We start from the raw sequence: 134,291 nt of genomic DNA, 5'->3' as shown, positions 1-134,291 counted from the left end.
AGGGATCCAAAGAGTTAATTTTAACCATTGTAATAGACATTCATTAGGTTGAACGATTTGTTATTTCAAATTGTCTTATGAGGTTTTATAATTTTTTAATTTCTATAAAACTATAAAAATTTATCGAATAAGATAAATTATTATCTTAATTCATAATTAAGTTAAAAAATATATGCTCTTACAAACTGCATATTAACTGATTAAATACTCATTATGAAATAAATAGTATAATTTTTATATGTGTCACTAAAAATATGTTTCGACATTCAACTTTCCTTCCTTAGCACACTTGCCATAAAGTTTCAACTGAAAACATTACTTTCATTGCCAAAACATGAAAGCAAGAGGTATATACCACTTTATAAAAGTATTTTTATTTTTATATATGATTTTACATAAACATGGACTGAATAAAGCTCTAATTATATATTTTCATCATTTTACTTAACATTGAGAGTGCATTACTATTTAAATTTTAAACATATAATCACGAAATAAATTGAAAATAATTTTTATCGAAGAAACATAAAATATAAAATATGTGTTTTAATATACTAAAAAATTAACCCAAGAGGGGTAGCTCAGTTGGCAACGCAGACTGAGTGTGTGTGAAGAGCCATTGGGTTCGATCCCTACACAATACACTATAGGGGAGGGATGAAGAGCCTTAACTGGGACTAAATCTCGAATTTGTCGGTATATACAAAGGGTGACCGATACCAAATGTTTATACAAAAAAAAAACTAAAAAATTAATGCACAATAATTTTTTTCTTGAGCTTCATTAATGTAAATACATTACATATGTTTATCATATTCTTAATTATCTACTATTCAATAATTTTTCATATTACATAAATTATTTTTACAAATAATAGACACATTCTAAAAGATAAAAATAGGCACATAACTTAAAAACAATCCCGTGCAACGCACGTGTTTAATATCTAGTATATATGTAAAGGAGAGCTTAGAGACAGTTGGCCTGTTGGCTTGTAGGCGTTTGGTGCCCGGCTCTTGTTTTATTTTTGGTTTCGGGGCTCTTGTGGGTGCTTGGTAGTGGGGTAGGTTTTTGGCTTGAGCTTGTCTTGTTTCTCTCTGTTGGGTTTTCTTTGCTCTTTGGGTTGGTTTTGCGTTTCTCTTTTTTCTTTCCTCCCTTTGTGAGATTGTACTTTCCTTTGAATTTGAATAATTTTTTTTTGCTCTCAAAAAAAAAATGTAAAGGAGACTTGAACTTTTTTGCATTGATTACATTACATTTGTATTAAATACATTAGATAATAAAATACAAAACTAAAAAAATAACTACATCTACTTTATTATTCATTATATTAATTAATAATTGTTAAACTTTTCAATTTCCTAATTTAAAATAAAAAATTTCAATTTCCCATATTTTAAAATAATTTTTAATATTTATTAAGTTTTAACTATTAATTATAACTTGAGAACAAATTTTGAATAATAATAATAATAATTTAAATTGACTACTTTTACATTAATAAAAATATATAGTAAATTAAATTTTACATTTATAACTAATTGTAAAAAATTTGAAATTCTTATTTTAATTTTAATTATTAATCATAAGTTGGTGAATTTTAAAAATTAACCAATAAAACTTATTACTACATTTTAAATATAAATAAAAATTAAGTACAAAAGTTAGATATAATCTTAATAAATTATATATATATATATATATAAAAGAATATTGGACTTGAGATCTACATTACTGGCACGATTGATTAAATTTTTATTTTCATTTCAATTAATGATTGACATAAGGTTGAAAAAATGAAAAGATACAAAAATAGCACAAATTAATATCTTTTAAATAAAATAAACATGTTAAAAATTGAAATTAGTTAATGGTTGAATTCTTTTTGTAAGTATATATTTTGGAAATTACTTTTAAAATATGAAATGATTATGCATGTTGTTTAAATTAACTATAATGAAGTTTTGTATTATTTAAAAAAATAATTTTAAATTTCCTTGTGATTTTTCTTAATAATGATAGTAATAAATTATTGATGAATATTTTATGTTATTAATTTTATTGTTAACTATTAATTTTTAATTTTCATTTTCTTATACAAAAGAATAATTTATTACGTAGTACTTAAAAATAGTTAGAATATTAACTATCAATCATAAATTCATTGAAAAAAATTAATAAATATATTATATGTAGATAATATTAATAATTTAAATTAAATAAAAGTAAAGATAAAATTTATTAATGAACAATCTGGAAAAATAGTTTCAAAATTAAAGAAATGTCTCTATAAGATATTTACTATTAAATATATTGTATGTGTGTATTATTTGAAAAATAATTTCAAATATATTTTTTTAATCTATTATATAGTAGTAAAAATATTTTCTAAAGTTTTCTTATGTTATTAATTATATTTTCCTTTTTAAATTTTTTTATTAAATTTCAGTAATATCCTTTATTTACATAAAGGAACTCCAATACAAGTAATTTAATGCATCAAAGGAACTCTAATACTATATATTTAGATGTCTAAACACAATAAGTTTTTCTATTATATCTATACTGAAGAAATATTTGAATATTTATTATTTATATAATTAAACTATAGTAATTTTCATATAATATTAAAAAATGTCGTAAATAAACCCGTGCAACGCACGGGTATAACATATATTTTATGCTAATAGGATATATATTGTGGCTTCATATTACAAAATTACGTAGTTCTTAAAAATAGTTAGAATATTAACTATCAATCATAAATTCAGAGAAAAATTAAGATATATATATATATATATATTTATATATATATATGTAGACAATATTTATAATTTAAATTAAATAATAGGAAAGATAGAATTTATTAATGAACAATCTAGAAAAATAGTTTCAAAATTAAATGAATGTCTCCATAAGATATTTACTATTAAATATACTGCATGTGTGTATTATTTTAAACATAATTTAAAATATGTTTTTTGATCTATTATACAGTAGTAAAAAAACATTTCAAGTTTTCTTATGTTATTAATAATATTTTCCTTTTCAATTTTTTTTACTAAAGGATATTATTGAGACTTAAAGGATATTAAGTTTAAATCAACCTAATATATTCACAAGCCTTTCTTTGATATTTCAGTTGTATCCATGACCAAGGGGAGATGCCGCCGGAATTCTCTACACGTCACGAACTCCGGCGAGGTGGGGTGGTAAAGAAGGGGGTTTTCGGTATTTGTTGATGGTTTGGGCGACGAATTTACGTATCAAAGGTTGAAGGAGGTGGGGATACGCTACGGTCGTGTTTTGGCAGTGTTTATTCAACGTACACTAAGGCCGGGCCGAAGGTCACGTTTTGGTTTTGTCAGATTTAAATATGAGGTTGATGCAAACAAGGCAGTTCGTGAGCTGCATGGTGCTGTTATAGAAGATTCAATTTTGCAGGTCAATTGCACGAAGTTTGAAGTGGGATCATATGGCAAAAAGAGGAATCTGGAATGGAGGCCAAAGGAGACAGCGGCTGTGGCTGTGTCAAAACCCAAAGTGAAGCAGGTGTGGCGGGTTAAGGATGTCTCAAAAGGGGCCGGTGTCTTATGTGTCGACGGAGGAAGAGACGCTGCGTTTAAAACGTTTGGCTGTAGGTACGTTGCAAGAGGATTTTTAATTTTATGACAAAGAGACGACACATTCTAGTGACGGATGACTACAACTTTGAATGTAGGATTATTCCCGTGCGATGGAGCTTTAGTCTCTAATTTTGTTTGCTTAGCAAAATAACTTTATGTGCATGATGCACATTATATAACAAAAATTAAGTTGATTCTAAAGTCTCGACACACAGTCCAATTCGTGACCAACTTGTCTCTGAGTCAATGAGGTTTGGTGTTTTTCATGATTTTTGTTGCTTGTAACTTCTCAACCAGAACTGCAGGGGAGCAATTTGTATCTCATAGAATGAGTCACGCCTTCCATCGTAGCTTGATTGGATTGTCTCACTTTTGTTCCTGATTGTTGTCACCATTGCAGGCACCTAGTTCACCAATTTTTAGAAATAGGACCATAGATAGTATTGCTAACCATTTTTTAGTTTTATAACATTTTTTAATAAGCATTTTCCTGGTGAACATATTTTAATAAGCATTAAGAGCAAAAAATCTCTTTTTACAATCTTATAAATACGCTTATTAGTAAAACGTCATTTACATTTCATGGTGGTTCCAATGCTGCTATAATTAATGGACTTCAAAATTATGAAATACCAATTAGCCTAGCAATGCAGGGTATTGATCCAAAGTTCTTGTTATGTATTTTGCAGCTCTTGATACTTCACTAATCAAGCATATGATCCTAGAAGACTACAAAATTATGAACTATGAAAAACTCACTTGATGCTGCACAAAGCACAAGAGTTCCTCTTAGAGATATTCTGAAGTTAAATTCTGTAGGATCTCTGTGACCTAGTTTTAAACTAATTTTGGCTTCAAACATGATAAACTATATGGTGCCAAAGCACTTTTAAGAATTTAAAATTCCTCAGCAGAAAAATCATAGCATGATAATGAAGCACAATTCACATTTATCACAATAATTGAATAAAACATCGATATATTAATAAATTTATCTTCAAACCTTTTACTTTCAAAGGAAAACCCTTAACGAAAGCTAAGTGAGTGACGACTTTGTAATGAGAGAAGAAACTTTACCAAAAGGGAAAAGGATCACATAGAAGAAAGATAATATACATCAAAAAGAAAAATAAAGACAAAACAATACTAATACTGAAGAGCTCCACTCTGAAAGACTGAAACCAACTATGTCCGCAAAGTAGGATACTTGGTTAAATTCTCCAAAATCAATGAAAGCCATAATCCTTTGCCAGCCAACATCTTTCTACATGAGCACAGGCAAACATCTCTTTGAGTTCTCCTTGCTTCCTGGAAGCAATTTCCTTCATCCTGCTAGCTTTAAACTGCTCAAGTCTTTCAACTTCCACTTCAGCCTTTATGAAGAAAAAAAACCATTAGTTAGCACCATTTTAGGAGCCCAAATCTGATAAATTCACAAGATATTTAGTACATGCTCAATCATATCCAGATCAAGGGCACCAACAATAGTGACTTCATCAACATAAGCTGAGATATTACAGGGTATATAGGTGTAAACCATAAATTAAAAGTAAAGTAGAAATGAATACATCCATTCCAAAGTTAGAACTCTTAGGAATTTCTTGAAAACATACATGGAACATATTGTAGGAGAAAATCATAGTATGTGAAAATTAATGATACTTGAAAGCATATTAAGTTAAACAATCTTGACAAAAATTAATAATAATCAAGGAAATAAAACAATTTTCTTAATTCATTACTTTGTGCAGCCTCTGCTTTTTATCTTCTTTTAGTGTTAAAAAATCTTAGCAAGCCTGGCTAGTGTATTAGAGAAGTCCATACCAATGACAGTGCATAAATCATGTCAAGCACTCACAAATTCAAAAAACTTATGCAACCTCTCGGTCTGCCACATAAATCAATATTGCAATCAGACCCTCAAAGTGTCTGCTAAGTGAATGAAATCAAGTAGTCTTTTCAAATTTGGTACCAATTGATACTTTATTGGAGACTAAAACAAAATTACCTAATCCTTTTGATGATTTTGGCACTCAGATTGATATTCATCGAACTTCTTCAAGAAAGGCCAGACTTATCAACAACAGGTAAAAAATCATTAAGGTTCAAATGCATAGCAAATAAGTTTGCAACTTTATTATCAAAATACATCACAAAGTTATGCCTGTATTTGTTCTGTTAAATACGCCCAATGTAAAAATATAGTTAAGCAGTTACCAACATTTCCAGCAAAGCTCTTTTCACCAAGAGTTGGTAGAAGAGTAGAAAGCTCAAGCTTAGCATCAGATAAGGCTTGAAGTAGTTGTACCCTATATTTGGCAGCATGCTCAACCTTTCTCTTGTACACATCCAAGCATTGCTACTCTAACTAAAGAAGCATCTTTTCTCGTTCCTCATCACTCTCACCAACCACATTCCATATTGGCTACGGTGAATGAATATAATCTAATCTCACTATTCTTTAGACCATGTGCATCACCAATGACAAAGGTGAATTGCTGAATGAAGTTACGTACAGCTTCTTTAGCAATGAGCCACAAGTGTTTTCTCCAATAAGTGGATTTTGAGCTTCAGCCCTTGACATTGACCTACCAAAACAACCAAGCCTGCAACGCACACAAAAAATCAATGTAATCCCCTTCTCACAACAGCGAAAAAAATGTTGTTTGGATGCTCCTTCTTGTAATGCTCCATGAACTTCGACATGCAACAATCACAAATTGTTTACCATAAAAAAACCAAAAACCAACAAATGAAGAAGAGTCTAATAATTTACTGTATTATTCCTTGCGTACAATCAAACACTAACTCATTTTAGAAAAATATATAATAATTTGCACAAAAATAGAGATGCATCCATGAGGGCATTGATGAATCAATAGTAACATTGAAAATTTGGAAAGAAAGAATTCCTAGTAGAAATATGTCCAGAATTAGAAAAGTTCCACACTTGTCAGAGGTTGCATATATGTGTTTGAAAGTGGTATGAGAAGAAAATATGGTAGAGCGGGAGAAGTAATACATATAGGTGAATAAAAACAAAAAATACACTTTACATTTTGTAGAAAGAGAAACAAAAGAAATCTAATAATAGTCAACTTTTTCAGTCAAAAATAAAAATCAAATGGTAGTCACCTTTATTTTGTGTCCAATTTCCTATTTTCTTATTTACCATGTTGTTTTTCTCCGACTCTAGCTCAAAGGATGAACTACCATTTAGATTCTAGAACATTACTAATAGAAGGAAAGTCAAAAAGTAAAACAGGGTGGTCTTACAACCATTAAAGACTACCATAGCATCAATGCCGCATTTTATAAAAGAAAAAGCTACATCTCAGATGAAAAGAACTATATAATGCCCTTATAGATTGGTTTAAACATAACAAATACAAAAAAAATCACGAAAGACTACCATGTTATTGTTTTTCTCCTAATGTGAAGAAGAGTAATTCGAATTCATGGACCAATAATTAAATGAAAAGCTGACCTGACCATTGAACATTTGTTGCTTGCTAATATTTGTAGTAATAATAATGGTACTATAAGTGTTGGTTTGGTGCACTAAAGATACTGCATAATGAAATAGTTTGTCTCTGACCCTCTGGTTGAAGTTTTAGTTTTTGTCTGCCATCCTCTTCTTTTGCATAGCTTTGTCACCCTGGTCAAAATTCATGACATATTATTGCTAAATGTGAGAGACTGTAGTGAGAAAAGCTAATCAGATTCTCAACCAATGTCTATTTAATTACTATGTATTTTACTACTTTGCACTGACCCTACCCAGCTGAGTAAAGTTATGTTGCAATTTTGATATGCTTCATGTGATGGATAAAACAAAGGAGCACATACTGATCAAACCGAGCAAATGGATGTCCATGAAATTCTTCATGAGAGAGGGGGATAGAGAGCTAACCCAAAAATTACAAAATCAGAAAGTTTACAAAATGTCTTCCACACTAATGATACTGCATAATGAGCCCACCTAGTTCTAAAATCCAAACTAATAAAATAGAGATACTGCATAATTGAAACCTATATGTGTGGCACCATAGTATATCTTTTTCTTCACTCCCTCCTCTCACTATAAAAAAAAGTAAAAAGAAAAAAAAGCAAAAGTTTGAAAGTAGAAGAGAATTTCTTACAAGTTAGGATAGAATAACCCAATATAACCCAATATAACATCAGCACATAAGGAGATAATAAAATTAAATCTAGTACAGGGAAGATAAGTAAATTGAACTGGTGATTATTGTTGGGAAATAAGTAAATTATTCAAAGAGTAACATTTAAGGAAATGAAATCTTTGCTGGTCAAATGGTGAGTAAAAGAAAGGACATATGCCAAAGAAAGAAAGAAAAAAACGACAATGTAGACATCACCGGTTTACTTCACCGCCTTATGAACATTAAAATTTTACATATCATGTATGGATTAAGATTGCAGTACAATATATGGGGGAAAGTACTAACCACGGGTAACTGATCATTCACCAAACAACATATTGGAAATTCCTCTACAAATAATTCTAAACCGGAAACAATTCCGGAGAGAAACTTGTCCGAGTAGCTTCGGCATCAGAATTGATTCTGATGAATAATAAGTTGATTTAAATTCCAAACATGTTATAAGTAGAAAACTGAAATGAATTGCAGGTCATCTTTAGTGCACCAAACCGGGACACCTAAGAAACAAAACTGCATCATATAGAAGACAAATCAAGAACAAAGTAAGAGAAGCCAAAATAATACCAGCTTAGGCAGAGTTTTACCTTTAATTTAACTAAGATATTGAATTGCAGATCGCATACATCTCGGTTCAGTGCAGTCACAAGTCCACAACCACATCATGCACTAATAGCAAAAACGCATGATAACTGCATCTGCCACAACATGCCTTGGTTATTACAGGTATAACATATTAAGAAGTCCAGACATCTCAGCCATTTCTATAACTCAACACAACAAATTCATAACTAAGAAATCAACCCCAGTTATAAGAATTACTCAGACTTGAGACTGCAGGAAACTAACCCAGCAAAAACCTAAGAACTCAGACCCATCACTAAAAGAGGTTAACAATCCAAACTCACATGCATAAAAACAATACTGTAAAATTAAAAAAACGCCCAAAATACCAAGAGAAGAGAGTGAAGGATCAAAGATGAGAATTGCAATTGCAAGAAGGGAAGAGAAGAAAATTGACTCACCTTATCCTTCCCCTCCTCACAGACATGGTTCAATTTATAGGCACTCCATCAAATCAGTCAAGCTGTAAAGAAGATGAAGAGGGAGTGTAGGGGAGGGAGTGTAGGCACACAACCTGTCAAAGACATCGGAAAGCTGGAATTTGCAAGTTGTAGGTAACTCCGAATTAGGGAGTATGCAAGAAACGCAGAAAAAAGATGTGTATGGCATAGGGAGAGCATAGGAGGAAAAAAGGGATAGAAGAGGACAAGTACAACATAGGTTGTTTTTGGGCTTAGTGTAAATAATAGCTTGGGAGGTGGCTATTAGGGGGAGAAGGTTCTGGACAACCCAAGGAGATAGGGAAGGACGATTCATATAGGAGACCTGTGCCATGGATAGGGGAGGAGGCAGCTGTCACATTTTCGCAGTGAGAGGGCAGGCGTAGGTGTCAGTGACGGAAAATTTAAATTTGCTATGAGGAGAGGATGAGGTAAACGAACAGCAGTATAGCCGTATAGGGAAGCCGTAGCAATAGAAAAAGGAGAATACCATAGGGAGGCTAGCATAGTAAGGTTGGTGCATGAACAGTGATTTCAAAACCTTCAATTGTAGGATAGAAGATACACACAGCACAACACAACACAACACAACACAACACAACACCTCTCTTTTTTTTATTTCCTTTTAATAATCACATGTAATGGGACCATACATCCAAAGTTATACTATTTAAAAAGCATAACATTAGGATAATAATACTATAATAGTGAAGCCGTGATTTGATTAACAGAAGCGAGTAGAGGGAAGGAAATAGAAGAGAGAAAGGAAAAAACAAGGTAAAGAAAAGAAAAGTTAATTGTCTTGTTTGGATTTGTTTAATTAAAAAACAACTCAAACTAGACAAGAGAATAAGGGATTTTGTTTAGGTGATACAACATTTAGAACCTCTCAATTTTCTCTCTTGCTCTTCACTTTCTCATGTATGACTTTTTATGAATATTCAAATTTTCATGAGTTCAAACTTGAATTTATTGGTTCAATTCTCTTTTTTATTACTTAATTGGTCTTATTATATGTGATAGAATTTGTGGTGCTTGTGTTTTACTTGAAAAAGAAGTGATAATCAATTTTGTTTCCAACACTCCACCAATTGCTTTTCTTTCCATATCTATAGCACTTTTCAGAATATGGACGTTATAGCTTAATTAATAGAGAGATGCCTGCCTTTTTAGTACACTTATAGCGGTGACAGCCTCAATACGCTCGAAAGACATGCTGTGATAGCTTTACTATATAATTTATCTTTTATTTGCACATTGTGTTGTTTTACTCAAATTGTTTTCCTTCATTTGTTTCACCAACTTCCATAGATATTAATGTTTCAAATATCGTTGAAGTTGGACAACCAACACAATCAACCGTAGAGCAACTTATCCAACCACCTCCTTCAAAAGCTTTGAGGATTGAACATGAAATAATCAATATTGATGCTTTGATTCGTGATCCTAGAAAGCGTCCACGAATTTTAGATTATCTTGTTAATCCTATGTTTTTTCTTGGCAAATTCCTTTTTTTAAGAATTGAAATTTTCTTACAAAATATATTCCTTTAGATCTTAGTCCCCCCTTCCCGAAATTCCTGTGTAAGACCCGGATTTGCAGAACTGGATTTAAAGTTTAATTTCCGACTCACGCGTAGAATCAGTGTAAGCGTGACAGGAGTTTACCGTTTGGGAAAGTTCAATGAAGAAGAAAGTTCAGGAATTGCTTGAGGATAGTACCATAGAGATTTTAGGAGTTAGTGCGAGTCGTCTGCACACCCGCCTTATGGCGAGAGTGTCCAGAATAGGCTAATTCCGCTCTTAAAGCAATGTCTAAGCGAAATTTCAAATCCTTGGAAAAATAAAAAGTTCTCTTTATTTTTCCTTCGACCAGTGTTTCATTTCGGAACCCTGGACTGTACGCACGATAGGATTCACTTCTCGGAAGTCCGACGACGCTAATTTCTTTTCTTCAAAAACCCTAAATTCAATCACTGAATGAAGACTTTTTCTATTCGGAGCTTTTAACGAAGTTTCCATCCGTTTTACCAGATTTCTTTCGACGTTTCCAATCTTTCTTCAGAACGAAGTTTTGTCGTCTGACCTTCACAGCAAAAAGTAGTTTTTCGGGGCAAATTAACTTATACCGCTTTTGGATCGTTTTTCCCAAATTCAAGAAACCTGTTTTGAGTTCTGGAATTCTGTCGCCAGAATCTGGCTTAGAATTCACCGATGAACGTGCTGCAAAAATCGGAATCGCAAAATTTTCATTTTCCCGCGATTTCACTCTCCTATAAATAGTAAAAAAATCAAAAATCTTACCCATAACTTCCATTGAGGCCGCGAGTTGAGGAGAGAAAGGAGGAAGGAAGAACTTCGCCGATTCTTGACCGATCTTCGAGCTGTTTGTCTCTATTTCACGACATCGAGGTAACTTGCTTGATTCTTACCTCTGATCACTCTTTTTGTCGCGTTTCTTTAGCTATTTCTGTGCTCAAAGTTTCGAGCTTTTCGTAAAAATGTCCGATTTTCCTGATTTTTCTGTTGATATACCTTCTATGCTTGCCCAACAACCTAGAACATTCGCCGATATTCGCCGATTTCGATCGAGTTGTCAAAGATATGAAAAACTGTGTAAAAACCCTTTTTGCGCACATATTGAAACTTTAATGTCGAAAAGTCATAATCCGACTTAGTGCCTTTAGGATTAGTTGCCATCAAATTTGTTTTCCGAAGTTTTAACTTTGAGTTTTTGAGCTTTTATTTTGGACCAAAACGCCCCTGAGTAGCCGTATTTTGACCCGGTTGTTCTAAAATTTTTCCGACAGTTTCTTTATCCTAGTTTTACCCTAAAACTACCTAGGAATAAATTTAGATCGAAGAAAAAGCGCCGGAACCCTTTTTCTCTTAGGGCCGTGAGCATGTTTAGGGGGGGAAGGTTTTCGTTTTTCGATAACTCGTCCTCTCGTGTTCGATTGTTGTACTCTGAAGCTTTAAATGCTTTGTCTATCGTTAATTAATTGTGTGTGATCGAGCTAATCGATTTGGTATGGATTTCTGCTTTGTTTTCTCCGAGGTTCAGTTGAAGGAACTTTGGGATCTACGGAGCAACTGTGTGTGGAGAACCTATACCGCGAGGCTGGAACAACTCGAGGTTAGGGCAACTTACCTATTAGTTAAGATTGCATGATAGGCGTCGATAAATTCGACTTATGTATGATTTTGATATTGGTTATGTTGATGATTTATTGTTATGTCATTTTCATAACTTATGATATTTATTGTTATGTCGAAGAATCACTAAATTGATTCCTGTTGATCTTTCGGGTTGGATGAACAACCCTAGGCAAGTCTAAACACGGGGTTTGGGACTTAGCCATTCGTTGGTATACTTAGACTTTCCCCGGGATTTACGTTTGGTGGATTTTTGGCAAACTTAGAAAAAATAGAATCTTGGTAACTAGAGACTTTAGGAAACTTAGTATTCAAGAACTAAACTCATAACTTGACTAATTAAATTCGAAACGTTTTCATTAACGAATAAACCATAGGGAATCTCAATGGGAAAATGATTGCGAAAGACGGGGAAAAGTCGACTTTGTCGTGGGTTTTGGAGAAGTGGTGGACATCACGGGGGTGAGCCACGGTGACGAGGGAAAGTCACCGAGTACTTGGGTACTCTTGTTATTGGAGTTATGTCGTAGGGTCGGCATTAAACTCTTGGGTTTTGAATTTGAGAATTAAGCTAAACACTTGCGTTGGGAGGACGATTCGATGTTTGGCTAACCATATTGCATCATGCATACATTCGAGGTTTGTACGATCGAAAGATTGGGCCTCGGTGAAGTTGGGAAGGCTTCACGAAGGTTGGGACGGCCTTCATCGAAGAACACATGGATGTATCTTCGGCATAGCGGGCAGAGTGGCACGACCTAGGGTGGTTGGGGCTGATTCGACTATGCATGGGTTTGTAAGTGACACCCGAGCAGAGTTGTCGACACTAGGCCTGTGTTGGGCAGACTCGTGGTGCCCATCCCAAATTGAACTATCCGGATCATATTGAATTACATTTCACGCATACATTCATCCTGATTGGAATTGTATGTTATCTGAATTGTCGAAGCATTGTTAGAGCCGAAAACATGCTAGGATTATCTATATATATATATATATATATACCCCAATCACAAGTTGTATGTATAAATTACTTTATTCCGTGAGTTGACCCTAGCGCATTAGCTTTGGTTTCATGTTTGTGTTTGGGCGGTCGGCCTACTGCCAGATGTCGATGGCGGACTGGTTTTCAATGGTCTCTCCTTCGGGGGGGATCAGGTTTGAGTTGGTGGACAGACACGCCCCAACCGCTTGGGTGATCGATGCAGTGGATCATCGGGCGACGTACCGGGGAAGGGTCATGGAGGATCATACTGACGAGCGTGGACGTCTGACGAGGGGAGTTCTACGACGCATGGAGCTGAGCTTCAACTTGCCGCCTTCAGTTCGCTGTGGACCAGGCACTGGTCGAGGACCACCTGCACCACCTTCATCTTCATCTGATGACGAGGACCCATCCGAGATCGAGGCTGATGTTGATGCACATGTCGCGCCACTTCCTACTACTGCTGTCGATCCTACCGACGTTGCGTCGTCCTCGAGGCTCGTGGAGCCGAAGAGGGAGCCTGTTGTTCCATCTGCCTCTCGCCGTTTTCCATTTACTCCACCGCGCGGCTACCGTGTGGAACCCCTGGTTCGTGTGGTGGAGGAGGATGTCCTTACTTAGGAGGTAAATGTTGAGATGGGCTCGACTAGGGTTGTTCGCAGGACAGTTAGGAAGGAGGTCGTGGACTTGGATACCGAGATGATCACGGTGGACTCTGACTCCGACACCGACGTCGACAGCTACTCGCCGAGCGACGAAGAGGAGGAGGAGGAGCTTTGAGCGGTACTGGGAGGGTAGGTTAGGCAGCGTCATATTTTGTGTAGAGCTCTGATTTGTTTTGCTTTTGGGACAGGGTAGGTTCCCGACGCATGACTTTTTGTGTGGTTCTCTTACTGAGGGATCACAGTGAGTAAGTCGGACTATAGAGGTCTTTACTTAGGCCATTTTGAGGCTGACTTACTCATGGAGGATTGTATTTATAACTTTTACTCACACTTCTGGATCTGTACATATTTTCCTACGGGCACACTACTTTGGAGTCACTGCGAGTGCGCGTGAGTGGGAGTGCAGCTGAGGCTGTACATGTGTATATATGTTGTACATCGGTTAGTTTAGTTTGCTGGGTTATGTCTTTATTTTTCAATCGCTTTTATACATTTGAAAAGAAAAAAAAATACCTGTTTTCCGCGTAAAGTTTATTTTTGAGTTACTAAAGTGACACCTCGAAATCGGGGTGTTACATTGTGGTATCAGAGCTTAGTTGAGTCTTTTGGGAGTCTTTGAGGAATAGGTCTTCTGTGTTAGGTTGTGTGACTCTGCAAAGAGTGAAAATTCATTTTCTGCAGAGCGATTTTCGTTCTAATTGATTGCATTGTTACTTGATCATAAGGAATAGTCTTCTGGTGCTATCGTACGTTTAGGACTAACAGTTTCCATGGGGTAACAGACGATGGTGAACACGAATCAGCTAGCTGAGATGATGGCCACTATGGCACAGGCGATGACTAATCAAGCGAATGACAACGCTCAGAGGTGTGCTGCGGAGGAAGCGCGTGATCAACACCAGCGTCAGAGGGAGGTGACTCTGGACCAGAACAAGGGGCTGAATGACTTCAGGAGACAGGATCCACCTAAGTTCTCGAGCGGTACTGACCCGGACAAAGCGGATCTTTGGATCGAGGAGATAGAGAAGATCTTTGGTGTGCTAAGACTACTGTGGGAGGTAAGGTGGGGATGGCAACCTTTCTGCTGTTGGATGATGCTGAGTACTGGTGGAGGGGTGCCAGAGGGATTATGGAGGCAAACCATGTGGAGGTGAACTGGAATTCATTTCGTGCTGCTTTTCTGGAGAAGCATTTTCCTGATAGTGCTCGTGACGAGCGTGAAGCGCAGTTTCTGACTCTTCGTCAAGGGAGCATGACTATTCCGGAATATGCTGCTAAGTTGGAATCCTTGGCCAAACACTTTCGATTTTTCCGTGATCAAGTTGATGAACCCTATATGTGCAAGCGCTTTGTGAGGGGACTGAGGGCTGATATTGAGGACTCAGTGAGACCATTAGGGATTGTGCGGTTTCAGGCATTGGTTGAGAAGGCTACAAAGGTAGAGCTGATGAAGAATAGGAGATTGAACAGGGCTGGAGCTGGAGGACCAGTAAGGTCGACACCTCAGAGTTTTCAAGGAAGGGGAAGATTTCAGGCGAAGAAACCATATCAACGTCCTGCGGGGAGAGGGTTTACCCCAGGATCTTACAAGCCGACGGCTACTGCTGCTGCTTCTGGAGGGTCGGGAAACCGTACCCCAAACCGTGAAGTGACTTGTTTCAGGTGTGGAGCAGTCGGGCACTATGCAAGCAGTTGCACAACACCACCAAAGATGCTACAACTGCGATCGACCCGGGCATCTGGCTGTGGACTGCAAGGCACCTAAGGCTGAACCGTTTGTGAATAGTGGAAAACGCCTAGCTGCGAGGGGAAGAGTTTATACAATGGATGGCGAAGATGCTGAAGGAGTGGATGGCTTGATCAGAGGGGAATGTGAAATTGACGGTTACCTTCTAACTGTACTCTTTGATTCTGGTGCAACTCATTCTTTTGTCTCTAAGGATTGCGTATCAAGATTGAATCTGCCTATTACTGCTTTGAGTTTTGATCTTATGGTAACTACACCTGCTAGGACCCTACTTGCTAATGCCGCATGCATGCACTGTTCAGTAGTATATAGAGATAGGACTTTTCATGCCAATCTAGTATGCTTACCCCTTAAAAACCTAGATGTAATCCTAGGGATGGATTGGTTATCCCACTACCATTGTCTTTTGGACTGTAGTCGAAAGAAAGTGGTGTTCCCCGACTCGGATCTTTTCGAGTACCTTTCTACTAACCACATTAGTGCATCGTTGAGCGAGGGCATTCAGAAGTACTCTTCATTGCTAAGTCTGGAGGGAAGGAAGGACTCAGATGTTCATGGTATTCCGGTGGTTCGAGACTTCGCTGATGTTTTTCCTGGAGACGTACCTGGATTACCGCCAGTACGCGACGTAGAATTCGTGATCGACATTGTACCCGGAACCGGACCGATTTCGATCGCACCTTACCGTATGGCACCTGCAGAGCTAGTAGAGTTGAAGTCTCAGTTAGAGGATCTTTCGGCAAAGGGATTCATTCGACCAAGTGTCTCACCGTGGGGAGCGCCAGTGCTTTTAGTCAAGAAGAAAGACGGAAAGTCTAGATTATGTGTGGACTATCAACAACTCAACAAGGCGACGGTCAAGAACAGATACCCGTTACCGAGGATAGATGATTTGATGGATCAACTACGGGGGGCTGCTGTATTCTCCAAGATAGACTTGAAGTCTGGCTATCATCAAATCAGAGTGAAGACTGAGGATATACCGAAGACTGCTTTCAGAACTCGCTACGGACACTACGAGTACCTAGTGATGCCGTTTGGAGTGACGAATGCACCTGCTGTTTTCATGGACTACATGAACCGCATCTTTCATGAGTTCTTGGATCGGTTTGTAGTGGTGTTTATCGATGACATTCTGATCTATTCGAAGGACGCCAAGGAACATGAAGGACATTTGCGCCAAGTTTTACAAGTGTTGCGAGAGAAAAAGCTGTACGCGAACCCTTCCAAGTGTGAATTCTGGCTTGAGGAAGTCAACTTCTTAGGCCATGTTATCTCAAAGGAAGGTATAGCTGTGGATCCAGCGAAAGTGGAGACTGTTTTGGCTTGGGAACAACCGAAGACAGTGACAGAAATCAGAAGTTTTGTGGGTTTAGCTGGATATTATAGACGCTTCATTGAGGGATTTGCCATGATTGTTGGACCTTTGACTCAACTTACGAGGAAGGATCAACCTTTTGCATGGACTGAGGCGTGTGAATCAAGTTTTCAGACTCTGAAGGAACGTTTGACGACGTCACCTGTGCTTATTTTGCCACAACCGGAGGAACCTTATGAGGTCTACTGTGATGCTTCACATCAAGGCTTGGGATGTGTACTGATGCAACATCGGAAAGTGGTGGCTTATGCTTCGAGACAGTTGAAGACTCAGGAGAAGAACTACCTGACTCACGACCTGGAGTTAGCTGCCATTGTGTTTTCGCTCAAAATCTGGAGGCATTACCTCTATGGTTGTACTTTCACGATATTTAGCGATCACAAGAGTCTTAAATACTTGTTCGATCAGAAGGAGCTGAACATGAGACAACGAAGATGGATGGAGTTCATCAAGGACTACGAGTTTGTGCTGCAATATCACCCTGGGAAGGCAAATGTAGTTGCTGATGCTTTGAGTAGGAAGATGCATGTATCGTCAATGATGGTTAAAGAGCTGGAGTTGCTGGAACAATTTCGAGATATGAGTTTGGGTGTGACACCGTCTGAGGGAATGTTGAAGTTTGGTATGATCAGAATCGCCAGTGGATTGATGGAAGAGATTAGAGAGCGACAATTGCAAGATGTGTTTCTGCTAGAGAAGAGGAATTTAGTGATTCAAGGGAAAGACCCGGAGTTCAAGATAAGAACTGACAACATCCTACGATGCAAGGACAGAGTTTGTGTACCTAACAACCCAGAATTGAGAAGGCTGATTATGGATGAAGGACATAAGAGCAAGTGGAGCATTCATCCTGGAATGACAAAGATGTATCAAGACTTGAAACTGAATTTCTGGTGGCCGGGAATGAAGAAACAAGTGGCCGAGTATGTAGCTGCATGTTTGACTTGTCAGAAGGCTAAGGTAGAACATCAGAGACCTGCCGGTATGTTACAGAGTTTAGACATGCCAGAATGGAAATGGGATAGTATCTCCATGGATTTTGTGGTGGCATTGCCAAGAACACAGAAGAGACACGATTCGATTTGGGTAATCGTGGACCGTTTGACCAGGTCAGCGCATTTTCTACCAGTGAGAACTACTTACAACGTGGAAAAGTTGGCTGAGATTGTGAGACTACACGGAGTTTCGACGAGTATTGTGTCTGATCGTGATCCGAAGTTTACATTGTGTAGAGCTCTGATTCGTTTTGCTTTTGATGCACATGTCGCGCCACTTCCTGCTACTGCTGTCGATCCTACCGACGTTGCGTCTTCCTCGAGGCTCGTGGAGCCGAAGAGGGAGCCTGTTGTTCCATCTGCCTCTCGTCGTTTTACGTTTACTCCACCGCGCGGCTACCGTGTGGAACCCCCGGTTCGTGTGGTGGAGGAGGATGTCCTTACTGAGGAGGTAGATGTTGAGATGGGCTCGACTAGGGTTGTTCGCAGGACAGTTAGGAAGGAGGTTGTGGACTTGGATACCGAGATGATCACGGTGGACTCTGACTCCGACACCGACGTCGACAGCTACTCGCCGAGCGACGAAGAGGAGGAGGAGGAGCTTTGAGCGGTACTGGGAGGGTAGGTTAGGCAGCGTCATATTTTGTGTAGAGCTCTGATTTGTTTTGCTTTTGGGACAGGGTAGGTTCCCGACGCATGACTTTTTGTGTGGTTCTCTTACTGAGGGATCAAAGTGAGTCAATCGGACTATAGGGGTCTTTACTTAGGCCATTTTGAGGCTGACTTACTCATGGAGGATTGTATTTATGACTTTTACTCACACTTCTGGATCTGTACATATTTGCTTACGGGCACACTACTTTGGAGTCACTGCGAGTACGCGTGACGTGGGAGTGCAGCTGAGGCTGTACATGTGTATATATGTTGTACATCGGTTAGTTTAGTTTGCTGGGTTATGTCTTTATTTTTCAATCTCTTTTATACATTTGAAAAGAAAAAAAAAATACTCGTTTTTCGTGTAAAGTTTATTTTTGAGTTACTAAAGTGACACCTGGAAATCGGGGTGTTACATCCTGCCTCCGCCCCTGACCGCGGGGAAGGCCGCGGAAAACACATATGAACTCAGAGGCAACAAAGCTAGGTAATTTTGGGGATTCGTTGCAGCTTGATCTGTACGGTCCACAGGGGGTGCAGACCCGAGCTCGGCGTGCGTTGGTAAGGTGCCTGAATGCAGGGATGCTTCTTGATTGCCCAGAGGAAATTGCGATTCAGGGCTTGGCGGAGCAGTTTGCTTCTCGATACAGAACCTAATTTTTGCAAGGGTGTTGCAGGTGCGAAATGGCAAGGGGTTAGGACGGTCGTGGATGAGGGGAGTTGTGATAAAAGCGGTAGAGGTAGAGTTTGTCGAGTAGGTATTGGCATGTGGAACAATCAATTTTGGCTCTTTATTTTCCATGATGGTATTTGACCTTCCCGTAAGGTGCTTTTTTGTTCAGCAGCAGTGAGACTTGGTAGCAGGATAAAGGCATGGTCTGGAAGTGTGTGATTGTTGGGTAGCAGTGTGGGAGTTTGGATCACACTCCTTGTTATTTTCAAAAATAACACTTAGTGACTTGGATGGCGTATCAATTTGATGCCTTGGGTGGTTGAGAAGGAATTTTGAATCTGTTAACATGTTCTGGGTGTGATGGTGTTAGTCTTTTGGTTAATTAATGGTGATGTCATATGTTATTTGGATTGAATGTGGTTATTGGTTGGGGTTTTTTTTAGGAGAGTAAAATTGGCTATCTTAAGTTTGTTGTACTCTTTTTTCTTGCTGGGTTTTTTCCCATTGGGTTTTTCTTAGCAAGGTTTTAATGAGGCACTCTCTTAAAATTTCGTTGTTGCCAATTTTGCGTTTTTAGGTTGTGTTGCTTAAGCGGAAGCAAGGTTTGGTACTTTGTATGGGTTTCTATTGTATCTTATATATGTTTGGTTCATTTTTAATAATATTTTCATTTTCAAAAAAAAATATCCTTTATTCACATAAAGATAACTCTAATACAAGTAATTTAATGCATCAAAGAAACTCTAATACTATATATTTAGATGTCTAAACACAATAATTTTTTCTGTTATATTTATATTGATGAAATATTTTAATATTTATTATTTATATAATTACACTATAGTAATTTTCATATAATATTCAAAAATATCGTAAATAAATCCGTGCAACGCACGGGTATAATATCTAGTTTATAGTACTACATAATAGTAAATCCTTGTTTGTCTTTTTTTTTTGAACTAATTGTGAATCCTTGATTCCTTGTTGATATGTGCAAAATTGTTTTAAACTCTTTTTGGTGCTTTTTATCTTTTTTATTTTTATGTTAATTGTATTGCATAATTGTGAATTAGGTGAAATAAAGGTATAATTGATGAAATAAAATGATATGACGGAAAAAGCTCAACGAGAAGGAACTTAAAAATAAGGTGAGAAGCTTTGAATTTAAGGAGTAATATTTTTTTTATCCTTTGGCCACCAGTCTCCACAGGGGAAAGGGGCCCCACGTGACTAATCTGGCTTGGGAGACGATAGTGATGTCCCTGGCCACAACGGTATTATTTTTTACCTCAGAGGGGATCAAACCCGAGCCAGAAGCCTAGGCGAAATCCCTTAAAAAAATGCACATGTACACTTGTGACACCCCTTGTGGTTAGTAATATTAATTATACGAGTTTTAAGTTAAATAGATAGGATAAACTTATTCATTAATTTTTATTGGTTAAACATTTAATTCTTGTAATTATTAACTCCTAGGAAAGCACTATTTTTTAAATGATAGATTATTGTGAAAATGACTCAAACAATCATGTCTCGAACTACTCAATATCCCTACCCAATAAACCAATTAAAAGATCGAAAATAAACATATCCACTCTAAGAGCAACATTTATTGAAATGGTGCACTCAATTTTGGACTTAATCGTAGAGCATAAAGGAGATAGATAAGTCACCATTTTAAGACGAGAAAAGATAGAGAACAAAACAAAAAAAACAAGTGTAGTTGGACAATTTTTCTGAGCTGGTTTTTTTTTTCTCTCTATATCGTTCATAGAAAGGTGACTCCTCTTTTACCTTCTATGACGTGCAATCAAAGTTCACACATGACACTATGAACTAATGAATATAAGCCTTTAAATACAACTTTTTATATATGATAGAAATATAAAATATTAAAATTAGTTATTAATTATTAATTTTAAATAATACTTTTATATATTTACTTATTGGTCAATTATGTATTTGTATATATTAAATATTATTTGATAAAAGTATCTAAAACATATTTAATGATACTTTATACATTTAATAACTTATTATTTATTTAATTATATATATTTCATTCATTTCTTATATGCATGCTGCTTTAAACATCCAGTTACCATAAAATTACACTATAAAAATAACTATTTTTGTGTAAAACCATTCCTCCTTTGAGGTGTGGTTGTGTTGGTGAATGTTCCATCTCAGAGATGTTCGTAAGAGGAATGTGGCAAGATCTCAACATGGATAAGGTTGTTGCAGGCACAAAGACTCTAACTTATTAGTGTCGACCACACTGCAAGTGCCCTTTAAGTTGTCATAACAGGGTTAGCCAGAATGTGATACAACTCCAGTTTGAGATTTTTAAGACCAAGGATAAATAAGGAGTGGGGTGTTAGGTCCCTTGATAGGATACCTTATGAGAGTTTTATATGTGAGTATAAATGTGAGCTTATTAATTTTACTGAGGCTGGAAATATAGTTGATAATGATGAATATGTATTTGATGTTGAGAATGAATATTATGATACCGACATTTGCGAAGAAGTTTCATTGTTGTTGATAAAGAAGACGATATCCAAGAATAGTTCAAGTTCTTCCTCTAATGTTTTTAAGTGTTATGGCTTCATCATTGATGTTTTTTTTTGAAACTATCATTGATGTTATTCACATTGGTAATTTTGGGAGATTCATCAACCATAGCTGCTCCCTAAATCTTGTTCCTTAATTAGAAGGTACTTTATGACCATGGCGACTATAGCATTTCCCATATGGTGCTATTTGTGAGAGAGAACATTCCAAACATGCAGGAGTTGGCTTGCAATTATTTACAAGATATATTAAGTACGAAATGCCTATGAGGATATATAAGGAAATGAAATACAACCTTTCAATACACTTCAATGCACCACAAAGGAAATAGTATTTTCCTTATATTTTTATAAGAATCTCGTACTTAATCTATCTTGTAATAATTGTAAGTCAACTCTTGCATACAAGGAATATTCTCTTTTGCAAACAGTACCATGCGTGGAGTCTTTTGGCCACCATGATCATAGTGCGCCTTATGAGCAACAAGATAAGAAAGCATCTATGGTGAAGCCAAGACACTCAAAACCATTATATGAAGAACCCAACCTCTTTTTAGACCTTTTCTTTTTATCAGCATTAATGGTTGAAACTTCTTTCAATAGAGTGATATCATCCTAATTATTCCCGATATCAAATAGATACTCATCATTATTATCCATCTTTTAATCCTCTACAAAAATACTCACACATAAAAATCCTATAAGGTATCATGTCCTAGGACCTCACACTCATCCATTATCCCCGGTCTTAATTAAAAACCTCAAACTTAAATTGTATCACATTTTGACTAACCCGTTACGGTAACTTGAAGGAATTTGCAATGAGGCTCACCCTCATAAACCAATGTCTTTATTCTCAACATAGTCTTAACTAGGGGTGGGAATAGGCTAGGCCGCCGACAGGGGCCTATGGCCTGGCCTATTTAAGGCCTGGCCTGGCCTGTTTAGTAAAAAGGCTAGGCTCGGGCTTTTTGAAAAGCTTATATAATTAAATAGATCAGGCTTAGGCTTACAAAAAAGCCTATTAAGCCTGATAGGTCGGCCTGTTTATTAATCATTAATTTAATATATTATATTTATTAATTTAATTAAATACATATCACAAATTTTGATGATTGATTTTTGGAGAATCTCATCAGTCCCCCTCTGATTATGTCAACTTTCCAATTCTCAAAATCTTTAGTTTCACTTTTCCATAATCATAAATTACAATATTAATTATAACCTTTTTATATTTCTAATGTAAGACCCGGTGATTTATTTATGTTCTGTATTATTGAAGAATAATATAAAGTACGATGTTTTATTTTAAGTAAGGAGAAAATACTGATTAATTGTTACTATAACGCTTGTATAGTAATTTATTACGTAATTAATTATTACGTAAAGCGCGAGTAGTCGATATGCATGCATGCACATGCATGAAATTCGAGTAGTGCATAGAATATGCATAAAAGGGAATTTTCGAGACTTATATCTATTATATTGGAGGAGGAGATTTACTTATTTATTTGTTAAGTAAATATAAAGTGTTTTGGAGTTTTTATTTAAATAATTTTTTTTAATTGGATTTAATGTTATTTTGGAAATAAGAAAAGAAAAAAAAAAGAATTGAAGATATATTTTCTTCTAGGGAGTGGCCGAAACTTTGTTAGGATAATGGTTTGGTTTTTCAAATTTGAAAATTATTTCCATGTGTTTAGTGTTTTAATAATAAAAAAAAAAACAAATATCCTAACAAACTAGAAGGGGGGGACGGCCAAGGTTGTTAGAGGGAAATTAGGGGAGTTTGTTACTTGCTTAGTGGAAAAGTAATTAATTTGAATAAAAATTAATTAAAATTATATTTTTGCCCTTGGGCTTGGGCTAAAATTAAGGGTTTTATCGTATTTTTACCTCCACATCCTCCACTATAAATAGGAGTCTCTAGTGAAGGGAAAATCACAACTCAGAGCTCTCCAAATTTTTGTGAGTCTCTATCTCTCCCTCTCCAGAGTTCTTCTTGACCTCTATAGGAAATAATTCCTATAGTAACTAAGCTATGCTTCCTTCGGGAAGTAGTGAACTCAAGTATTTTTTCTTCTTGTTTACAAGAAGAAGATGAAATATTGTTTGGTTTTAGGGGATGGGGTTCGAATATTTGAAGGGGGGAAATGATGCTCCTTTTTCCTTCAAATTCTAACCCTAGTATGTTGGTCCGTGCAGGTTCGCGCACGGAAAGGTTAGATCGAACGTACTCGATCTCGCGTGGAAATCGTAGCCAAGGTGAGGGCACTTCCGTCTAGAGAAGTCTTACTGCTTTCCTGCATGTGAAGTTGTATGCGAGTGTGGTTGATAACATGCTTAGTATTAGTATTCAATATTATGCTAAGTGATGATATGATGTATGATTTATTACTAAGTTAATATGATAAATTCTTAGTATGCTATAGAACTAGTTAGTTGATGTATGCTAGTTCAAGTATGCCTTATTTGCTAAGTGAAATTATGCATGATGTTATTTAATTTCAATAACATGAGATAAAATGTCTGTCTATTTACTTGAAGTAGTAACATGAGACTAGGATTTTATGATGTTTACTCGCATGCAAGTAAATTATGATTAGTGGAACATAGGTCTGGTTAGGACTATGAACCATGAGAACAGTGGTTCCGTTAGAGACAAAACGGATAACTTGCACGCGAGGGTGAATGCGGTTTGAACCGTGATGTTATGACTTGTGGGTGTCTGACCCATGGTGTGCTGTGGTCGTTCCAAGGAACGCCATGATGTTGTGAGCTTTGCTCATGGTGTTGTTCGTCTGCTGGACGAATGGTGTTGGATCCAAGGTGAAAGGTGGTTGTGTGAAAAGTGAGGACGCATAGACTAACTGAAACTTAGGCTATGTGATTAACCTTTTAGTTATGTTCTGTTGATTAATGATGATATTATATTGTCTATAACATGCTAGAGACTAGAGATATTTGAGAGTCAGAAGTTGACCCTCTCTATTTGCTATTTGTTGTTTGGGCGCTTAACGCCAACAGATGGTGATCCGGAAGGAGCTAGTGGATCAGGACTGGGAGATTTATCTCCATAGTTTTGATGAGGACACGGCCTGGGGTGTCGACTACCGCCAGGAGAAGAACGTGTACGTCGGCGACGCGACCATCTTCAAAAGAGACCAAGCTGGGCAGATTGTTGAGACTCAGCCTATCAGAGGGAAGATTCGGTTTCCTCATGCACCCTTCCGTTTTGGACTCCCCTTAGGGATGGATTTTCTCAGCGGTTCGGAGTCGGACCCTAGTGAGGGGCCAGGCTGCGAGTCAGGCGAGGGGAGCGAGCCTTCAGTGACTTCCGAGTACCGGAATCCGACAGAGGGACTTTTGGTGCCGAAGGAGGAGCCGGTGAGCCCCATTGCACCACCCGAGCAAGAGCTGAATCAGGGACTCATGGATCCCGTACCATTAGGGTTTGGGTGGAGCTTGGAGGCATTGAGGCAGTGGAACCTGGACATGAAAGTTGAGCTTCCGAAGCCAGGAGAGGAGACGCCGGAGCCTTCCAACATGTGGGCCAGAGAAGATGCAGACTGCAACGAGTGGCCTTGATTGGGTTGAGAGCGCTGTTTTATTTTTGGAGCTTTTATTTTACTTTGAAGTACTTGTAGTTGATTTTCAAATGTAAATAATTTTGTCAGATTACTAGGGTGGTTTTGTTTACACACATGGGTGTGGCCACCGTACATTATTTCAGTTATTGGATTTATATCAATCGTTCGTTTTCCTTACTCGCACGTTTGTTTATTTGATTTATATTTAACGCTGAGAACTTTCGTAATAATTGGATCTTTGTCATTTAATGAAGATTAATAAATGGACGGCGAAAATTCTTTGTGAAAATCATGATTTTTTTGGTTTTTCGTGACGCCCGAGAAATCGGGGCGTTACATTGTGGTATCAGAGCTCCGGTTGAGAAACCAGAGCACTAAGGGTTTTGGGTTTACGAGTTTCCGAACTCGTTGGTGTTTTTGTTTTTGATAAAGATGTTTTCAAAGCTTCACGGTGAGATTGGGTAGACTTGTTTGCTAAGATGTTTGCTTGGCTGTGAGATTGTCTGTAGTTAGTATCATTGCCGTGATACTTGAGACTAAGTGTTTGATTATATTAAGATGTTTGAACTCTGAGATCGATTGATGGAATGTCAATCGAAGGAAGAGTGGGCTTTGGAATCCCTTTTGCGCCCCAAGGTGTACGCCTGTGTGCGTTTGTGTGCACCAGTGCTGTTGGTGAAGCAGAAGGATGGAAGGTGCAGACTATGTGTGAACTACCGACAACTCAACAAGGTGACAGTGAAGAATCGTTATCCGATGCCTCGGATAGACGACTTGATGGACCAACTTCGGGGAGCAGTTGTTTTCTCGAAGATTGATCTGAAATCAGGGTATCACCAGATTCGGGTGAAGGAGGCTGACATTCAGAAGACGGCATTCAGAACTCGATATGGACATTATGAATATCTCGTGATGCCATTTGGAGTTACTAATGCACCCGCAGTTTTTATGGACTACATGAACCGTGTGTTCAGGCCATTCTTGGACAAGTTCGTGGTGGTGTTCATAGACGATATTCTAATTTACTCGAAGAGTAAGGAGGAACATGAGGAGCATTTACGTCAAGTGCTAGAGGTGTTGCGGAAGAAGGAACTCTATGCTAATGGAGGAAAGTGTGAGTTCTGGATGGAGGAAGTGAAGTTCCTTGGTCATGTCATATCTAGCAAAGGTGTGGCAGTGGACCCCAGCAAAATTGAATCAGTTTTGGCATGGGAACAACCGAAGACAGCAAGTGATATCAGAAGTTTTGTTGGGCTTGCTGGCTACTATCGGCGTTTCGTGAAGGATTACGCCAAGTTGACTGCACCGTTGACTCATTTGACAAAGAAGGATCAACCGTTTGCGTGGACGGAGAAGTGTGAGGCTAGCTTCCAAGAAATGAAGAAGCGGTTGACCACCGCACCTGTACTAGCTTTGCCAAAGGAGGGAGAACCATACGACGTGTACTGTGATGCGTCGCATAATGGTTTGGGTTGTGTGATGATGCAAGAGAAGAGGGTGATTGCTTATGCTTCGCGACAGTTGAAAGTCCATGAGAAGAATTACCCTACGCATGATTTGGAGTTGGCTGCTATAGTGTATGCTCTCAAGATCTGGAGACATTACTTGTATGGCAGTACGTTCACGATCTATAGTGATCACAAGAGTTTGAAGTACTTGTTTGATCAGAAGGATCTGAACATGAGGCAGAGACGGTGGATGGAGTTTCTGCAAGACTATGAGTTCTCATTACAGTATCATCCGGGGAAGACCAATGTTGTAGCTGATGCTCTGAGTCGAAAGGCTATACATGTATCCTCGTTGATGGTCAAGGAGTTAGAATTGTTGGAGGCTTTCCGTGATCTGAGTTTGAATGTTGAACTCGCACCGGGGAAGCTGAGCTTTGGAATGGTGACAGTGTCTAGTGGACTCTTGGATGAGATAAAGTCGAAACAAGAGACCGATGAAGGGTTGATTGAATGGCGCAAGCTTGTGGCACAAGGAAAAGCGTCTGAGTTCGCTATTGGGAACGACAATATTCTGCGTTGTAAGGGACGAGTTTGTGTACCCAATGATGCAGTAATGAGGAAGCTGATCTTGGATGAAGGTCACAAAAGCAGATTGAGTATTCATCCGGGGATGAATAAGATGTATCAGGACTTGAAACTTCATTTCTGGTGGCCTGGGATGAAGAAACAAGTAGCTGAGTATGTGTCGACATGTTTGACGTGTCAGAAGGCGAAGGTGGAACATCAGAAACCAGCAGGAAAGCTGCAGTCATTGGATGTCCCGGAGTGGAAATAGGATAGCATTTCCATGGACTTCGTGACGGCGTTGCCGCTTACACGAAGGAAGTTCGATGCAATTTGGGTTGTAGTTGATCGATTGACGAAGACTGCTCACTTCGTGCCAATCAATCTGAACTACAAGGTAGAGAGGTTGGCGGAGATATACATTGCTGAGATTGTACGCTTGCACGGTGTGCCATCTAGCATTGTGTCGGACAGAGACCCGAGGTTTACCTCGCGTTTCTGGGAAGCTTTGCAGCGGGCTTTGGGAACCAGGTTGAAATTGAGTTCCGCTTATCATCCACAGACGGATGGGCAAACCGAGAGGACCATCCAATCCTTGGAGGATTTGCTAAGATCTTGTGTGCTGGATCACAAAGGCAGCTGGGATGAGATGTTGCCATTGATCGAGTTCACTTACAACAACAGCTTTCATGCAAGCATAGGGATGGCCCCTTATGAAGCGTTGTATGGTCGGAGGTGCCGTACACCCTTGTGCTGGCATCAAGATGGGGAGAACTTGATTGTTGGACCTGAATTAGTTCAGAAAACCACAGAAGAGGTGAAGCGAATCCAAGAGAAGATGAGGGTTTCGCAGAGTCGTCAGAAAAGTTATGCTGACAATCGCAGGAAGGAGTTGGAGTTTCAAGCTGGAGATCATGTCTTCTTGCGGGTTACCCCGATGACAGGTGTCGGAAGGGCGATCAAGTCAAAGAAGCTTACTCCAAAGTTTATCGGACCGTACCAGATTACGGAGCGTGTTGGACCTGTGGCGTATAGGATTGCCTTACCGCCGTTCCTATCCAACATACATGATGTGCTGCATGTGTCGCAACTTCGGAGGTATATGGCTGATAATTCTCATGTGATTGAACCTGATGATATTCAGCTGAAGGATGATCTAACGATGGAAATGCCGCCCATCAAGATCGTCGACAAAAGCACCAAACGCTTGAGGAACAAGGAAGTATCCTTAGTGAAGGTTGTATGGAATCAAGCTACGGGCGATGCGACTTGGGAATTAGAGGATAAAATGCGGAAATCACATCCCGAGTTGTTTGTAGACCCTTAAGTTTCGAGGTCGAAACTATTTTAAGGGGGGGAGTATTGTAAGACCCGGTGATTTATTTATGTTATGTATTATTGAAGAATAATATAAAGTACGATGTTTTATTTTCAGTAAGGAGAAAATACTGATTAATTGTTACTATAACGCTTGTATAGTAATTTATTACGTAATTAATTATTACGTAAAGCGCGAGTAGTCGATATGCATGCATGCACATGCATGAAATTCGAGTAGTGCATAGAATATGCATAAAAGGGAATTTTCGAGACTTATATCTATTATATTGGAGGAGGAGATTTACTTATTTATTTGTTAAGTAAATATAAAGTGTTTTGGAGTTTTTATTTAAATAATTTTTTTTAATTGGATTTAATGTTATTTTGGAAATAAGAAAAGAAAAAAAAAAGAATTGAAGATATATTTTCTTCTAGGGAGTGGCCGAAACTTTGTTAGGATAATGGTTTGGTTTTTCAAATTTGAAAATTATTTCCATGTGTTTAGTGTTTTAATAATAAAAAAAAAAAAAAACAAATATCCTAACAAACTAGAAGGGGGGGGACGGCCAAGGTTGTTAGAGGGAAATTAGGGGAGTTTGTTACTTGCTTAGTGGAAAAGTAATTAATTTGAATAAAAATTAATTAAAATTATATTTTTGCCCTTGGGCTTGGGCTAAAATTAAGGGTTTTATCGTATTTTTACCTCCACATCCTCCACTATAAATAGGAGTCTCTAGTGAAGGGAAAATCACAACTCAGAGCTCTCCAAATTTTTGTGAGTCTCTATCTCTCCCTCTCCAGAGTTCTTCTTGACCTCTATAGGAAATAATTCCTATAGTAACTAAGCTATGCTTCCTTCGGGAAGTAGTGAACTCAAGTATTTTTTCTTCTTGTTTACAAGAAGAAGATGAAATATTGTTTGGTTTTAGGGGATGGGGTTCGAATATTTGAAGGGGGGAAATGATGCTCCTTTTTCCTTCAAATTCTAACCCTAGTATGTTGGTCCGTGCAGGTTCGCGCACGGAAAGGTTAGATCGAACGTACTCGATCTCACGTGGAAAGCGTAGCCAAGGTGAGGGCACTTCCGTCTAGAGAAGTCTTACTGCTTTCCTGCATGTGAAGTTGTATGCGAGTGTGGTTGATAACATGCTTAGTATTAGTATTCAATATTATGCTAAGTGATGATATGATGTATGATTTATTACTAAGTTAATATGATAAATTCTTAGTATGCTATAGAACTAGTTAGTTGATGTATGCTAGTTCAAGTATGCCTTATTTGCTAAGTGAAATTATGCATGATGTTATTTAATTTCAATAACATGAGATAAAATGTCTGTCTATTTACTTGAAGTAGTAACATGAGACTAGGATTTTATGATGTTTACTCGCATGCAAGTAAATTATGATTAGTGGAACATAGGTCTGGTTAGGACTATGAACCATGAGAACAGTGGTTCCGTTAGAGACAAAACGGATAACTTGCACGCGAGGGTGAATGCGGTTTGAACCGTGATGTTATGACTTGTGGGTGTCTGACCCATGGTGTGCTGTGGTCGTTCCAAGGAACGCCATGATGTTGTGAGCTTTGCTCATGGTGTTGTTCGTCTGCTGGACGAATGGTGTTGGATCCAAGGTGAAAGGTGGTTGTGTGAAAAGTGAGGACGCATAGACTAACTGAAACTTAGGCTATGTGATTAACCTTTTAGTTATGTTCTGTTGATTAATGATGATATTATATTGTCTATAACATGCTAGAGACTAGAGATATTTGAGAGTCAGAAGTTGACCCTCTCTATTTGCTATTTGTTGTTTGGGCGCTTAACGCCAACAGATGGTGATCCGGAAGGAGCTAGTGGATCAGGACTGGGAGATTTATCTCCATAGTTTTGATGAGGACACGGCCTGGGGTGTCGACTACCGCCAGGAGAAGAACGTGTACGTCGGCGACGCGACCATCTTCAAAAGAGACCAAGCTGGGCAGATTGTTGAGACTCAGCCTATCAGAGGGAAGATTCGGTTTCCTCATGCACCCTTCCGTTTTGGACTCCCCTTAGGGATGGATTTTCTCAGCGGTTCGGAGTCGGACCCTAGTGAGGGGCCAGGCTGCGAGTCAGGCGAGGGGAGCGAGCCTTCAGTGACTTCCGAGTACCGGAATCCGACAGAGGGACTTTTGGTGCCGAAGGAGGAGCCGGTGAGCCCCATTGCACCACCCGAGCAAGAGCTGAATCAGGGACTCATGGATCCCGTACCATTAGGGTTTGGGTGGAGCTTGGAGGCATTGAGGCAGTGGAACCTGGACATGAAAGTTGAGCTTCCGAAGCCAGGAGAGGAGACGCCGGAGCCTTCCAACATGTGGGCCAGAGAAGATGCAGACTGCAACGAGTGGCCTTGATTGGGTTGAGAGCGCTGTTTTATTTTTGGAGCTTTTATTTTACTTTGAAGTACTTGTAGTTGATTTTCAAATGTAAATAATTTTGTCAGATTACTAGGGTGGTTTTGTTTACACACATGGGTGTGGCCACCGTACATTATTTCAGTTATTGGATTTATATCAATCGTTCGTTTTCCTTACTCGCACGTTTGTTTATTTGATTTATATTTAACGCTGAGAACTTTCGTAATAATTGGATCTTTGTCATTTAATGAAGATTAATAAATGGACGGCGAAAATTCTTTGTGAAAATCATGATTTTTTTGGTTTTTCGTGACGCCCGAGAAATCGGGGCGTTACATTGTGGTATCAGAGCTCCGGTTGAGAAACCAGAGCACTAAGGGTTTTGGGTTTACGAGTTTCCGAACTCGTTGGTGTTTTTGTTTTTGATAAAGATGTTTTCAAAGCTTCACGGTGAGATTGGGTAGACTTGTTTGCTAAGATGTTTGCTTGGCTGTGAGATTGTCTGTAGTTAGTATCATTGCCGTGATACTTGAGACTAAGTGTTTGATTATATTAAGATGTTTGAACTCTGAGATCGATTGATGGAATGTCAATCGAAGGAAGAGTGGGCTTTGGAATCCCTTTTGCGCCCCAAGGTGTACGCCTGTGTGCGTTTGTGTGCACCAGTGCTGTTGGTGAAGCAGAAGGATGGAAGGTGCAGACTATGTGTGAACTACCGACAACTCAACAAGGTGACAGTGAAGAATCGTTATCCGATGCCTCGGATAGACGACTTGATGGACCAACTTCGGGGAGCAGTTGTTTTCTCGAAGATTGATCTGAAATCAGGGTATCACCAGATTCGGGTGAAGGAGGCTGACATTCAGAAGACGGCATTCAGAACTCGATATGGACATTATGAATATCTCGTGATGCCATTTGGAGTTACTAATGCACCCGCAGTTTTTATGGACTACATGAACCGTGTGTTCAGGCCATTCTTGGACAAGTTCGTGGTGGTGTTCATAGACGATATTCTAATTTACTCGAAGAGTAAGGAGGAACATGAGGAGCATTTACGTCAAGTGCTAGAGGTGTTGCGGAAGAAGGAACTCTATGCTAATGGAGGAAAGTGTGAGTTCTGGATGGAGGAAGTGAAGTTCCTTGGTCATGTCATATCTAGCAAAGGTGTGGCAGTGGACCCCAGCAAAATTGAATCAGTTTTGGCATGGGAACAACCGAAGACAGCAAGTGATATCAGAAGTTTTGTTGGGCTTGCTGGCTACTATCGGCGTTTCGTGAAGGATTACGCCAAGTTGACTGCACCGTTGACTCATTTGACAAAGAAGGATCAACCGTTTGCGTGGACGGAGAAGTGTGAGGCTAGCTTCCAAGAAATGAAGAAGCGGTTGACCACCGCACCTGTACTAGCTTTGCCAAAGGAGGGAGAACCATACGACGTGTACTGTGATGCGTCGCATAATGGTTTGGGTTGTGTGATGATGCAAGAGAAGAGGGTGATTGCTTATGCTTCGCGACAGTTGAAAGTCCATGAGAAGAATTACCCTACGCATGATTTGGAGTTGGCTGCTATAGTGTATGCTCTCAAGATCTGGAGACATTACTTGTATGGCAGTACGTTCACGATCTATAGTGATCACAAGAGTTTGAAGTACTTGTTTGATCAGAAGGATCTGAACATGAGGCAGAGACGGTGGATGGAGTTTCTGCAAGACTATGAGTTCTCATTACAGTATCATCCGGGGAAGACCAATGTTGTAGCTGATGCTCTGAGTCGAAAGGCTATACATGTATCCTCGTTGATGGTCAAGGAGTTAGAATTGTTGGAGGCTTTCCGTGATCTGAGTTTGAATGTTGAACTCGCACCGGGGAAGCTGAGCTTTGGAATGGTGACAGTGTCTAGTGGACTCTTGGATGAGATAAAGTCGAAACAAGAGACCGATGAAGGGTTGATTGAATGGCGCAAGCTTGTGGCACAAGGAAAAGCGTCTGAGTTCGCTATTGGGAACGACAATATTCTGCGTTGTAAGGGACGAGTTTGTGTACCCAATGATGCAGTAATGAGGAAGCTGATCTTGGATGAAGGTCACAAAAGCAGATTGAGTATTCATCCGGGGATGAATAAGATGTATCAGGACTTGAAACTTCATTTCTGGTGGCCTGGGATGAAGAAACAAGTAGCTGAGTATGTGTCGACATGTTTGACGTGTCAGAAGGCGAAGGTGGAACATCAGAAACCAGCAGGAAAGCTGCAGTCATTGGATGTCCCGGAGTGGAAATGGGATAGCATTTCCATGGACTTCGTGACGGCGTTGCCGCTTACACGAAGGAAGTTCGATGCAATTTGGGTTGTAGTTGATCGATTGACGAAGACTGCTCACTTCGTGCCAATCAATCTGAACTACAAGGTAGAGAGGTTGGCGGAGATATACATTGCTGAGATTGTACGCTTGCACGGTGTGCCATCTAGCATTGTGTCGGACAGAGACCCGAGGTTTACCTCGCGTTTCTGGGAAGCTTTGCAGCGGGCTTTGGGAACCAGGTTGAAATTGAGTTCCGCTTATCATCCACAGACGGATGGGCAAACCGAGAGGACCATCCAATCCTTGGAGGATTTGCTAAGATCTTGTGTGCTGGATCACAAAGGCAGCTGGGATGAGATGTTGCCATTGATCGAGTTCACTTACAACAACAGCTTTCATGCAAGCATAGGGATGGCCCCTTATGAAGCGTTGTATGGTCGGAGGTGCCGTACACCCTTGTGCTGGCATCAAGATGGGGAGAACTTGATTGTTGGACCTGAATTAGTTCAGAAAACCACAGAAGAGGTGAAGCGAATCCAAGAGAAGATGAGGGTTTCGCAGAGTCGTCAGAAAAGTTATGCTGACAATCGCAGGAAGGAGTTGGAGTTTCAAGCTGGAGATCATGTCTTCTTGCGGGTTACCCCGATGACAGGTGTCGGAAGGGCGATCAAGTCAAAGAAGCTTACTCCAAAGTTTATCGGACCGTACCAGATTACGGAGCGTGTTGGACCCGTGGCGTATAGGATTGCCTTACCGCCGTTCCTATCCAACATACATGATGTGCTGCATGTGTCGCAACTTCGGAGGTATATGGCTGATAATTCTCATGTGATTGAACCTGATGATATTCAGCTGAAGGATGATCTAACGATGGAAATGCCGCCCATCAAGATCGTCGACAAAAGCACCAAACGCTTGAGGAACAAGGAAGTATCCTTAGTGAAGGTTGTATGGAATCAAGCTACGGGCGATGCGACTTGGGAATTAGAGGATAAAATGCGGAAATCACATCCCGAGTTGTTTGTAGACCCTTAAGTTTCGAGGTCGAAACTATTTTAAGGGGGGGAGTATTGTAAGACCCGGTGATTTATTTATGTTATGTATTATTGAAGAATAATATAAAGTACGATGTTTTATTTTCAGTAAGGAGAAAATACTGATTAATTGTTACTATAACGCTTGTATAGTAATTTATTACGTAATTAATTATTACGTAAAGCGCGAGTAGTCGATATGCATGCATGCACATGCATGAAATTCGAGTAGTGCATAGAATATGCATAAAAGGGAATTTTCGAGACTTATATCTATTATATTGGAGGAGGAGATTTACTTATTTATTTGTTAAGTAAATATAAAGTGTTTTGGAGTTTTTATTTAAATAATTTTTTTTAATTGGATTTAATGTTATTTTGGAAATAAGAAAAGAAAAAAAAAAGAATTGAAGATATATTTTCTTCTAGGGAGTGGCCGAAACTTTGTTAGGATAATGGTTTGGTTTTTCAAATTTGAAAATTATTTCCATGTGTTTAGTGTTTTAATAATAAAAAAAAAAAAAAACAAATATCCTAACAAACTAGAAGGGGGGGGGGACGGCCAAGGTTGTTAGAGGGAAATTAGGGGAGTTTGTTACTTGCTTAGTGGAAAAGTAATTAATTTGAATAAAAATTAATTAAAATTATATTTTTGCCCTTGGGCTTGGGCTAAAATTAAGGGTTTTATCGTATTTTTACCTCCACATCCTCCACTATAAATAGGAGTCTCTAGTGAAGGGAAAATCACAACTCAGAGCTCTCCAAATTTTTGTGAGTCTCTATCTCTCCCTCTCCAGAGTTCTTCTTGACCTCTATAGGAAATAATTCCTATAGTAACTAAGCTATGCTTCCTTCGGGAAGTAGTGAACTCAAGTATTTTTTCTTCTTGTTTACAAGAAGAAGATGAAATATTGTTTGGTTTTAGGGGATGGGGTTCGAATATTTGAAGGGGGGAAATGATGCTCCTTTTTCCTTCAAATTCTAACCCTAGTATGTTGGTCCGTGCAGGTTCGCGCACGGAAAGGTTAGATCGAACGTACTCGATCTCACGTGGAAAGCGTAGCCAAGGTGAGGGCACTTCCGTCTAGAGAAGTCTTACTGCTTTCCTGCATGTGAAGTTGTATGCGAGTGTGGTTGATAACATGCTTAGTATTAGTATTCAATATTATGCTAAGTGATGATATGATGTATGATTTATTACTAAGTTAATATGATAAATTCTTAGTATGCTATAGAACTAGTTAGTTGATGTATGCTAGTTCAAGTATGCCTTATTTGCTAAGTGAAATTATGCATGATGTTATTTAATTTCAATAACATGAGATAAAATGTCTGTCTATTTACTTGAAGTAGTAACATGAGACTAGGATTTTATGATGTTTACTCGCATGCAAGTAAATTATGATTAGTGGAACATAGGTCTGGTTAGGACTATGAACCATGAGAACAGTGGTTCCGTTAGAGACAAAACGGATAACTTGCACGCGAGGGTGAATGCGGTTTGAACCGTGATGTTATGACTTGTGGGTGTCTGACCCATGGTGTGCTGTGGTCGTTCCAAGGAACGCCATGATGTTGTGAGCTTTGCTCATGGTGTTGTTCGTCTGCTGGACGAATGGTGTTGGATCCAAGGTGAAAGGTGGTTGTGTGAAAAGTGAGGACGCATAGACTAACTGAAACTTAGGCTATGTGATTAACCTTTTAGTTATGTTCTGTTGATTAATGATGATATTATATTGTCTATAACATGCTAGAGACTAGAGATATTTGAGAGTCAGAAGTTGACCCTCTCTATTTGCTATTTGTTGTTTGGGCGCTTAACGCCAACAGATGGTGATCCGGAAGGAGCTAGTGGATCAGGACTGGGAGATTTATCTCCATAGTTTTGATGAGGACACGGCCTGGGGTGTCGACTACCGCCAGGAGAAGAACGTGTACGTCGGCGACGCGACCATCTTCAAAAGAGACCAAGCTGGGCAGATTGTTGAGACTCAGCCTATCAGAGGGAAGATTCGGTTTCCTCATGCACCCTTCCGTTTTGGACTCCCCTTAGGGATGGATTTTCTCAGCGGTTCGGAGTCGGACCCTAGTGAGGGGCCAGGCTGCGAGTCAGGCGAGGGGAGCGAGCCTTCAGTGACTTCCGAGTACCGGAATCCGACAGAGGGACTTTTGGTGCCGAAGGAGGAGCCGGTGAGCCCCATTGCACCACCCGAGCAAGAGCTGAATCAGGGACTCATGGATCCCGTACCATTAGGGTTTGGGTGGAGCTTGGAGGCATTGAGGCAGTGGAACCTGGACATGAAAGTTGAGCTTCCGAAGCCAGGAGAGGAGACGCCGGAGCCTTCCAACATGTGGGCCAGAGAAGATGCAGACTGCAACGAGTGGCCTTGATTGGGTTGAGAGCGCTGTTTTATTTTTGGAGCTTTTATTTTACTTTGAAGTACTTGTAGTTGATTTTCAAATGTAAATAATTTTGTCAGATTACTAGGGTGGTTTTGTTTACACACATGGGTGTGGCCACCGTACATTATTTCAGTTATTGGATTTATATCAATCGTTCGTTTTCCTTACTCGCACGTTTGTTTATTTGATTTATATTTAACGCTGAGAACTTTCGTAATAATTGGATCTTTGTCATTTAATGAAGATTAATAAATGGACGGCGAAAATTCTTTGTGAAAATCATGATTTTTTTGGTTTTTCGTGACGCCCGAGAAATCGGGGCGTTACATCTAACGTTATTCTCAATTGCCACACTTACATAACACTTTCACTCACCTTGCCGTTTCAGTTTTCCCTTTCACGCTCTCACTCTCACTCACCTTGCAGGGTCGCGTTCCCTCTCTCTGCCTTGCTTTCCCTCTCCCTCTCAAGTGCAGTTTCAGTTTTCTGCTCCTTGCATCGCCTTCCCTCTCCTGGTCGCGTTACCTCTCTCTTCTTGCGTTCTCTCTCACGGCGAAGGTCACCCTCCCTCACCGCCGTCTTCTTCCTTTTCCGGTAAGTGCTCTACTGTTCTTCATTCCTCTGTTGAAAATCCATAATTGAAACCCTATTGCTATATTGGTACTTCCCATAGGGGTGGGTTTTTTGTCAATTTTGTGACTGTTATGTGTGGAATTTTCTATTGTAGTATCAATACAGAATTTGATTGCTATATTGGAACCCCTATTGCTATATTGGTACTTCTAACTGTCTTAATTCTTAAACATAATATGTTCTTAATTTTGCCATTTGGAAGCTATAATTTTGCAAGCAAACTAATCATCATGCGTACCTAAGAGAATTGAGATGGAAAAGATTTAAGCAGAGGCTAATGATTTGTATTATGTGTTAAAGAATCTTTTTTTTGGCAAAGCTTCCATTTGCATCTGGAACAATTTATGCATTGGAAGTCAGACATCTGAATAATTGATACTAAACAAGGTTCTAACATTAACAGCTAGTAATCTATAACGAAATAAATTTGACTTCAAAAAATTACAAATTGTAGGTAAAAAAATTACGTTTAGTATCTTATTAGTCAACAGACCAGATCTGATAAGGAACTAAATGACCTGTACAATAAGCAGCTGAATTTGTAATGTTTGAAACAGATTGGGTGTTATAGTAAGCACTTATGTAAATATGTAGTTGTTAAGGTACTTTCATGTTCATCTTGATATCAAATTCCATCCCTTATGTAATCTGATTCTTCATTATATTCTTGGTAATAAATTGAGATTGTGGTTTAAAATTGAATTTTTTCTGTGCATTATCTGATAACTTGAATTAAAACTAGTGGTCTCATGCCCCTTCACAACTTATGTAGTCTCTTTGAAGCAAATGAGTTGAAATTGTTTGACCGGCATAAGAATCGCATCTGATCATCAGAGCAATCCATGTGATTCTTAGAATTTCTAGGTGCATTGTATGCCTTTATAACATTATTATTTACAAAATATTTTTCAGTTCAATGACATTTTCTTATTTTAATTTGAAGGTGGATGAAAGACATGCGGTGATCAACTTGAAGATCTGATGCAATGATGTCATTCTTGAAGATGAGACTGGTTATGAAGGAAACAAGTAGATCAATATGAAGATGTGATATTTTTTTATTGAGATTGTTTTGATGTTATTTGTGTCGTCAACTATGTTAAGTATTGTGTCTGTTAGTGAGTTGTGACTCTATTATTGTTTTAGTTTCCTTTTGGACTTCTTTAGTTATGATTCTATTGTCATGCTCGTGTTGGTGCAGCAGGTGGTTATTTTCTTGTTCTGGTTTTGGAACCTTTGAAGCTTTATTAATATTTTATGATCTTTCAAGTTTATTGTGACAGGAAAGAAGCTAAATTTCTAATATATTATGCTGCATTTTGTACTTGAATTGTGCTTCTGTTGGATTGTATGTTGCTGCTGTACAAAAATGAGGTTGTTCAATGTTGGTACTTGATGTTGGTTCACTTATTTTGTTGATTGTGTCTTAATAAAGAATTGTAAAGTGTTGTTGTTCACCATTGGGATGCTATCTTATTTTGTGAGGTGGTTTATATTGTTGCAGAATTACATAAATAAATAAAAAATGAGATGGTTATATTTGTATAAAATTTATTCTGAAATAGGCTATTAAATAGGCTACCAGGCCAGGCCAGGCTTTAAAAAAGGCCAGGCCAGGCCAAAAAAAAAAGCCTATGATAGATAATAGGCCAGGCTAAGGCCTTAAAATTTTGAAGTAGGCCTGGCCTATTTATGCAAAGCCTGGCCTGACCTATTCCCACCCCTAGTCTTAACCTTGTTGAAAGAAACCTTACCCTCATCCCTCTTAGCACATGAACATCTTTTCGAGTTAAAACATGCACCAACAAAACCATAGACGAAAGAAAGAATAGGTTTGGACATAGTTATTTTTATAATTCAATTTTATGGTAACTAAATATTTAAAAGTTTCAATATAAGAAGTGCATGAAATATATATATATATATATATATATAATAAATAAATAACAAGTTATAACATATATAAAGTATAAGTGGATATGTTTAAGATAATTTAATGAAATACTATTTAATATATACGTGCATATAGGAAATAATTGTTTACCAATAAATAAATATTTGAAAATATTATTTAAATATAATAGTTAATAGGAAACATATCATATGAGAATGCTCTACTTATATGAGAATGATAAGAACAGTTTTACAGTCTCATACAAGTAGAGCTTTCTCACGTGGTACATCCCCTAATTAATATAAACATATTATATATAATTAATTTTAATTTGGTATTAATATTATATGTAAAAATTTGGTATTGATATCATAATTAGTTTTTCAACTTAAAATATCTATTAAAATAATTAAACTATTTTTATTTTACCAAAAACTTGATTTAATAACTTCTTCACAAATATATTTTTGTGCTAGTGGATAAAAACCAATAAAATTTTGTTCTTTCCTAGAGTGACATATTTTTCTCTCTCAATGAGTAATATATGGGCTACTGTGATAAGAAAAATAAAAGAGATCAAGACTCAATGGCACTTTCAGTCTCCTAGTATATTGTCCGAGTGATTTTAGCCTCTCTAGTTTTTTTTCATAATTTAAATCCTCTAATTTTTCAAATAAGAAAAATTCAGTCCTTTTGTCAACCAATGTTTGATGACCGGACACTAATTTAGGTTATTTAATGATTAATTAGTAATTACAAATTAATTTTATTTAAAATAAATAAAACTGAAATTACCGTTATAACAAATAAAAGCTAATCTACCAAATTCTTGGTGTCGTCTACGAACACAATGACTTTTAAATAAAGTGTGTTTTTGTTCCAATCAATTTCTGAAAGAGAAGAAACGAAGTATAAAATAAGTGTGTAAAAATATTTAAAAAGTAATAAAACTGGAAACTTTGCTCTTCCACCCTAGTCAAATCCCATAAATAAAGAAGAGATGAAATAATCAAAGAAGCATGCGTCCTGTAATGTTTGAGAATTGAGATAACAAACATCTTCTTCATGCGCCATGGAATGGTCTGGGTCTTTCCTTTTCTTTTTTTTACAACAAATTCTTTGGACAAAATACACAGATTAAAAGGAATTCCTTCATTTATTTTTATACTTTAAACTTAAAACTTTAAAAACTATTTTAATTGTCATTCTCATGTTTCATGCATGTTAGATTAGTTTTGACAAGACATTGATACTTACCAGAAGAGCCTCATAGCGAGAACAATGAACTAGAAACCTGAAAAATTTAAAAAGAAAGAAATGAGGTCCAACAATTTTTCTCAATTGCAAAAAAGAAAATAATATGGAGAATCGATAAGAGTTGAGTTAGGTAGAAAAAATGGGTACCAGATAGTCGAAGGCATGCGATTGAATCCATTGAGGACTTCAGATTAGATCCATGTAAAGACATCCAACAAGCTATGACCAAACTAGACAAGAACCTCAAATAGTGAAAACTTTTTTTAACACAAAAATAACAATTTTATTAAAAAAATTCAAACTTTACAAGAAAAAATCAAACTTTACACTCTGGTATTTACATAAAAGAAATAAAAAATTTACATTTTCAGCACGCTGTCCGATCCGGTTGAAAAAGAAGGGATCTTAGAGCCTTGCATGTCCGATCCAGAAGCTGGTTGAATCTGATTTGATGAGAAAAAATATGTGCATGTATCAAATGGGTCCATATTGTGGCTTTATGGGGTTTTGGGAATTTTCGATGGTTCTTGCTGGGTTTTGGGAATTTAGGAGTGGGTTGCGATGGTGGTTGGGAGTGGTGGTTTTGGGTTGCATTGGTGGTTGCAGCAACAAAGAAGACGAGATGAAGAGAGAAGACAAGAGGAAGAAAGAAGATGGCGGTGCGGCGGTTGAGAGAAGAAGAGAGGAAGAAGAACAGAGGAAGAAGAAGAAGAAAAGAGGAAGGGAGAAGGAGAAGGAGAAGAAGTGAGAGTGAGAGAGATTGATGGCTAGAGTTCAAATAGTGAAAGCTACTGGGTTATTTTTTATTCACAACTCCGAGCGGGACTCTCACCTCTTTTATAATGACTCTAGGTTCATTCTGAGCAATGTATGTGTTTGTTTTTTTAATGAGATAATATTTTTTCATTCATAATAATTTAACCATTTTAATTTTCAAATGTATTTTAAGTTAATGGTAATTATGCGTTTTGAAGAGCGGTGACCCCAAAAGTTAATGGTAATTATACTACAGAACAAAAAATAATCAGTAAATATATCTATATATATATATATATATAATTTATAGTATTATAATTAATTAAAATTTGTGTCAATATTTCCTAATATATTTGATTCAATATGAGTTTAATGAATATGCACTGTCAGTGTAAAAACGGTTTTACACCGACAACCAATCACGGTATGCCATGTAGGAGGAACAATTACTTTCATTTTAAGTTTTAATTAAAACAAAAATATATTTTCTAGTTTGATAAAATTTAATTGAGTAACTGTATAATCAAGTTTATGCTGATAGTGCACAAGAATTTAATCCTATAAAGAAAAAAAGTGGATGTTTAACATTTATAATTGATACTAGTATGTATACCCGTGCCGATGCACGGGGGACATATTTCCAAGTAGGGGTGGCAAAATGGGCTTGGCCCGCTGGGCCAGCCCGTTTGGCCCACCTTTTTTGACGGGTTGGGTTGGGATTTTGAACCCAAATTTAAAAGTGGGTCAACCCAACCCAACCCGTATTTTGGCGGGTTAATGACGGGTTGGGTTGGGTTAGCCCGCCAACCCATTTTTCACTTTTTTTTTTGAAATTTTTTAAAATTTCTTTCTATTTTTATTCTTTCAGTAGATTATTTTAAGGTGCGCATATAATACGACAGACCTAAACTAAAAAAAAAATTATTTTGAAAACTCCCTTTAATGGATTCACCTATATAAGTTGCTGCTCTTATTCGTAGGTTATGTTTTGTCTAAAACTTTCATGACTACTCGACATTATATTTTATAATTGTTGATTGACTATTATTGGCTAAAGTAAACTCTTGTTGCTAGTGAGGTTACAGTTTTACAACTTTTAATAACCACACATGATAAATATTTTTTTGTTATTGCTATTGGTGAGACTTTCTAGTTGAACTCACAACATTTAAAGATAAAGAATAAGTATAATTCTACTTTTTTCATGTGTCAACATATAAAAAGTGAAAGATTGCTTAAAATTTCTCATTGCATTTCTTTTTTTATTTCACTACATTTTCTAAGTAGGCTAGCCCGCCAACCCGTTTTCCCGTCAAAATATGGGTTGGGTTGAGATTTTGAACCCAAATACCAAAAGTGGGCTAACCCAACCCAACCCGCATTTCGACGGGTTAGTGGCGGGTTGGGCTCAACCCGGCCCGCCAACCCATATTGCCACCCCTATTTCCAAGTATATAATAATTTGATTTTAATATATAAAATTATTAATTATTTTGTGTGAATGAAAAAAAATCTAAATATAGTTTATTGTGTTTTTAATTTGTTTATGATATAATAATACAATAATTTGTATGATTTTTGTTTTTATCCCTTTATTTTTGTTTTTATCCTTTTATTTTCGTTTTTCATATTTTGTATATTTACTCGTGCCGTTGCAAGGGGGAATATACTAAACGGTAAAAATAAAAATACTAAAGTGTTCTTATAAATTACCCGCAAAAGCATTTTACCTTGTAAATTTTTTTTTGGTTTACCTTGTAATTTAAATGGTAATAAATAATATGTATGTATATATATATAATTTTTTTTTGGTATAACGGAAATATAAATTACATGGAAAATATTTTCTCCACACCTCATTTTGAGGTGGAAGGAGATGGAGGAAGAGAGAGATAGGAAGAAAAGAAAAAGTAAGAGAGATAAAGTATGAGATGTAATAGATGATAAGAGGAGAGAGGTAGAAACAAAAATAGGTGGAAATGAAGTGTATAAAAGATGAGGTGTGTATATATCATTACTCAAATTACACCCTTTAGAGATCAATCCCTGAACCTTCCCATCCCCAACCCGTATGTCCATTAGTTGTACCATTTGAACTATCATTTGAGGACAATTAATATAGGCTTAAATATGTATTCGGTCCCTAAAAAATCACATGTCTTTGGCTTAAGCCCCTCAATTTTTTTTTTTGGAAAACACCCCTATTTGGAAAATAATACTGAGTTTTTTGTCCCTGCCATCACCTTCCATACATTGAGTGCTGAATCACTTAACGGAAGCTGACGTGACATTATTTTAGAGGGACCTAAAAATAAAGAACCATGATTTTAAAGGGGCCTAAAACCAATTTTTTGTCATAGTCTTAAGTCCCTCTAAAATCATTACTCTGGTTTAGGCCCATTTAAAATCATGGTCCCTAAAAAATTTAAATATACTGGTTGTTATTTTCAACTTGAAAATATTTTAAGATAAATGTTCTTCCTCGTGGAATCTATATTTCCACAATCAAATTAAAATGGTCATGTATATCTACTCTTAAAATTATTTAAAAGTATGGAAAAAGTTCTAAATTTTTATTAAAACATTTTCTATTAGTTTCAATTTAAAGTATTTTCATGTAAAATGTTCCTCATGTAAGAGCTTTTTACTATATAATTAATAAATATATACTAAATATGTTTATTTTTCTCTAATTCCCCGTGAGAGCTCTATTTTCACAATCAAGTTATAATGATTTGGTATATCTACTCTTAAATTATATTTAAACATATTATCCATTAGTTTCAATTTGATGTAAATGTTCTTTTTCGTGGGATCCCTAATTTCACAATCAAATTGCAATGCTTTTGAATGTCTACTCTAAAAATTATTTAAATAGTCTGGAAAAAGTACAAAAATTATATTAAAATAAAACATATTTTCTATTAGTTTTAACTTGAAGTTATTTTCATGTAAAGTGTTCCTCCCCGTAAGAGTTTTTTACTACGTAACTTAAACATGAAACAATACATAATATATTTGTTAATTTATTTCAATCCCTGTGTGATAAATAATTAGTATAAAAATACATATTTTTATATATATTTACTTCTAAATTTAAGAAAAACAACTAAAATTGTGTTAAATTTGTTTTTGTTATTTTTCACTGGGAAATATTTTGATAAAAATGTTCTTCCGCGTGAGATCTCTATTTTTACAATCAAATTATAATGATTCTGTGTATCTACTCTTAAAAATATTTTAAAAGTCTAGAAAATATAGTAAAATATATTAAAACATTTTCATGAAAATGTTCCTTTCCAAATGAGTTCTAAACTATTTAACTTAAACATAAATAAATATAGATTACATATGTTAGTTTATTTCAATCCCCGCGCGACAAATTTTTTAGCATCGAAGTTTTATATATTTACTTAGGTTTGATCACTAAATGCACTACTCATGATATGTTTTTCAGTTACCCAAAAAAATAAAACTCATCTTTCATACTTTCACATGTTCTCAATTGAGCTCTAAGTGTGAAGCAAGCTCTGCAGAGTCAAAACACCACCTTTTATATCTTAGGAAACTCACTTTTTGAAGCTACAGAGCAAAATGATTGTTAACTCTTTAGTTGCACTTGGTAATGTTCAAAGAAGGGGCTACTTGGAAATGGCCTTACATCAAACATTTTTAAGGCTAAGATCTCTAATGACTAATCTGTTGCCAAATTATACTTGTTAATGGTATTCAACAAATTAGAATAGTTACTGCAACAACAATGGGATTAAATACTCCTCGTTGATTGAAGCCAAGTCATCTTTCTCATTGCTTCTCATATAGAACCAAAGGCCACCGGAGTTTACTCGTTTAAGGCTGTCCCAGCAAGATTGAAGTCAGGTATGCCTAAACAAACAACAAAGCTGTAATCCTTATTAGTTTGATGTGATATGTCCTATGAAAACTAACATTGAGTTGCATTGAAATTTAAGAAATTTGAGAACGCTTTGATTCATTCACACTCTAATAATTTTGTGAACTTTTTTGAAGAAAATGCTTGTGAAAACGGTTTCTCCTGAAGCAAACTCTTTTGAATGAAATGACTCATCACATATTTTACATTCTCACTAATTTCTTTCTATCTCCCTCCTCTCCTCTAAACATACACGTATTTTAGCCCCTTCTCTTACATATAAAACTTTATTCATAAACTATATCTGTCTAATTAATTGTAGAATTGAAACTAAAAGTTCCAATAAATTGAAATCTAAAAGATCATTTTAGGTATAATAACACTTAGGAATTAGAACCTCTCTGAGAAGTATTATTACAAATTGCAAACCATTTCTTCTTTGATTTACTTGATTTCTTTGATCAGGTCTTCGTAAAGTGACAAAGGCTTTCAATGGTTAAGTTAAAGAATATGAGGAGAAAAAGTATTCTTACAAATTTCAAACCATTTACGTCATGAAACATTTTAACTAAAAACAAACTCCAGACAATCTGGCATTTAACTGAACATTCTAAAGAAAATGAATATGGGTTCAGTGTTGCAAAGGACATGGGTTCAGTACTACCGCAAAGAAGCACGCTCTGTTTTTTCAGGTGTGGTTCTCCCCTTGTTTCCTTTCATTTATATAGAGAATGCACCACGATCAGAGACAAAAGACAGCTAGCAGATGGATCCTAATACATGTTCCACATCAAATAGGAATGAAAATTACCTGCATACTGGACCACACATACCATATTGCAGCTTGAGGAGTGTTTAGCAAACTTTGTGAAAGTTATGAAATTCAAATAAAAGTTTATAATACATTTGGATCAATTCAAGATCATTTCAAGTGAAGTTATAGCTGAAGTGTCCATGCGACATAATAAGCACTTGAAAAACCTTCTTCTCCTGCATGAACAATAAACCATTTTGAATTAAAAAAAGGGAAAAAAAAAAGTGTATCATGTTTCCAAAAATGCTTGAACACCGTACTTATGTTACATGCATCACTTCTAGGGATGATTCAGTCCACTCCATATCAAGTCCATTATTAATCTGTTGAAAAGGAAGCAACTAATTAAAGTTTGATCACTTAAGCACTACTCATGATAATTTTTTCAGGTACCCAAAAAAATAAAACTCTTTTTTCATGCTTTCACATGTTCTCAATTGAGCTCTAAGTGTGAAGCAAACACATCATTTTATATCTCAAGGAAACTAACTTTTTGAAGCTACAGAGTAAAATGAGTGTTGGCCCTTTAGTTGCATCTAGTAATATTCAAAGAAGGGGCTACTTTGAAATGGCATTGCATCAAACATTCTTAAGACTCAGATCCCTAATGACTAAATCTATTGCCAAATTCGACTTATTAATGGCATTCAACAAATTAGAATATATAGCTACTGCAACAACAATGAGATTAAATACTCCTCGTTGATTGAGGCCAAGTCACCTATCTCACTACTTCTAATATAGAACCAATTAAAAGGCCACCAGAGTTGAGAGAAAGATAAGATTTTAATAAAGCATCCTTGTCAAACTGCATAGATAATTTTTTGGTACATAAACTGCATAGATAATTTAAACAGATAAGAAGAAAGCCTATGAAAAAGCAAAAAAAAAAAAGTGAAAACCACATGTAAAACAAAAAGAATAGAAGGAAAAAAGCCTCAAAGCTACTTAGTCATAAAACCCCATATCCCAAAATAACTTCTCCAAGGCCAAACCAAACCAGATAAAACGTTGACAGCAAACTCCTTAGACAACCTGCCATTTAAAAACAGCCAAAAGGCTCCAAAAGTTACCTTTGGTTCCAAATTTAACCACTGTCACACCAGTTCAAACCACAATGCCATTAATCCTAATTGGAGAGAGTCGTAGAGCCCTACACTTAAAAATAACCCAGCAAAGACCAATAAAGAACAAAAAGCATCACAAGTATAACAAACCTGATCAAGTCCATAGAAAAATCCATAGATCAGGTAACTGGAGAAGAAAGAAAAGAAATGCAGCATAATCACAAGATTGATAGATAGAAAATAAAAGGGGTTGGACATCCATTCATAGAAGGAACAGTTAAAACCCCTCATTTTAGCGCGAAGCCAATTCCATGCCCTCAATTGATATCTTCACATAATTTTGTGATTCATCCTCGCAGAACCTATAACCAAAAAATCCCACGAAGAAATTAGTGCTACCATAGTTAAAGGTAATCTGCAACTAAAAACACAGGAAACGAAAGATAAGTTGAATTGGATATGGAACACTTTATCACTCCACACACTCCCTTTTTATAGTATGCCTAATATGTGTAAAAGGGGCAATTGCAATAGGGAGAAATAAGCAACTGAAAACGCAGAGTAGATTGAGAAAGAAGGTTTTATGTTTTGGATGAAAATTCTTGTGTTATTTATAGGTGAAGCCTCATGAATTCTATCACATTAGGTTGGCAAAAGAAACCAATCAAAATAATAAGTGAGAGTATCAAAAAAAAAAAATTGAATACAATTTTGAAAACACGTTTTGGGAATGTAGAGAATTAATGTGATTAGATTTTTTTCCAAGGCCATGATTATGCATGTGAATGGAAACAAAATGATAAGGTATTCAATTATCCTTTTTTTTTACTGGTGAGATTAGTAGGCTATAGTTTGTAGTTATTTTTCAACAATGGGAAATTAGAATGCAAAGAGGTATTAAGGAGAAAGGCACGTAAAAAAGAAAAGAAATCAGAAGGATATTAAAGAGGTTTAAAAGAGGGGTTAACAATGCTTAAAACTGATTGGCCACCAATTAGGTGGTTTTTATTATAGATAAAAACATGGTTAAAATTGTTCAACAGAAAAAATATGATTGGTCAAATTGGCTTAGAAGTAGGTAGTGGATAATTAATGTGAATCAATATTGAATGTAGTGGATAATTAATGTGAATCAATAATGAATGTTAGTCAAATTTGGGTAAAAAATATTTCGAAAATAAAATAAATTGCAGGTGCTATTACATGGCTACCCTTAGATAAAAAAACAATTAGCAAAGATGCCACTTCCAAGTTTCCAAAAGTGGTAATAAGATTTTCTTTTTGATTTTTTTTAATCATGGAAAAATTGCTGAAACCTCCTTCATTGCTTGCCAAGTGTCAAAACTTGCCATCTTTTAGGTTCTCTTTTATATACTATTTAGATAAACAATAATATAATATCATTAGTTGCATTTATAGTTTTTTGACTGGAATTTTAATTAATTAGACCATCATTAATTTTTCCCAAAGTCAATAATATATCAAGATTTATAGTCAATCAATCTTATCTTTTGTTAGAATCGTCATTAATACTTTCCCCAAAGTCATTTTTATTAATATCGAGATTTATGTTCAATCAATCTATTCTTTTTCTTTCAATATGTATATGATGTATTTTATGAGAAATGTGCAGTTATATGCGAACATAAGAATGAATCATGACCGTCAAATCTAATTATGGATGATCAAGATTAAAACTATTTAATGATCACATAACCACTTGAAAATATCATGTGACTTTTTTTAATAGTTACACGACTTCATGTTTTAATCTTGACTATTCATGATTAAATCTAACAATCATGATTTATTCTTATGTTCTCATATAGAATCTTGATCATTCTATATAGAGGGTGTATCTTATGAAAACATGAGAATACATCATGATTGTTAGATTTAATTATGAATGGTCAAGATTAAAACATGAACAAAAGTCACATGACATTTTTAACTGGTCATGTGACCATTAAACAATTTTAATCTTGACCATCAATAATTAGATTTGACGGTCATATTCATTTTTATATTCTTATATAACAACACATTTTGAATAATATATATATATTCTTAATCATTAGTTTAATAATTATATACCTGTACTTTAAAATTTAGGCTTAATTGCACATTTGGTCCCCCAACTTTGCCCTTCCTGTGAAAATCGTCACCCAACTACGAAATTAGCAAAAATCCTCCTTTTGGGCGACGATTTTCGCAGGAAGACAACGGTGGAGTGTAAACTTCCAAGACGGTTTTTGCTAGTTTCATAGTTAGAGGACGATTTTCGCAGGAAGGGCAAAAGTTGGGGGGGGGCAAATGTGCAATTAAGCCTAAGATTTAATAATTAGTAAACATTGGAAGAGCTTGCACAAGGTAATTGTGTACTCACAAACTTCACTACACCACAGACATAGTTTGCATTCTTTCAAGCTTTTAGTTTGTTTGTTTTAAAGGTGTTTTGTTTTATTTTATATCTTTTTAGGGAGCCCTTTAGTTTATTTTCTTTTTGATGTATCTCTTCAAGGTCAATTTTGAATTTAGTGATCACTTTTTGTTTAAAAAAATAATAATAATCAATATACTTAATAATATTAAAACCATGAGTTAAATATGTTTTCTATCCTTGTACAATAGAGTCAAATGAGGTGGCAACGCAGATACTACTTCTCTCATGCTCGAGACTCCATGTCATTCCATCTCATATTATCTTCCATTTCATTTTATTATTAAATTTTGGGGGGAAAAAAAAAAACAAAACCCTATAAGGGTGATTTATTCTTCGTCATCTTCTCATCATCTTCTTCTTGTCATGTTCCACTCGTCTTATGTACGCCGTTCTTCCTTCCCTCTTATGTGTTGGTCAAATTGTCCTTGTTACTCCGTTCGCATTCTTGCTACCCTATACGAATCACACTTTTTTTGGAAGGCCAAATAATTATGCATTGATAAGGAAATACGAGGGGAGAGTTATTTCAACCCAATACACAAGAGAGAAAAGAAAGAAAGGGAGCACTAGGTACAAAAAGAAAAACTAGATCCCCATAATGAGAGAAAGAGAAAGAAAACAGAGCTGCTACTATACAGAGGAAAAGAACTATAGAAGAACAAAAATTTTAAGGCTTAAAACAATAAACCAATGGAGCAGGTAGGCAAAACTCAGCCAGGAATCCAGCGAGACAAGAATCTTCTACCACATCCTTCCTCCTCTGAAAACCTTGTTGTCCCAACTATACAGACCAGAGCAATCCTCACGCTGACTGCACTTTCCCTCCATTGCACTTGTTGCTTGACAAAACCAGTGAGCACAACCTTGCTTCAGTGAAAGACCCTACTCTGATCTTCCCAAAGCGAGATAGGACCTTCAATCGCAGCCACAAGACATGATCCTCATGCAGATGCTTAACGAATCCATGCAGTTCCTTCTCCAAACAGATTGAAGGATTACTTTGCCAGTCATAGAAACTACAATAAAACTCCTTCTTTTTTCACCTTAACCACTTCCAAGATCTAAATTTAATTAGATCCAAGACCTTCTCAGAGTTTATCGATCCTGAGTAAAAAACAACATTATTCCTCTGCTGCCAAATTGTCCAAACTCCAAACAGTTGCAGTCCACACAGAGCACCAACCCCTTTTGAATTGATAGGAGAGGTTGTGGACATGGTGGAAAAAATGGGCTCTTCCATCAACCTTGAGGGCAGTTTTCACTCCTAACCGAGCATAGATCTTCATCCAAAATCCCCAAACAAATGTACATGAAAAGAGAAGGTGGTTTGTAGTTTCCTCATGCTCTCCACAGAAGACACAAACACATTGGAGTTTTTGGGAAATAAAGGAAGAGTGTGGGTCGTGCGTGAAAAGAGGTTCAAAGGTTAGGGTTCCTTAATCTCAATCTCATGCACCTATTCTTAAACTCAAGCTTGACATTTCATTTGTAGAACCTTCCTTTTTAGGCTATCTCTACAAACTTATGGCTTAGATGTTTGGGGGTGATGCGAGTGTGATTATGAATTCATAATGTCTGGATACATGGATAAGAATGCCTTATTCACCATGTGATGCCAAGCGCAAATTCAAGAAGTCTATTCAGGTATAGTTCTTTGAATTCCATTTGGAAACTAAAGTCTAATGTTTTAAACTGACAACATGGTTAAATTAATCTCTGTTAGTGGATTTTTTATCCTGTAGTTTTCCCTTCCCGTTATGTCTCTTAATACTTGTCGCCCTCCCTAAAGGAGATCACTAAGTTCTATGTTAGAGATAAATATGCATAGTAACCTACGAGATATTTCTTTATTTATTATTTGATATATTTTGTAATATGTATCAAAATATTCCTTAGCATATTATGTACTTTTGTTATCATAAATAACATTGTCTAACTCACACACAATTTGTGGTGAGTGTTATCAAATCTTACATGCTATCAGGTTTTGGTTCCAAACCCTAGCCTCCAAACCTTGTGTCGCCACTTCCTTAGCATATTTTGTACTTTTATTGTTATAAATAAAATTGTCTACCTCACACACAATTTGTGCTGAGTTATCCAATCTTACACTATATTACTGATTTTATTTTTTATCCTTACTTTTTGATTTGAGATAATGCACAATTGTACGACCAAGATTTGGTCAGGTTGTACAACTCTATGTTTTGGTGATAACAAGTTTGTATTTGTGTATGAACAATTAGGGTACTCTAATGTTTGTCATTTTAAGTGTTTGACAAACATGTTTTGACTCTGACCCAAAGGTATATCCATCAAAAGTTAAAGACCAAAGGGTAACCAACGTAATGCTTATGCAATCACTACGTTCTTGTGAACGTTAGTAAATGCTTCAGATGCTCTGAAGATTAAAGCTCTGATGTGGGCTATGAAGACTCAAGTGCTGAAGATTCTGAAAATCAGAAGTTCTGAGCGAACGGTCCAGAAGCTGTAGACTTGAAGATTTTGAAGTCCAAGAGTAAGCTGGCTCTCAAGACCCAAGTGCTTCTAATTCAAAAGACCAGATGTTCTGAGTGAACGGTCCAGAAGCAGAAGTTATGAAGGTCAGAGGATCCAAGCTTCCTTCTGACTCTGATCAATTGCTTCACAAGTTCCAACATGAAGCATCGCCAAGATTTCAGAAGTCAACTAGGCTAAGGCAACTTCATTGTCAATAGTACAAAAGCAGTGTACTATTCTGACCGCCTTACCTACGAGGTTCAGCTACATCAGGTTCTGGAAAAAAGGACCAATGTGTAACTAGGAAATAGGAATAGATTCTTTTACAGTTAATGGTCAAATTAACACGTGTCTTTGTGGCGAGTTTTGAATGTAGTCCCTCTGCAGAAAATATTAAGCGATATCTCCTTAACATTTTAAGCGTTTTAGTATTAGTCCTCACCGGAAGGCGGAGCTTCGATGAGACCCCACGTGGCATGCTTATGTTTAATGAGTCATACATGAAAATTTTATTTTAATTTATTACACGTCAAATTATTAATTAAAATTTAAAGAATAAAAATGTAAAGAATCCTAACAATGTATTATTCGAGAACGATGAAGGGAAGCCCTAACCCTAAGGCGGAAAAGGAAGAGAAGAAACTAGAAGAGAAGTTTCTGGTGGCAGAGCAAGTCATCAAACTAGCGGAGGAGGCAAAGTCATCCAAGTTCGTGTCGCTCTTGATCTCTGGAAGCTTTATATCTCTGTAGTTGTGATGACAACAGAATCAATGCGATGAACCTTCTCCTCACACTCCATCGCTCTCCTTCTCGCACCTATACTTTTTGCTTCTTCATCTTCTCCTTGGTTTTGGATGGGGTTTGTGGGCTTAGTTTCTAGGTGGGGTGGGGTGGGGTGGGTTTCTGGGTTGCGGGTGAGTGAGGGTGGGTTCCGATGGGTTTCTGGGTGGGTTTCTAAGCAGGGGTGGGTTTTTGGGATTTGGTGGTTGAGGTGATGGTTGGGGGTGATTGGTTGAGTGTGATTGAGTTGCGTTTCGGGGGGTGATGGTCCGACGTTCGACGCTGGATGATCGGATTGGAGGAGGAAGGGGGTCTTATATTTTGTTTTTATTTTAATTTCTGCGTTTTAATTAGTTTTTAGGGTGTTTTTATGTGATTTTCGGATTTTCATTTATTTTATGATTTTATATTTTGATTTGCTAGATTTTAGTAGTTTTTCTCTATCCTTAATTGGTATTTTTTGAATTTTAGATTTGGTTAGGATTTATATCGTTTATCTTATTTTTATTTAATTTTAATTTCAGAAAAAATTAGAAAAATGAGAAAAAGAAGGAAATTCTATTGGCTAGGAAACGTTGCGATTGCGCTAAATTGCACTGGAAATGGTGCAATCGCGCCTTTCACGCTGTTAAAAAGGAAAAGTTACATTTTTTAATCATTCTGAAGTGTTTGGAGCAGTTCTTGAGCCCTTTTTCGAGATTGAAGAGGAGGAAGCCCTAACATCATTAGGAACTTGGAGAACATTTTGATTTCAATTTTTCATCAGATTATGGATGTCATGCTTGGCTAAACCTTCGTGATTTTTCGGTTTGAATCTTTCAATCTTATGTTCTTACTTTTAGACTCATGGTTCTTGGTTTTATTTATGAATTCCTCATCTTTTATCATTAAATCTTAATGCATGAAAATTATCTTGTTATTTTGTATACGATTGAGAGATCGATAGGAAATAGGGATCCGGTGAGGAGTTGATTAAGAACGTTTGCGCCTTAGAGATAAGGGTAACTCTTAATTGTGTTTACTATTAACTAAGGGTGATAAATTCTCTAATTGAACTCGTCTAGGAACTATGAGATTAGTGTTAGCAGTTTAATCAGAAGTTATACATAGTTAAGAGATTATCACGTAGAAACTCAGACAAGCACCATAGATAGACTAGAAATTCATAAGTTAATTAGTATTTTAAGGATATAAGTGAGATTGATGAAATTCTACCCCAAACACCTACCTTATGACTTCTTTAAATACTTCACAATTGCTTTTCTTTTAATATTGCAAATCTAGAACTTGGTTCGTTGCTTATAAAAAAAAAGAACTTGGTCTATTGCTTATAAAAAAAAAAGAACTTGCTCCGCTTTCAACATCACTTTTTCACTCAAACCTTTGTTACCAACTCTTGTTAGTAGTTTATTAGGTGAAATTAATTTAGGCAACCGCAATCTTTAAGTTTGATATTTTATTACTATGTAACTGTTAGGTACACTTGCCTTAGACTTATCATAGCCGAATTTTCATAGTTTATTCAAAATATTTTAGTTTATTTGAAATAACATAAAGTAACTAATGTTTAATTTAGACTATTTTTACTCCTTGTATATAAAAAGGCCATGTTGTTTATCAAAGGTTAAGTTAAATGTTCTATTCTATCAACTAAGTGAGTTTGTGTAGTAAACAAGGCTGGGGGTTTGATTCTCAATACATGCGAGTGGAAGACACTCATTAGTAAGTCTTCTATCGCTTTGTGCGTTAACAATGGGGCGATAGATTATCTCACAAATATTGGCTTTGGGATACCTAGGTTAACACCGAATAAGTTCACACCAACTCCACCTCCACTTTTAGAGAGGAATAAGAATAGAAGGGAGAGAAGTGAGATATGATGGGTGGTGTAATGAAAAAAATAAGTGAAGGATAAAAAAGTGGGTGAAAGTGAGATGAAATAGAAAAAGTGGTGTAAATGTAAATAAGTTAAAGGCTATATGACGTACATTATTCCCACTTGGAAACAAGGTTCAATTAGACTATTGTACATCATTTAAAAATGGGAAACAAGGTTGCAGGTTTGGATGGCAAATCCAAATACATGCTAGTCCATTTTTAATTATCTATGACTTTCACTTGGATGCAAAAATGGCTTCCAAATCTTGGTGCAATGTACTACTTTGTTTTGACTTAAAATCAGAAGAAGAGCTCCCACTCCTTTTGTTTCCCCAGAAACCACTCCATCTAGTGGTGCTACTGGTAGAAGGATCATTTATAGCTCCACTTCTTTCCCTACCAAAGCTAAGCTTTCCAAGTTCCCTCAGTCTTTTCAACCATGGTTTATCAGGTGTACCACCTGAGCTCCTACTCCCTGAGCTCCTATACCTTTCCAAACCAGTGTCTCCATTCCCATGCCCATTTTGAGGTAACTTCTTCTCCAAGTTTTTGGTGCAATTTTGAGGGAAGAAATATACAAGAATCCCAATTGAAGCAATTTTCAAACCTTTTAAGAATGACTTCTCCTCAGGGTCCAGAAGCCTTGTGTGCATATATAAAGCATACCATTCGTTAGTAATCTGTGAGCAATATCCCACTAGGAACAGCACCAGCATGAAAATTCCAAATTTTGTCTCAGTTCTCACAGAATAGTCCTTTTTCAAGAGCACTAAAAAACTAGCAAATAAAGCAACTTCACATGTGAGTGTGATGATCTCAACCAACTGAACCTTTTTCTTTATGAAAGGCTTCTTCAGCACCATGAAGAATAGCTGAAAAGAGGTTATAGACAGCATGATAATCACAGGGGTGTTAGAAGATTGTGTCTGAATAAAGAGACCTGCCAAAATTCCCAGTGCAACCCTCCTTATGGATTCAAGAAGCACATAATAGATTCTAAGAATCCCAAACAGCTTTTGGATGAAAGGTGCTTCTGCATCTTCGTTTTCGTCATCGGAGGCGATTATGCGTTCGCTTTGGCTTGGATGGCTGCCGCCGGATATCTGTGAAAGCATGTACTTTGGAGGGCCTCTTAAGTCTTCAAACAATGGACCAAGGATTGTTAGATAAACTGATTTAGGTTGTTCTTTCCATGTCCACTGTCCTCTCTTTCCGGGCCCCAGAGTTACTCTCACAAGCTCTTGGTACCAGTGAAATTTCTCACCTTCTTGATGAACTTCCTTGTATTGAAGCAGTTTTCCAAATGTGATTCCAACAGAGAGGAACATGAACAAAGCTAGAAGCACGGTGGACACCAAAACCAGCAGAAGAATGCCAACTGCAACTGCTGAAAGAGCTCCCCCTAAGGCCATATATCCAAATGAGAAAAAAAAAACTAATTAATTATGTAATACAGCAATTGAGATTTCAAATCAATTTATGAAAAATGAAAGTAACCATGCAATTATAGCTGAAAGAATATAAGTTCATGTCTTTTTTTTTTCTTTTTCAGATTTCTTTTTCTTAAGTTGGAGATGGAAGACCTTGTTGAGAGGATTAAGATTACCTTTAATAAGAACTGCAGAAGCCTTGCAAACACAAGGTACTGCAAGAAATGTAAGGAATGTCTCAAATCTTGGGAATATGAGTGCTCCATAAGTTCTAGGCGTTTCAGAATTTCTCTTCCTGAATTTGAGGATAATGAGGAGAAAAGCATGCAGAACTATCAAACTGCCAAATATCACAGCTAACCAAAACATGCTTCTAGAAAAATCTGTCCATCTACAATAAAAACAATGAATCTGATTAATGAGTAATTACAATGTCTTGACTTATCTCATGGAATGCCTTTGTTATTGGTGGATGAGAAAGTAGAGGAAATGAATCAAATGCAAGGTACTGCAAATCAATATGCTAATTATTTGAATAAGAATCGAATTACTGTATAAGTTTAAAGTGCATTATAAGAGTTGACAATCTTTCCGTCACCATTACTGTTCTGGTCAGCCCAAAAGGCTATTAGGCCCAATACAATCCAAGGTGGCTTGAAGGTTCCACAACTAAGTGGACACCATGTTGGCCAGCCGAGACGATCAGAAGCAAGTCTCATCTCATCCAACATTCAGCCTAACGGACATAACCCGGCACGTTTATATGGTAATTGCAAGGTTGCCTACAAGCAACCATCATCTCAGAAGTCTTACATAAAGACTTCATCAAGGCCAAGTGCCTCGAGTAAGACTCTAACCACGCCTATAAATACAGGTTTGATAGTTCATTTAGATAAGCATTACTCATTTTGCTAACTCATTGTTCTTTGATGACTTTGAGCTTCTCTCTCTATGATCTCATACTGACTTGAGCGTCGGAGTGCCTTTGCAGGTATCGCCACCTGCCATGTCAACAGCACACCACCATGCTAGAGAATCCATCCAAGACTGCGCACCATCACTGGAGATCTAGAGCATCCACTAGCTCAGATTTTGGAAGAACCATTAAAATTTAAAAGTATCAACATAGATTACTAGATCTTACTACCAACAGCATAAAGGCATAATAATAAACATTGATACTTTAGCAAAAAAAATTCCTTATCATGACTTTTATCATATGGAAATGAAAGATCTAATTTTATATATATGATTTTAATGCATTGACACACACATATACACACGACTTACCCACTGGAATGTCTTGAATCCAAAATATATTCTGCTTCTGGTTTCATATTTTCACTCTGCAGGCATGCATTTTTCAATAAGGATGTGAATATTGACTGTTTTTCATCAATGTAGATAAGAAATTAACTTGATTTTCACAATTGATGTAGAATTAACTTTTTCTGACCTCAAAATACTGTTGGTACTCTGAAGAAGTAAGTGGTGATCCATACACTGCAGCAGCGAAATTCAAATTCCTGTCTAAAAGCTTGTTTGGGATTGAAGCCAAAGCTTTGGCAAAGGAACTAGAGCTCCGAAAAGGACCAGATGCCACCATGAACAGGTTCATTTGTCCAGCTTCCCATGGCACAGAAAAATAGGGTATGGTCCATTGCAAATGCCTGGAAAATTCATAAAACTCAACTGGCAACTTAACTGTTAGCCATCTAGACAGTGCAAAGACCTGAATATGGCACATAGTTCTCTGCATGGTCAACAAAAAATGACTTGATTAATACTTTATTCTCACTACTACCAAGCTTTAGTTATTTTGGTAATTTGCATAAACGTTTACAAAACTGAAACGGTATAATAAGTTCAAGGTATTGAAAGAAAAGAATGCAACAAAATTTCGAGAAAATTAAATTCTGAAATCAGGTACATTCTTTCTGTAGCAAGTAGAAACACTAGTCTCCAAGCCTTGATTGTAAAAAACATTTTAGCAAGTGAAAATTAAATACATATCAGAAAAATGTTATATTCATCTTCATATATGCTACTGTTTTTCTCCATTTTAAACAATAATCTAATTCATAAGTGTAAATTGCCCTCAGATCAATTAGGTATCTTACAAAAAGATTCCTCGCTGGATCAACGATCAAGAAAGGAGACGATCTCATAAATGTGCCAACGGATTGAAGGCTCGCAGTTGACACAGTGAGCAAACTCGCCGCAATTGATGTTAGCACAAAAGAAGCAGTTGCAAATGCAGAAATCACAGAAGAAATCATAGGTGCAGAGTCTGCAAGATCCATGAAATCATAAATATCTACACAATTAAGCATTGCAATTTTCTAAAAACATGCATCCAACAATTGGAAAGAAAAAAAGGTATAATGACATCCAAGATAGGTATGAGGATAAGACAGCCATGATATAATAACATCAATACGAATAAAAACAGTGAGCAGCAGATAAATATAAAAAATATCTTACAGTGCCTCACTTGTAGAACATTGGAAGCTAGATTTTTATTTCCAGCAACATCACGAGTTACATTTTCAGGAACACTGATAAATACATGATCATCATCTGCTTGTAGCTCAACAATGTAGGTGCTCCAGTTTATATGGTGAAAACTGTACAGAAATAAACAGTTGCAAGAGAAAGGATCAATTATGCACTGGAATTTTACTCTCATAATTCAAAGAGTCAATGTTAGTGAACTACCCATTAGTTCTCTATTTTTAAATGATGCATATAGAGAAAGACAGACAGAGATTTTCACACACAGACATATTGAATCAATAGTATGGATACAGAATATACAACATCTCAAGAAATGGACATCTAAAATATACTTGCCTTTTTAATAAACCTCCTGAAATTGATATGCTAGAGGTATTGAAGCCTAAAACAGGCTTCCCAAATTTAATTAATATCTGGATATTGTCTTCTTTTGTTTTCATCCTATATGTACTTAACATCACTGCAGGTCTCTTAGAATCTGAAGAACACATGGCTATGTCAGCAGAAAGCAAGGCAAAGAGCAGATGAATATATATATAGAAATATATAAGTAATGGTTAAAAAGATATAAGCATATAAATCTATGTACTATTTCTTTGGTGGATAACATGTACCATAAAGAAAAGTAACTGGTGCAGTTGGAGAAACTGGAGTCCCTTGTCTGGTTATTATAGACTCCGAATTGAAGTCAACTGAGATTATAGAAGTGGAGGAGATATTAGCAATCTGCAAGAAAAATGGCCAAAATAAGAAAAGTGTAAGGAGATACACTTGGAATAACTGAATAAGTGTAAGATATACACAAGTAAAACACATCACATCCACAAGTAAACTAACCATGAATCCAAATCTCCGATTTCCACGAGTTTTTGCACTAGTCTGAACAAGTGAGCCCTGGCTAATATTGAGAGAATTCATAATTTCTGTAGATGAATTCAGAACTGGAGCTGAGAAATACAGGAACACCTTTAGCTTGTCATAATCATTAGTTGCTTGAACTGTTCTAGTTTCACTGTTCAGTTGAAGTAGCTTTTCAGGTACGTGAATCCTGATGTTGACATAAGCCTTTCTTCTATCTGTAAATCAACCTCACCATAGAAGCAAACCAAGCTTTTGAACATCAAAAACTGATATGAAGTGTTGTTTTTCCAGTAGAGTAACTACAAGTGAATTTATCAGGTCTTAATTGCTCAAGATTTCTACCACTACAACATAATAAGAAAATAAACACTCACCAAAGTGTATATAAACACTTGAGTTTGGCATTCTTGTGAAGTTGTTACCAGCAATGTCAGAGCAGAAATTCCTATCCATTACAAGGATTGCGCGACCGTATTGAACTGTCGATGACAAACTAACAAGAAGAGAATACATGAGGTTTGGCTGCATCATACTAAAGGAAGATGGTATAACCTGGCCAGCACCATAGACAAGAAGCTGCAAATGAATAGGATAGCAATATATTAAAAGCTGATTCAGTATTGTGTTAGAACGATACAACTTATCCATTCCACATAATAAAAAGGATAATCATATTTAAAGATATCTAACCAATTGTTAATAGTAACCTACTTACATTGCAGGCATTCACAGACTTGCATCCAAAATCTTCACCTATACAGGGTTCACTGAAAGATATATTTACAGAAACATTTAAAGAATTCGTGAAAATTGTTGAGGGTGTAACATAAGCAGTTGGGGGAATTGTATCTGAAAAAGAAAAAAAATTTGTTAGAATAATGGTATTCAATGAAAAACAAATTCATATGTTAATCTCAATTCACTGAGACAGTAATAGTGTTCAAGTAACAGATCTAGTTCTCCTAATTTGTATGATTTTGTAAGCTTTCTTTTCAATGCAATGAAAATGCAAGCAGAAAGCATGCATTGAGGACTAAGGTGCATTTGTTATTCAACTCAAAATGGGAAAAATTACTTTGCATGTTACATTTTTTTACATAAACCTCAAAGATTCTTCTCATATTTTAAGCCCCGTGAGCATGCTTAGGGCTTTTTCTAGTAGTTAAGGTCCAATAAATCCATATGGACTCTTTATGCTGCAATTTTTTGGCAAAAGATTCTAGTCTTAACTTTTTCATTCCAAAGACACATGACATGATTCATCTACAACACATCGGCAATTAAAAGAGGCAATTCCCATAAATGATAATTAACTGAAGACATAAGGAATGAGGTATGGTTTCTTAACCAACAGTCCAGTTATGGCGAGCACAGGTAACTCCTTGAAGCCCATTATTGGTACAGACTTCAAAAGTATGATTTCCATCCCGCAAGCTTGAGTATCTAACTTTCCTTTTTGTACAAACTGATGTGATCCCATCATCCAGCTGCATACATGGTAGAATGTTAGAATAATAAAAATTACTTTTGGCTTATAGCATGTTTGTATCAACTTATTTTCCCTCGGAATCAATTCTGGTCCCCAGAAGTTACTCACATAAGTTTTTCCCCATTGTTGATTTTGACTTTAGAATCAATTTGTAGAAGTATTTCGAAATATGCACATAGTTTTGGTGGTGCAAACAAGCATCATTATTAGTCCTGGTGCTACGTGGAAGTATGAGTAACCACTTATAACATGATAAACTGTCATGTGAATCCACCCTCTCTCCCGTCCTTTTTTCCAGAAAATCAAAAATCAAAAAACAAAACTGCACATACTGAAGCTCTAATAATCTAGGAACAAATAAACTTGATGATGTAATTAGGAGTTTCGATTTTCATATCTTGCATAAAGACATATGCAGGTCCTTCAGAATTAGTGAAGAACAGCAAAATAAATATATATAAAATAAACTTGGATAGCAAGTTGTTAAATTCATATATTAATATTAACATCACTATGAAAAATGATTCAGTTACTGGAAGAGGCCATAAGAGAAGTTAAAAACTTGCCATAAGAACACATAACTAAGATACACAAACCTTGCAACTGAGGCTGCAGTTTGAGCAAGTGCTGCCACTACCAGAATTAAAGACTTCAAAAGCAAATGTTGCTGAGTTCAAGTGAGAGAATACATGAGGGGCTTTCAAAAATTTCACAGAGACATCTGAACCACCACATTTGGTAACAGAACTCAGTAATGACAAAACCCAACAGAGTGTACACAAACTAAAGGCTCTAAGAAGATCCATGTTCAAACAGAGTAGAGTTAATGCCACTTATTTGTGAGAGAGTGACATTTTTTCTGGTTGTTGTGTAGATTGGAGAATGAGTTTGAAGAGAGTGAAGAAGGCTTTATTGCATGCAAGAGAGTGCATAGAGATAGAGACAGAGAGATGCAATTGCAGAATGAATTTAAATAATAGGTTTCAATGTGTTCACTCTTCACTGTTTAGTGTCCATTGATGATTGCAATTTGCAATAAGGATAAGAGAATGTGAGTACAGTACAATCTTATAGTTTGTGTAAGAGAAGCAAGCACGGGTAACAATCAAGATAGAAAACCATGACGGTAAATTGTCATTGACCAAGAAAGGAGAGGGAAAAGAACAGTATAGAAAGGTACTTCAGCTATTTTTATAGCTCAAAATATTCCAGCTTTTATATTTCAATTGAAAATAATGTTCCAACTTCAAAATATTCATACTAATACTTGCATTAGAAGAAAATCAAGATTTAATTCTAGAGTTGTTGACTGCATTTGTAACTATAAACCATACACCATAACGCAAGCCTCATCATTTGGAAGAATAGCTTCTCTGGAACCGGTGCAGTCAGAGGTCCTAGTATCGGATCCTGATCAGACGGCTAATGTTTAAAGAAGTTATTATACACTTAAAATATTATCTTTATATTAAACTATAGGATTCTGATCGGACGACTGAGTTTCATTGACTTCACTGAATTTAGGATTCCTTGACTACACGAAATTTGAATTGCGAAAATTATGTACAAGGGAAAGTCTCTACCACCTAATAATGAAAATTGAAAGAAGAAAAAGAACAGCATCATAAATGCAAATCAGTTAAACCTTGTATGAACTGAACTTTAATTAATGAATACAAGAAATGAAGTGTTGGTCCAATGGTATCATAGGCCCCACGATAGGATACAAGAAGCAAAAACAAAAGGTGAGTGGAGACCAGAGATCTCCCCTTCTCTCTCATTCACATAGTGACAATTTTATTTGAGTGAGATAATGTGTCAACCAAGCTCAACCTTAGAAATGTTATCTCTCATTCCCCGTAACATTCTGAACCTTATCAATATAATTTCCATGCCATATAAATGAACACAATAATCCACATTCCGACACGTACTAAATAGTCTTTGTTCCCACCGGTCCAAAATGTCAAAAGGCTCAATAGCATTACAATTGGGTAAAAAATCTCACAACTAAGTGAGTATCATATAGATGGATAAGATGACTTAGTTGAGGAACAATGTGTCCCAGCTAAAGGTCGAGTGGTCGCATGACAACACGCATTTATTAAGTAAGGCTACCCCAAAGACAACCTTGGTCTTGGAATACCATCTACAAGGCTTCCGAGACTTGTAAGTTACAACGGACTCCAAGCTTATAGATACATGTATAATCATTCATTTATACATACTTTGCTCATTATGCAAGACTCAGAGTTGTTTTTAAACTTTGAGATTCTCTTTGATACACGCCCGACCGCGTAAACGCAGCTTTGCAGCACAAGCAATGCTGCACACCAGGGAGATCCGAGCACTCTCATTTTAAGAAGCTCAATTTCAAATTGTACCTTGTAAATGCACACAGATGCTTTAATTTTACTAATGCAGTATTACATTTAAAAGTCAATTCTGGTCTCTAGTTTGATCTATCTTGGTGATTTAAGCCAGTATGTTTTTGTGGGGATGAGGCTTGAAGTGGAAACCATTGAGACTATAGTAGGCTACACAGTAAAATGCGCATGGTTGATCAATTTAGTGACTGTGTAACATTCTTGGGGAAAAAAAACAGCTCTCCTGTTTACTTACGAATTGATTGATTTTATATGGGATTTGACGTTGTCACCATTGGCTCCTGCTAGCTTCCCGGCGTGTGGCAATAAACGGTGGTCGAAGGAGGTGGATCGTAGCAGCTGCGAAGTGGTGAAAAAGACACGGACACAGGTCACGAGGGGTGCACATAGGCCGGATCAATCCAATGAAACCATCCAACCCAATCCGATTCAATGATAAAAATGCGGGTTGGATTTGGCCAACGGGTCAATCGGATGGATTTTATAGTACGATTCAATTATCTTTGGATCGGATATCGGATTCCAAAATAATTCATCCAACCTTACCGAAATCCAATCCTATAATAATATTTTATTATTTAATATATATTTTTAATAATTTTAATTTTTACCTAACCTACTAGTAGGTTAACCTACTAGTAGGTTATGTAATTTATGGAGACTTTGAGTCCTTCTACTAGAGTAATTTTTAGAAGACTTTGAGACTAATTTGTTTGTAATTACTTATCATATTTAAAGACTTGAAGTACTTGTTTAGTTATGTGTTGTTGTATAGATGTGTGTAGACGGTAGTTATGAACTTATGATTTAATTGCATGTAGACTTGGACTACTTATTTTTTAATATTCCAGATTTATTTTTATTTTAATATAGCGATTCAATCAATCCATCCAAACCAACCCGAAAATTGTCGGATTGGGTTGGTTCGGATTCGTATGTGAAAATTCACGAAATCCAACCCAACCCAACCCAAACAGTTTTAATCGGTTCGGATCCTGATTAGCCTGAAAATCCATCCAACTCATCCCATGTGCAGCCCTAGGTCACGTTATAGTTATGAATTGATCAAATCTCTTAGAAATATTTAACACATACTTTTTTTTATGGGTTTAACCCATACTTTTTGTTTAGAAAAATTGAAAAAATAATTTAAAATTCAAAATTAATTTAAAACAATAAATTTATTTCAAATGATAATAAAAAATATAATTTTAAAAATAATTAAATAGAAAATTCTAGATGAAAGCTATAGAAGGTACTTGGAGAATAATTCCGAGAAATAATCTAGAGGATAATGATTTGTTTTTTTTTTTACGGGATAATGATTTGTTAGAAATCAGAAAAAGGTAAACTGAATCTAAAAAAAATTATTAAAATTAGAAAACAACCAAATTAAGGAACAAAATCTCATTAGATTTCTTCATAAATTAAAATATTTTAACCCTAAAAGAAACCTTAGGTGAACTGTTATAAATAGAGAAAATTTGGTGGAAAAGAGGCAAGTTTAGGAAGAGAGTGATCACTTGTGTAAGAGTTTCCATGTTTGAATCACAATCAATTCCGTCGAGAAAAACAAGAAGAGGAGGATCAGAACATCAAAGGAGGATATCATGAAGGGATCATCAGCCGAACTTTCAAGGGGTAAAGTATATATCTCTTCTGCTTCAACCAAGTAAACACATTCTCATCCCTTTATTTAAGCATATTACTGTCATTAGTCTTCTAGGTTCCGCATGAATGATTTCTTATCAAAGTGCTTGGAACCTTAACATAGGTGCACAATTGCTTTACTAGGCTTGTTACCACTCAACAATAATTTTAGAAATCTTTATAGTGATGAAGTTTTCTTTTTGGGTCTTGAATGAGTGCTTTAAATATATACTGGTTAATAAGCATGGTTTCAATGATTAAGAGAAGAAAAACAAAGGAGATTACTAACAAGTAGCAATACTATAATTGTACAAAGAAGCATGGTTTCATTCTAATCTCACGCTTTGCTTGAGCTGCTAATAATTCCCTTATTACTTGAAGTCTCACTTTGAGTCTGGTGTATTATGCAGAGTGTAGGAGAGGTTCCTGACAGAAATTTTGTGTGCTGTTTTGAATTGATGCAGTGCAGGTGGTGGTGAATGGTAGAAAGAGGAAGAAAGACTTGTGGACTCTTCAGGAGAATTAGAAGTGGAAAAAAGCATTGCAGAGATGCAGGCTATCAGTTAACTTGATTAGTAGGGAAGGAAAGGTAAAATTGGGAAAACTATGGTTAAGAACCTGTACTGTTGTACTTTTTGTCGAAATACTTATGAAAAAAATAGAATAGAGAAAGAATCTATGTATTCTCATTAGATGTAAATGTGTTACATCTCTAGAAAACAGAGGAAGCTTGCATTGGAAGCTAACTCTGAATTATAACTAAATAATTCAAACCAACTATGAGTAACTAACTAGTGGAAATATCCAATGCTTTGGCTACTCATTAACCACATACTATTTTACTACCTCAAAATGCATAACTCATCCTTGTTGAGGTAATTTGGACTTGGAACACTTTGCTTCTCCATGTTGATATTAGAATGTGTTGAAGATGATTTGGGTCGCTGTGGTATTCCATGAATCAGTGTTATATATATAGTTTATATCATAGGACAACTTCTCATGTCAAAGACCTGTAGGCTTGAAATGAGTAAAAAGCACGATTGGCATGCTTTATAGTTTTCACATTCCCTCTCACTCAAGCAAGACATTCTCAAATTAGTGAAACAGAAGTTCAAAAGTTAAGCACCTGTCTCTTGATTATTCACATATACTGTTCATTTTTATTTCAGACAGTAATTTTGTGGTGGCTTATGACTCCCAAAAGTTCTTTTGCACCGCCAGTAAATGCATATGAAACACGCTTAACGATACATGGCATGGCAGTAACAAAATAAATGATACAAGATCACTAACACGGTAAGAGGACTATTTTCTCAGGTTAGCTCCAACAGCAAGGGAAGGGAAGGGGTAAACATGAAAGCAAACTTGCTTGCAGGGTAAGAGAACTTGGACTTGTTTTCGTTTTTCTTTTCTCTAATGTGTGCTTGTGCTTGTATGTATTGTCTTGAGTCCCCAGATTTAGTCTGATAAAGTGTGTAATTGTCAAAATGACAAAATGTATGTTGTGTACTTGCAGAAACATGGCTATTACTTAGGACAACAAATTACAGCAAGATAAAGGTAGAAAGGTTAGGATATCGGCCATATGCTCACGTGCTTCAAAAGTTCTGGGAACTTTGTCAACAACAACTTATTATTTCAGGTAACCCCATAAACATATGCTAAAGACCATAGGCTAGTGCATGGCCAATTTTATTTTGCTTGTTTTAACTCAAACAAATTGTTGCAAAAAATATCATGGACACACTGACATCATATGGACTATTTACCTATTAGGAACAACATATATGCAAAATCTAAAATATAGGAAACTGGGTCAGAGGATTACTTTTATTTGAAAGTAAGAGGAGTAAATATTCGTCACACGCATCTGTAGTTATATTAGTCGAAACTGGGTGCTTTTTTTTTTTTTTTGTAAGAAACATGAGTCATGTGCAGTTCAAATTCCAAAATTTTAGTTTATTAATATGTCTCCTCTTAAAAAAAATCATAAAGTAAAATAGAAAAAGCTGCAAATGCAAAGCATCAAAATTGTCCACTATATCGTTTAACTAGCTTCTGCTCTATTCTTAACTTTGCCCAAAACTTTCTGTTTGATTTCAACGACCAATTCCACAGTCAGGTTCACACATGAGAGGTTATTCACCTATTATGCAAAATAACCAATTAGAGACTAAATGTGGCTCAGTTGCTATCTTAGATACATGACACACTTAGGTTGAAACAAATTAAAAACGAAGAAGTTTGTGTTAGGAGTACCTCAATCTTGTAAGTATTGCTGCCCACAATCTTCGTCATCCATTCACAAACTCATAAGCCACAATCCATACTCCCCTTAGACTGATGAGGGACTCCATCTGGGATTTTCAAAACATAGCCTTCAAATTTAGGAATACCTTAAGCCACCCCCTTGTGAAAAGCTTCAGCACGTATCACTTTGTTAGTATGACTACTTGCAGTTGCCGCAATCCTTCCGCCAACATGAAAGTATAACATGAGCCTGAACTGAATGTTACATATACACAATTAAACAAAATTTAAAAACCATTAAAAAAATATTTTGGTACATTAGGTGTTGGAGTTTTTGTTAATTGAGTATGAGACATGCGTGACAAAAACTGCAACATGGAATGTTGTGACTTCAATGTGTCTTCCAGAACTTTAAGACGGTTATATAAGTTTTACAAAAATATAATACAACCAATATTGTCATACTAATAAATATACATAATAAACCAAACTAAAAATTCAATATAAGAAAAATTTACAAAACATGGGTTTACCTTGGTCACAAAACATTCGTAGTTTACTTGAGCAAGAACTCTTATCTGCAAAATTATACCAATTTTAAAATTAATAGTTTGGATGCAGAAAATACGCTTACCGTTTTGTTTCCTCATCATCCATTTCGTTCAACTTGTTTTGCAACTTTTTTCAACTGCTAACCAATCCAATAATGAGATGGAAGCTATTTGGTCATTCTTGGTATAACACCAAAACAATAGCATGTTCAGTGTACAACACCTGTAACAAGTTTTAAGTCAATTTTAGTAGTAATCAAAATAAAAATTATATTGTAAGCTCATGTGAAAGTTAATGAAATTACCATTAGTAAATAAACACATCTAGTGATGATGTTGGTAATCTTTTGCCGATGGTTCTTAATGTAGGCTAGTTACCTTTACTAGGTCTCTTGGGTTGCCAAGATAGCATGTTGTTTCTCGATGTAGTTGGTTCTAAAACGTCGATACCAATAAAGTACTTAACATAAACAAAACAAATTTTGCAGTGAACTCATCTGCAGGCAACCCTTCAGATAGCAGATTTTCTTGCAGCTCGTCCAAATTACATGGTTGTTTTTTTTATATTGTGCATGAATTTCATTCACTCAATGGCCGTTGTGTTTATCCTTTTAGAAATCGCTTGTCCGCCATCGTAAATCCCTAAAATGTTGGTAACTTCAACGGGGCAATGATACAGTTTGACATCGTGCACATTTAATGAATGTTTCTAGGTGTCAAAACTCTGTATTAGCCGCACACAAAGTTTCTCTGGTAGTATTGTTTCGGATAGTTGTAGTATCCCGCCAAACCTCGTTTCAGCTATGGTAGATCTTCTTAGGTCATGCTTGTCAAGTTCGTTGATGTACTAAAGAATTGATGCAGTTCTTCGAGGCAAACAAATAAGTAAACTTTCAGACTGTTATAAAAAAATATCAAAAATATCAACATGGTGGATGAGTGTCAAAAAGTCAATGATAGAATCAAAGTTAGGAATAAGAATATGGTGCTTGATGGAGGAGGTGGTACATGATTCTTAATGTAGAACCGCAACTACCATTGACTTTTTGACACTCATCTACCATGTTATATTTTTTATAACAGTTTGAAAGTTTATTTACTTGTTCGCTTTGAAGAACCGCAACAATTCTCCAGTATATCAACGAACTTGGCAAACATGACCCAAGAAGATCTACAACAACTAAAATGGGGTTTGATGGGATACTACTGTTATCTGCAACAAAACTACATACAAACTTTGTGTGTGGCTATGAGAGAGTTTTGATACCAAGACACCTTCATTTAATGTGCACAGTGTCAAACTATATCTTTGCCCCACTCAAGTTACCAACATTTTAGGAATTCCGAATGACGGACAAGCGGTTTCTGAAAGTATAAACACAATGACCATTGAGAGAATCAAATTCATGCACAATGTCAAAAAATGACCATGTAAATTGAACGAGCTGCAAGAAGATCTGCTATCTGAAGTGTTTCCTACAGATGGGTTCATCGTATAATTTGTTTTGTTTATGTTGAGTACTTTCTTGGTACCGATATTTAAGAACCAACTACACCTAGAAACAACACCTTATCTTGGTAATCGAAGAGACCTAGGTAACTGGACTACATATATAACAGATTACTTGGTGGAGGGCATTAAGAACCATCGGCGAAAGATCACCACCGACATTATTAGATGTGTTTATCTACTAATGATAATTTCATTAACTTTCACATGAGCTTACAATATAATTTTTATTTACTACTAAAATTGGCTTAAAACTTGTTACAGGTGTTGTACATTGAACATGTTCTTGTATTTGGTGTCATACCAAGAATGACCAAAGAGCTTCCATTTGTTTATTGGACTGATGAGAAACTGGACAAAGTTGTAAAACAAGTTGAACGAAATGGCGGATTAGGAACTAAACTGGTAAGCGTATTTATTAAAATTTAAAATTTTATTTATTTATCTGAAACCAAACAATTAATTTTAAAATCGGTATAGTTTTGTCGATAAGAGTTATTGCTCAAGTAAACTACAAATGTTTTGTGACCAAGGTAAACCCATGTTATGTAAATATATTTTATATTAATTTTTTTAGTTTGATTTATTATGTATATTTATTAGTATAAGTTTAATCGTGTTGTAACATTCGGTAGCAGACTTGTTAGGCTGGGGTGTGTGGCTTGCTGGTCTAGATCCTGGACTATCGTATCGTCATGAGAGGGGTGCCCCAATGTCATTTTCTTTTGCCATGCTATCCTCTATCAAGCCTTCATTTCCAAAATTTATATCAGAGAAAGAAGGTTGGTACATTCTTGAAGCAATTGGGTTGAGGCATCAAGTTTATGATCTCACGTTTTTATTTTTTGGGCTGCTCTTTTGATTGAAGCATTATGCTCTTTCTTTGCCCACCTCTAGTTCTATTGGCAATATGTTCCTTCCTAGGCTCCTACCGGTGGTAATATGGTTGCATCGGCTTTATTATTCTTCGGTCCTCTTTGTGAGGGAGGGTTTCTTGTGTGTTGATCAATCAAATTCTATGTGGGTTTTTTGTCTTTACGTCCTATTTCATGAGAGAGATGTTCTCATGTAATTTCTTTCATCTAATAATATACTTATATTTTATTTTTGAAAAAAAGTATTGGTTGTATTAAATTTTTGTAAAATATATGTAATCGTCTTAAAGTTCTTGAAGACACAGTGAAGTTGCAACATGGACCATGTTGCAGTTTTTGTCCAGCATGTCTCATACTCAATTAATAAAAATACAATACCTAATTTACCAAAATATTTTGTTTCATAGTTTTTAAAATTTTGTTTACTACGTGTATATGTAACATTCAGTCCAGACTCATGTTATACTATTATGTAGGCTAAAGGAATGCCGGAAATTGCAAGTAGTCATGTGAACAAAGTTAACGTGTCACGTATGTCGACAAGAACACATGACTACAATTTTTGGAATTCAAGAAGGAAGAAAGCAAAATATGAGGAGATGCACCATCATTTAATGTTAAACTTCCTCAACCAACATTCCACGAAAAATTTAAGGTAACATCATTTTGTTTAAATCATAACATTGTAGTTATTGCTAAGATATAAACTTGCTTTCCTAAATTTTTTAAGGGTTCAAGTTCAATCAGTGATGAAAAATTTCCAATTGGTAGAATGTTGTTCAGATTTAACCCGCATGCTTTAGATAAGAATCACTATGCAGCAAAACGATCGTTTCAGATGGATCATCCAACTAATGTAAGTGCCCGTTTAAGGGTTCAAGTTCAATCAGTGATGAAAATTCCCAATTGGTAGAATGCTGTTAAGATTTAACCCGCATGCTTTAGATAAGAATCACTATGCAGCCAAACGATCGTTTCAGATGGATCATCCAACTAATGTAAGTGCCCGTTTAAAAGTTCAATCAGTGATGAAAAATTCCCAATTGGTAGAATGCTGTTCGGATTTAACCCGCATGCTTTAGATAAGTATCACTATGCAGCAAAACGATCGTTTTAGATAGATCATCCAACTAATGTAAGTGCCCGTTTGGTATGTTGTATAGTATAAGGTCTGGTACAATAAGGCCTGATAGTAATAGGTCTGATTGTATTAGGCCTGATAAAATTTTAATATTATACAACGTTTGATAATACACTATTTAACTTATCATTTCGTTTAAATTAATTTTTTTTTTTGAAAATGAAATTAATATTATTAAGAAAATGCTTGAGCCAAAATAACTCAAGGCAAGAGTAACGTACAATCTGAAACATAATGGTTCCTGACAAAACAAGTGCTTAAAAGTGCACCAAACCCACCACCAACCCGCATGATGGCTTCTAACATGTTCCCAAGAATGAGTCTCGTTAAAACCTTACTGAGAAAAACTCATTGGGAAAAAACCCAGCAAGGAAAAAGAGTACCACCAACTTGGGAAAGCCATCATGCATCTATAAAACATGCGAAATAGGCCAAACGGCAACAGGAAATTCGTATACAGTAAAAACAACAGTATTCCAATCTCTATTGCATCAAAATAGCGAATAGAATCAGCAACCAGACGAAACAGCAGCAACAGCAATCAGCAAAACAGCAACAGCAACAACAACAGCAAACGCAGAAAACATCAAATAGCAAACAGGAAAACAGCATCCAGCAACTCCAAACAGCAACCAACAAACAGCAAAACAGACCAAAGGAACAGCAACAGCAGCTTCAGCAACAACAAAGCATAAATCTGCAACAGCAGCAAGCAGCAAAACAGCAAAACAGCAAAACAGCAAGACAGCATCCAGCAACCAAAAAACAGCAACCAAAAAACGGCGAAAACAGCAGCAAAATATGGCCGGAATTTCCACACTCAATTAGTTTACGGCCTGCAAAAAATCAGTATCAAAAGAAAATACCAAAATTGTTATGTCAGCCTTGGTGCCCAACATAATGCCAAATTGGCTCCTCACGAGAACATCCCTCCTTTGCTAACTCATCCGCCTCCATGTTCCCCTCCCTCAAAATATGTGATACCCCACGACAAGCCACCAATGGAAGTAAATAGTCAATCATATTCAACTCATGAGTTAAATTCCAAGGTCAGTTTTTTGTCCCGCACACCCATTCCACTGCAAGACTTGAGTCGCTCTCAATTTCTACCGAATATACCATGAACTGTTGGCAAAATAATAAGGCATATAAGATTGCTAAAACCTCCGCCTCATCCGCACGTTTTACCTCCACCTTTCTAGAGAATTTCCCAACCACCTTCCTAACATTATTCCTCAGAATCCCCCCAATGCCCGCCCTTCCCGATTGGAAAGAACCATCCACATTGAATTTCAGAAACAATCCTTGAGGTGGTTTCCAAGGTATGACAGGCCGCGTGCTAACCTTAGCATGTACATCAATTTTTGTGAAACCCCTTGCAGGCTCATTTGCATCATAAGGACAATCTTGCCACCAAGCTCTCATCCAGGTAAATATTAAAAATACATGAGACTCCCAAATGGCTTCTGGATCAAAAAATTTATCATGGAAAATCACATTATTCCGTGTCATTCATATCTCCCAGCATAATGCATAAGGAATCAAATCCCATAAAATTCTTGAGGTACTTTTATGCAACGCACCCCATTCATCCAGCAATGTCGAAATTGATGCTGGAGCAGACCAGGAAATGCCCTCCCTGTGTAACACAGCTATCCATAACATCCAAATTCTCGGACAATGCAAAAAAAGATGAGCCATCGTCCCTGTTGTAGACAAGCAAAATATGCAGGACGCACCATTCTCTAAGACCACCCCTCTTTGAGCCAGATTCTCCTTAGAAGTTATTCTGTTCTTCTGTACCTGCCACAAAAATAAAGCAATTTTGGAAGGTAAAATAGGCCTTAAGATTTGAGGTACTGACCAACCGTCCTCAGTGAACCATCGAGCTTCTACTACTGCACACATAGATTTAACACTATAAAGGCCCATATTATCATGCTTCCAAATGAGCGAATCAGCATACGCCCTCTCCCCCTGTTTAGGAACCAAAGTCTGAAGAAGTGCCTGCAAATCATGATACTATTCTCTCTCCCAACCCAGAAAATCTCGAACAAAAGCAATATTCCACACCCACTGAGGACCTGCGACTGTACCACACTCCCCCACCATTGCCCTTTTATTTACTGCCAAGGCAAACACCCGAGGGAAAGCCACGCTAAGAGGTGCAGCACCTACCCAATGATCCAGCCAGAAAAACACACCACTCCCCCTCCCTATCTGACAAGCTAACCCATCCCTAAAAACACTGCCCACTAGCCCACTATCACGCCAAACGCCATACACATCTACCAAAGGCTTAGATAATTTTTTCACCTCAGCAGGATCAACATTAAAAGATATCAGCTGCAGCGGTAAACCATATTTTTTACAGACCACCTCCCTCCAAAGTGCATCTCTCTCCCTGCCAAAACGCCACACCCACTTCAACAACATAGCCTTATTTTTCCATTCAAGGAAACCAACTCCTAATCCTCCAAACCGAGTACCTTTAATATAAACCTATGTTTTGTGAAATATTGAATAATGATATATATTATAAAAATGAAGATGGTGTTAGTGGGTGGTAAAAATGGCGGTGGCGGTTTTTATTTGTTTTACATTAATTGAGGGAAAATCTGGTTTATTGAGTAGATTGAGTTTCAATTATGAAAGGGGGAAATATTCCTTATTTGTTTAAGTTTTTATTCAGTTTTTTTTAAAAGAAAAGGCTGAATAATTATTTTTATTTTCAAATATTGTATTCAGTGTTTATTCAGTGTGTGTAGGTGCCTTTCTAAATCAGCTTATACACTTGAATGAAAAGAAAACCTCCCCCCTTTTCCTTCCCAAAACCTGCGGCCTCAACCCAAGCACAACTAGGGTTTTCAACTTTTCCTTCCCAAAACCTGCGGCCTCACCCAAGCACAACCAGATTTTCCCTCAATTAATGTAAAACAAATAAAAACAAGATATTCCCTTATCTCTTTTTATTCAAATTTTCGGCCACACATCCCTTGGCATCCAAGCAACACGCATTTCATCTCTTTGAGGGTAAAACCTCACAAAATCATTTTATTTCAAAGCACTCAAACATTATTATTTCCAAAATGATAATATTTCACATATTTCATGCAACTTTCACACGCAAAAATCAAAAAAATCACTAACAAGTCACACCTCATTATTTATTCAATAAATAATATCATTCATAAAAAATAGGGTCTTACAGCGGCCGGTGTGGCTGTGGTGGTGATGGAGGGTGGTGGGTGTAGAAGTGGCAGCGGTGATGTTGAGTGGTGGTTGGGGTGGTGGCGGCGGTGGAGGGTTGTGGCGGCGGTAATGGCAGTGGTGGTTTAGGTGGTGGCAGCGACAATGGTGGTGTTGGAAGTGATGGTGATGATGGATGGCGGTGGTAGCGGGGGAGGAAAGTGGTTGTAGTAGTGGTGGTGGTGGGACATGGCGGTATCTAGTAGTGGCGGGGATGACAATGACAGTTGAGGTGGTGGAGGTGGTGGTGGCGGTGGCGGTGGTGATAGCGATGATAACAACGAAGGTGGTGGTTGTGGTGTGTAAAACCCGGAATTAATAGACATTTAATTTCCATTAATTATGACAACGTGTACTATTTTATCTTAGTTTTAGGAATTCTTATTCTTAAGTTATTTATTTCTTTTATGAATAGATGACCTGCACTAACAAGTCACATTTCTTAGTTACCTGTGATAGTCTATACCAAAAGATTATTCTTTATTCTTTTCCCCCTCAACCACCCAATTAATTCATCCTTATCCTCCCACCTCATTTTCTATCTTCTCCACCACTCATTCAAAATATATTTTCCTATCACACTCTCTCCCCTCACGTGGGCCCTACCCCACCCAATCAGATTCAACCCCTCTCTCATTCACGCTCTCTCCCTCTCAATCGACGTTTTCTCTCCTCTCACCCACAACATCTTCTTTTTCATTTTCTTACTCCCTCCCCTGCAAACTCAACACAACCATGGCAACACCTTCCTTCTGTATACATCATCATCATCATAATCTGCTCCTACCTTCCTCCTTGACACAAGCAGCCACCACCAAACTCTCTTCTTCTCTCGTCCATGGCCGCGAACGCACCACCACCGCGTGCCTAGCCGCCACCACCGTGCCTCCTCCTCGCCTTAGAGGCAGCCATTGCCTTCGTCTTCTCCTTGCCTTGTTCCGAGAGTCCCACATACGAGAAAAGGTCACAAATAGAGTTGAACCGAGTAACATTGCAAAGGCATAATGATAGTCGTCGCCGCTCCACCACCACCTCCAGGGTAGAAGAAAACTGATGCAAAACAGAGGAGATGAAACCCTAAAACCGCCACCTTCAACCGTCGATCTCCGGCGAACCGCTCATCAACGGGAGAAACTAACACCACCATTGGACTCCCTTCAGCGTCCGCAACAAAACCCCTCAATCAATTTGTCATTCCGCCGCCAGCCACTATGAACCACCGTCTTCACCGGCCATCCTTCACCGGAGAAGTCACTAAACTTAGAAACAAGAAGCTCTTCCTCTCCTCTGTTTGAATTAATGAGCAATTTATGGTAAGGAACTCTCCTTTCTTCCAATTTCTCATTTACCCCTTTTAAAACCCTAATTCTCCCCTCATTCATCTCCTAACTCCACGCTCTGGGCTACATGTTCTTGCTGTTCAGTTCTGATGATCACTAATAGAGAGGAGAGCCATGGCCTGCAAAGAAGGACCCTCCCACTAATTTCAGTCTTGATAGGGTTGGCATCTGTTATCTGGATCAAATTATTATTGCAGAGTTTAGGTTTTCCTAAGTCATAAATCCCTTATCAATCTTGTTGTCCAAATGCTATGTAAAATTTAATGAAGGGAAATATAGATTAGTGTATCTCTGTGGTGTGAGTATCAGTGCCATGTTATTCATTTTAGAGGATCTGAGAGTTTAGTCCTAAGTGTACATGAAAGGTTTTTGTGAAAGCTTAAATAAAATTGCAGTTGTTTTGAATATGGTAGACAATTGATTTGTAAAAAACTTGTATTTCCTATCATTTTTTGGAACTGTGTTCTTCGTAAGAATTGTAGCCCTTTCTGTTAGAAAACTTTTTCCGCTGGTTTCATGTGAAAGCCTAAATAAAACTGTAGTTGTTTTGAATATGGTAGACAACTGATATGTAAAAATCTTGTATTTCCTATCAGTTTTTGGAACTGTATTCTTCATAAGAATTGTAGCACTTTCTGTTAGGAAACTTTTGCCAATAGTTTCATGTCGTTCCGACGTCTGTAGCTCAAGTTATACGCTTTTCAATGAGCATGAGTTAAGCTATTCCGTTTCTCACGAACTACTGTTAATATTTGATTTTTTCTAAATTTTGTACTTCGAAGTTAGCTTGAAAATTTACAGAGATTTACAAAACTTTAGACAAATTCATAATAAAAATTGGGGCGTTACAATGACAATCTTGATGTTGGAGATGTGACTTAGGATTGAATGTTGAATTTTAAGAAGTTTATGAGTTTCGCTATAAATACTTGATTTTAGAAGGTTAAGGTTTTAATCTTTAGAAGTTCGATGACTCTTATGTTAAGGTTAAGGTTTTAATTTTTAAATACGTCAAATACACTCAGAAAAATCTAATATTTTTATTATGAATTCGTCTAAAGTTTTGTAAATCTCTGTAAATTTTCAAGCTAACTTCGAAGTACAAATTTAGAAAAAATCAAATATTAACAGCAGTTCCTGAGAAACGGGATAGCTTAACCCATGCTCACTGAAAAGCGTATAACTTGAGCTACAGACGTCGGAACGACATGAAACTAGTGGCAAAAGTTTCCTAACAGAAAGTGCTACAATTCTTATGAAGAATACAGTTCCAAAAAACTGATAGGAAATACAAGATTTTTACATATCAGTTGTCTACCATATTCAAAACAACTACAGTTTTATTTAAGCTTTCACATGAAACCAGTGGCAAAAGTTTTATAACAGAAAGGGCTACAATTCTTATGAAGAACACAGTTCCAAAAACTGATATGAAATACAAGATTTTTACATATCAGTTGTCTACCATATTCAAAACAACTACAGTTTTATTTAAGCTTTCACAAAAACCTTTCATGTACAGTAAGGACTAAACTCTCAGGTCCTCTAAAATGAATAACATGGCACTAATACTCACACCACACACATACACTAATCTATATTTCCCTTCATTAAATTTTACATAACATTTGGACAACAAGATTGACAAGGGATTTATGACTTAGGAAAACCTAAACTCTGCAGTAATAATTTGATCCAGATAAGAGATACCAACCCTATCAAGGTTGAAATCAATGGGAGGGTCCTTCTTTGCAAGCCATGGCTCTCCTCTCTATTAGTGATCATCAAAACTGAACAGCAAGAACATATAGCCCAGAGTGTGGAGTTAGAAGATGAATGAGGGGAGAATTAGGGTTTTAAAAGGGGTAAATGAGAAATTGGAAGAAAGGAGAGTTCCTTACCATAAATTGCTCATCAATTTGAACAGAGGAGAGGAAGAGCTTCCTGTTTCTAAGTTCAGTGACTTCTCCGGAGAAGACGGTGCCTGGCGGAGGGCGACGGAATGAAAAATTGATGGAGGGGTTTTGTTGCGGACAGTGAGGAGAGTCCAATGGTGGTGTTAGTTTCTCCAGTTGATGAGCAGTTCGGCGGAGATCGAGGGGTGAAGGTGGCGGTTTTAGGGTTTCATCTCCTCTGTTTTGAATCAATTTTCTTCGCCCTATAGGTGGTGGTGGAGCGGCGACGCTTGCTGGAACAAGGCAAGGAGAAGACGAAGGCAGTGGCTGCCTCTGAGGTGAGGAGGAGGCACGGTGGTGGCAGCTTTGCACGCGGTTGTGGTGTGTTCGCGGCTATGGAGGAGAGAAGAAGAGAGTTTGGTCGTGGCTGCTTGTGTCAAGGAGGAAGGTAGGAGCAGATTATGATTATGGTGATGTATACAGAAGGAAGGTGCTGCCATGGTGTGTTGAGTTGCAGAGGGAGTAAGAAAATGAAGAAGAAGATGTTGTGGGTGAGAGGAGAGAAAACGTTGATTGCGAGGGAGAGAGCGTGAATGAGAGATGTGAGGTGAGAGAGGGGTTGAATCTGATTGGGTGGGGTGGGGCTCACGTGAGGAGAGAGTGTGTGTGATAGGAAAAGATATTTTGAGTTAGTGGTGGTGAAGATAGAAAATGAGGTGGAAGGATAAGGGTGAATTAATTGGGTGGTTGAGGGGGAAAAGAATAAAGTATATTCTTTTGTTATAGACTATCACAGGTAACTAAGAATGGTGATCTGTTAGTGCATGTCATCTCTTCACAAAAGAAATAAATAACTTAAGAATACGAATTCCTAAAATTAAGATAAAATAGTAGATGTTGTCATAATTAATGAAAATTAAATAAATAAATAGTCTATTTAATTCCGGGTCTTACATGGTTGGTGGTGGCAGTGGTGATAGTGATGACAACAACGACGGTGTTGGTTGTGTTGGTGGAAATGGTTGTGGAGGGCGATCGTGGAGAGTGGTCGTAGCAATGGTGGAGGTTGGTGTGGTAGCGATAGTGGAGGGTTGTGGTGGTGCATTATACATCACCTATATGGTGGATTAAATAATCCATCATTTTAAGACAGAAGTGATGTATAAGCTTATATAATACAATGTTAACACCAAATAATAGATAAGTCCATAGTATATTGTACAAGCTTATACTAGCATCTCTAATACGGCGTGTGAAACGAGCCCTAAGTTAAATAATGAAAAGTTAGCTTGGTATTTCATGTGACAAAAACTAAATGATTTAATGGGCTCCTATCTTTTGTAATGGCAGGAGGTCTTGACCAAATTATTGTCTTACGTCACTCCGCTGCTAGCTGACTTCGATAAAGATGTTGCTGAATAAATTTTCTCTAATACGCTTTCAAAAAAGTAACATATATATATATAACACTTTTCATTTGTGATTTGACATAGTTTCTTAAGCTTTATATATAAAATAGCAATATTTTTCCCTTATTTCTATTTCCATATTCACAATGAAGTGCTCGTCGACCATGTTGTTATCCCAGCAAGAGGTCTTGCACACTATGGCTCCTAGTTGTCGTTTCTTAGACGAAGTCATGATCTCAATAATAAATTTTCCCAATGCATGACATACTCAAATTGTATATAGTTGCTACATAAATATCTAATTTTGAATATTTTAATTGTAGATCATGACTTTGGTCCCTTGTATGCTTACCAATGATGAGAGAATTTTGGTCCAGAAATGCTCACGTGGTACATACCCTTGAAATGTAAAAAAATAAGACAAGAAATGAGACGTTTAAATTATGTTCTTCTAAAACTTTGGTTTTTCCAACGATTATTAGTTTTAGAAACATTTTTGCAAGCTTTGCAGCGGATAAATGAATGGAAAAGTGAACGCTAGAAACATAGCAATATATTCTGGTTCACCCATAAATGATAGAGCTACGTTCAGTCATTGGTTAAACCAAGATTTCACTATTCAAGTATCAAGAACTTCTCGCACAAGTATTATTCGGGACTTCTCCTAACAAGTATTCTACAAGACTTCTCCTAACAAGTATTCTACAGAGATTATTATAAATTCGAGTATTCAAGTATTCAAGATTTCACTATTCAAGTATCATATTTTCTCCCAATAAATTCCAAAATAACAAAGATTATTATAAATTCGAGATGTGGACGTGATGTGCATGGATGCCTTGGATGACTAACTTGCATGGCATGAGTTTTTTTATCAAGTTAGTTAGACTTGATGGCCATGAATAAGGACGGGCTAGTTTCCGGTGTGCTTCAGGAGCCATGAAGGTCCTGATTAAGTGGCAAAACTGAAGACAATAGTGGGTTAACAGTTGACTAACACCGATTGTGGAGCTGGGATACAACGTTGAGTTAGTAAGGACTAACCCCAATCGTGGAGTCGTGTTTTATCTCGCCTACCCGGTAGTGGTTGTTGGCATTAATGGATACCCGAAATGAATCTGCATTTGCACAACGACATAGACTAACCAAACTTAGAGTTCTAGTTCCCTATACTTGTTGAGTGTTAGCTTAAGTAATGATATATATACATATATATGAGAGAATAGTATGCCTTACTTCTTGACTTGTGAGTGTTAGAATTTGACCCTTGCTTGTTGTTGTTTGTTATTTGGGGCGCTTAACGCCTAGATGTCGAGCCTACTGCACCCAATAAGTCGGGATAAGACCCTAGATCTGCTTGACACTGATAACGTGGCTTGAGACATTGACCATGCCCAAGGTCGCTACTTCTACACAGTTCACGTACGAGAATGGAAGCGCACACGTCAGGGGCAACTTATCTCCCACACCTACTATCACGGAATTATGAGGATGTCATACCCTCCGCTTCGTTTTGCACAGCCAGCGGGAGCTGACGTTGACATGGTTACCGAGGAGGATTCCGGTCAGGTTTCATCCGTTGAACCATTCTACGATTCGAGTTCGCCAGCGTACACTCTGAGCTCGTCAGCTTACTCTCCTAGATCGTCTATCTATACATCGAGTTCGCTGGAGCCCGTTATTCCAGTCTGTACACCGAGTGAGCTCGCAATTGCTGATGCCCGGGAGAATTTCATTGCAGGCTGACGACACATACACTTTTCTTCGTCTGATAGTCCAATTGTGGGACCGTCGCGAGCAGAAAATGAGGGACGACTTGTTTAGTACTATGGAGGAGGCCCTTGCTGCTCGAGGATTATGAGGATTGCACCTTGAGTCGGGGTTTGGGTGTGAGAGTCGAGTCTATTTGGGGTGTGAGTTTGAGTTTTTGATAGAGTTCGACCTTAACCTGAGGTCCTTTCTTGCGTGTTGGCTCGGGAGTAGTCGGACGTTAAATTTACTGCTTTATGTCTTTAGTTTAAAAAGCATTGTACCTCAAATTTTGAAGATAATAAAACTAGGCTTTTATTCACTTTATTTACTTTTCTTATTAAGTTGCATGTTAAAAGCTTTATTTTAAGCAAAAATTTACCTGTATTTTTGAAATAGGTTACAAAAGTGACCCTTAAGAAATCGGGGGTTACAGTGAAGGGGAGAAACCCTTCATCGTCTCGATCTCTTGTCTAGGTTGGAATTCTGAGTTTGGGTTTCTAGAATTATCCTCTTTCTTTTCAAGGATAATTTGATTCGAGTTTCTGAAATCTACGGTTCCTGTGTGGTTGAAAAAAGAAGATGATCTGAATGTTGGGTTGGTGGGGGGGGGGGAGTGTTTTTAGTGAGGTTGAAAAGGGAGTGGTGAGTTTGAAAAGAAGAAGAAAAAAGAAAGAGTGTGGCAGTGCGATGCTTGAGTGGTGGTAGTGTGGTTGATAAAGGAGAAGAAGAAGAAGAAGAAGGGAGTAGTAGTTGTGGGGTGATAGTGATGTCGAGAGATGAAGAAGGAGGTTTGAAGAAGATGCAATTTCCCGCCCCCCTCCGTAGGGCCTGTAGCTCTCTAGTTTTTCTTTGTTCCTACCTTCCTGGGCTTTCCCTTCTTTGTAACCAAAAAATATATATTTTAAGATAAAATGACATGGCATTCTAGTGGCATGGCTGCCAGATCCATTTCATTAATGAGATCCACATAGGCAACATCTGTTAGCAATTGGGCAACATGACCCAATTGTCACATATTGATCTTTCGTGTACCAAAATTACTCATTTTAAACAAAGGGAACTCAAATCACACATAGGCCTAACATAAGGGGATGATAAGTAGAGTTGGGTATGCGGTCTAGCCCGCCCCGCATAGACTCGCACGTTAGCGGGCTTGCCCGTGTAGGCCCACAAATAAATGAGTTTGTATTTAAGTTAGCCCGCGTCTATAACACCCCGATTTCCGGGTGTCACTTTAGTAACACAAAAATAAACTTTACGCGGAAAACAGGTAATTTTTTTTTCGTTTTAATAAAGCGATAGAAAAATAAAGACATAACCCAACAACTAGCTAACCGATATACAAACATATATACATGTACAGCCTCAGCTGCACTCCCACGTCACGCGCACTCGCAGTGACTCCAAAGTAGTGTGCCCGTAGGTAAATATATACAGAACCAGAAGTGTGAGTGAGAAAGTTATAATTACAATCCACTAGGAGAAAGTCGGCCTCAAAATGGCCTGAACAAAAGACCCCTATAGTCCGACTGACTCACTGTGATCCCTCGGTAAGAGAACCACACCAAAAAGTCATGCGTCGGGAACCTACCCTGTCCCAAAATCAAAACGAATCAGAGCTCTACACAAAATATGACGCCTGCCTAAACCTACCCTCCCAATACCGAGTCCACAGCGAACTGAAGTTGGCAAGTTGAAGCTCAGCTCCATGCGTCGTAAAACTCCCTTTGTCAGACATCCACGCTCGTCAGTCCGGTCCTCCATGACCCTTCCCCGGTACGTCGCCTGATGACCCACAAGATCGATCACCCAAGCGGTGGGGGCATGACGATCCACCAACTCAAACCTGATCCCCCCCCCCCCGAGGGAAAGACCATCGAAACCCAATCCACCGTCGACATCGGGCAGCAGGCCGACCGCCCAAACACAAACATGAAACCAAAGCCAAGGCTCTAGGGTCAACTCACGGAATAGAGTAGATATACAAACAACATGTGATTTGGGGATATATATATATGTTTATAGAATTATATATATACATTCCTAGCATGTTATCGGCTCTAACAATAATTCAGTAATGCAAACAGCACACAATTCCAGTCAGGATGAATATATGCGTGAAATGCAATCAATATGATCCGGATAGTTGTGAAGCATTCCCGTTCTTCACTATTGATGAAGCATTCCCGTTCTTCATCGAATGATGCATTGGTGAAGCATTCTCGTTCTTCACCATCGATGAAGCATTCCCGTTCTTCATCGAATGATGCATTGGTGAAGCATTCCCGTTCTTCACCATTGGTGAAGCATTCCCGTTCTTCACCGAATGATGCATTATGCAATATGGTTAGCCAAACACCGAATCGTCCTCACAACACAAGCGTTTAGCTTAAAACCCAATTTCAAAAACCCCATTTCAAACCCAAGAGTTTAGTGTCGGTCAATACAACACAACTCCAACAACAAGAGTACTAAAGTACTCGGTGACTTTCAATCATCACCGTAGCTCACCTCAGTGGCTTTCCCCAATTCCCAGTAACTTCAAGACTTGACGACTTTTCCCCGTCTTTCGCAATCATTTTCCCCTTTAGGTTCCCTGTGGTTCATTCAATAATGAAAACGTTTTAAATTGAATTAGTCAGGTTATGAGTTTAATTCTTTGAAAACTAAGTTCTCTAAGGTCTTTAGTTTTCGAAATTCTATTCATTCTAAGTTTTCCAAAAACCCACCAAAAGATATTTCCCGGGGAAAGTCTAAGTATATAAACGATAGCTAAGTCTCAAACCTTGAGTTTGGACTTGCCTAGGGTTGTTCATCCAACCCGAAAAATCAAAAGGAATCAGTTCAGTGATTCTTCGCTCCGAAGTCGCGTCAAAACGCACAATTCAATACAACATCAATATCATAAGTTATGAAAACAATCATAACAATAAATCATCATCATAAACAATATCAAAGTAAAGCATAAGTCGAATTTATCGACGCTTATCATGCAGTCATAGCTAATAGTAAGTTGCCCTAACCTCGAGCTGCTCCAGTCTCGTGGTTTAAATTCCCTTCACACGATTGCTCTGAAAAACCCAAAGTTCCTTCAACTGAACCTCGGAGAAAACAAAGCAGAAATCCAAACAAATCGATTAGCTCGATCACAATACAACTATTTAACGATAGACAAAGCGTTAAAGCTTCAGAATACAACAATCAGATACAAAAAGACAAGTTTTCGAAAACGAAAAACTCCCCCCCTGCACTAAGCTCTCGGCCATAAGGAGAAAAGAGCTCCGGCTCTTTTTCTTCGATCTAATCTGTTTACAAGGTAGTTTTAGGGTAAAACTAAGGCAAAGAAACTGTCGGAAAAATTTTCGGACGATCGGATCGAAATACGGCTGTTCAGGGGCTTTTTGGTCCAAAATAAAAGCTCAAAACCTCAAAGTTATCACTTCGGAAAACAAACTTGACAGCGATGATCCTAACGACATTCGTAACAACTAATCCTAAAGGCACGAAGTCGGATTACGACTTTTCGACATTAAAGTTTCGAAATGTGCGCCAAAAAGGGTTTTGAATCAATTTTTCAGATCCTTGACAACTCGATCAAAATCGGCGAATACCGACGAAGGTTCTAGCCTCTTGGGCACGTACAGAAGATACCCCAACAGAGAAATCAGGAAAAACTGACAGTTTTACGAAAAGCTCGAAACTTTGAGCACAGAAACAGCTAAAGAAACGCAGTAGAAACAGTGATCAGAGGTAAGAATCAAGCTAGTTACCTCGATACCTTGAAGTAGGAACGAACTGCGCGAAGATCGGTCAAGTTTCGGCGAAAAATTTCTTCTCCTTTCCTCTCCTTGAACTCGCGGCCCCAAATGGAAGAAAATGAAGATATTTTGAATTTTTAACTATTTATAGAAAGGTGAAATCGCGGGAAAATGAAAATTTCGCGATTCCGATTTTTGTAGCACATTCACCGATGAATTCTAAGAGAGATTCTGGCGACAGAATTCCGGAACTCAAAACAAATCTCTAACATCTGGGAAAAACGATCCTTAAAATCCCAAAAGCGGTGTAAGTTAATCTGTCCCGAAAAACTACTTTTTGCTGTGATGGTCAGACGACAAAACTTCGTTCTGAAGAAAGATTGGAAACATCGAAACAAATCTGGCAACGCGGACGGAAACTTCGTTAAAAGCTCCGAATAGAAAAAGTCTTCATTCAGTTATTGAATCTAGGGTTTCGAAGCAAAGAAATTAGCGTCGTCGGACTTCCGAAAAGTGAATACTATCGTGCGTACAGTCCAGGGTTCCGAAATGAAACACTGGTCGAAGGAAAAATAAAGAGAACCTTTAAATTTTTCCAAGGATTTGAAATCTCACTTAAACGTTGCTTCAAAAGCGAAATTAGCCTATTCTGGACACTCTCGCCATAAGGCAGGTGTGCAGACGACCCGCACTAACTCCTAAAACAACTACGCAAAATTCCTCAAGCAATTCCTGAACTTTCCTCTTCATTCATCTTTCTCAAACAGCAAACTCCTGTCACGCTTACACTGATTCCACGCGTGAGTCGGAAATTAACTTGCTCTGTAAATCCAGGTCTTACAGCGTCCGCCCTGCTTAAACAGTAGATAAACGAACTGGCCCGCGAACCACTATTAGATTTTAAAATAAAACAAGCAAAAAAAACATTAAAAAATAGAGAAAAAAACTGATTCCAAAACAATTCTCCAAATTCCACATTGCATAATCAAACCCTAAAATGTTCCACAAATCTAAAGCAAGAAGATTTCATGGTGGCGGTGGGAGACTTGAGAGAGACGGAAACCAGAAAAGAAAGAGAGTAAGAGAAGAGAACTAGGGTACGTAAAGTAACTTGTCTGGTAAGTGATGAGTGTCTCACTTCACTTGGGTCTCTTGGGTTGGTTTTTTTTTTGGCCACTCTATCAAGATCAAGTAAGTAGTTCATGGACTATGGAGATAATTTTTTATGTAATTATATGACCCGCGGACCAGCCCGCAAAACCGCGGGTTCAACCCATTTAAACCGCGGGCTAAACGAGCCAACTCAGATAGGCCCGCATTTAAGCGAACCACCATACATCGGGCTATTGACCATGCAGATCGCGAGTTACACGGGTTGGCCCGCGAACTTTGGCCCGCTTACCCAGCTCTAATGATAAGTACAATCAAACATTACTTAATTAAAAAGGCTAAAATAATAAATTGAAAAAATAATTTTAAAATATATAAATTTAATTCAAATAATAATAAAAAATAGAAATAATTAAATAGAAAATTCTAGAAGATAATTAGAGAATAATTTCTAGAAATATTCTAGAGGATAATAATTTGTTAGAAATCAGGAAAAGTCAACTGAATCTAGAAAATCTTATTAATGTTAGGAAACAACCAAATTAAGTACAAAATCTTATCAGATTTCTTCATAAATTAAGATATTTTTTTCGAATTTGAAATAACGATCTTAAAACAAACCCTAGGTGAACGACTATAAATAGGAAGAATTTGGTGGAAAAGAGGCAATTCCGGACGTTTAGAAAGAGAGTGATCACTTGTGTGAGTTGGGGTTCTATCTTTGAACCTCGGTTCTGAGAGTAAGGCATACATTTTCCAAATTCCGTTGAGCAAGAAGAAGAAGAGTATGATCAGAACATCAAAGGAGGATATCGTGAAGGGATCATCAGACGAACTTTCACGGGGTAAAGTATCTCTTCTGCTTCAACCAAGTAAATACATTTTCATCCCTTTATTTAAGCATATTACTTGTCATTTGTCTTCTAGATAAAATGTATTGCCCATGAATGATATGTTAGCAAAGTGCTTGGAACAATAACATAACACTCAGAACCGTAACATAGGATAAGATGATAATTGATAAGGAATCTTTTTGGGAATCTTTATGTTTACCGTCAAGAAAATACATTGCTAAATTAGCTTTTGAAATGGTATCAAGAAAATCTCTTATGATTCCTTTGAATCCATGTCTCTCTTTTGATCACTCTTGCAACAAAGAAATCTAAAACTTTGTAACAGTTACCTCAATCCGCACCATGCAGCTGCTTCCTCCACCGTGATCTCGCCTCTTCACTCCTCTTCCGTCTTTCCCCTTTCTACTCCTCATCGTTTTCTTTCTTCTTTTTTTTTCTGATAATTTTTTTTAGAAAAGATAATAACACATTAGATATAATAAAAGAGTCCTGGGAACATAGCTCTCCCGAGTAATCTTTAACACAAAAATTCAAAACAGAGAATTTAAGAAAGAGTCATAATAGACAACAAAGACAACTCATAGCAAGAAACAGAGATAAAAATGACAGTTAAAAAAAAACTAATAGAATAGCAAAACAGAAAACAGCACCCAGCAAACAGCCTTTAATTGATCCAAGACAATGCAATATTCTTCAATTGATGAACCACGCCTCTGCACCTCAAAACCAGTAGCATTTTACCACTTCCACATACTTCAAAGTGTAGAAAGAACGCTGCATAATCAGACCTGAAACGGCACAGCTAGCTATGCTTCTGCCAAAACTCGAGATTCACAAGATTCTGAACACAACCCAGCCATTCCAATTTCGTTGAGACTAAACAGCATCAGAAATAGCTAAAATCAAGCTGAACCGTGCCTCCTTTAATAGAAAAATAAAGACAGAACCGAACCTTTAGGAACTCAGAAAACGCAACAGCAAGGGATTTACTTCTGGACTGGGCGGGACATAAAGAAGATTATGTCCCGCCCAAAATGAACAATAAACCAATGACGATAGCCAAGGCGGGAAAGGCAACATGACGAGCTTCATTACCCTCCCTTAGGTGATGGACCCACAAGCCAGCTGGAAGATTCCTTTGGATTTGTCTTATATGTACGGGGATTTGGGCCCTAATTGTCAGGCCCAAATATAGGAAAGATCCATATCATGACCACCCCCTCTATAAAAGGGGAGGTCATCCACTTGTACGAAACTAACTTTTTCAGCATTAATGAGAATATTCCTTTTATGGTAGTTTTGCTATTTTAGTGCTCTGCTAGGGTTTACTTTTTGTCTTTCTCTTACGTAAGCTTGCCCTAGTACAGAACATTGGCGCCGTCTGTGGGAAAGACTTAGCTCTTCCGGTGACAGAAGGAGGAATCGCGAGCCATGGAGACTCGTTCATGCGGCGTAGGTCGGCGCGATCATCGCCGGCGAGGTGGTGGTCGACACGGCGGTCGCGCCGGCGGACGAAACAACAACCGTCCCGTACTGGACGACCAAGAGCAGGAAGCCTCCTCGGAGGGGGTCCACTCAGTGGCGCCGTCGCCGGCGTCATTGGTGAATGCAGCTCCGGGAAGACCTTCAGATCTGATCGCTAAATCAGATCCAGGTGTTCGGCGGCGTTCAACGCCGCCTGACTACGTGAATTTGGAAGATCTTAAAACAACTGCTCCACGGAGAGCGCAAGAGGCAGTGACAGGTATCACGCCTGCGGCTTTGCAACAAATGTTAGATACCTTGCAGAAGGTGCAGTCCCAAAACGAGCAGTTGCAAGCCCAAGTTGAGTATCTTACTCAGCGGCAGGATTTTAAGCAAGAACAACGCCTGGAGGCGGAGGATGTAGTTGAATTCCAACCTTTTGTTCCAGCCATCACTAGGGTGGACATTCCAAAGCACCTGCAAACCATGGCATTAGACGCCTTTTCGGGCGAATCTGATCCTATGGAGCATCTTAGATACTTCAATACTAAAATGGTGATCGGCGGGGCGACGGATGCGGTAAAATGTCGATTATTGCCTTCCACGTTCAAGGGCATGGCGATGCAGTGGTTCATTCGACAACCGCCCTTCTCCATTGATAATTTCACTGATCTGTCCACTAAGTTTCTGACTCAATTTTCCGCCAATAAAACCACAAAAGCAACAATGTTTGATCTTATCAGCATACATCAGCAACCAGGCGAGAAATTAAAAACCTACATGGCACGCTTCAGCAAGATGGCGGTGCAGTTGGAGGATGAAAATCCAGATGTCTGTTTGGCGTCATTCAAAAATGGCCTTCGGGCGGGAGATTTGAATAGAGACTTAACAAGGCGACCGGCGAAGGATATGATGGATCTTCGCGCTCGTGTTCAAGAGTTCATATTGATTGAGCAAGATGACCAGAAGAAACAAGAAAGAGAGGAAGGACGTAAGCAGTCTCAATCTGGCGGTGTTTCACAAGACAAATCTAAGGCGGGGAAGGAAACCAGGATAGCGCAAACCCCCCGTGTACCAAGACCGGGACCATACCAAAACTCTAAACCTGGCTTTCAAAATACATGGCACAGAAATTCACAAGGTCCCGCTGCTGCCACAGCTGGTCAGCCTGGTGCTTCGCCAACGCCAATCCCACTTACTAAGTTGAATGCACCCTTAAGTACCATTTTAAGGGCGGTTGGACAGACCAACGTTGTGCAGTACCCACCACCCCCACGGCGGCCGCCAGCTAACGTGGACACCAATAGGTGGTGCGAGTACCACAGAGCGTTGGGGCATACGACAGATAATTGCTGGAATTTAAGGCGGGAAATTGATCGCTTGATTAAAGCTGGCCATTTGGCAAACTTTGTCAAAGACACAGCAGCGCCGGAGGTAGCTAAAATCACTCAAGGGGACAAAGGTAAAGGTAAAGAGATAGTTGAAGAGTTGGGCGATCCTGTTGGGGAATGCTCATCTATTGCAGGAGGATTTGGCGGGGGTGCAATTTCAAGTAAGGCTAGAAAACGCTACGTGGCGGCAGTACACTCAGTACAGGAGTCGAACGAAGGCGAGTGTTGGGTGAATCATTCCCCTATTATATTCACCCCTCAGGATTTTGCGCATGTAATTCCCCATGACAACGATCCAATTGTGGTAACAATTAGGGTTAACAATTATGTGACAAAGAAAGTATTCTTAGACCAGGGATCTTCGGCAGATATCATCTATGGAGACGCCTTTGATCGCCTGGGACTAAAGGAATCAGATTTGAAACCATACAGGGGAACTTTGGTGGGATTCACAGGAGACCGTGTCAGTGTGCGGGGATACGTCGAAATTCCGACTGCCTTTGGAGAAGGAGAGTTTGTCAAGAAGTTTCAAGTAAAGTACTTAGTATTGGCGTGTAGAGCCAATTACAACGTACTCTTGGGGCGAGACACCCTCAACAAGGTCTGCGCGGTCATCTCAACTGCTCATTTAACTGTTAAATATCCCGCCTGCAACGGGAAGGTCGGGATATTGCGTGTAGACCAGAATGCAGCAAGGGAATGCTATTTGAGGAGCGTGGCGCTCTATGGGCGGAAGGCCGCCAAGGAGAGCCACCGAATTACAGAAATCTTCCCACAAGAAGGATTTAGCTTGGACCCAAGAGATGATGCTGATGATTTTCGCCCACAACCGCTGGAAGAAACCAAGCAGGTGCAAGTCAAGGACAAGTTTCTAAAGATTGGCAGTGGTTTGACAACAGAACAAGAGGACAGACTAATCACCCTTCTGGGTGATAATCTAGATCTCTTCGCATGGACCATCAATGATGTACCAGGGATTGATCCCAAGGTGATCACTCACAAACTAGCCATACGACCAGGGGCGACCCCGGTCATCCAACCAAGGCGAAGAATGAGTGAAGAAAAGAACAAGGCTGTACAAGTAGAGACTGAAAAATTGATCAAGGCCCGCTTCATCCGTGAGGTACAGTACCCAACGTGGCTCGCCAATGTTGTAATGGTCAAGAAGGCCAATGGGAAATGGCGAATGTGCACGGACTACACGAGCCTGAACAAAGTGTGTCCCAAAGATTCGTACCCACTTCCCAATGTTGACAAGCTTGTGGATGGAGCTTCAGGGAATGAACTTTTAAGTCTCATGGACGCTTATTCGGGCTATAATCAGATTATGATGCATCCCTCGGATGAGGAAAGTACAGCATTCATGACCAATCAGGCGAACTATTGTTACAAGACAATGTCTTTTGGTTTGAAGAATGCAGGAGCTACGTACCAACGGCTCATGGACAAAATTTTTTCAAAGCAAGTAGGCAGGAATATGGAGGTGTATGTGGATGACATGATTGTAAAATCCGCCAGGGCTAGTGATCATGGCGGCGACCTTAAAGAAGCGTTTGATCAGTTAAGAACATATCAAATGAAGTTAAACCCTGAGAAGTGTTCTTTTGGGATCCAGGGAGGAAAATTCTTGGGATTTATGTTAACATCAAGAGGAATAGAAGTAAACCCAGATAAGGGAAGGGCGATCTTGGAAATGAAAAGCCCAACAAGTGTAAAGGAGGTTCAGCGTTTGACAGGGCGAATGGCCGCCTTGTCACGTTTCTTGCCAATGGCGGGTGACAAAGCGGCCCCGTTCTTCACATGTTTAAAAAAGAATTCAAAGTTTCAGTGGACAGAGGAATGCGAACAAGCTTTTACCAAATTGAAAGAAACATTGGCCACATTACCGGTACTCTCCAAGCCAACACCAGGCGTTCCATTAGTGCTCTATTTGGCGGTTACTGACAAGGCGGTAAGTACGGTTTTGCTCCAGGAAGAAGGAAAAAAGCAGAAAGTTATATATTTCGTGAGCCATACTTTACAGGGGGCAGAATTGCGGTACCAAAAAATTGAAAAGGCGGCTTTGGCGATTCTGAAAACTGCAAGGCGCCTCAGACCTTACTTCCAAAGTTTCCAAGTCAAAATTAAAACTGATGTTCCCTTAAGGCAAGTACTTCAGAAGCCTGATTTATCAGGGCGATTGGTTAGCTGGTCAGTTGAGCTGTCAGAGTATGACTTACAATATGAGCCAAGGGGCCAAGTCACAGTCCAGAGTTTAATTGACTTCGTGGCGGAATTAACACCCACTGAAGGAGAGAAGACTCAAGGAGAATGGGTCCTGTCTGTGGATGGATCCTCTAATAACACTGGAAGTGGGGCGGGAATAACAATCGAAAGTCCAGATAAAATGATCATTGAACAGTCTCTCAAGTTCGAGTTCAAGGCGAGCAATAATCAATCTGAGTACGAGGCTCTGATTGCCGGCTTAAGGTTGGCCATTGAATTGGGAGTCCAGAAGTTATTTATCAAAGGAGATTCGCAGTTAGTGGTTAAACAAGTGAAAGGTGAGTACCAGGTGAAGGATCCGCAACTGTCCAAATATTTGGAAGTGGTGCGCAGATTGATGATGGAGGTCAAAGAAATCAAAATAGAACATGTCCCGAGGGGACAAAATGAGAGGGCTGATGTGTTGGCGAAGTTGGCAAGCACAGGGAAATTGGGCAACTACCAGACAGTCATTCAAGAAACCCTGCCTCGCCCGAGCATTGATTTGGTAGAAATAAAGTTGAAAGCTGTAAAGTCAGTCAGTGAGGGCGAGATATCTTGGATGGAATCGATTAAAACCTTCTTAGAGAACCCACCAAAGGAGGATGATTTGAACACGAGAGCAAAACGAAGGGAAGCCAGTTTTTACACACTGGTGGGTGGAGAGTTGTATCGGCGAGGAATCATGTCTCCTATGCTCAAATGTGTCGATATCAAGGACGCCCTCGGAATAATGGCGGAAGTCCACGAAGGCGTGTGTTCTAGTCATATTGGCGGGCGATCCTTGGCAGTTAAGGTGATAAGAGCAGGATTCTATTGGCCAACGATGAAGAAGGATTGTTTGGAGTATGTTAAGAAATGTGAAAAATGTCAAGTCTTTTCTGACCTACACAAGGCTCCACCAGAAGAATTAACAACCATGATGTCGCCTTGGCCGTTCGCCATGTGGGGGACCGATATCTTAGGACCATTCCCTGTGGCGAAGGCACAAATGAAGTACATCATCGTGGCGGTTGATTACTTCACTAAGTGGATAGAGGCTGAGGCAGTAGCAACTATCACGGCCGCCAAGGTCAGGAGCTTCTTGTGGCGAAGGATTATTTGTAGATTTGGGGTTCCCAGGGCATTAGTAATGGATAACGGAACACAATTCACAAGTAGTGTTACCCGAGAATTTTGTACAGAAATGGGAATCGAGATGCGATTTGCCTCTGTAGAACATCCACAGACCAATGGGCAGGCTGAATCGGCTAACAAAGTTATCCTGAAGGGTTTAAAGAAGAAACTGGATGAAGCAAAAGGGCTTTGGGCGGAGGAACTACCAGGCGTTCTTTGGGCATACAACACCACGGAGCAGTCAAGCACAAAGGAAACCCCGTATCGTCTAACTTATGGAACTGACGCCATGCTCCCAGTGGAAATTGAAAACCAAAATTGGCGAGTGGCTCGGTTTAATGAAAATGACAACGGAGAAAACTTAATAGCAAATCTAATTATGCTGCCCGAGGAACAACGAGAGGCCCACATAAGAAATGAGGCGGGAAAAGTGAAGGTGGCAAGAAAGTTCTCAACAAAAGTGGTGCCAAGAAAAATGAGGGTAGGAGACTTAGTGCTCCGAAAAAATACAATACCCGATAAACACAACAAACTCTCACCCAACTGGGGCGGGCCTTACAGGATTATTGGCGATGTTGGAGGAGGAGCTTATAAGTTGGAACAACTAAGCGGTCAAAAGGTTCCACGAACATGGAACGCCTCTCATCTAAAGCAGTATTTTAGTTAGTAGAAACAACAAATGTAAATGAAGTCGCACTCTTTTTCCCTTTCTTTGGAAAGGTTTTTAATGAGGCGACAATTGTAATGAAGGGACAATTGTTCCCATACGAAAGAAAATTAATGAAAAGATCATTTCAACAGAATCGTATATGTTTTTTGAATTTTTATTACGAGTTCATGCAATGCAAATCGTATCAAGGTATGCAATACCGCGAGTAAACCTTTCGGAATAAGAAAGTATCGCCTTCAAAAGTTAAAAGCCTTGGCAATTCTAGTGGCCACTAGAAACCAAGCCTCGTCGAAAAATCGGCTAAGGTATATAACAACGAAAGTTGGGAACAACTAAAACAACGAATGAACTTAAGATGATATCCATTTAAAGTAGAGAAAAGGGGGCGATGCCCATACATGATTTGGAATGAAAATAAAACAGGGCAATGCCCAAAGAAAAATTTCAACTTCATAAAATAAAAACAAATTCAAGCCAGGTTCTCGTTGTTGGCGTTGTTGCCCTGGCTTGTCCCAGCTTGAGGATCTTCCTTCCCTTGATCCTCATTCCTGTGCTGCTCATTCCCATCCTCGCCATCTTCTTCAGGCTCACTCTCATCATTGAATTGGGGAAGGAGATCGAGGCTAATGTCATCATCACCAACTACTTGACCATCCTTGATCTCCTTCAGCCACCCAATGCGGGAAAGATCAAAGCCCGGCTCAACTACACTGATCTGCTCTTTGGCCGCCAGAAAGCCTTGAGCATATTGGAGAGAAGCACGCCCTAGGATGGAAGCATTCAGGCGATCATGTTTCTTCTCCAACTTTTGATATTTGGCTTGAATGGCAGTGTGCTTGTCATTTATGGCTTCTTTAAGAGACTTTGTCTTTTGAAGAAGCAGGTCCGAAGCAGCCAAGTCTTCAGTTAACTTAGCACACTTCTCCTCAGCAGATTTCAGCTTGTTGTTGGCAGTCTCAGCATCAGTTTTAGCCTGCTCATAGGCTGTTTTGTAATCAGCTGCCTTCTTCTCAAAACGGTTCTTGGCTGAGATCAACTCTTTCACACACTGAGCCATTCCCGCCACAGTGCTGGCGGCAGAAAGCGCGTGATGAATCGCCAAAGAAGCAATGTTGGGGGGACCTTGACCCGAAACATCCTTGTGGATCTTGTTGTCAAAAGTACGGGTCATGAATTCCAGCCCATTAAAGTGAGGATCCGACAAATTCAGCAAGGGGGGAGGAGCTTCGCCACCAATGGCTGAACTAGGGCCAGCCTGGCCAAATGGAGTTGATGGGCGGTTGATCAGCGTGCTTGAATCTTGTTGATGGGGCGGGACATTGTCATGTCCCTTCTTTTTCTCAGATGGACGGCTTTTTGAATCAAGAGTCGATTGGTGGAGAGGCTTACCACCAGCAGCACCTGAAGTTTTTTGACGTTTAGGGTCCCTGACGTTGTCAGAACCCGAGGTACCTTCATTCTTCTTCTTCTGCTCAGTTTCGGCGGCCCTCTTCTTCGCCGCCGCAGCAGACTGGGCGAGGTACTCCTTCATCTTGAGTGGGTTCGCGTCAACCTTGCCTTTTCCCATCGTAGCTGTATGGAAAACACCAATTAGACGAGATACATGAACAAAAAGAAAAAGAAGTTACGTACACAGATTATAAACTTACTAAAAAATTGATTTAAAGTGTCGGATTTCGACGCCTCAATCAAGTCGTGACCAGAAAATACTGGTAGTGTGCGGAGGTAATCGGCGACGCCTTGTTCAGATTCATCCAAGGCGTCGTATGAAACGGATATTTTTCGGCGAGGGTTCTTTGTCCAGTAAAAAGGGAAGAGGGGGTTATTGTCGGAATCTCGGAACAGGTTTTTTATTTCGGGCGACTCCATAACTTTAAAGTATTTCTTCTGCCATACTTTGTAATGACTTTTAAGGGCGGAGAACCGACTCATGTTCTTACGGGCTAATAGTGGAACCCATTTCACAGAAGTAGGTTTAGTGGTGACTGATTTATAGAACAGGAAGAACAAAGGATAGGTTGGAGTGAAACTCAAGTGTTCACAAAGAATTTCAAAGCAGCGGAGAAAACCCCAGGCGTTGGGCTGGAGTTGACAGGGCGCCACATTCAGAAAAGAAAGAACGTGACAAATAAACGGCGAGAAAGGAAGTTTGATGTTCAAGTCTAAGAAGAAATAGCCATAAACAAAGAAGAAATCGGGCGATTCATCGGCTGGTTCTTTACGCAACAGAACACAGTCATCTTCGCCACATGGGAGGACATTCAAGAGATGATCTTCATTATTCGAGGTGGCGGGATTTATCTTCGTAAACCCTTGAGCAGATATTCGAAGCGAATTAATGCTCCCAATGCTGCCCCAGATAGAATGCAACAGACATTTATCTTCAACTAAATGCACGTCAGAGCGCCATTCAGGTGAAGACAAATCTCCATTAGAGGAGAGAATGGAGTCTACAGAGCCGGCGGGACCGGAATCATCATGGGTAGAAGGCGAGGAATGAATTTCAATGATAGAGGGGGCGACAACTTCCTCCTCCGTAGAGGGCGAAGAAAATTCTAGGGAAGAAAGGCTGGCGTTTGGTAAAGACATGCGAGGCAGTTTCATAAAAAGAAAAAAGCAGATGAACAGAGTCAAGAAAAAAGAAGATGAACAGAGTCAAGAAGAAAGAAGATGAACAGTCAGAGAAAAGAAGTAAACAAAGAATCTCAAGAAAGAGAAAAACTAACCAGGGGAAGAACTGTGGATTTGAGAAAAGAGAACGTCGGCGATAGGGGAGCACCGCGCAATGACGACGGCCGGAGGAAGAAAGGGTTCACCGGAGTTCAAAGAAGAGAATGAAAGCTGCGGTGAAAAGGTTCAGGGCAAAAGTTTTAAGAAAGTGAAAAATGTAAAGTAAAAAGGGGTTTTTATAGAGAGAAAGGAGGAGAGAGAATGAATGGGGGAAGATCGTGGGATTTTGGGATTTGAAATTCGAAAAGGTGGGAAGCGAAAAGACGTACTCCTCGAGACGCACAAATGAAGATTGCATTTATAACAAATGATGACGAAATCCCGGAAAATAAGGATACGTGCGTCAGTTGAAAAGACGTGGTTGACGGTTATAACTGAAGGCGACATATCTTTGAAACGACAACAAAGGTGGAGAAGCGTGAAAATGGCGATGTAACAACGAAAGAAAAGTGGCGATGAATGAATAAACAATAGAGGCGAACTACTGGGTAACGATAAAGACATTTCGACTCAATTACTCGAGTCTCATGTCTTGGGGGCATGTGGACTGGGCGGGACATAAAGAAGATTATGTCCCGCCCAAAATGAACAATAAACCAATGACGATAGCCAAGGCGGGAAAGGCAACATGACGAGCTTCATTACCCTCCCTTAGGTGATGGACCCACAAGCCAGCTGGAAGATTCCTTTGGATTTGTCTTATATGTACGGGGATTTGGGCCCTAATTGTCAGGCCCAAATATAGGAAAGATCCATATCATGACCACCCCCTCTATAAAAGGGGAGGTCATCCACTTGTACGAAACTAACTTTTTCAGCATTAATGAGAATATTCCTTTTATGGTAGTTTTGCTATTTTAGTGCTCTGCTAGGGTTTACTTTTTGTCTTTCTCTTACGTAAGCTTGCCCTAGTACAGAACAACTTCCATCCAAAACCTTCAACGGAAGTACGCCCAAACAGCAGTAGTTCTTAAGCTAGCTGATCAGCAAAGCTATTAGCTTCCTGAAAGATATGATTAACCCCCCTACATATATTCCACCTCTTCCATTAACAAATCAATCTGCACTATTTCCCGTTGTAGCTTCCAGGGTCTATTTTGTTGTGATGTGACCCAGCCAACAGCAAGTGAGGAATCTGATTCTATTACAAATTGACAGCACACCTCTTTACAGTTACGAGACATATTAGTTGGAGGACGAAGGTCACAAAGATAAGGAGGTGCAAACTTCAAAAGTTTGTTGGGCCAATTTTCTAAATAACATTTTCCCCTTTATTAATAGAATTGAATAAGATAAAAAATATTTCTTTGGGTAAAATAGATATTTTAAAAGTTATTAATCAATTCAAAGGTAACTATTATTTGCGAATGTCGTGGATGCTAAAGGCCTTTCCCATATATAAATGACTTCCAAATTTAAAACTCTCTTATACCAGTTTTATATTTATTATTTAGGGTTTCACATTCCCTTAATAATTGGTGATAGCTCTATATTATGTATTATTAATTAATTATCATTTTAGCGTCGTCATGTGTGATCTCAGTTGCGTCAGCCATACATGTAAAATAACAATTCCAAACTCTTCTAAAATCTCTTTTACAATTTTTCCTTATTCTCACGACCCTCTCATCACCCCATAGTGAAGCTTTTAACATAGAAATCACCCCTAGTCCCTATGGTGCCCTCGGCCCCACCCGAACAATAACCCCAAAATTTTCTAAAATCCTTTTTAACAACAAACCCATTTTCCTATTCACCTAAATATCACATAAACCACTTAACTTGAAATTTCTCACCTCATACACATAGGGCCCGTTTGGTGCGACGTATAGTATAAGGCCTGATAGTATAAGACCTGATAGTATTAGGCCTGATAGTATAAGCCCTGATAACTTTTTTATACTATCCAGCGTTTGGACATACTCTGTATAATTTACCATATCGTTTAAATTGATGCAATTTTATGTTTAATGAAGTATTGAATAATGGTATATAATAAAAATCAAATATGGAGATGATTATAACGGTGGTGGCGGTGGTGATGGAAGTAGTGGTAGGTTGGTGGTGGTGGTGGCAATGGTGGTAGGTTGGTGTTGGTGGCGGTGGTGGTGACAGTGGAGATAGGTTGGAGGTGGTGGTGGCAGTGATGGTGGTGGCGATGATAGGGTGGTGGTGGTGGTGGTAAGGCGGTGGTGGAGGCAATGGTGGTGGTGGTGGCGATAGGGTGGTGGTTGTGGTGTCGGTGGTGGCAATAGAGTGGTGACGACGATTATGGTGGTGGTGGCGATAGGGTGGTGGTTGTGGTGTCGGTGGCGGCGGTAGGGCGGCGGCGGTGGTGGTGGCGGTGGCGGCAACACCGGTGGTGGCGGTGGTGGTGATCGGGTGGTGGCGGTGGTGGCAGCGATGGTGGTTGTGGTGTTGGCGACGATAGAGTGTGGTGGTGGTGGTAAGGCGGTGGCGGCTTAGTAAGGTGGCGGCGATGGTGGAGGGTGGAGGCAATGGTGGTGGTGGTGGTGGCGGCGACGGTGATCGGGTGGTGGCGGTGGTGGTGGTGGTGGCGACGACGGTGATCGGGTGGAGGCAATGGTGGTGGTGGTGGTGGCGGCGACGGTGATCGGGTGACGGCGACGGTGGAGGGTGGAGGCAATGGTGGTGGTGGTGGTGGTGGCGGCGACGGTGGAGGGTGGAGGCAATGGTGGTGGTGGTGGTGGCAGTGACGGTGATCGGGTGGCGGCGGTGGTGGTGGTGGTGGCGGCGACGGTGATCGGGTGGTGGCGGTGGTGGTGCCAATGATGGTGTAAGTTGGCAGCAATAGAGGGTGGTGGTGATGGTGACTTATACATCACAACCTTATCATGCCTTATCCATCACTCACATGATGGATTAAATAATACGTCATTTTAACGTATAAGGGGACTTTGATGGATAAGCTTATACAATACAATGTCATCACCAAACAATGGATAAACTCATAATGTATTGTATAAGCTTATACTATCATGCCTAATACGGCGTGCCAAACGAGCCCATAGTATAGGTTCGACAATACATGGTTAGTTGTCAAGATAGATTTTTTTTCATAAGCTAATTATTACACAAGTATGAGATATGGTGACCTCAAATTTCAAAACCAAGCCTTAATTCATAAAGGAATTTCTCAAGACTTCAACTTTAGGAAAAACTAATTAGATTTTTGAAAGTTTCTTCATAAAAGTTTTTTCCTTGATTGTATTGCTTTTAGAATTAAACCCTTATTCAATTGTAGTAAAGCATATTCGATACGGGTTTTATCGTCCTTTAAAAGGTGTAATACTTATGTCGTTCAATAGTTTACAAACTCAAATGATGAATTCACAAGAGTTTTATTGTTTATCCATGAAAATAAATAGGAAAAGCATATTCGATACGGGTTTTATCGTCCTTTAAAAGGTGTAATACTTATGTCGTTCAATAGTTTACAAACTCAAATGATGAATTCACAAGAGTTTTATTGTTTATCCATGAAAATAAATAGGAAAACATATAAAATGATGGAGAAACAACATAAATAAGAATTTGCTGGGATTAGACTTCATTAAATGATCTATGTGCAATTATAGTGATTCAAATACAAACTAATCACATATGATTCATCTATACCCGTTCAACCCTACATCATCGATGTCTTGCATGAGTGGATAGCAATAACTCTTCTAATCCTAAACATTGATGTCTCACATGATTAAGAAATAAAGTTATCATGAAGTGTGGGTGTTTAAGTGACTAACAAACATAACTCTATGTCTAGAAATTAGGATTTTTAGGTGATTAACTCTAGTTCGGATTCAAAGCGTTGTAGCTTCTGCTCACAAGTCGAATCAAGTAACATATCATAGGTGATCAATTTAAGATATAACATGAAGGTCAAGAGAAAACTACTAAATAATGAACAAGAAACATGCTTTATATTGAATAGAATCACATAGAGAGCATAAGTATCACACAATTATATCAAATTCCAACAAAAGAAAGATTAACTATCCATTTTCATGGATAGATTTACAAATGAAGATGAAGAACAAGAAAAAACAAAACCGTCGTGATGTGTCGCCGCCGAATCCAACCTCCGGAGCTTCTTCTCTAGCCTCCTAAGCCTCTCTCCTTGTTTCTCTAATGTTTCTCTGTGATGGATCGAAGTTCTGATCAAGTTATCTCATCAGCTTCTTAAAAGAAGCTTTTTATAGTGAAAACAACACAGCATAGGGCGCTAGGCGGCCTGTTTTTGGCGCCGGGTGGCCAGGTTCCTTCAAGGTTGGGTTTTTTAACTGCCATTGTTGCTCAGCGAATCCTCAATTCTTCATCAAAACATGTTTTTTCCTCTAAATCTTTATTTTCTAAATGACCCCCTTGTGGGACGACTTGAATTTTCTTTAAGCTTCAATCCTATATCAAAATTAGGGGATTAGATATAATTTATATATAATATCTATACTAAAACTAAGTATATAACAAATTAATCAATTGGATAAAACGATCAATAATTCAAGCATACAAGCCAAAAGAGTGGCGAAAAAGATATCAAAATATATGTAAAAATGGCACTTATCATCTCTTAACATCAACAACAACATTAGCAAGGGGTTTCAAAACTCAAACTGTATAGTTTTTCCAAAATAAAAAACTAAAATTTTTTTTGGAAAAAAATTTCATGGTTCAAATGATCCTTACCTAGACTATAACCTTAACAACTTTCCTCTTGTAACAAAAAAAAAGACTATAACCTTAACAAAAGCACTTTGGATGGAAGCCATTTTTGAAAGAGAATCAAGTGGAAAAACTCAAAATTTTACAAAACCCTTTACATCACCATGGAGATAAAGAGAAGAACTACAACATTCGTGAAGGTAATAAGTGATCTTGAGCACACATGAAAACTAAAACTCATTCTTTTTGAAAATGAAGACCATCACTACAAAGCCCATGAAATACTCTACCTCTTTGATGAATGAAGCTAAGGAAAATGAGAAGATGATAGTGCTAGAGGCAAAAAAGTGGCGGTTATAATGGTGGAAGAAGAAGAAATGTGAGCTCTTTTTGCTTTCTCTTTCTTTCTTTTCTCAATTTTCGCTAACTTTTTCTCTCTTTTCACACTTGCCAAAAAGCAAATGAACTTGGTAAATGGGAGAAGAGGGGTCCACCAAGCCTCTAAAAGATAAGGAGAAAATTTTGATCTTGCTTGATTGTGTGGTCAAAAGTGAGTTCAAGTTAATGTCTTGCTGAGTCACCATGATAGTGACATTTACCAACCCTAAGTAAATATCTAGTTGCTCCACCATGATGGTGATATTCTACCAACTCTATGGGTTCCACATGACTCTCTTGTCTTGTTCCCTAGTTCAAGTCCAAAAATATCTCGAAATGTACTTTCCTGACTTTCGTCTCGTTTATGACCCAAAAGCACTAGCTGCCGAAAATATTTTTATCATAACAATATTATAGTCAAAACTCAACAAATCAAAACACGTCATCATAGAGATATAGAAAAAAGTTAAATCCCCGCTTGAATATCATTTAGGGCTTAACTAATGTTTCTACGATAAAGTGTTGTTTTCGAACATTTCCGAACACGATGAATTTCTTGGCATCCTTCTAAACAATAATACTATAATTATAACTTCGTTTAAAATGAGTCATAAATACTTCTTCTCCTTTAATATTATACAAAATATTTGACACATCAATCTACGCTAAATAGCGTTAAACACATATAGACATTTGTTGTGGATCTTCACTCCGTCCGATATGTAGCTAGTGACCTTTGCTCCTTTGTGTAGCTCGGTGATGGCGTTCTTCCTCGTCCTGGTGTAGCTCGGGCAGGGACGGAGGGAGTGGGGTGACTGCCTCATGCTCCAGTCACCCCCAAGTTGGAAAATTTTCTAACTAGTACTTAGTGAAAAAATATTTTTTTGCACCCCTCACTTTTAGTTTATCCAATAGGTGAAGTAGAGAATACCTTTCCATGGCATAAATTCCTGATGGCTGATGCATGATTGATAAGTTCTAAATTTATAGTCCAACCACTTTTGCTAGTCACACTTATAAATTGCAGTTAATGTGGTGATCGATTGATTGGTGTGTTTTAGTGTTTAGGTACTGCTTGTGCCTTCTCCACTCTGATGTACTCAAAAGAAATTGAAGTAATGTGGTGCTAAATATACTAAAACTGAACTATGATTTTCTACATGATAATGAGAAAAAAATATTCTTTGAAATAGCTTCTTTCTCTGCGATTTTCTACTATGAACTTACTGTAGGCTACTTTTTCTACTACCTTTTGAGAGGGTATACCCAACTAATGTCTTTTTGTCAAGTCTCAATTTTGTTCTTGTCAAAATCTTTATGAGCTGGTTAGTATCTTTTGTACTCAAACTAATTATATATTTCTCATGCTTATAAAAAATTGCTAGTTATATATGATTTTTTTGCACACGCTTTGTGAGAAAAATTAAAATTTTCTTATAAATTACATTCCTTTAAATCTTCGTCACCCCCTTATAAAATTCCTGCCTCCGCCACTGAGCTCGGGATCATATTTGTTCTGATCTCCCTTCGTCCTAGTGTAGCTCTCCATTTTCTCCTTGATGTGTATAGTTCATGGGTCTTGCTTCAGATGGTTCTGTCGAGCACTCTTTATGCTGGTCCTGTGTGGTGTGTCTCCTGGTTCCCGACGCCACTTCTCTTCCTCCCTGCTTCGCTGGCGCTGTTGAGTGTTTATGGGTTTTCTCGGTGGAGGTGTTTTGGGTCGTTCCGTTTACTGCAGGGGTTTTGGGTTTTTGGTCAGGGAGCTTGTTGGTGGCTGGGTGTGATGGTGTGGTGGTTGAGCTAGGTGGTGCCTCGACCAGACTCAGTTGGATCGAGGCTGACGGTGGTGGTTATGTTGGCAAGGTTAGAATGTTGGTGAAGGTAGAGGTTCTTCTCTATTCTTTCCTTTTCTATTGCAGGTCGCGATGTTGACGCTTCTTGGAGCGGTGGTGGGGTGTCTTTCTAGGCTCGTAGGCACAACTTCCTTTCCTTTTCTTTCTTTGGTGTTGGCGAGTTCATTGAGGCTACGATCGCCTTCCAGCTTCGATGTTTTTTTGGCTTCCTGCTAGTGTTGTTGCTTCCTCTCCTTAATTTTCATTGGCAATGACGAGATCGTTGAGGCTATGGTCGCCTTCCGACCTTGGCGTTTTTGGCTTCCTGCTGGTGATGATGGGTTTCTTCTAGAAGGATGTTGGGTCTGGCTGTGGTCGGGACGCAGTGCTAACGTTGGTTTCTAGGTTTTGTTCGTCTGATCCGTCTGTGTTTGTTTCTGCTTTCTGATTTCTTTTTTTTTACCCTATGCATAAAGTTTAAGAGTTCATTAATTGATGTTATAATTTGACTGAAACACCCTTATTTAATGAGTTATATGAAAGAGATAGAATGAAAATCATTGGTCAACTAATTGGTGAGAATTGTGATAGATAGAAATAAGATGTGGTAGTTGAGTGATACAATATTAAACGATGACATCAATGAAAGAGAATGAGATAAAATGTTTTGAATTTGTAAAACAACAATAATTAAAAAAAAAACACACAAAAGCTATAACAACCATAGTTTTGTAACAAAAAGAGTATATCAAAAGAGAAAATTAAAATTGTGCGAAAAATAATGACCACATAAAATTTCATTAAAAATAAAAAAAGCAGGATGTATAATACGAGGTAGAAAATCTGCCCGGGTTTTTAATTTTTCAACTCACAAACATAACAAGCATGGCAAAACGAGGAAAACTTTAACTAAAAAGGTCATTTTCTCGTATCTATCCGCCTATGTCTGTCGAAGTTGAGAGAGAAAGAGAGAGAACAGAGAACAGAAGCTTGTCCGTATCTACACTTCGCTGACACCATCTTCATCTCTCACAGTTTCCCCGTTCCTCATCCACTTCCATCCTCCTTCGAATTCCTCATTCCTCTTCTCTCTCCGGTAAGCTACTCAATCTTCCTCTGCGTTTTCTTCCCAAACCCTAATTCTCAACCGCATTTTAATCTCGTTTTCATCATCATGCATTCTCTGTTACTTTCACTTTCCTTAGCTGTTTCGGTGAAGTGCTTTTTTTCCATCTGGGTTGTTGTGTTTGGCAATTTGTGTTGAGAGTGTTAGAAATTAGACTGATATGTAACACCTAGCAGGGTTTTGTAGTTTGTTTCAATTCTGGGAAGTAGGAGTTTCTTTTTCTGTACTTGTGCATTCATGTTGGAATTTTGGTTACCAATGTAGTTTGAGAGGAACTAAACTAGGCGCGTGTTCGGAAATCTTTCTATAATTGATTGTTAAGTCAAAATTGATTCTCGGGAGAAGCTTATGTGAGTAGCTTCTTGGTGGCAGAGTTGATTAAGAGGAAAGTAAACTGATTGGAACATGCTAGCTTTGATTTGCTTGACTGGGCCGTTTTCTTAAAATTCAGATCTAACCTGTTCATCTGTAGTCTGAACTAAACTCCCTCTTCTACTCAATTCAAATGTTCATACACTTGATGGAATATTTTTGGGTATATATGCTCCGGATTTCAGATTGTTATGATTGGTTAAATAGTTTTAGATTCTCAAGGATTCTAAGAAACAAGTATACTATTAGTCTTTTTTTTTCATTGCATATTAAAGTGACATATATCAGCCTGTTAATTCTTGCTTATAGTAACTATACAAGATTTCTGGAGTGGATATTTTGTACTATCTAGTTCTCTCTGTGACAAATAGAGGATCTCAGATAATACTGGGTGTTGTCAACTGATGTACAACTACAGTGAGTCCATTCCTAAATTAAAATATGATGAATGGCGATGAAAGCTTTGTAATTAGATATATAAGATATATATGGATCTTTCATGCTTGTGTTTTGATGTGTGTCTGCATACCATTTACAATTAATGTCTTAAATTTCAAAGTTTTCCTGTGTGACACGAATTCCTTTTCAACTTCAAGCTGTACCTGAATTCTTACACTACGTGTAATAGTTGATCTAATATAGGTTGAATTTGCTGACACTTTTTACATGTGATTTCATCTTGCTAACCCGGTTTATGATTTACTTTGGTTACAGGGATAAATATGAGCACTAGAGAAATTGTGGATTTAACTAGTGATGATGAAAGTGAAAAGGCTGGTCCCGTAACTGCTAAATTGGGGACAGATTTTGTTACTGGTACAAAGCAACAAATTGAGACTCATAAAGGCAGACTAGCCAAGCATAAGCCATCTCGAGCTACTAGACAGGATTCTGAAGAAAATAGAAGCTCTAATTGTCCAAGTACAGGCAATAGTAACTCTAGTGTATTGGAGCAGGGACTGTCACCAATTGATGACACAGGCATTTCGTATGCTTCATCCATTTGTGCAGCACCCCTTTGTAGGCAGTTTTGGAAAGCTGGAAACTATGATATTGGGCCTCGTTCTACAGTCACAGTCCAAAGTAATCCAATATAACTTTTTTCCTCAAATTGATATAGCATGCTTGCTTTTTTCCACTGATGTAACACCCTGACTCAATTTCCTGTCAACCAAGTTTGTATAAATACAGAGTGAATTATTCTTCCCACTTGACTTTTTTTTTTTGGATAAGCCCCACTTGACTTACATTGGGGTTATGGTTTAGATCTCACATGGTAGATGACAAGCTTATAGCATGTAAGCACAAAACTAAGATTTTGTTCATTCTGGACTTCTTATATCTTTGTTATTCTTCTTGGATTGCAGATGCAAAAAACTATCTACATGTACACCCCATGTTCCTTCACTCAAATGCAACTTCACATAAGTGGGCATTTGGTGGTATGTTCTTATCATCTATATAAACTTGTACCTTCTTCATAAGTACTTTATTTTCCCATCTCCGTGATTATATTAATGAGTTGCTCTTTTTCTTGGCTTCTGTTTGCAGCCATAGCAGAGCTTCTTGATAATGCAGTTGATGAGGTGATCATTCTTGATGTTTGAACTATTGAAAAGCATGTTTTATTTATTTATTTATTATTAGCTGTCATTTTCTTCATCATTTGCTGCTTAGTGCTTACTAAGTCAGCTCTTGCCAGCTAATAGTACATTGCCTATTACTTTGTGATATTTCCCCCTCCCAGAAATAGTTCATCTTCTATACATATCTGCCTTTCTGGTTTATTTCTACCTCAGTTGCTTTGAGAGCATTTTTTTATTTGTCATTGCATAGATTATTGTAAAAACTTAGTGTCTATTGGCGCTTCTGTTTTATGCCTTTTCCATATTTGAAATCATCATTTCATATTTTTACGTTTGAGTTTTGTTCCAATTTGTATTGCATTGTTGACATTTGTTCTTAGGATAGATCCAAAATGGGGCTACCTTTGTCCTTGTAGATAAAACATCAAATCCAAGGGATGGAAGTCCGGCATTGTTGATTCAAGGTATAGTGGAAGTGTGGAACTCTTCCATACATGGCTTTAAATTTCTAGTCCTGAATCTTGTATTGGAACATATTTGCTCTTGATAGGATGATTCTAATTGTTTTGATTTGGTGCTAACACCTGGCAATCAGATGATGGTGGTGGAATGGATCCGGAAGCAATGCGTCGTTGTATGAGTTTTGGATTTTCAGATAAAAAGTCAAAGCAAGCTATTGGACAGTGTATGCATTGTGACATTCTTTCTTTAATCATTTTGATATTCTCTTTCATATTTAATTTTCAATTTGGTGTTCTAGATGGAAATGGCTTCAAGACCAGTACTATGAGGCTTGGTGCAGATGTCATAGTCTTCAGTCGCCATCTGAAAAATGGGTATGGGTCAAATGTTCATACATGCTGTATTGTCAATCATTCAATTAACTTGAAGAAAGTGTGATTATTATTTTTATTATTTAGATTCTAAGGCCCCATAACCTCTCAATATTGTTTTAATGTAAAGTTAGCTATTTTTTTTAATTGTTGCATTGATTTTCTGATTGGACTTGGAGAAACTGAAAATAACCACCATTTTTTTATAACCTTGTAGAAATGAGAAGATATAATAAGGTTTGAGACATTGGAACAATCTGCTCTATATGACTGTACTGATGTGAATTTAAACACTGCTGAGGCTATAGCCTAAAACAAATATTTTCTGTATGCATTTATTATTACAATATAGCTGCTTCTTTATCTCAATTTCTTTCAACTGTTGCTCCACTTATTCACATGGCAGTGAGATTTTTCAACAAGCCAGCTATATGTGAAGTTATTAAAAGTGAAATTGTTATAATTTTTCTTTTTCTTTTCTTACTACCTTGATCAGGAATTTGACTCAAAGCATTGGACTTCTGTCATATACATTTTTGACGCAAACACATCTTGACAGGATAGTGGTACCCATGGTATGTGGTACTTCACTACAACTAAACTTTGTATTTTTGTTCAAGTTCTACTTCTCTTCTCCATGCGGATTTTATGCTGAAATAAAAATCTTGAGAGTTGTCACGGTATTGGTTGTTCAAGAGTAGAGACTTAAATAGGGCCTATCATGTGATTATTCATTTTCCTTCTTTTTATTGGCAGTATATGTGTGTGCTTTGTTGGGGGGTACTTCTATGTTATAAGCTTAGTAATGTTGTGCTAGATTTTGTTCAGTTTTCTCTATGGTTAATCACATGATTGTTAGCTATGTAATATATGCGACTTAATATTTTGGGATATATTGTAGTTTAGTACATCTTCATGACATGGTATGCCTCGGATTTAGTAGTCTACAGTTTGATCCTCATCCCCCCACCCCTCCCCTCCTCCCTTTCATTCTTTTAAGTGAAGTTGCATATCAGCATGATGTAAAACGGTGTGGGCTGTGCTTGTTCATGCTGCAAGCCCAAATCCACGAACGAACATGTTAGATGATGATTCAATGTATTTTTTGTATTCGCCATCTCATAATAACCTTTTCTACGCTGAAGATTATAGTAGTCTCAATCAGTACCACTAACTGATCTTGTTATTTTCAGGTGAATTATGAATTTAATACCTCAACTGAATCCTTGGAAATCTTAAATGGAAAAGAGCATTTTGTGTCTAATTTGTCATTGATGGTGCGGTGGTCCCCATATTCATCAGAAGCAGAACTTCTAAAACAAGTTAGTTTTTACATGTTCCCTTTAATCCCTGACAGTTGGCTGATTCTTTTAAAATAAATCAGCATGCCTACTGTTTTTTTCCACACCATATTGTACACAATACAGCTTACATCATGTACATATAGTTTGATTCGAAACCTCTTTCCTTCTCTCTTCCTTTTTATCCCTAAAACTTTTCTCCCGGTTCCTTCTCAAATAAAGCTTTTCTTGGGAGTTGGGACTGCAATGTTATGACTGTAGAATTGCAAATTATAATTCTTTATCGTCTTGTGTAAATCTATTTGTGGAGATACTGATCTTGAAATTTTGCATTCAGTGGTTTAATAGTGTTGTTTGCATATGAATTTTTGTCTCTCACTTTCGTAGTGTCCACTTTCAGAACAAAAGTAGCCTCTTGACTCACCCCAAATATTCATGACTCTTGCAGTTTAATGATATTGGATCTCATGGTACTAAAGTTGTTATCTACAATTTATGGTGCAATGATGATGGCAATTTGGAACTAGACTTTGACACAGATCCTGAGGTGGTCTTTTTATTTTATTGGTTTTCCTTTGCCCTGTACTGTTTTGCAATCGTGCTTTCTTGCTTATGAAGGGAATCTTCTCTTATGCAGGATATTCGTTGTTTGGGCGATATCAAGAAGATTAACACAGTTCCTGCCTGGAAGGAACTAAATGAGCAACACATTGCTCACCGGTTTCGTTTCTCTTTACGTGTATGTTTGATATAGAAAATTGTGCTTAAGCAACTGTGTAGAAGGTTGAATTTTCTTGAGTTTAATATTTTCACATTGGACAGGTATACTTGTCAATATTGTACTTGCGGATACCGGATATTTTCATTACATTACGAGGGAAAGTTGTGAAGCCACATAACATTGCTGATGATCTTAAATATCCTGAATATATATTATATAGACCACAAGTTGGTGGAAATATAGAGGTTATTTCTAACTTCCGTATGTTTTTATTATATATCATTTGAGAGGAAAAATTATCTTCTGCTAGCTTCATTCTTCTTTCTTGTATAATTATTATTATTTGGATTCATTGTGCAGGCCACAATTGTAACAACAATTGGATTTCTTAAGGAAGCTCCTCATGTCACTTTCCATGGTTTCAACGTATATCACAAAAATCGGCTGATACTGGTAATTTTTACCCAAATGGTTTTAATATGCCTACTTGGAGGCCACTTTTTTATGTATTATTATCAATTAATTGGCCATTCTATTGTAAATAGAAATATTTGGCTTGGTAAAATTTTATATCTCGTGTAAAGTAGATTCCTTCCATTTTGTTTTTTCTTTTTCTGGGTGGGGTGGGGAATTGGATCAAACATACATATGATTGCCATTTTCCTTGCTCAATGTTGAATGATGGGTAAGGCAGTCTGATATGAGCTGTTTTAGGCATGGTGCTTGGAGTTAATGTTATAATTGCATAATGTGAATGGGTTACGTTAATTGCTGTTTTCAGGTTATTATTACCAACTAATTTTTCTGCCTGCTTGGATGTAACCATAATTAATGCCCTGTGTGTATTGGTAAATAGGCATAATTTGAAGACTTTTTTGAAAAAAAAAATCCATCTGAACAATTTCCTGCATTTCAGTTTACATGGACTTAGTTGCATAGTCAATGTAACATGTCTATAAATAGTCTTACGTATGTTGTTGTTAGGTTTATTTTTTTCCTTAATTTCTCTAACCTAGAAGTTTCACTTCTTCATTTTGATAACTTGCAACTGGAGTTATACATCTAAAAGTAGACCAAATTAGAAGTCATGCCACAAATTCACAAGCCTTACATGTTAATGTTAAACACCCCCCTTTTTTTAGAATTGAACTTTGAGATGGAATGAACATCTTCCTGGTGCAAATGCATACCCAAACCCACACTTAATTGAATTTCTTTTTCCTTGTGAACACTGGCATGATACTAATATTTTTAGTATTATTTAGACAGATTTGGATACAGGTGTTGTATTTTAGCTTTTCCTAAGAATTTTATTACAATAAAAAGATGGCAACTTCCCACTATCAGAATTAGAAATTACAAGGTTGTCAAATTGGAGAAATCACTATTTTGTATGTTTTTAGTTCTCTTAGGCTTGTTTGAGAGTTTTTAGGGGAGGGGAGGCGAGAGTAAGAGAGGGGGAGGGTAATTGTGGAAATTTAAATTTCCCCCAAAAAAACACCTAATTTGGGGGAACTCAACAAAATAACTGAAGGAGGGTCTTAGAGAGTTTTCAGAAATTCCCCAAACCCTTCCCCCGTATTTTAAAAATCTCTCAAACAAGAGGAGGCTTATGAGGAGGGCTTCTCATAAGCCTCCCCTTTCCCTTCCATCCCCTCCAAAATCCAACTCAAACAGAGCCTTTAAAGATTCTTTCTCCTCCTCGTCGTAGTTGCCTTCTGACTTTTTTTTTGTTTTGAATAAGCTCTTCAAGAAATTCGCAGAATCACATCATTAATCATTCATATTGCATTCTATGTTTCTTTGGCATCGATACACCTCGTGGTGTGTCTTTTGGTTCCTCTTCTCTGATACTAATGCTATCTTTTCAATGTGCCAGCCATTTTGGCAGGTTGTAAGCTATATAGACAGTAGGGGTAGAGGAGTTGTTGGTAAGTGTCTCATTACTTTATAATGTCAAGTTCTGTTTGATGTTAACAGATAAAATGGACCTAATGTATGGGTTTCTAACCGTGTTATTCTTGTATTAGGTGTCCTGCAAGCAGACTTTGTTGAGCCAACTCATAATAAACAAGATTTTGAGAGAACTTCCCTGTTTCAAAAGCTTGAAGCCCGATTGAAGGAAATGACATGGGAATACTGGTACAGCATTTATGCCTGCTTTATTCTTGCTTGTCCCCACTCTTGCATCTTGTCGGACATATTTTGAAAGCTAACTTGCTGATTCACAGCTTGGTACATATAGTGCCGCAACACAAGTGCTGTAACAACAGTAGCTAAGGGCTACTAATACTGACTATGTACTCTAACATGCCCCTGCAAACTCAAGGTGTTAGAGAGAACCTATCAACCACCTTGAGTTTCGTCCCTTAACAACTCAAATCTGGAGGATGACAAAGCCTTACTAAGAATATCAGCATACTGATCCAGGGAAGGAACATGAACTCTAACAAAGAAAATATCTAATTCCAATGCTTAGTCCGGGCATGCAGGATAGGATTGTGTGTAAGAGCCAGTGTACTCATATTATCACAATAAACATATGGTTTGAGGAAAGGAATCTTCAGTTCTGTGAGCCAGTGGTGTTGGCCAAGCTTCGATACTCAGCCTCTGTACTTGATCTGTTGACATAGGTTTGTTTTGTGGAACTCCAAGAAATCAAGTTTGGCCCAAGGATTAGCTAGTGTACGAGTGTATAGATAAATAAGGACAGACGAACCTATTGCCGTAAGCTTAAGGTTTTGTGGTGGTGTGTGGTTCTAACTTCTGAGTTCTAATACAACCAAAAGATTTCTTGTCAGGTGGAAGGGGAACGAGAGTCCATGTATGGTTAGCGATGAGTGCATCATACCCTTGCTCCATAGCAGCTAGTCACTTTGGGCTCGTTTGATATGTTTTATATAGTATAAAGCCTGGCAGTATTAGGGCTGATAGGATAAGACCTGATAAAAACTTAATACTATACAACGTTTGGTCATACACTGTATAACTTATCATATCGTTAAAATTGATACAACCATAATTTTGGTGGACGGTGTTGGTTGTGGGAGCAGTGGTGGTGGTAGAGTGGTGATGGTGGTGGTGGAGGCGATTGTAAGGTGGGTGGTGGAGTTGGTTGTGGTGGCGTCTGTGTTGTAGGGCGATGGTGGCAATAGTGGTGGTGGTGGTGGCAGCAGTGTTGTAGGCCGATAGTTGCGGTGGTGGTGGGTGGTGGTCGTGATGATGACGGTGGAGTTGGTGGTGGCGGTGGAGGTGGTAGTGGCGATGGCGACAGCAGTGGCGGTGGCAGTGGCGATGACCATTGTGGAGGGTGGTGGTGGTTGAGATAGTGGATTAAATAATTTCGATTTTCGAGTAGCTTATACGGCGCTATCTTATCAGGCCGTATCCATCATCTATGTGCTGGATTAAATATTTTATCATTTATATGCGTGAACCCATACTGGTATATCACGATCAATTTCTGTTTGAATTTCTTTTTGATGCACTTAGAAGCATATAGAGTGCATCTGTTACGTAAGAATTATAACAGCTGTCATAACAGCTGGCAGCATAGTAGTATAAATAAGGCCATTAGGCAGTTAGAGATGGTTATGTTAGTTGTAACAGAATTTTTCTCTCTCTAATCTCAATTCTCTCTCTTTCACTTCTTCTCCTATCACTTTTAACAAAGCTTTCACAAAATCCCACCATTTTGCGTTAGGGATGTTCCTTTTCCAGCAGTACCACCAATTGAGAGCACTCCCTCATCGCCAACCAAGCCCAACAGCTTCTCCTTCTCTGATACTTCCAGAGCCTGAAAATAGTGCTCCACCTTGATCAGCCACCAGTAAGCATCTACTCCTTCAAAGGTTGGAATCGCCTTGCTTTGCCGCTTGTAACTTGGTTTCACCTTTCCCATTTCTTCAAGATTCATGGTTCCACAGCACCTGGATTGGTGCTCTGATACCAATTGATAGAATCAGCCAAGAAGAAGATGGAAAACTGCTGTTATTATTCACTTCAGAAAAGTACAATGTTGTATTTCAGGAGTCTCAGCCACTCACTCTCCTAAATCCCTAATGAACCAAAAGTTGCTAATCCCTCTCAACACCCTCTTATTTTTAATATCTCTTCACTCTCTTTAATCTCTAACCAATTCACTAACTAACCATACGATCTCCCTAACTGACCAACTAACTAAAGTAGCTAAGGGGTGGTTACCTATCATATGCTAAGACAAATGCATGTATTTCTTCAAACATAATTTAGATTGTAAGGATTAATATATGAAAGTCTCTTTATGATTTAAGATGTAAATTTTGATTTTTCTGCAGGGACTACCATTGTAAACTAATTGGGTATCAGGAAAAGAAGAAGCTTCCAACTTCAGTTAACTCACCGCATTTGTCACTGCAGAAACCGCCTGGTATAGAAAAACCCGTCATATTGAACAAAAGCTCCTCCCCTGTTGTCAATACAAATATAGCATATTGGCATTCCAAACAACATTCATTAAACCCGCAAAGCAGATTTGAGCCAGGTAACTCCTTTGGTAAGAAACAAGATTATCACTAGTGTATCCATTTTTTTTCTAACCTGTACTTCCTTATTGTGGTTCAGGATCTCATAATAAGAGGAAGTCACATGAAATGATAGACCTTCAGAAGATGAAAAAACATTCAAGGGAAGACATACCAGGTGTAGGTTTCAGTCAGAATAAACAGGTCTGATTTGGCTTCTTGGTCATTATGTTGAATTTTGTTCTCTTTGGTCTACATATAATGTCAGAGCATATTTTCCTACCAATGTGTTTAGATTATGCATGAAGCTAAGAAAAGAAAGAAGAGAGGGAGAGGAAGAGGGGGAGAGAGAGAAGAGGAGGGAGTCTCTATGGTTATTGATGATTCATTCAGAATACAAGTACATGTATTGTATATACAGCTGTATTAGTAACAGAAACTAAAATGCAAGTGTAACAGAATTAATACATTCAAATATATACTCTAATATCTCCCCATCAAAAGGTGGGCAAAGCAAAGAGTATTTATCTAAACCCTGGCTTTGTTACATAGGATCTGAAACCCTGTAGGTGAAAGCTTAGTAAGAATATCTGCTGTTTGATCCTCTGCTGGATGAAGAACTTGTAGTTTCTTAGCTAAGACCTTCTACCGAAAAAAAAGTATGACACACTCAATATGTTTAGTCTTCTGGCATGAAGAATAGAATTATAAGCTAATGTAACAGAAACAGTACTCAAATTCCTAGGAGGCTGAAACGAGATCTAGTCAATTTGGGGCCTCTCGGTGCCCCTCCTCTCACTCCCCCAGGAATGGATATCTAACGTGACATTTGCTGGACTGGACATTTGTGGGCGACTCATTTATGGGTGACCTAATAAATGGGTCTAGGATAGGCTCTGATACCATGTTTAGAATATGTGTGAAGCTAAGAAAAGAGAAGAGAGAAAGAGTCTATTAGAGTACATCAAATACCGTGTAGTAGAAGCTACTATTAAGTAGCTGCTGACTGTGTATACAGTCAGCCTTAGAGTTAGTTATGCTAGCTGTCAAAGTTAGTTTTGCTTAGCTGTCATGCTGAGTTGTCATAACTGCATTTGTTAGAGTTTGTTAAGATTGGTTAGCTTGATTGACAAGCTAGAGTGTTCACTATATAAACTGTACTTCAGACTCTTGTGATCACTAAAAACAGTGAAGGTACTCCCATAAAGATAGTGCCTCCAGATCTTAAGTGCAAACACAACAGCCGCCAACTCCAAATCATGCGTAGGATAGTTCCGTTCATGTATCTTTAATTGTCTTGATGAATAAGCCACCGCCTTCCGGTGTTGCATCAGCACACAACCCAACCCTTGGTACGAAGCATCGCAGTAAACCTCGTAGGGTTCCTTCTCTTGTGGTAATGTCAGAACTGGCGCGGTCGTCAAACGCTTCTTCATATCCTGGAAACTATGCATGCAATCCTCTGTCCATGCAAAAGGTTGATTCTTTCGACTGAGTTTCGTCAATGGTCCTGCAATCTTAGCGAAGCCTTCAATGAATCGTCGGTAATAGCCCGCTAAACCGATAAAACTTCTAATATCCGTCACAGTCTTAGGACGCTCCCAAGCAGTTACAGCTTCCACTTTACTGGGATCCACAGCAATGCCCTCCTTTGAGATGACATGCCCTAGAAACTTTACTTCCTCTAGCCAAAACTCACACTTTGCCGCGTTAGCATACAATACCTTCTCCCGAAGAACTTGCAATACTTGACGTAGATGTTCCTCGTGTTCTTCACGATTCCTCGAGTAGATCAAGATGTCGTCGATGAACACCACAACGAAGCGATCCAAGAATGGATGAAAGATCCTATTCATGTAGTCCATGAATACAGCTGGTGCATTCGTAACTCCAAACGGCATCACCAAGACAATTAAAGATACATCGGTGAATGCGAATCCTCCATCGGCGCTACTGACGCAGGCTTCGCCACCGCCAGCGACGCAACCTCCACCGTCGACGCCGTCGCCGGTGGCTTTTGAGGCAAATTATGCTTCCAGCTCCGTTGATTCTTCCTATGAGGAGCGCGTTGATTCTTCCTATGAGGAGCGCTCCGTTGATTATACAAGAGTGAATACAGTTTATATAGTGAACACTCTAGCTTGTCAATCAAGCTAACCAATCTTAACAAACTCTAACAAATGCAGTTATGACAACTCAGCATGACAGCTAAGCAAAACTAACTCTAAGGCTGACTGTATACACAGTCAGCAGCTACTTAATAGTAGCTTCTACTACACGGTATGTGATGTACTCTAATAGAGTCCAAGATCTAGATCAAATGAAGTCTGAAATGATCTCTCTATTATTATTGATAATTCATTTAGAATACAAGTACATGCATATATACAGCTGTACAGCTGTATTAGTAACATAATTAATTGTAACTGATCGGTGCTGTGTTACTATAACAACTAACTAAAGCTCTTAGATACTAAGCATAGCTGCTTACAGTAACAGAAACTAAAATACAAGTGTAACAGAATTCATACATTCAAATATATATAGAACGTCTTCTGAATCATTTTAACTATTGATACACATTAGCTCCATTTTTTTTTCTTTTGCTATATTGTTTGGCGTAGAGAATTAGTTTTGATAGTAGTATTCTGGAGTAACTACCCATTTATTGATACTATAATTTTCTCAATTTCTTTTGACTTCATATGCTGCCATTTTGGCTCACTTTAGAGTATTTTAATGTGAACTTCACTGGCATTTTATGTAGAGCAATACAACTCCGGCAGACCAGGTGTTCGACGAAGAGACTATAAACTTGATGCAAGAAAACAAGAAACTGCGTGCACAGTGAGTTTTTGTTTTCCCTAATTGCAGCCACTTTGATAATTATTGATTGTTGGAATACTTTTGCTGGCAAAACGGTTATTTGCAATTTTTTTTGTTCTCTTTTTTATTTTGGCAACTTCCACAAAATTTAGTTTTTATCCCCAATTTCGAACTACAAATGGCCGTTACAGACTTCATTTGTCCTTTTATGTTCATTGCAGATGTTTGGAATCTAAAAGGACAGGGGAAGAACTGAAACTCAAGGTAATCTGTACGAAGTAGTAATTGCATGGTTAATTAATTTCCTTTTCCTGACCCCATTTTGAGTACTAGATGCTGCATTTAAGCTTCGAAAGACTAACCTATGAAAGGGATAAAAAAAAGGGGAAAAGAACCTTCATTATTGAACTGTTTGGTTAAGTAATATATCCCTAAAGTTAGATACCTTTTATGGGTCTGGTTGAAGGTTGTTAAATCTAGATATTCTGCAGTAACTGCAGAGAATGAAAACCTGTTTTTTTTTGGTTCCTTATTTAAGAGAATTGGTTATGGTTGTACAGGTGACGAAGCTTAGAAATGAAATACAAGGAGCACAACTTGAGTATAATCGGCTTTTGGCTGAACTGCAGACAGGGGAGTAGTATTCTGTAGCTGTATCTATTGCAGTCTTGCTTCAATTCTTCGGTTTGTAGAAGTGATGTGATGTGTATGTATAGCTTAATCAATATCGCATCGGAGTGTGCGAGCTTACCAATTTTGGGGCACATAAAGGATCATAAGGTCCAAGTCCGAGATCCAGGCCTCTGTATATTAGGCGTCCTGTAACTTGATGTAAGTGAGCAACAGCTCTGAGATATCTGCCTTCTGTAGATGTAAAATATACTAGGAAAGCAAACTGTAAGCTGTTATTCATTGTTAGTCTCTTTGATTTTTTGGTTTAATTGATTTTTTTTCCATGTGCTCATTTATGTCGTGCAGCATATTTTCATCTCTATCTATTAGCTTATAATCTTGTTGGTTTGTTTATAAATAGTTAACGATATTTTAACTTATAGACCAATGTATCACCTAGGTTTATAAACAAACTAACCTGTGTATCACATAGGTTTGCAGCATATTTTCATCTCATTTATGTACTCATTTAGAGTGTTAATAGATTATATTTTATTATTTTATAGAAGACAAAATGAAAATGAAATATATTAATTTATTGATTTATTACTTCATTTTTTCCTCATTTTACAATAAAGAATATCAAAGCAAAAATGAGAAGATACGATTAAATTTTAAAGTCCTTGAATTTGGTTAAAACATGCAAATAAATTTATTCAATATTAGTATATGATATGATACATTATAGTTTTGATTTTAAAAATTAAAATTAAAAAAGCAATCGTGCGTAGCACATGTTAGTACCTAGTAAGTATTAAGTTCCCGAGGGTTAGTTCAAGTGGTAAGAGTTATGAGACATAAGAGTTGGGTGAGATGAAGGGTGAATGTCCAGAGTTCGAACCCTAAGAAGAGACTAATTTACTAACATTACTAACAACTAATATTTGCCGCTTATAAAAAAAATACCTAGTAAGTGTTAAGAATAAAGAATATTCCAAAATGAAGGATCCAATCAAGCAAAATTAGTCAAACCATAAAATACCTAGTAAGTGTTAAGAATAAAGAATATTCCAAAATGAAGGATCAATCAAGCAAAATTAGTCAAACCATTGAAAGTAAATCTCAATAATTACAGAGAATTAACTCATGGAGTCAAATCATAATAATTACAATTCTTGTAATATTATTTTCATATATGTAATTGTTAAGGTTACCCTGAAATTCTATTTATGTACATTATTTTCTAATTTATTTTGTAATTATAATGTATCAAATCATTTGTTGGAAACAATCTTTTGATTAATTTTAATTGCATTTCTAAATACGTATTGAAAGTTTTATTCTCAATTTTTATAAATTAAATAAAAAAACGCATTGCCCAGTCTCCTGTATTGACCTTTTGAAAAAGAAAAAGAATATCAAAGAAAAAAAGTGAGAATATTTTTTTTTTGGTAAGGAAAAAGGAGAGGAGATATGATTAGATGTTAAAGCGGATTTGGTAAGTAAATGAAAATAAATTTGTTTAATGTTATAAAATATGATACAATATACTACACCGTGCATCGCACGAGGCAGTGCCTAGTAGGGGTGGGAATAGGGTGGGCTCAGGTAGGTTTTGCGGAAATAGACCTAGTTAGCCTGTTTAAAAATTTTAGTCTAAGTCTGGCATGTGACATGTCAAAGGATTTTTTTCGAGTCTGGTTTGACCTTCCCGAAAACCTGATTTGGCTTGGTAGCCTATTTAAAGGTTTGTTTCACAACAAGAGTTTTACATTTGATAACAAACTTATTTGTAAAGAAGCTATCAAACTTATAAGCTAACGCGTTACATTATACTAAAATAAAATTTTCAACAATCAAACTTATAATATTATAAGCTACTAGGTAGAAATGAAACTAAACGAGATTATGTTGGTTTCTTAGAATCAGAAAGCAAATTTAAAATCACCCTTCATATTAAGTATTTAAATACGTTATATATCTATTTCCAAATAGACTTATAACTTTGAATCATTATATATAAGTCAATTTGCTTAAATATATAAAAATGTCAATAAGTATATAATATCAAAATATTATGATAAATTTTTAATATATAGACATCATCAATGGTAAAATATATTTATACTAATCATATTTACAATGTCCAAAAAAATACTAACCATATTTATTTATATAGGCTAGCCTATATGGCTTACAAGTCTTGTTGAATAGCCTGAGTTTGACATTTTTAACTAAATATGCTTTTCAAAAAGCCTAAATCTTGCCTATTTACCAATTTGACTTGGTCTGATTTGAACCGGTGGTAGGTTAGGCCATAAGCCCTATGAATGACCTGACCTATTCTCACCCATATTGCCTTGGGCTAGTATAGTAAGTGGAAAGAATAAAGAATGTACCCAAAATGAAGGATTCAATCAAGTAAAATTAGTCAAACCATTAAAAGTAAATCTCAATAATTGAAGAACATTGACTCATCGAATCAACTCATAATAATTACCATAAATTCTCTTAATATTTTTTCCATATACAGTATTTAATTATTATCGTTATCTTGTAATGCTATTTATGTACATTATTTTCTAATTGAATTAACAGATACGCAACCAGAATTTCTTTTGCACAACACGTATTAGTAAGATACATGAGTACATGACAGCACACAACACAATTTGGCCTAGATATTATTTTTTTGGCCTAGATATAATACAATATTAAACTTTAGCCATTTTAATTTATTTTGCGGGCAGCTTACCAGAGATGCCCGGCAGCCACCCCAACATACTGACCCCTGCCCGTAAACCTACCCTACCAAGTTGGCAAGTTGTGTGGCCGCGGCTCCAATGCATTGCCCTAGTTTCAAACAACCTCTCTATAAATACAATCTTATTCTTCTGTTTTTCCAATGTAACGAGATCTGCAACTGCTAGTGTTTTCCTTCATTGTTATTTGGGTTCCTTCACAAGTTTATTTTACTTTAGGTTGCTTGAGCCCATCAAGTGTTATCGGTCGGGGAGTTAGTCTGACCATAATCTAGATGTTTCTGGCTCAAATATGATTATCTTCGATAGATGATAAGTGTTATTCCGGTTCTTCTTTTGTGTTGTGAACTTTATATTATAGAACTTTATATTTAACATTTGTGCTATTTATGTTATTCTTCTATATCTTTATTTTCTTCAAATTAATTGTGCAATAATCTTCCATCCGCATGCGACACATGATGAGCATGACGGCCATATTTTGCACAGATCGACTCTGAGTCTTCAAGCACCTCTTGTGTGCTTTAAGCTGCTCCTTAAAAGAGGTTCATGTGGTTTTTTCTAAGCATGAATCTTTTTGATATAGCAAACACTTTTTTACTTCAACACCACCAACCACTTTGTATGGAAAGTGGAAAATTCTTGTACCTTACCCAGTTTGACATAGAACGAAAAACACACAAAACGTACGTGTAATTGGTAGTACTAGCTTTTGCTTTTCTTGAAAAGGTTTTGGCAATTGAAAATGACCCAGAAATGGAATGAACGGAATATTCGATTATCTATTAATGGGCCATTTTATTTTCTGTAAATAAATACTACTATAATGGGAAATCTCATATTGGGTATAGACAGAGGGAGGGAGATGGAATTACCCGACTTGTGAGGGGTCAAAGGTGCCTTTATTTTTGTAATTTTTTTTCTACGTCCTAAAGATAAATTGCACTCTTTAGATATTGATCTCTAGACATCCTCCACTAATCCATATGTCACATAATTCTTACCACTACTTGAACTGTCATTCGAGTAATGTTTTTGTAATTTTTAAATATTATTTTGTGAAAAAATTGCATATCTTTTCTTTTTAACTATTTGATTGGGTAAATCACTCAAAGTATCTAACTACTAACTGTTTTACAGTTTTGATACTCAATATTTTGTAAGGATTTATTATCCGTATATCAGTGAGTTTTGTTTGAATAAATGTTCTAAAAACCAGATGGGCCGGTCAACATTGAACTAGTACATCAGTTCACCGTTCAAAGTGCTGTGCTCTAACTGTAATTTTTTAAGTCCATCAGATTGATCGAAAACACAAAAAGTGCCCCAACTCATAACGAGTTTTAGTAGAAAATAAAGACAATCAAATTGACCAAACAATGATTCATTGTTTAATATATTTATTTACAGGTCCAAGTGCTCGAACTGTATATCATTTTACGAGTCAAAACAGATTGATCGGAAGTGCAAGAAGTACCTCAAACTCATTACAATATACACAAAGATGAAAGAACTCACAATCCTCTAAAGTCTAAATGCATTAATTCTAGATAGGCTCAGGACATGATAGAAAAAATATTTAATCTTAATTTAAATTTTCTCTTAATTTTTAATCATTTCCAATACTTCTATCAAAAAAATTTATTTCCAATATTAGATATAGAAAGTTGAAATCCAAAAAAATATATTTTCTTAAGTTAAATTTAATTTTTAAGATTTGATCATTAAAGAAAAAAAAAATATTCTCGTCGGTTGAAGTTCGATTTTTGTTTTTATGACTTTCAAAAAAAAGTTCAATTTTTGTTTTTATAGGAAATTTCGAATATAAAAATATCAAATATTTGTAGACTTTTTTTTTTGTTACAAAAAAATCTAATATTTGTAGATTTTACTATAAAAGTTAAAAGTCAATTTTTTTAAAAAAATGTTGAATTTCTAATTTTATTTTATGATAGCATATTTAAATAAAAAACTTAAAAAAACATTGGCTGAATTACTTTTCTGTCACTGTAGTTTTAGAAATGCGTAATTCTTCATCTCACATATGATTTCATTGGAATAGGACCTGTCCAAGATCCTGATCTTTCGCGGTAGAATCTAAGATCCCAATCCGATCTCAACTAGTGTTTTGGACCAAAAGAGAGATTCGCTTGAGCTGCAGTACCTCTGCAACCGCTTCTCTTGAGAAGGCCCCTTGCTTGTCCCTTCTATGTTCCGCCATGACCTCTATCATTGTAAGACCCATATTTTTAGAATTAGAGTAACTAATTAAATTTCGACTCACGCATAGGATGTTGTGTAAGTGTGAGAGGAACCTGAACTAAAGTTTGATGTTTTGTTCCGTGAAACTTTATAGACTACTCAATATATATTTAATTATGACACTATAGTCAATTTGAATGATAGCACGAGCTGTATTCGCATCTGACTAATGTTGAGAGTGTCCGAAAAAGACTATTTCCGCTACTTGAGCACTGTTTGAGTTATAATTCGACAGCGGAAAGAAAATAAGACCCATTGGGTATTTTTCTGATGACGAGTGTTTCAATACGAAACTATAGACTGTACGCACGATAGGTTTCACTTTCTGGAAGCTCGATAAAGTTAGCCTTTATCTCCGCAGGGACTTTAAGTGAGACCTTTATCAAAAGGTTATTCTATTCGGAGCTTCTAACGAAGTTTCCATCCGTGTGGGCCTCAATTCCTTCGCTGTTAGAAATATTTCTCGTGAAGGAAGTTTTCTCATCCGATGTCAATTGCAAGAAGTAGTTCCGCGGCAGTTTTTGAAGCAGACTGCGTTTAAATGGACCTCGAAATGAGTTTCGACATTTTGTCGCCGAATACTCAATTTAAATCAGCATATGAAAGTACCAAAACGCTCAGACCCTCGAAATCTTTCTCGTTCTTCTTTTTCCTCCTTCAAGGAGAGGAGAGGAGAGAGCTCGCGCCCGTTCGTCCGATTCTCAACCGATCATCGTGATTCTAGATGCGTTGGGTAGGCACAGAGGTAAGGATCATCATCCTTGCAATGTAAGACCCTAAAATTATTGAATAAGTTATTACGAAATAAGTACATTATTATGGTAATATATGAATTGGTTGACCTTTGTTTGTTGTTTATTTTTCCGTAAATGGATTTCTGTTGATTGATTTACTGTTGTTGGAATTATGAGAGTGTTTGAAATGCATGGTGCATGGGAACGTAGGGAGTTCTCATGAGCTAAAGTCATTAGCATTGTTGTTGTTGTTATATTTTAGGGCTAAACTGTGTCATGTAGCGTAGGCAAATATTCTGTAGTTAGACACTTGTCGTTAAAACAACATAAATGAATATTTATTAGAAATGAACTTAGGATAATTATTAAATTAATTATGTAAGTCATCAAAATCTATCTATATATATTAGAAAATAACAACTTCTAGCATGACGTGTCGTTCTCACAGGCCAAGTTAGTGACGTGTCGCTCCCAGATTAATTCTCACTTAATTATTTACACGTCAGCTTTTCCACCTATTAATTCTCATTTAATAATTTACACATCAGCTTTTCCACCTTGGCCCTATTTGCCACATTAAATTTTAGATTTGATTAGGATTTAGGTTGTTTATTTCTTGATTTAATCTTAATTTATTTTTAATTTATTTTTAGAGCATTAATTAATTTTTATGGTATTTTTATTGAATTTTCGGATTTTTAATTAATTCAGAATTTTATGAGTTTTTATTGTGATTTGCTAAATTTTGATAGTTTTTATCTATATTTATTTAGTACCTTTTTAAATTTTAGATTTGATTAGGATTTAGGTTGTTTGTTTTTATGTATCTTTGTTAGATAGTTTCTGTTAAAAAAATCTTCCTAAAAAATATTGTTTTTTATATAGAGTATCAATATCAATCTATATTAGAAAATAAAAAGGGTTAGTAGAGCAAAAAAACCTTCATACGTTCTCTATCTCTAAATACTCACACAATTTTCTCTATTTCTCCCTTCTTCATCTCAACCATGGCAAACCTCAAATCATATATGTTTCAAAAACAACATGGACCTTCACTCACTTCAATTAAATTTTTCATTATAAATTTATCCCCATCACAATTGAGAATTTTTTTTTTATGGTTACCAAGGGAAATCACAATTGAGATTTGAGAGTGCATGTTCTTCAAACTCAAAAACGAGTTTCTCACTTCTTGCTTCAGCCTCTTTGTTCCAGGTATGTAAAAAACAATGCTTTGTGGCTTTGTAGACTAAGAATTGTTATCACTCAAAAGTCAAAGGTATATCATTTTTCTCATATCTCTGGTAGTCCTTCTTCTTCAATTTTAATGATTCTTTCATGTAGTTCTAGAAGTGTCTTTTGTTCGCCAAAGCATGTTTTAACCCATTCTATGTTTCATTATTATTGTTTTGTAATGTTCATGTATTAATGTGTTTGTTGATAAAAAAAAAATTAACATTGATAGATGAACATCCCATTTATTTTTTTTTCATTGTTATGTATGTTATTTCAACATTTATCTGTTCTCACTGGTCATGAAAGGTGAATTGTTTTCCATCTGTTCTCACTTTTTAAGGGGGGATTAAAAGTTTCTTTGATGTTGTAAGCTTATGAATTAGGCTAACCAGATCTTACTGCAGTGTGTTATCCAAATCTTAAGGTTAATGGTCATAAGTACGCACTTTAATTTGAGGCATGTACTACTAACAAAGATTGAGATATAGGTGCATTTGAATGTATGTGAACATTTATACAAACATAGTCTTAGTGACTAACATAAGCGAGGTGAGATCAATAAAAAAAATATTGTGCATATAAAATAAAAATCAGAAAAATTCACTAAAAATACCATAAAATTTAATTAATACTCTAGAAATAAATCAAAAATAAATTAAGATAAAATCAAGAAATAAACAATCTAAATCCTAATCAAATCTAAAATTTAAAAAGGTATTTTTTATGAGAATATAATTAACTTGAGATCAATAAAAAAAAATATTGTGCATATAAAACAATAGAAAATATATATTTTTTAATTAATCGAGGTATGTGGAAAAGTAGTGTGATTCATTTCACCTTGCAATTTAGATTTTTTCATAGTTTGGGTGGGATTCTTCTACAACTGAATACCTATAGGTTAGTGTTAATTTGGAATTGCCAAATCCTATTGCTATCAGGCTGATTTAGTGACGTGTCGTTCTCACGTTAATTCTTAATGACGTGTCATTCCCACGTTAATTCTCATAAAAAAAATTCCACGTGTCATTCTCAGGTTATTTCTCATAAAAAAATATATTTTTAAATTTTAGATTTGATTAGGATTTAGGTTGTGTATTCCTTGATTTTATCTTAATTTATTTTTTATTTATTTATAGAGTATTAATTAATTTTTATGGTATTTTTATTGAATTTTCGGATTTTTAATTAATTTAGGATTTTATGAGTTTTTATTGTGATTTGCAAGATTTTGATAGTTTTTATCTATATTTATTTAGTACATTTTTAAATTTTAGATTTGATTAGGATTTAGGTTGTTTATTTCATTATTTTATCTTAATTTATCTTATTATTGATTTAAGTTGTTTATTTCTTGATTTTATCTGTTGGTCTTTTATTTTATTTTTGATTTATTTTTAGAGTATTAATTAATTTTTATGGTATTTTATTGAATTTTCGGATTTTTATTTAATTCATGATTTTATGAGTTTTTATTGTGATTTGCTAGATTTTGGTAGTTTTTATCTATCTTTAGTTAGTATCTTTTTTAATTTTAGATTTGATTAGGATTAAGGTGATTTATTTCTTGATTTTTTGTTGGTGTTTTCAAGTATCCTTAGACTTTAATTACGATAAAAAAATTAGAATATATTTTTAAGAAAAATACAATGAGAAATAAATTCTATGATTCTGTCTACTAAGTTAAGACACAACCCCAAGTCCTAATTCTAAAAGAAGGAATTACCTATCACTCTAATATAATCCTCATGAAACAGGAATGGTCAGTTAGCCAATTATACATATTCCTTCATTACCAAGATAACTGCACTAGATACTTATGTTTTATCTATGTCAGCCTGCTACATGATGACACCATTGTAAACATGAGGGAGCATGGTTTTCTAATAACATGATGTTTGCTTGAAAGGCTTCTCCTGATTGCTTGATGGGCATTATCAGTTTGAAATACAATCAAAAGTTAAAAACTTTATTTTCCTAGATCTCAAAAGTTATCTGAACAGATATTTTTCTCTTCAAAGTCCAATTACTATTTAAGTTGATGTGGTCATTGCTGGATTTTGTTGGGGTGCAACCTTAAGAATTAAGTTAGATTTCCTTCCTAGGTCTTTTGTTTTAAGTAATTTTAACTGTCCATTACCACCTATGAAGAAGTAAAGGGCTATAGAACAGTGCTAAATCTAAATTAGGGCTATGAAAATAAACTACAAATATTACACTGATTAAGGCCATGAGATGGTATGAGAAAAATGATAATTTGATTTAAACGGGTAAAGTACAATTTTTACTCATTTAACTTACGATTAAGAAAAAGTAACCAAAACATAATGCAATAAGGGGAAGACAAGTATGGTAACATATATAGAGAAGAAAAAGAAATAAGTAGACAATCACAAGATCTCTATGGCGCAAGCGACAGGGACGCATACCACACTTCAAGTCTTCAACCCCGCCCCCAAAAGCCTCCTCAAGGACATGCCCTCCGCCCCTGAAACCAACGCCGATTTGGGTTTTCTCAAGTTGCATAGGATCATCGACAGGGAAGATGATTACCGCCAGAGGAGGCTCAACAGCATAATCTCCTTCTCTGAAGAAGGACCTCTACCTCTCGCTTTCCCACAATCCTCCTCAACGACAATGGTAAAGAGGTAACTTAATTTTTTTCCCCTTTATTTTTTGTGTCTGATGAAATGCTTAGTAGAAGGGAAACTGAAATTTTATTTTGGTGATGGTTTTCAAAAGATGAATGATATATCAATTCCAATCTGTTTCTCTGGCTTAACAAAATAAAATAGCAAGAGTAGTAAAGCATTTCAGCAAGAACCTGTGTTTTGGTTATCAACCTTGACATGTCTTTGAGCCATCAAAAAAAATTGAAAATAAGAAGAGAAAATGATATCACTTTTCAGAACCATAAAACTAAAAAAAAGGGAAAAAGTAATAAATGATGAGAATACATACATCAAATTTTCCATCATAGATCGTAGCACCAACCTGAGCCATATCGTGAGTCTCAAAGGTAATCACACCGCTCTGCCATGGGATTAACACTGTCATTACGAATACTTTCTTCAACCTACAAATCAAAGAGAAAAAATCACACATGTTATTTAACCCCTGAAAATGCATAGAAGCCAAAGATATATAAGGACTCTGTTGAATATCTGTTAAGATTTAGTTTATTATTAATCTAACAAAGAGATAAAAAGAAACTAAATATATCTAAACCTATCTCTATTTAAATAGATATTATCTCTATTTAAAAAAATTCAATAAAAATACCATAAAATTAATGAATACTCTAAAAATAAATCAAAAATAAATTAAGATAAAATCAAGAAAAAAAACAACCTAAATCCTAATCAAATCTAAAATTTAAAAATGTATTTTTTTATGAGAATTAACCTGAGAATGACACGTTGAATTTTTTTATGAGAATTAACGTAAGAATGACACGTCACTAAGAATTAATGTCCCTAACTTTTTTTTAAAAGAGTGAGTTTGAAAGCTATAGCTTAAGTTAATTTGTTAATATATTACCAAATAATAATAATAATAATAATAATAATAATAACATATGTGTGCGGGTATGAGCCGGTTGAGTACTATAATGCTCATACCCGCACTCATACCCACTACTTTTTGCGGGTAATTACCTATACCCAACCTCATACCCATTTAGCGGTTTTTTACCCTACCCATAGTTGGTATTTTTTGCGGGTACCATATGGGCCCGAAACCCTATGGGTCCGAGACCCACTGCCATCCCTACATTTAGATTTTGGCAAAGATGAAGAGCTTCCTGTAATGACATTGAATTGTCTAAAGGTGGAGAGCATCGAGTTGCTACCCACGCGAGTATGGGGACGGGAACATGTAATTTTTTAAAACTCAGGTATGAGGATGGTTCTATAGTACCCTACCCATTGTCATCCCTACTTAGTTGGAATAAACACAATAATGTCATACTTTATGATTTATCTTACACAATCCTAATTTGTGCTACTATCACATTTATTTTTTTTAAGATTAATTTGTTGCTAATTTCTTATATCTATGATTTGTGTTATGGTCTTCATATTCACGAAGAATGTAAAACGAGTTCCTGTTGATCTCAACCAGGCTTATAACAAAAGTCTTTATGTCAACTTTGCTTAGCATTTCTGAGTCTTCTATTTAATCCATTGTTTAATATATTTTTAATAATCAAGGTATTAATTGACGTATCAAATACAATAGACGTATTCCCCGTGCAACGCGCGGGTAAAAAAACACTAGTAAAAATAAATTAATAATAACTCCATTAATATTGGAATTTTCGTGAATAGTGATTGGGAGAGAGAAAAAAGTTGGTTGAAAGATTTAGTTTGGATTTATTAAGGGGTTTTTGCACAACACTATACCAAATCTTTTAAAAATTAAAGAGAAGATGATAAATTGAAATAGAATTTATTTTATATCTGAATATGATTTAAAATGGTTATTTTTGTTAAAAATAAATAAATTCTAGAATATTTTGGAATTATTTTGATTAAATGCTAAAAAGGTAGTTTTGAAACTATATTTTGGAGAGATTTTTTTAAATTTAAATTTAAAAGATGGGTCATAAAAATGATGAAAAATTATCGGAGAATAATTATAAATATTTTGGAGTAATAAAATATTAATTTTCAGAATTTGCACTATTTTGATTTTAATTAACCAAATTAAAGTTGAAATAGCTTGTAAAACAAGAAAACTAAGCTATCTTGGGTTCAAATTTTTAGAGGAGGTTTTAAATTATGAGAAAAATAATAAAAACTGAATGTTGATCAGTTTTATTTGATAAATATTTAAAATGATTAATTTAGGAAATTCTGGAAAGAAATTTATTGAGATTTGATCTTAAAATTCACAAGAAAGGGTGAGTAATTGAACCAAGACTTTAGGAAGGGGTCAAGGGGGTTGAAATCAGAAAATTCCTCCCCCTTGGATGTGTTTGGCCGAGTTTTTGGTTGCTAGGGTTGGTGTGATACCCTCTCCTATAAATAGAACCTCAGACAGAAGGCAAAAACCACACACTCAGTAGCTGCTTCCCTAGACCATAGAACTTCTAAAAATCATAGAGCATTCTCCCTAGTGTTGGCCGAGGCTCTCTCTCTCTCTCTCTCTCTCTCTCTCTCTCTCTCTCTCTCTCTCTCTCTCTCTCTCTCTCTCCCTTGGTGGTTGATAACAATCTTCCATTCTCCAATTCTTGGTTAGATATTTGGACTAAAACCTTTCTTTTGGGTAGTCTTCTTTGTGCACACTTTCTTTCTAAAAACTTTTTTTTGTTAAGAGAGACTTGGGGAGATAAAACTTTTCTTTTCTTCTTCTTATTCAGAGATCAGGAAAAAAAAAGATGCAATTATTTTTGGATAAAAAGAACTCTTTTTGGTCTACTAGGGTTAGGGTTTAAAAACGATTTCGAAAACGGAAAAGAAAATTCTCTTTCTCTTCCTTCATGGCCGCGGGTTATTGTTAAAGGGGAAGGGATAATAGCTTGTTAAAACCCTTATTAATCATGGTTTCGTTTCTTTTGTCCAGGTCTTTTGGCATATGCACTATAATCTACGAAGGTAAGGGTAGTCTCTTGAATTAGTGTGTGAGTATGCTTGCTTTTATTTTATTTGCATGATATGTGAGATGAATTTGTTAAAGGCGTTGTGATTGTTGTTGTATGCTCTGTGCCATTGATTGCTTCTCACATGATTATGCATGCTAATTGTTGGATATATGGAATATGTCGTAATTTGGATAAAAGTCATTTAAAATTGTTGAAATTTTGAGAAAAAAATAAACGACCCCTTTTGTTGTTGTTGATGGCCGTGGGCCTTGATTGCTAACAAGAGAATCTAGGGTTTGAAATTTGAAGTGGCGACGTGGTGGTAATTGTCCCACGAGGTTGTCCCATGTCGAGGAGATGTTTTGAATTACTCGACAACGTTGTTGTCTAGCCTTATGAGGCTTTGATCGATCCATTTTGGTAGTTGCGTGTAGGCATTAGGACTAACCTACTTCTCTTGATAATTCTTGTGACTTGTTTGTTATTCTTGATAAGATGTTTTTTGTTGTTATCTTAAAGTTATTGTTGAAGATACTCGACAACGTTGTTGTCTAGCCTTATGAGGCTTTGATCGATCCATTTTGGTTGTTGCGTGTAGGCATTAGGACTAACCTACTTCTCTTGATAATTCTTGTGACTTGTTTGTTATTCTTGATAAGACGTTTTTTGTTGTTATCTTAAAGTTATTGTTGAAGATAAAATTTTGAACTGTCTTTATCTCTTATCTTAACTCATCTTTTATTTTCAAAATTGAACTCCATTATCTTATCTTATTTTTGATTTTCGAATTGTTGTTGTTTGTTATTGAGACTAACCCTTAATGTTTGTTATTTATCTACTTGGGCGCTTAACGCTTTAGTTGATGAGTTGGCGTGTGGTGAAGTCTAATTTTGTGATGACAAGGAGTTGGGCAACGACTAGGGCTAGGCGATAAGGCTTTGAAGCGGCGTAGAAGGAAGGCTTGCAAAGCGGAACTTTTTAAATAATTGTCGTGAATTTTATCGTCGGATGTTGGATTTGAACTACGCTAGCGGTTTACTTAGGGTTTATTTAGTCGGGATCATATTTCTATTATTATCTTAGTAATTGATGTTTAATTTGAAATATTGTTATTCGGATGATGATTTAAAAATCAAATGATTAGGTTTTTGAAAGGTTGATTAAGATAAAATAAATCAAATAGATTTTTGAACTTAAAGGATAATTGAATCGAATTTTTGAAAGTGTTTTCAAAATGATATTGAAAACCTCATTTGAGTTCAAGTAAGAACTCAGGTTGTTCTGTCTAAGGCAAGAAGGGCTTTCAATGAGGCATTGTGCCCGACCAGCTTACTTGGGAACTTCTTGGGCCACTGATTGGGTGATGATGAGCCTTTGTGATTTTCGAAATTATCACCTCTTGAAAAAAAAACCGGGTTAGTCCCCATATTTGTTGGGTTACTAATGTGATCCCTAAGTTAGAAATTGGGGCGTTACATGCAACCTTGTCTACTTTCTCATGTCTTTCTCCATGTCTTTCTGTGCTCAAAGTTTGAAGCTTTTTGATAAAATGTCAGATTAGCTTCATTCCTTCTTTCAAATACCTTCTATACACTTCATAATCCTGATCCATGCGCTTAGATTCTCGTCGTGGTGCCGTAGATCTGAAATCTGAGCCAAAAACCCATTTTTGTTCAACCGTTACTTTTTGACGCTTAAAACCTTGAACTTGCTTAACTCCTATAGGATTTGTTGTTAGTAAATGCATTGTTTATATTTAAAACCCGTTTCAAAAAGTATCAACTTTGAGTTTTTGAGCTTTAACGTTGGACCAAAAAGCCCTTATTCGTGTTTTATGTCTCGTAATTTTTCCGAGTGTTTTACTACCCTAGATGTCACCTAAGAATTCCTAGGAATTAAATTAGACCAGAAGAAAAGTTCGGCTTGCCCTATTTCTCTAGGGGTGGCCGAGAGCTATGTGTGGGAAATTAGGGGAGAAGAATCTTTTTTTTTAAACCTAGAGGTGATGCATGGACTAAGGATGATTTCGGGTAAATGTCGGGTTGAGTCTAACATGAATATGTGTTTTATGCTAGGTATTTACTTGTGCTCTAGGAAAACTAAATGGCTATGTATGCACTAGGAACATGACTAGGATCATTGCTTGAAAATGATGATTATGCCATGTGTTATGTCGAACATGCTATGTGTTACTTGTTTCCTGGGTACTTGAATAGCATGCTTAAGGGGGGTAGAATAGACCATAAGTTGTGTGGAGTTTGTTATGATTTACTTGTTCTTTAAGTTGTTGATGACATGCTTTGTGCTTCGAGTATGGAGTCGAAACCCTAATTGATTACTTGCTAAATGCTTGTTTAAAACTTGAGTTTCAGGTCAACTCACCCATTTGGGGTAATTCTTCCATTCGTGCCTAAGTGTTGAATTTCTAAAGCTTAGAAAGCTTTCTCAGTTTCGGTTAGTCTTGTTAGGTTGAATTGTTTCTTAGTGACTAAGCAAGGATATTTTGCTTAAAGGTTTGGATCGAGTTGAGCTAAGGAAGGAAGATTCAGATCGAGCTGTGAAGTTTCAGGACAGAGGAGAACACTCAAGGTAAGGGCAACTCTCCTAGTTATTAGCTATTATACTTAGGTGTCGAAGAATCAACAATTGTTAAATGATTTTGACTGTGAGGCTTAGGCCATTTATTGAGTTGTTAAGGCTTACGCCATTATTGACTGTTGAGGCTTCAGTAGTTTACTTTGGTATCCGACTTATTGTTTTCTAGTGGATAGACTTATTTCTCTGAACTGTTAATATAATAGACATGTTCTATTTCTTTGAATCTTGTATGTGCATAAACATTGTATTATGCCAAGATATTATGACTAGATCGATTGTGAATACGGAGTGTTCTACTGCTGACATGGAGGATCGAGGACCTCGCAGAAAAGAGGACTTGGGGATAATAGGGATCTTTGATTTGTTAGACTTTGAAGTAAATGAATACATAAGACTTCGATTTTGAGAACAAATTCCATAATGAATTAACTGAAGACAAAACCTTTTGAATGATAAAGATAACCCCTTTTACGGAAAACTTAGGATATGAAAATGAGTTCGAAAATGAGAAGGGCCGACGATCCGAGGTTCTAGGGGAGAGGAGGATTTGAGTTGCGGACATTAAGAGGAGGAGTCGTTATTACTAAGACAACCACTAAGTGAAGACGACACTTCCTGGCTTGTGAAGGAATTGGTCAATGGACCGGAATTTACCCTAGGGAAAAACAATAGAGACAGTGAACTTTAGCTAGACACGTATCCGGGTAAGGACGAATTGTTGTTTGCTAGCTTTTGCGTGCGTGCATAACTCGAAGCGAGACGGTCGAAAGATTGGACTCCATATCGGTTGAGGGAATGAACCTCATATCCTATATTATTTGATTAAGAGGGTAGACCTTAATCATATTATTCACCATTTGATTAAGAGGCTAGACCTTAATCATATTATTCACTGTTTGATTAAGAGGCTGGATCTTAATCATATTATTAACTATTTGATTAAGAGGCTGGACCTTAATCATACTATTTGTTATTGGATTAAGAAGATAGACCTTAAATCCTATTATTTGTTATCGATTAAGGGGCTAGTCCTTGATCCCGTTACCTGTTTGTTTGATTTAAAAGTATAGACCTTAATCGCGTTAGCTGATTCACCACTGGGTCCTACAATTACGTTAGCGACACATGGTGCTGCCTTGGTGAGGAAATGAAGATACACCTATGCGCGGGCGACGAGTGATGGACTAATGACTTGACGTTCCAAAATCTGATCTATCTTTCCAAGCCTTCTCTCACCCATATATATTACTGATCAGGGAGAAACAGATGACACAATTGATGGTCTTTTACCATTATGGTCAAAGGTCAAAAAGGTGGATTAAAGTGATTAATTGTACCATTATAAGCCTTTAATGGTATATATTAGTCGATTGCTTGAAAAGAGGAACGGGAAGGAAACTGTTTCATGTTATTAATCAGATTTTAATAACATTTACAATATTTGATTTCCATTAACTCTCATTCCCCCACTAATGGAAATCAAATTACGATGGAAGAGAGTTTTATGACCAGCAAGACTTGGAAAATGATGAGAGGATTTTCTGGGAAAGAAGAAAATGATTTCTGGGCAATAGAAGGGTTTGAGCTTAAGTGCTAATATCCAGAGGATTGAATTAACACGTAGTGAAGTGAGGCAATGCCACAATACCAATAAGTGAATTTCTCTTGAACTTACAGGACTCGAGACAAGACCCCCACAACACGCCCCTAACCTTCAAATTTGCAAAGGCTCTGCGATAATATAATTCTACATTTACATTTTTAGGCCTTTCAATCACCTTGGGTCGCTCATGGGTGCTCTAGAAAGATTGTCAAAGTCTTTCATAGAAGGTGGCCTAACCCTTCACACCCACGTAGGTCCATACATCAAGTGCATCTCTATAGCACTACCCAAAAATTGGGCTATGTATCAATTAATAGATGTGCAGATACATCAAGTGCGTTTCAAGAGCACCACCCAAATATTGGGCTCTGTATCAATTATGAGCTCTGCAGATACATCAAGTGCGTCTCAATAGCACCACCCAA

At 37.2% G+C, this 134,291-nt stretch overlaps 3 protein-coding genes and 3 long non-coding RNA genes across 12 annotated transcripts; 3 read left to right on the top strand and 3 right to left on the bottom strand.

Annotated features, from left to right (window-relative positions):
• Nucleotides 1-4,588: 4,588 nt before the first annotated feature.
• Nucleotides 4,589-9,529, bottom strand: LOC130734498 (uncharacterized). 5 transcript variants are annotated; one of them, XR_009017970.1, is made up of 6 exons: nucleotides 8,833-9,529; nucleotides 8,395-8,505; nucleotides 8,096-8,320; nucleotides 7,119-7,284; nucleotides 5,635-6,232; nucleotides 4,589-4,999 (listed from the first exon to the last, which is right to left on the bottom strand). It is a non-coding gene; the product is annotated as an uncharacterized LOC130734498 (long non-coding RNA). The 5 variants fall into 5 exon arrangements; XR_009017969.1 differs by having other exon boundaries at nucleotides 7,114-7,284; nucleotides 8,096-8,307; nucleotides 8,833-9,526; XR_009017971.1 differs by having other exon boundaries at nucleotides 7,114-7,284; nucleotides 8,395-8,499; nucleotides 8,833-9,525.
• Nucleotides 9,530-54,713: 45,184 nt separating this feature from the next.
• Nucleotides 54,714-62,009, bottom strand: LOC130734497 (uncharacterized). Of its 3 annotated transcripts, XM_057586943.1 has the most exons (13): nucleotides 61,563-62,009; nucleotides 60,826-60,964; nucleotides 60,193-60,326; nucleotides 59,852-60,053; nucleotides 59,454-59,692; nucleotides 59,231-59,342; nucleotides 58,953-59,094; nucleotides 58,584-58,726; nucleotides 58,220-58,389; nucleotides 57,556-57,852; nucleotides 57,390-57,445; nucleotides 56,276-56,490; nucleotides 54,714-56,071 (listed from the first exon to the last, which is right to left on the bottom strand). In XM_057586943.1, the coding sequence occupies exons 1-13, from the start codon at nucleotides 61,770-61,772 to the stop codon at nucleotides 54,906-54,908; spliced, it is 3,225 nt and encodes a 1,074-aa protein (XP_057442926.1). In that variant the 5' UTR covers nucleotides 61,773-62,009; the 3' UTR covers nucleotides 54,714-54,905. The 3 variants fall into 3 exon arrangements, with proteins under 3 accessions (XP_057442926.1, XP_057442928.1, XP_057442927.1); XM_057586945.1 differs by lacking the exon at nucleotides 61,563-62,009 and having other exon boundaries at nucleotides 60,830-60,966; XM_057586944.1 differs by lacking the exon at nucleotides 61,563-62,009 and having other exon boundaries at nucleotides 60,792-60,924.
• Nucleotides 62,010-64,868: 2,859 nt separating this feature from the next.
• Nucleotides 64,869-78,077, top strand: LOC130734496 (uncharacterized). The gene is made up of 5 exons (XR_009017966.1): nucleotides 64,869-64,994; nucleotides 65,468-65,592; nucleotides 66,176-66,382; nucleotides 66,523-66,648; nucleotides 70,669-78,077. It is a non-coding gene; the product is annotated as an uncharacterized LOC130734496 (long non-coding RNA).
• A 694-nt stretch (nucleotides 78,078-78,771) lies between these two features.
• LOC130733678 (uncharacterized) lies at nucleotides 78,772-99,943 on the top strand. The gene is made up of 3 exons (XM_057585906.1): nucleotides 78,772-78,907; nucleotides 89,312-91,099; nucleotides 99,915-99,943. The coding sequence occupies exons 1-3, from the start codon at nucleotides 78,772-78,774 to the stop codon at nucleotides 99,941-99,943; spliced, it is 1,953 nt and encodes a 650-aa protein (XP_057441889.1).
• Nucleotides 99,944-100,240: 297 nt separating this feature from the next.
• On the bottom strand, nucleotides 100,241-101,596 carry LOC130731811 (uncharacterized). The gene is made up of 2 exons (XR_009016833.1): nucleotides 101,289-101,596; nucleotides 100,241-100,737 (listed from the first exon to the last, which is right to left on the bottom strand). It is a non-coding gene; the product is annotated as an uncharacterized LOC130731811 (long non-coding RNA).
• Nucleotides 101,597-104,101: 2,505 nt separating this feature from the next.
• LOC130734495 (protein MICRORCHIDIA 6) lies at nucleotides 104,102-117,439 on the top strand. Its single transcript, XM_057586942.1, has 20 exons — nucleotides 104,102-104,304; nucleotides 105,421-105,789; nucleotides 106,074-106,148; nucleotides 106,258-106,292; nucleotides 106,678-106,756; nucleotides 106,888-106,977; nucleotides 107,053-107,128; nucleotides 107,622-107,700; nucleotides 108,319-108,447; nucleotides 108,875-108,973; nucleotides 109,064-109,165; nucleotides 109,249-109,392; nucleotides 109,508-109,600; nucleotides 111,027-111,078; nucleotides 111,178-111,289; nucleotides 113,464-113,669; nucleotides 113,750-113,853; nucleotides 116,417-116,496; nucleotides 116,697-116,739; nucleotides 117,036-117,439. Exons 2-20 carry the CDS (start codon nucleotides 105,429-105,431, stop codon nucleotides 117,114-117,116), a joined length of 2,040 nt encoding a protein of 679 aa, XP_057442925.1. The 5' UTR covers nucleotides 104,102-104,304; nucleotides 105,421-105,428; the 3' UTR covers nucleotides 117,117-117,439.
• The last annotated feature ends 16,852 nt before the right edge of the window (nucleotides 117,440-134,291 follow it).

Source organism: Lotus japonicus, chromosome 1 (genome assembly GCF_012489685.1).
Source record: "Lotus japonicus ecotype B-129 chromosome 1, LjGifu_v1.2".
Taxonomy (NCBI): domain Eukaryota; kingdom Viridiplantae; phylum Streptophyta; class Magnoliopsida; order Fabales; family Fabaceae; genus Lotus; species Lotus japonicus.
This window is presented reverse-complemented; position numbering and strand designations above follow the sequence as displayed.

What these genes read in the sequence shown, in the direction of transcription:
- LOC130734495 (XM_057586942.1), top strand. Translation starts at nt 105,429, where the DNA reads ATGAGCACTAGAGAAATTGTGGATTTAACTAGTGATGATGAAAGTGAA. An exon ending in AAAGCAAGCTATTGGACAGT is followed by an intron (nt 106,978 to 107,052) that starts GTATGCATTGTG and finishes TTGGTGTTCTAG; the next exon opens with ATGGAAATGGCTTCAAGACC. An exon ending in AACAAGAAACTGCGTGCACA is followed by an intron (nt 116,497 to 116,696) that starts GTGAGTTTTTGT and finishes TGTTCATTGCAG; the next exon opens with ATGTTTGGAATCTAAAAGGA.
- LOC130733678 (XM_057585906.1), top strand. Translation starts at nt 78,772, where the DNA reads ATGGTTGGTGGTGGCAGTGGTGATAGTGATGACAACAACGACGGTGTT. An exon ending in TGTGGTAGCGATAGTGGAGG is followed by an intron (nt 78,908 to 89,311) that starts GTTGTGGTGGTG and finishes CACAAGGTCCCG; the next exon opens with CTGCTGCCACAGCTGGTCAG. An exon ending in TGATCATGGCGGCGACCTTA is followed by an intron (nt 91,100 to 99,914) that starts AAGAAGCGTTTG and finishes GTGCAATTATAG; the next exon opens with TGATTCAAATACAAACTAAT.
- LOC130734497 (XM_057586943.1), bottom strand. Translation starts at nt 61,772, where the DNA reads ATGGATCTTCTTAGAGCCTTTAGTTTGTGTACACTCTGTTGGGTTTTG. An exon ending in TCGCCATAACTGGACTGTTG is followed by an intron (nt 60,327 to 60,825) that starts GTTAAGAAACCA and finishes TTTCTTTTTCAG; the next exon opens with ATACAATTCCCCCAACTGCT. An exon ending in AAGTGTTTATATACACTTTG is followed by an intron (nt 59,693 to 59,851) that starts GTGAGTGTTTAT and finishes GTTGATTTACAG; the next exon opens with ATAGAAGAAAGGCTTATGTC.